At 37.9% G+C, this 103,881-nt stretch overlaps 2 protein-coding genes across 2 annotated transcripts in view; both read right to left on the bottom strand.

The window, feature by feature from the left end:
• Positions 1-19,996: 19,996 nt before the first annotated feature.
• Positions 19,997-88,753, bottom strand: LOC140145827 (uncharacterized). Its single transcript, XM_072167507.1, is given in 20 exon segments — positions 19,997-27,121; positions 27,124-27,151; positions 28,059-28,116; positions 30,986-31,346; positions 32,323-32,431; positions 32,893-33,128; positions 33,550-34,360; positions 35,273-35,339; positions 36,440-36,600; positions 37,228-37,419; positions 38,822-38,932; positions 39,420-39,584; positions 40,619-40,710; positions 41,325-41,379; positions 42,146-42,250; positions 42,602-42,666; positions 44,612-44,737; positions 60,015-60,129; positions 81,968-82,392; positions 88,661-88,753. Coding segments are annotated over 19 exon segments (3,228 nt in total). The 5' UTR covers positions 82,232-82,392; positions 88,661-88,753; the 3' UTR covers positions 19,997-27,014.
• An 8,251-nt stretch (positions 88,754-97,004) lies between these two features.
• The window catches only part of LOC140145826 (fizzy-related protein homolog), an 18,609-nt gene continuing 11,732 nt past the window's right edge, over positions 97,005-103,881 (bottom strand). Inside the window, exons 10-13 of the mRNA XM_072167506.1 lie at positions 102,229-102,462; positions 101,951-102,055; positions 100,778-100,870; positions 97,005-99,707 (exon numbers count right to left, since the gene is read on the bottom strand). Of these exons, the coding sequence (XP_072023607.1) occupies positions 99,666-99,707; positions 100,778-100,870; positions 101,951-102,055; positions 102,229-102,462 (474 nt within the window). The 3' untranslated portion in view covers positions 97,005-99,665. The remainder of the gene's footprint in view (positions 99,708-100,777; positions 100,871-101,950; positions 102,056-102,228; positions 102,463-103,881) is intronic.

Here is a 103,881-nt window from a genome sequence, read left to right as displayed (position 1 = left end):
AGTAAAATCAGTCTGAAGTTGGACATATTCATTTTTGTATAAAGAATTTACAAACCTACATTTTGCAGAAAAACCCCATTGAAATTAGACAATTTGTTCCAAAGATATGAGAAGTTGGAGAAGAAGAAATTATTTCCTTTGTTTGACTATAGCTCATATCTCAAATCAATATTTCTGACTTCTGACTGATTTTGCTTGATCACATCACATATGAGTGCTTGGGAGAAATTTTACTGCAGTCGATTACACATGCCCTTCTTTTGATTGCCCATAGTTGACATCATCCTCTAATACTAATATATAAACACCCCTTCTTGAGTATACGCCTCCCCAGTCTTTTTTGAAAAATTGAATTAATATTCTAGCATGCGAATACCTCATTTAATGTGGGAAGAAAATAACATTCCCATATTCTTCTTGCCACATTTAATGCTATTTGATGAAAAATGTTCATAATTATGCAAATATTGTATCTGTATTGGCTACTATATCCCATATATCCTTGATTGATTCTCTCAATTTAGTGATCATATTTGCCTAAAATGACAATGCTGGAACCAGCAATAAGAGCCATTTTCCAATAAGTATTGTACAATGAGAAAGGTCCAAATTAACAAAGGGACCACTTTCATATTAGAAGGTCCACTTTCATATTATATTGTTTCAAATAGCTCCATGAAGTTAATATTTTACATACAAGCATATTTTTTGAAGAAAGTCCACCTTTCGGACCCCCTACACAAAAAATCCTGCATATGAGCCTAATAATTCCACTGGTATAGCATGTCAGAACTTACTGACCTCACATAAAAATTGATATAAAATTCTGCCTACATTGCGTCTGGAACCACCAGACTTCATGCGTCTATCACATGATCAGCCCAGCTGGTCAGTTGCCTGATGAAGTCTGGTGGTTCCAGACGCAACGTAGCAAAAGTTGCAAAAAAGTAAGTTCCAGTATTAGATTAATTCCAAAACTCTGTTTACTTGTGTGTTTTTGAATCAGTCTACATGTACATACAAAGTAATAATAGATACTACATGGCTTGTCCCCCCCTTAAGTCAGGAATGTTGTCACCAATCATGTCACTGGTATGGCATGTCAGAACTTACTGCCCTCACAGTACACCTGTGATATAAAATTCTGCCGTACCAAGTGAAAACACAGTATCTGTGAGCAAACTACAAAACAGATACTTCCTATTTACTGGGGTGTTTTTGAATCAATCTACATGTACTCACAAAGTAAAAGGCAATATCTTCTGGTAATCAATATAATTAGGGATGACCAATGAACCATAAACTTGATTAGAACACTCCCATAGACATGCAGGGAGCTCAACTGTGCACTGCTTGCACAGACATTTATAAATTGAGCTCATTCTTTTATTTTTCTGTAAAAATTGGAGATGTTAATGCCAATTATGTTTTGTAACTATCCTGCAAATTACAGCAACATAACTTATTTGTTTTTTCTGTAAGTGTGAGTCAAAATTGGTCCATCGCCACAGTGCGCTTAATTGCCAGTGGCCAAATGCAGCACTGCTCAGAATGGCACAAAATATTCAGATGAATAAGATCAGGTGAACACCTTGACCTACTGAGCTGTAATTTGGCAGAGTTGTCGTTATTACCTCTATCATACCCTCTGTAAAAGGTTAAAAAAATGGACAAGTAGATCTCGAGTTAAAAATTAAATCACCAGCTTCCTTTGGAATTTCCATACACCTTTCGAATCATGTTAAATAGACACCTTTCTGAACATAAATGTGACGTTTCGTGCTCATTTGATGTATTTTTCACCTGATCTCAACCCTAAACATTTTCTTATATTTATACCATCTGCACTGACTTGCTGCTATACACGCACAGGAGCTGTACTTTTAAAATACGCGCCTAATCAATAATGAGTCTTTCACTCCATTGTTAAAGTACTGTGCTCCCTGTAGCATATGGAGTGACCAGTTCCTAGAGTGTGATGGTTTTGTAGCAGATGACAGTATTCATTCAAGCCTATCAAGGTCAGTAAGGGTCGGTTCATAGTGAATATTCGAAGGCGAATATTCGGCTTCGAATCCTTTTGTGACATCAAAATATATACGGCAACGAATAAAATATGATGACACGCCGAGTTGAATCGGATTAAATATCGCGCAACTGATAGCGAGATACTATTGATTTATATGAAAGGCTCGAGGTCACCTGAATATCGTTCGACGAACGATAATTTCAAAAATCCCCAATGAAAATTAACCTGCACAGTTGTCAAAATACGCCTGGATAGTTCTAAAATGGCTGATAACGAACTGAAAGAAAATGTTATTAGTGCGGTACAAGCGTACCCATTTTTATATGACATAAAAGTAAGGGACTATATAAAGACGTCCAGAAAAAGGGAAATGCCTGGTAGGCAATAGCATTCCAATGCTGTAGTGATGGTAAGTAATGTTTTATCCAAATAATATGATATTTAGGCTTACAAACATAACTTACAAAATGTACAAGTGAATGTTTTCATATTAACGTAGCTCTATTTAAATCGACTGATGCCGAACTCAAAATTCAGATTTATGCCTCCACCCCGGTTTGTCGGACATAAATAATGTTTGGCCCCAGATCCAGGTCCCCATATGCATCTGCCCCTGTCAGAGGATGTGGGACGGTCTGGGGGAGGGGGTAAATTATTGTTTATTGATATAAAATGCGTTTGCCACGGAGGTTCACCCATTTTTGTCATATTTTCCGCAATAGCTGAATTCTTGACGTTTTTGGCACCTATAAATGATGTTATTTTGGGCGGAATAAAGATGAAATACATTGTTATCAGTCAAATTCATAATTATAAATAATAATTAAGGATGCAAAATAAGTAACACGTAGGAATGGATATATAGCGCTTTGCAATGAATCTCTTCATAAATTATGCAGAACAACCAAAACCACAAAAGTTGGTACCCTATTGCGTGTTCTTTTTAAAAAAAAAATCTTGTTTATTTTTATTTTGTGAATCAGGCATTAAACATGTTAAAACACACTTAGGCCCTATAGCAATGTAGGCCTACACAAGTTCGGAACGAGACTTTTTATCTTTTGACGCGTATTCCGGTCGAATGCCAAAATTGATTGCTCAATGAATCATGAAATGAGAGCAATACTACTTTGATGATACCGATCTCAAGTGGGTATCAGCCAAAAAAGTATTCATTGAATATATTTCTTGCAGTTCAATTTTGTTGAACTCGATAGATATATATTTGGTGGGTCACCGTGAGTGGTCTCATATATATAACACTTGTGAGGGCTGTCATATTTGTCGTCGCTTCAATCATGTCTTGTGTTATTTATTTATTTATTTATTTATTTATTTATTTATTTATTTATTTATTTATTTATTTATTTATTTATTTATTTAAATTGGAGATGTTAATGCCAATTATGTTTTGTAACTATCCTGCAAATTACAGCAACATAACTTATTTGGTTTTTCTGTAAGTGTGAGTCAAAATTGGTCCATCGCCACAGTGCGCTTAATTGCCAGTGGCCAAATGCAGCACTGCTCAGAATGGCACAAAATATTCAGATGAATAAGATCAGGTGAACACCTTGACCTACTGAGCTGTAATTTGGCAGAGTTGTCGTTATTACCTCTATCATACCCTCTGTAAAAAGGTTAAAAAATGGACAAGTAGATCTCGAGTTAAAAATTAAATCACCAGCTTCCCTTTGGAATTTCCATACACCTTTCGAATCATGTTAAATAGACACCTTTCTGAACATAAATGTGACGTTTCGTGCTCATTTGATGTATTTTTCACCTGATCTCAACCCTAAACATTTTCTTATATTTATACCATCTGCACTGACTTGCTGCTATACACGCACAGGAGCTGTACTTTTAAAATACGCGCCTAATCAATAATGAGTCTTTCACTCCATTGTTAAAGTACTGTGCTCCCTGTAGCATATGGAGTGACCAGTTCCTAGAGTGTGATGGTTTTGTAGCAGATGACAGTATTCATTCAAGCCTATCAAGGTCAGTAAGGGTCGGTTCATAGTGAATATTCAAGGCTTAATATTCGTCAATCCTTTTGTGACGTCAAAATATATACGGCAACGAATAAAATATGATGACACGCCGAGTTGAATCGGATTAAATATCGCGCAACTGATAGCGAGATACTATTGATTTATATGAAAGGCTCGAAGGTCACCTGAATATCGTTCGACGAACGATAATTTCAAAAATCCCCAATGAAAATTAACCTGCACAGTTGTCAAAATACGCCTGGATAGTTCTAAAATGGCTGATAACGAACTGAAAGAAAATGTTATTAGTGCGGTACAAGCGTACCCATTTTTATATGACATAAAAGTAAGGGACTATATAAAGACGTCCAGAAAAAGGGAAATGCCTGGCAGGCAATAGCATTCCAATGCTGTAGTGATGGTAAGTAATGTTTTATCCAAATAATATGATATTTAGGCTTACAAACATAACTTACAAAATGTACAAGTGAATGTTTTCATATTAACGTAGCTCTATTTAAATCGACTGATGCCGAACTCAAAATTCAGATTTATGCCTCCACCCCGGTTTGTCGGACATAAATAATGTTTGGCCCCAGATCCAGGTCCCCATATGCATCTGCCCCTGTCAGAGGATGTGGGAAGGTCTGGGGGAGGGGGTAAATTATTGGTTATTGATATAAAATGCGTTTGCCACGGAGGTTCACCCATTTTTGTCATATTTTCCGCAATAGCTGAATTCTTGACGCTTTTTGGCACCTATAAATGATGTTATTTTGGGCGGAATAAAGATGAAATACATTGTTATCAGTCAAATTCATAATTATAAATAATAATTAAGGATGCAAAATAAGTAACACGTAGGAATGGATATATAGCGCTTTGCAATGAATCTCTTCATAAATTATGCAGAACAACCAAAACCACAAAAAATGGTACCCTATTGCGTGTTCTTTTTTAAAAAAAAATCTTGTTTATTTTTATTTTGTGAATCAGGCATTAAACATGTTAAAACACACTTAGGCCCTATAGCAATGTAGGCCTACACAAGTTCGGAACAAGACTTTTTATCTTTTGAAGCGTATTCCGGTCGAATGCCAAAATTGATTGCTCAATGAATCATGAAATGAGAGCAATACTACTTTGATGATACCGATCTCAAGTGGGTATCAGCCAAAAAAGTATTCGCCGGGAATATATTTCTTGCAGTTCAATTTTGTTGAACTCGATAGATATATATTTGGTGGGTCACCGTGAGTGGTCTCATATATAACACTTGTGAGGGCTGTCATATTTGTCGTCGCTTCAATCATGTCTTGTGTTATTTATTTATTTATTTATTTATTTATTTATTTATTTATTTATTTGTTTGTTTGTTTGTTTGTTTGAATTATTTATGTATTTATTGACTTATTTATTGACTTATTTATTTATTTTTTATTTACTTATTTATCTATTGACGCATACCTTTCTTGATTTGCTTTGCAGTTGAAACCTGCAAGAAGGTATATGGGTCTCCGCGCCGGTTACAGGCAGGTCGTTAATGCCCCGAAAAGCAAATCTGTTTGACTTTAGACCCATGACAATAGTTCAACTGAGTTTTAGTATTATGATTTTATTAAGGGTTCATACCACTAAATCCGCCTGTGAAGCGGTTTCCGGCAAAAGTTTATCACGACTATAGTCCCAACTTTGCATACAAATTGTGCAAAATCGGTGCAATATTAACAATTTTAGTGTTGAAAATCGTGTTGTTGAAAATCGTGTTTTACTAGAACTTGTGAATACTAATTTGAAAAGAAAACGCACAAATTTGAGTGATGTTTACGATAATGAGCGCATGAACACACGAGGTCAAAACGCAGTTAGCAGTCGGACGTAAACACGGGAAAATCGGACCTTTTTATATAGCGCTAATTTTCTCAAAAAGTAGACAGCAAATGTTATGTCATTTTCAGATATGTTATGCAGAATTTTGTTCTGATTAAGATGATATCAAATATGTATTTCAAAACTAGAGGTAACTCGACTTATGGCCTAAAACGTGACCCCTATTTTGCACGTAAAGTCTATGGAAGGCTATTTTGTGTTATGTACCCTTTAACTTCGTTCAAGAAATGCTCTAAATTTTGCTTACCTTGGTCAACGGGCAATACTTGTTAATAGTCGGGCAATGCTGTGAATTGTAGAAATATATCTTTCTCCGGTTCATAGTTTTATATTCGAGTCAAGCATATATTTTGACGGCCAAAAAAGTATTCGTCGAATATTCGACTTGAATATACACTTTGAACCGGCCTTTATTAGCCACTTGCTGAATGGCTGGGCATTATCAGCTATCAAAGAGATACCTTATGCTGCTGCCAATCACAATAGAGGTTAAACATTTTCTTAAAACCCCAGAAGTGATATCAGGACAAAGCTGTGCATGTTAGTACTTGATTTTTTGGATTCCTATGTTGAAAATCCCTTGTAGTACATTAGTATTTTTCTTATGTGTAGTGTATATTGTTGTGGAAAAAAGTTCACCTGGACTTTTGATTTTGTGCCACTTCGGCCATTATGGATGATTTTGAGCAAATGTTTTCTAAAAGCATGATTTCAGTGCCTCGGTTTGAAGAAATACTTAATGCTATTGACTAGTAAAGTGCCATTTCATAAGAAACCCCTTTGATACTTTCACAATATGCTTGTTTCATGTTTGCATATATATTAAAATAAAGAAATATAAAAAGGTAAATATATGCTTATACCAATTTTGCTCACATAGACTTTGTCAATTTATTTCGTTCCAATGACCGGTCAGAATGGGAAATTTTGAAAATTCATAATTCGAAAAGTTTTTGATCGATTTCGACAATTTAACCACCAAAATACTTCTGTTGATGAGTTCTTTCCAGAAAACAATCTTTTGTAGCAATAGGGGCAACATGAAATTATGATGGTCATCCCTAATATAATAGACTAGGCGGTTACCCGTATTTGGCGGTTCTCGGCTGTCGCGGTTACCTGGCTGATGGTGACTGATGCCCATAGGACAGTTTTTACTAATTTGACCTCAGATGACCCTTTGTGACCTTGAAATGACCTTCCAAAATTTGGCTCTAAATATTGACTGTACCCACCACGTTTCATGCCCATACAACAGTTTTTAGTAATGTGACCTTGGATGACCCCAAAATGACCGTCCAAAAATTTGACTCTAAAAGTTGACTGTACCCATCAAGTTTCATGCCCATACGACAGTTTTTACTAATTTGACCTCAGATGACCCCTGGATGACCCCAAAATGGTCGTCCAAAAATTTGACTCTAAAAGTTGATTGTACCCACCAAGTTTCATGCCCATACAACAGTTTTTACTAATTTGACCTCAGATGACCCCTAAATGACCTCGGGTGATCTTGGCCCACTAACCAAAACAAACTTGTTCTGTCTGAGGTCCAGATGCACCCACCCACCAAGTTTGAGGAACGTGCGACCCCTAGTCTCCGAGAAAATAGGCGGAAAACAGTTTTTACTAATTTGCCCTCAGATGACCCCTGGGTGACCTTGACCCACTAACCAATACAAACTTGTTCCGTCTTAGGTCAAGATGCACCTACCCACCAAGTTGCATGCCCATATGACAGTTTTTACTAATTTGACCCTTAGATGACTTCTGGTGACCTTGACCCACTAACCAATACAAACTTGTTCTGTCCCGGGTCAAGATGCACCCACCCATCAAGTTTGAGGAACGTGCGACCCCCAGTCCCTGAGAAAAACAGTTTTTACTCATTTGACCCCTGGATGACCTTGGGTGACCTTGACCCACTAACCAATACAAACTTGTTCTGTGTGGGGTCAAGCTGCACCCACCCACCAAGTTTGAGGAACGTGCGACCCCTAGTCTCCGAGAAAATAGGCGGACAGACAGACTCACAGAGGGACAGAGTCACAGACTACCAGTATTATTATATAGACTAGGCGGTTACCCGTATTTGGCGGTTCTCGGCTGTCGCGATTACCTGGCTGATGGTGACTGTACTCACCAAGTTTTATGCCCATAGGCCAGTTTTTACTAATTTGACCTCAGATGACCCCTTGTGACCTCGAAATGACCTTCCAAAATTTGGCTCTAAATGTTGACTGTACCCACCATGTTTCATGCCCATATGACAGTTTTTAGTAATTTGACCTTGGATGACCCCAAAATGATCATCCAAAAATTCTGAGGTCCAGATGCACCCATCCACCAAGTTTGAGGAACGTGCGACCCCTAGTCTCCGATAAAATAGGCGGAAAACAGTTTTTACTAATTTGACCTCAGATGACCCCTGGGTGACCTTGACCCACTAACCAATACAAACTTGTTCTGTCCCAGGTCAAGACGCACCCACCCGTCAAGTTTGAAGAACGTGCGACCCCCAGTCTCCGAGAAAAACAGTTTTTACTAATTTGACCCCTGGATTACCTTGGGTGACCTTGACCCACTAACCAATATAAACTCGTTCTTCCTCATACCAAGCTGCACCCACCCACTAAATTTGAGGAACGTGCGACCCACAGTCTCCGAGAAAATAGGCGGAAAACAGTTTTTACTAATTTGACCTCAGATGACCCCTGGGTGACCTTGACCCACTAATCAATACAAACTTGTTCTGTCCTAGGTCAAGATGCACCTACCCACCGAAGTTTCATGCCCATATGACATTTTTTACTAATTTGACCCCTAGATGACCTCTGGTGACCTTGACCCACTAAACCAATACAAACTTGCTCTGTCCCGGGTCAAGACGCACCCACCCGTCAAGTTTGAGGAACGTGCGACCCCCAGTCTCCGAGAAAAACAGTTTTTACTCATTTGACCCCTGGATGACCTTGGGTGACCTTGACCCACTAACCAATATGAACTCGTTTTCCTCATACCAAGCTGCACCCACCCACCAAGTTTGAGGAACGTGCGACCCCCGGTCTCCGAGAAAAGAGGCGGACAGACAAACAGACACACAAACAAACAAACAGACAGAGTCTGGTGAATTATAGTAAGATACTGCATTATTATCTGGGATGGCAGATTTAGCTTGATCAATTTTTCGATATCATTTTCATTTGTGAGCACTGAACAAGGGAACAAATCAAATGATCAATGTCATCATAGTTGTTTTGTTAAAAGGCTGACACCCTTCCGTCCCTGCCCAAAACGTAATCATGAAATGTTCAATGTTGATTTTCTGCATGAATATTTTTACTATTCAAATAAAAGTAATCACACTTTATGACCCCTCCCCAATAGCAAATAAAAGTAATCACACTTTATGACCCCTCCCCAATAGCAAAACTAGTTTTGCATCATTTTAAGATGTCTAGGGGGAATATCCCCCAAAATTTGTTAGCTATTTGTTGGCCAATAACAAGATCAAAAACTTCAGCTGCCCCCAGCCAAAATATAAAATCACACTATTTGGCCAAGAAATATACAATTTTAGATATCACCCACCCCCTCATTTCACTTCCTCCTGGTGCTGCCACTGAAGATGTCATCAATCTTTTGGTTGGTCCCCATATTAACTTATCTTTACCAATGTAAACACTCAAACTCTGTGTAGTAGCAGCCTATACCGTTATTATTGGTATTAAGTGAACTTTGTCAAATTTATGTTTGCACACAAAAATTATCAATCAGTGATAAGCAACAGCCAATATTTCTAAATTTAACTATGAATAAAAGTTTGTCAATTTCATCATGTGATACATGAGATCCGCATCGTACTTGATGCCGCTATTGTTTACACAAGTTTTAACGGGCCATTTTGAGCAACATTTTATACGCTACAAACAAGATCCTGATGATTAAACATAGCAGCCTTATAAGGTAAGGGCATATTTCTGTATGATACTGGCATATTATTTTATTTTCAAATTTATTATGATATAGTAGTTTATTGTGGTAAAGTCTTATATACTTGTTAGTCAACAATTATGGAAAAAAGTTGATACACTTTAGGCTACATGTTCTATTCTGAAAATGAATAATTTTAAATACTTTGAATCTGCTGATTTCACTTTTACAGGTTTAAAACCATCAACGAAGATGGCAGCTAATGTGATGAAAATAAAGATGGCTACTCTTGAGAAAGTCAAGAAAATTGGCAGTGGAGGCTTTGGTGCAGTTTACCAAATGACCTGGAGCAGCCCGCAAGGGAAAGTGCAAGTGGCAGCTAAACATCTTTCTGATCCTGATCCTCATGAATTGAACATGCTTGCTGGTCTTGATCATCCAAGTATTGTCAAGCTATTTGGTTATGTTGATGAAGGAGTTACTTTTATGTTGGTGCTAGAGCTGTGTGAAGGTGGCTCATTACGTAGCTTTTTGGATGCACATGGGGGTCTATCTACAAACCTAGACCAGTTTCTTGACTGGGTGGAGCAAGCATCCATACCAATAGAATACCTCAGAAGAAAGCAGATCGTGCACAAAGTCGTAAAATCGCCGAACTACCTGATAACGCAAGATAATACGCTGAAGTTAGCCGATTTTGGATTGGCTAAGAACATTGACAAAACAATTAGTAATGCAACTGGACGAGCAACGTTTTCCTGGATGGCTCCGGAGCTATTCACTGTTGGCAAGCTGTCTCCAAACTATGACATTTTTGCATTAGCTATTGTAATATGGGAGCTATGGACAGGAAAGTATCCATTCAAGGGGTTAGAATTTCAAGTCATCGCCTATCGAGTGTGCCATCTGAAAGAGAGGCTACCAATCCCTGCTGATATGCCCCAACCAATAGCTGACTTGTTGAGGGAGTGCTGGGATGAAGATTGGCACAAAAGACCAAGAATTGAGTATATTATTTCTGTGGTAAGTGGTTCTTGAAAATTACTCCATTTGCATGCAGAAATTGTCTTTACCTTAAGGGGGTACTACACCCCTGGCCAATTTTGTGCCTATTTTTGCATTTTTCTCAAAAATATATAGTGCATTGGTGACAAGTAAGATATGCATATTATAGGGACAAGGACTACAACCACTGCACAGAAAATCCAGCAACTCAAGGCAAGTAGTTATTGATTTATTGATCAAATATTGGTTTTCCCTCATTTTGAACTGTAACTCCACAACTGCTGTCTGTGCTGAAATAAAATTTCCAGTGCATTAGTTGTAGTCCTTGCCCCTATAATATACATATATTACTTGTCACCAATGCGCTATAATTTTTGAGAAAATGCAAAAATAAGCACAAAATTGGCCAGGGGTGTAGTACCCCCTTAAGTGCTACTAATTAATCAGGAAACTTTCGTAGGAGAGCAGGTGTATAATAGTGTATCGGTTTTGTCGACATCCTCCCTTGGCACCACTGAGGTTCCTGGTTTGAGCCATGGCTTTCCACAGACTTTGATTTCCTGTCCAAAATTCTTTAAATGATGCATGATGATGTCTCTGTCATTATTGATGTATGTTATATACTCTGTACAACTTGCATCCTTCTAGGCAGTGGCAGCGCCATGGGGGATAGGGCATGAGGGGGCAAATGTCCCCCAGTCAGAACTCTTGCCTCTCCTGTTGCCCACCCCCAGTAAAAAACCGAAAATTTCACCTTTTGCGGTAATTTTATGCAAAGTTTTTTATTTTGCACCCCTGAAATTCACTTTGCCCCTCAATGCCCCCAGAAAAAAAAAATTCCTGGCGCTGTCACTGCTTCAAGTTAATTACAAAAACAGGCAACACATTATATAAAATGTGTATCGGTGTAGAGTGCAAAGTTGTTACAAATGATGACATGTTTCGTGACCTACGATTTTGAACTGAAAAAGAAAAAAGAAAATCAGCATGAAATTTCCATTTTTGGTGATTTCTTAAATTTGGACCAAAAATATGATTTTATTATAATAATAGTTTCCTACAAATATGTTTAATTTCGTTTTTATACATGTAATGAGTTTGATAGGGTAAATTTAATTCTTAATGAGTTGACAAAATATTTTTTAAACGTTTTTTAACAAAAAGTTTACATTAACATTTGACATACGTTTTTGTTGTGTTTGTAGCTGTTTCAACCATTTCTAGTTTTTGACATAATTAATTTTCTCTCATGCATTCGCATTTTGTTTATTCATCTTAAAACAGATAACTGCATGTAAACCAGCACCAGCTTCAGCACCACCAGTACATATTTGGCAGCAGCAAATCCTAGCTGGTCCTTGGGTGAAGGAGAAAAGGTTTGGTTCAGATGGACCAGGTAAGCTTAAAGGGCGTGCAAAACATATCACAGTTAACCCTAATGGGGATATTGCCATCGTTGAAATGTCTACAAAAGCCAAAGTATACAGCAGTGAAGGGGTATATAAGTACAGCATGGATACTACACAAGGACTGCAACCAGGGCAGCGGTCAAACCCACAACAAATTACTACTAGCTGTGATGGAAGCACTTATTTTGTGACTAATAGAACTAATTGTGTACAAATGTATAGTGTTGACTGTAAGTTCAAAGGTCAATGGGTATCCTCATTTCCACATGCATCCTCTCCTACATCATGTCTATGTGGCCTGGCAGTAGATGCTAAAGGCCATGTATATGTAGGGGATGTTAGGTCAATATATATAAATAAACATAAACAAGATGGGTCTTATGTTACCAGTATCAAGGTAGGCATTGAACCAATGTATCTAGCTGTAACATCACATGACACAATCATTGTAGGTGAGTGTGGTAAACCTCCCCAGATAGTAAGCAACACAGGACAGGTCCTACACACTCTAGAGTATTCTTCAGATGTATTAATATGTAATGGAGTTTACTGCTATAGGGATACAGTATTCATACCAACTGAAAACAAATTATGGAAATATGAAATACTTTGCTACTCACTATCAGGTAAATACCCAGGATGTATTCCAATCCATTATAATGCCTTCCCATCATGCCTTGCAATGACAGCAAATGGTACAAAGTTAATTGTAGGTGACTTGGGTAGATACTGTAGCATATATGCATTGCAGAAGTAGCTCATCAAGGTTTAAAGGAAGATGGTCTGATTTCATTCCATGCTATATCTATTGTACCATGGTTGAATGTGGATTTTTAATGCACATAGGACACATTTTGTACATTTTGGATTGATTTAATATTTTTGTACAAATCCTATTTGAGTGCCCCCCCACCCCTGGTGTGTGAATAATAAATAATACAAGTATTGGTGATGTAATGTGCACTTTCACCTATGGTACAGTTCAACAATTTATTCTTCTCCCACTGAGGTACATCCCTGGGGATACATGAGAATAATTTGACTTCAACAAGGGTGCAAAACTTCAAACAAAATATTTATGTGATGCGCAAAAATTGTTCATTTTCATGAACTGTAATACTGACGCATGGTGCATACATCACTATGTAAAAACAAAGATTTGTACTTTCTTAAAGAATCTTTACCATCTTAATCCAAATTAATAAGTACCAATTAATTTGGCACTTTTGTGCTTTGGAATTTGCCAATTGTATAAAAAAAACTAAATGATTCGTAATGAACCCTACAGGCTAATCTCAAAAATCCAAAATTCACCAGTATACGTCCCTATGTGATGCACCCGACAAAATGTGACACAATCAAGGTCGCTAATATTGATTGGCCATTTCAACAACTCTTCCTATACCTTTGTACAGGAGCCAACCGTTGTTAATCTGTGATGAATCCACAGTTCAGTAGCGTATACGCGAACGCAAGGTTACGAGTATGCGTATCGCATAAGCGCGTAAAATTTGTCATGTCTGGAACATATGCTTAAACATGAACTCTTCTTATGTTGGCGGTTTTATTGCTGATATTAACAGAAAAATACCGCGATCTTTTTGTAAGGTTGAGTGGTAATGGCAAACGGACATTCCGAATAAAAGAATCATGTGAATTGGACATCTTTAGCTTGTTTCGTTGTTCATCACCGATTAACAACTCGCGTCCGGCGCGTCTGTGTGGTTTACTTCGCTCGGGCAGCTTACATGATTGAATCCCTAAATGATTGCCCAAAAAGCTGCTCAACAGAAAGTGATAAATTGCTGATTTTGTCATTTAGCACGAGACACAAAAATGGTTCAAAATGAACAGGATTTGCATAGAATATGGTGTTTATTTTTGGTTATTAACAGACAGTGAAGATCAGGTGTGCTGGAACATTGTTTTCAAATTGACACACACAAAAATAATTTGACCAAAATTGCACTTATGATTGTTTATATACTGAGTCCCACTTAAAGGGGGTAACCCTATTGGTTTTGGATATGGATTGTCTTTAAAATTACATAATAATATCAAATATCTCCCCTTTATGCTGCTTTGTGAAAAACGAGAGCATTTTCAGCGTAAATGTGAATAAATAGCCAAATTTGCAATCCAATACCTTATATACGTGAATTGCATTCTGGGTAGGCATGCAACAACAACAATTCCCGTTCAGTATGACGAATGCTGACATGCTGCAATGCCGGCCCGTATTGAACGGAAAATTTTTTTTTTTTTTTTTTTCGCACCGTTTCAGAAAAAAAGGAAACAAAATATATTTCCCTTTGCAATATGTACATTTCAAATGAATATAAAAAAGTTTGGGTTAAAAATGGAGAGGAAAAAAAAACCTTCCGATACCGGGTTTTGAACCGGTACCTCTCGGGTAAAAAAGAACGGTAGCGCTAGCCAATTGAGCTATTTCACCAACTGAAATAATCAAGGAATTGTTTTAATTATATACGGCGGACCGTCTCCTCAGCACTTAGCGTAGTCTCCTACACAGCCAGTTTGCGTCGGTCTGACACTCGTCGATCCTCGTGATAGCCACATACAGTCTGGCCGCGAGACTACACTTAGCGTAGTTCGCTTTTTTCTCGTCCCATGATCCGAAGAAATTTTTATTGTTTACAAACTGGTAACCTGTAAAAACCGCTGTGATTCATGATTTCTCGAAATACATCGACTTGGAGCGTCAAATTTCAGGATAGTAATGAGAAAAATAGTCTCTATTATGTGATACCAAAACCTCATCAACAATGAAAAAAATCGGGGATGATGCTGTCGATCGGGTTACGGACCTTTAAAGCAATGTGTGATTTGCATAAAGAATAGGCCTAGATTCTTATTTAAATACTTGTTTTCACTGATCACATTATCCCCTTTGAGCCAAACAAATGAGGTAGGCTATAACAAAGAAAATTGACGATTCTTTCCAACGCCTACAATGCGTGTACTATGCTCGCCGATCGTATTACATGTAACTGCACAGAGCATTGCCAAGGGGGTGACACTAAATCTATTAGCAACGCAAAATCTATGAAAAATTCAGCTGGTTTACTAGCTAGAAAGTGAGGCCAGTTATCGATCCGTTATAGCTCGTTATGAATAATTCATGTTCGACCCCTTGGATCATGTTAATTGAGTTTGGCAAATAACAACGTTGTTAGTTTTGCGAACTTTGCCTGTTCAATGAGAGTAGAGCGCGCCCCCCCAATACATCTGGGCACAAAACAGGTAAAACGATCCAGTTTAATGAAATGGCGGACGGGTATTCCCATCAGGCACCAGTGATATGTTTTTTCAAAGAAAGTCTACTAATTTGATATGAAATGACATTTTGCAATAGCAAAGTCAAAATTAGGACTTGCTGTCAATAATATGAAGGAAATTATGTGACAGAGGCAAGGTGGGAAATACAAGTAGTATTTAAGTTATAATAACCTTTGATACCCGACCTGACCTTCCATCATGGCGCCTTATTCGTCTTTATGTATTTCTATTATGCTCTCAAGTAAAATAAAATACCAATCTGCTCTGAGCAGACAATGTTACTTGGCTCCCAGCATGAATTATTGATTTTATACGGAAGTAAAGAAATGCACAGTGTATGTGCATGATGTGCAAGCATACTCCAAATATTTACGGTAAATCTGAATAGTGGTCACATGTTAACATATCATGTGTTCGGGAAATCACGTGGCAACATTTTAAGATTTCAGGCTTGTTTACTAGTTAATTGCCATTTGTACTCTTTATTATTTATCTTTGTTAATTAACATATATTTTAAATGCTGATAAATTGTGGTTGGCTACCCATGATATCTGTTAAATTCAATGTTTTATGAATATAATTCTACCACGCAGAGGGGTCACGAGCAGAATTTCACATCACCTGACTTTTGCTACATTTCAAGCTCTGCTCTTCAAATTCATGTAAATTTCAAAGTTTATACATTTAATATATTTAATATGATACTAATTTTTTGTTATAACCAACTGGTACACGAAATATACTAGTTTATTACCTATACAGAAAGGTGATTATCAGCCTTCACTCAGCAAATTGACATGCCCGGCATATGCAGCCATTCTCCGTCTGGATAACATGACTGTCGCCCTCAATACGTCTGGGCGCAAATTTAAATAACAATACGCTATTTACATATCAATGCGGCCTCATGCTAATTAAAGCTGCCCCATCCAGGAGTTCATCTATGGCATCGCGCTCGACATGTGTACATACAAGCTGACATCCATGGTACATGTTAGCAAGTACTCGATCATTGAACTCTGAATAAAACCGGTCGACCCGGTTTTAATACAAAAAGTTAAACTTTACTGTTATTAAAGCACTTCAGGCTTAGTCTTTTACGTGGTATTTTAGGCACATTCAGAAATTTGTTACTCCCAAGCTACAATATTTCCCACATACATTGTATCGTTTCTTTAGCCCCTAACTAACCCATACTACTGCACTTTCATGACAAGAGAGACAAACCTGTCATTCTTTATGCTTAGGCGGCGAAAAAAGAAAACCCTGTTCTATGGATTTAAACAAATTGGGAAACAAATTTTTCCTGTACAAATGAATGCCGACCCAAATTTCGAAAATATCAGGAACATTTTTTTTGTATCATCCAAAATTGCAGTTTGGTGATTTTTGGGTCATTAAAAAAAAATTCAATGCAAATATAATTAAGAAAATGATATCTCAAAGACGGTTATAACCTTTCACTTTTTTACAGGTTTTCGTTGGCCATTTTTGGGTCTTCAATGGATCCCTTTACACAGTGTAGCGTTTGTAATTTTATGACGTGGAGTATATATTTTATGATGTAGATATGAATGACAGATTTTTACACCATATCCACCTTCAATTAATTGTATTTAACTATTTGTTGAGGACTTATTGCAACAATGTTTATCTCCATATGATTTTTGTAAATTTGCACCAAAATTCTTGGAAAGAAATTCTCTTCAGTTGGCCATATTCTAAAAATGGAGATGCGGCAGTGTTTGAACTGAGCCTTTGATATACAGACAGCAAAAGAATGTCATAATTAGAACCAGCAGATTATTAAAATTGGTCAAGAAATAAAGACACGAGTGATCAAAGATCACAATGACCATGCAAATTCGAAAGTTGCTCCATTGGAAGCCCTATTGATTTGTACACACAGAGTTTCCATGTGCAACTTCATTCCTTTCGTTTTGATCACTTTTTCTGTAATTGTTGACCGATTTCAACAAATGAGGTCTTAAATCAGGTCTAAAGGGATTTAATTTTTGTTTATGACTGTACACTATTATAAAAATAAATATATTTTGTACAAAACTCAAATTTGTTTAATGCATTCTTTATTTGAGTGATCATGATATACAGATATTTCAAAAAAATAAACAAAGTATCCCACTTTCTTATGGGTTTATGTACAAACAAAATATGGAATGTTTGCCCTTCAGCAACAGTAACAAAACAGCGGGACAAAAAGAAAGCCCTTAACAAATTTTTTCAGCATAAAATTACCTCAAAGTTATCCTCACTTGTCTTCATCAGCACAACCTTTGAGTTGGATGACTTATGGACCCCCTATGGAATACATGACATAGATTTCAAATGGAATCATCTATAATTGAAGACCGAATTAAACATACTAGTTTGCGTTCGTCATCATTGGTTACAGGTTACAGCATTTTTTGGTTGACAGGACGTCATACGCAAACTAGTCTTTTTAATTTGGTCTTCAATTATACCCCATTCACACTCCTGTGGGCATGTCTTCCACAGGGGTGTAAGGATTTCAAATGGAATAGCCCATGACTAGGATCCAAGTGAAGTCATTCAACATAAATGAACATTTATTGGGTTGTGCCGATCATGATGGAGGAAAAGGTAGAGAGCTTTGGACACATTTCTTGCAACGGAAAAAGAGGCATACAAAATGATGAAATCTGAGTGATCACTCGTAATTCAATGATGCGAGTGATTTGAATGGGTGAATGAATAGGCATTAGAGTTCACTCAATGTTCACTCAGCCCACTAGTTTCTAGTTGAGCACCAGCCAGTTCATTTGAGATCTGTTCCAACAAAATGAGCAGGAAGACGCCAAATGGTGATTATGGTCCACTGAACATGCCACAATTTAATAGATATCAAGCAAAATCTCAAGGAGCCATTGACTAATAAATTTGGCTTTAACTCACAAATAAAATTTTGCAACTTTCCTCTCATTTTGTGAGAACAAATCTCATTTTGTCTCGTGATGTACACATCAAAAATTAACTTCAAAGTGCATCGCTCACATTTCTCATTTTTGCCCAAAACAATGCAATGTGTTACTTTCCAACTTGGGCTATTCCAGTTGTAATTCATACACCTCTAGACATGACCTTAATCTTCCGCACAGGGAGTGTGAATTTCAAATGGAGTTACCTGAATGGGTGAATCTATTTGAAATATACACCCCCTGTGTAGGATATTAAAGTTATGTCTTCTCCATAGGGGTGTATGAATTTCAGCTGGAATAGCTCATTCGGTATTTTATTTTATAACAGGGATGGGATGTCCAATGAGAATTGTGGGTGATATCGCCGCAAATTGTTGGTCACAAAGTTCTTTTGTTCCCATGTTTAGTGTGTAAAATTTTGTCAACGTATTACGAGAATTGTGGGGCGAGTAATCCAAAAATTTAGAAATACATATATGTATGTATTCAATTTTGACATTGAAATTGACTGAATTTTACAATTCCTTTGGAAACAAACTTTGAAGCCAACAATTTCCAACGGGAAGTCACTATATGACCCACACTGCTCTTAAGGGCATCCTACATCCTTATCTCATAACATTGGGCTATTCAAGTTGAAAACCACATGCTCCCTGTGGAAGACACAACCTTAATCTCCCACACAGAAAGTGTGAATTTCAATGGGATTACCTGAATGGGCGACTCAATTTGGAATCTACACCCCCTGTGTGAGAGATTACGGTCATGTCTTCCACAGGGGGTGTATAGATTTCATCTGGAACAGCCCATTATAACCTAACAACAAGCCATCACACTTTTTGAACACAACTGTAGAACAGAGTAGCAGGCATATTGATAATATAAAACATAATAATAATGACATACATTTCAGTTATTTGTGGAATCTCTTATACAAAATATACAAATTTAGATTATATCAAGTACATGTACATCTGCAAGTACCGTAAACAAAATACAACAATCCTTCATGGAATTATTTTCCTAACCCTAACTATGCCCTATATAATTATATTCATTCAATTAACCACCCAGGGCGCTTAATAAAGTAATTTGGGTGGGCGCTAATGTTTTATATTGTTTAGGCCTACTATATGTAAAAAAGGCTCAAAACATTCACTCATCATCGGTGTCATTTGTTTCAGACCATGAGTGAGATTTGCATGGGCAATTAATAAACTAATATCACAGTTTTGTTGTTGTAAAGTCACTGGGTGGTAAGCTTATTAGCTACTTACTTTCAGTTCGCCATTATGCACTATGTGTGGGGAGAGCCTCGAACTGGCAGCATACATGAATGGGAATTGAACTAGTCATAACGTTCTGTGTAAGGTTACATAATTCTTCCTTTCATGTATGCTGCCAGTTCGAGGCTCTCCCTTTATAGTGCATAATGGCGGAACCTGCAAGTAGCTTAATAGGGCATCAAATGGTTAATGGAATGAATACGGTTTCATGAAGGAATACACATTTGTTGTCTTTATCTCTTACACCCTGTCCAAAGTCATGTTTGATCTTTCTCAAACTGATCTCTATAACAACTAAAGTATGTTCTACAATAAGTTGGCAACATGACCTTTGCCCCAGTTGTATAATATCCATGCATTTTGGTAGGTCATGTACGACATTAAACTGGACAGACTATAGACTATAGACTGGAGAAACTACAATTAATGCCAGAAATAATAATAATAAAAACCTCCCCATGGCCTGTGATTGGTTAATATCGTGTTACTTGGTACTCCTTAGTTGCGCGATACTAACCAATCACAGGCTGTGCTGGACTTTGATTGACAGAATCGTCAGAAACAAACTATTTTTTTTATTTCCGACTTTATTTATAGAAACAAAATAATTACCATGATTTGTAGGTTACATAAACTGCAATGACAGAAAATTGGCAAGAAAAGTTCCCGATTTACGAGATATTAAAATGTTGCCGGTTTCTACCTCTAAATCATATCCAAATCTTATTTCACTGGAATAAATAAACGTATGACGCGTACAAAATATAGTTTGTAAACATGCATACACATGCACCGGTCAAGCCTGGGGGGTCAAGCAACACACCAACATGTCATTCTCTGTGTGCATCCATAATGTTATGAATCTTGCTTGGGCAAAAAAAAAATTTTTGCTTGTCCTCGTCCGACCATCTCGGTAACTTTTTTTTTTTACAATTTCCCAAAAAAAGTCATGAACTTTTTGCCTAAAAAATGCAGATATAAAAGAATTGTTGGAAAATACCATTTCCTGCATGTTCCCCCCTTTCTGGTCGTACCTTCCTAAGGGTTCCCATATTTTGTATTATATCACTCATACACATGATACATAAATTCTAGACAGTTCATTGGTTGATAGCCATTTATCATTTTTACCATCAGCCTCTCCGTGTGATAGTTTTTACCATCATAGTGCTGCGCCATAGTGCGCCTGCGCCAAGCCATGCGCTGACTCTTAGACTCACCAATTTAGTTATGGGGTGGACCCCAAAATGTTAAGTATGTCACGGCAAAACATGGTGTTATGTTGACAGAATTTATGTATGAGTGATAAAAAAGAAATATTAACTGTCTTAAAATTTGTGTAATGGTCGAAATATAATCACTCGGTGAAAGACGTATTGTTCCATTCAACTTGCCGTTCCGGCTCGTGGAATGGAACAATCCATCTTTCACCTCGTGATTATATTTCGACCATCACACTCATAGACAGTTAATATTTGTATATTAGCAACCTCAGCATCTGTAAGTAAAACATTGTTAACGTAAAAATGCAGTATTTTAAGTCTGTCAGACATGTATATGCAAATAAAATTGGGTTTACTTTGAATTTGTCTTTGGTGGAAATTCTGTGGTCAGTGAGTATTTTACAAACAAACAAGTACTTCACATTATACTTTCGGTTCTTGGAAAAGAAAGATATACGAAGAAAAATAAATTTTCCTGACCAACTGACCAAACTTCTGAAAGTGATCTGTGGACAAGCAAACAAATTTATTTTTTTGACCTTATCTCGAGTTGAATAGAGTATAAATAGATACAACTTAGAATAAATAGATAACAATGTACAATTCAAAATCGCTGTCAATGGGTAGGAACAACCTCATATGTGTCATTGGCCCCTGAACATGTTTAAAGCAAAACATCCAATGTAACAACTTGGCAGTTTTGTTTTAAAACATGTTCAAGGGCCACAAGTACATAGGTTTTTCCTTATAAATGATGAAATTGAAAGTTACACCAAGTAACTTCCTTTTGAAATCATGCTGACAATCTGAAATAAAGAAGGCATTTTCATGAGGGGTGTGATGAACCAACAAGGCTTGATAGTTTGGGATAGCAATCATGATTAAAGCTACTTAATTTGAGGCAAAATACACATCAAACCTTGTTAGGTACTAGCCTCAAAAGCTTACTAACCCTTTTCACAGTTAATCAGCAACAGGACAAAACAATATAAATAAGTAATGAATACAAATTATGGATTATTGTATAAAGCTGGAAATGGACGGACTGCACGCTACCCTGTATTATAAATGGAAGACAATATGCAATTAGCCTTTTTGAAGCATGGTGTACACAATAGGATGGCAGTATAAAATATGGGTAAAACCCGCTGAATTCAAAAGCCTTTACCCATTTCGTGCAGCGCCGTCCTATTGTGTCCGCCTTACCTCTAAAAGGCTAATGGAGTTATGTATAAGTGGATTATTTTGTGTGATTTATTTTTTGCACTTTGCCAATTTTGAACAATTTCACTTTATTTTCACCCTCTCCATGTGGGTGTCAACTGCAAAAGACAAATTTCCTTTTTTTAATTTTAAACTCAAAAATTTCAGAATTGTAAATTTTCATGACAATATTTGGAATCATCATGAAATATTCATTGAAATGAGTACAAACAAGCCTGGTATAGGTTCAGTGGTTCTTAAGCTAGCTCTTGATATTTTAAACCTATGGCTAGCCCGCAGCGAATATACGCTGGCGAAGTTGCGTAATTAATCGGATTAACTACCATATCAATAGGTCAAAACAATTTTGAACATATCGCGCTGCCTTATACAGGTTAACTAATCCCCTGTGATTGAATACAATACTGGTCTTTTCAAAGATACTAATCTTACAGGTGCAAGTGATCAGTATGACATGGTTCAATGCAGAGGTACCGGGTGAACGTATCAGTGCAGACTGCAGAGCGGTATATTCAAAAATTGTTTTGACCTATTGCTATGGTAGTTAATCCGATTATTACGTAACGTCGCCAGCGTATATTCTCTATTTTTATGGTAGCTGCTTAGAATGCGAAGCGTTGTCTGTGACCAGTGCAAAAATAAATTTATCACAAAAATACCCACTTATATAATGAATACAAAATTATAGCTTATTGAATAGAGCTGGAAATGGACGGTGTACAAGTGCTACCCTGTATAATTAAAGGAAGATCGTCCACATTGGCATTATCACTGAATCTGTCATATATCCAATAAATGAGTTATTTAATAACTGTGTACCTTGAAACTCCATCCCTTGCATGCCAGTGCTGGGTTGGTAACTTTGCGATTGTATCGGTAATATTAGGCTAATTTTCGCGCCTCATAATTTTTCACGCTCACAATTTTTCGCGCTTTACTGATTTTGAACTACTTTGCTTGTTTTTAAATTCATGATTTTGTACATAAACACATTCACAGGTTTTTATTTCCGCGGTAGCTGTGTTGAGCGCGAAAATTAGAGTTCCGCAAAAATTTCCACTTTTACAGTATACCGTTGAAAACCAGACTTCCCCTGAGGAAGATTCTGGAATTCCAACCAAATCCAACCACTGGGCTATTCCAATTGAAATCCATACACCCCCTGTGGAAGACATACCTTAACCTTCCACACAGGGAGTATGAATTTCAAATGGGGTTACCTAAATGAGTGACTCCATTTGAAATCTACACCCCCTGTGTGGCAGATTAAAGTCATATCTTCCACAGGCGGGTGTATGGATTTCAACTGGAATAGTCCATTGTCATCCGAAAACAGTGGAAAAGGTGTAGAAGATTTTGGAATTCAAAACAAAAGAAATAACAGACAAACTCCAGACAGTCAAAGTCTCAGCATCACTTTCGATAATGAGGGCCGATTGTTCCATGAAATGCGACAGGTAAAACTGCTACCACGTAGCGTGTATTTTTACGGTCTTTCACAGAAACGCGAAGCTCTATCACAGCACGCAACGCTGGTGTGATTGTTAGACATGTGACAATCAAATGATCGGCCCTCATGAATATGCAAGAATTCACAGCATACAATGCACGGGGGACTTAGACTATTGATAAATAGTCTGTAGTAGTCTGTGGTTCAAAGCATCCAATTTTATATCACAGATATCGAGGGGTTAGAGCAAGAAGGCCTACCTGCAATAGCTGCCAGATGTCATATACAAAAATGTCTATAGGGCAGCTATTGCAGATATGCCCATTGGCATTAATCCCTCAATATACACAAATCTCCAAGAACCACAGCTTTAGTTTGGATCACAACAGACACCTAATGAAGGTTTCAAAGGTTGCAATCATGCAGCAGTTTACTAATATGTTGTGAAACCTTGAAGCGGATAGTTAAAAGATTACATATTCGCTGTTGTAGTCAATACATCACACCTTAGTTCCTGGTTCATGCTTGGTTTGCACACCTGTTCACAACCCAATGACTTTGTGTTGTGATCATTTTGATTGTGGTTCCAAACACAGATAGCATGAACCAGTTGACCTGGCAATGATTGATTTTGATGTCACAATACAACAGCGAATTATGCAAAGCATTTAAAAGAAAGAGATTATTCTGACAGTAATCTGCACACTATATTTTGCCAATTGTAACCAACCACATGCCAACACTGTGAACACAACATTACAGTTAAAACAATATTGTAACATTTGCTGAGGAGGATGCCCAAATTATTTTCACAAAATTCTGCTTGTTCCGTGATTGTATAATGTACTTTTGTTCCCGTTGTCCTACAAACAATGAATTTGGCTGATTGCAATTAGGTGTAAGCTTGGAAATGTGTGAACATTACAAATATGCCAACATATCAGGTTTGAAAAAAAAAAAAAATTTATTTAAAATGATCGTACATTACGGCTTCAAATCCCTGGAAATAATAGCTTGACTTATGTATGGCTGAAATGTCTTGCTGTGTACATGAATCTATGTGATGCTCATAACATTGAGCGAATCAACCTCATTAAAGATCAACCGATACAAGCAATTTTCTTTCTTGGCACATATACAAAAAAAAAAACCATTTTGTGGGGAATTTTTTCCCAGAAATATTATAATATTGCTTTAAGTTATGTTCTACAGTCTACACTATGTATTAGATGTATAAAATATAACTTGTTAGGAAAGTGTACCAAGACCCTTGTACATTCTATTTGTCTATTCAACATATATCCAAAGTTTAGAGATGCTCCTGATTCCCAAACACTGTGTACAATTATTTCAGAAAAACAAAGCGATTAGACTTTGGAGTCAAGACTCTGAATAGCCCAATGTAGCGCTGTAACAAAATCCACCATTTTGAATTGTCACCTGTAGAGACTAAAATAATGTACCACCAACATTTAGTCTCGAGTTGGTTCATCATAAAAAGACCAGACTAATAACCTTTGTAGAGGGGTGATACCCCCAAGCCTGTTCCCTGATGTTTGCTAAAAAGATTGGGCCCCGAGCCCGCATTCTAATTGGATAGTAAAATTAGCTGTCACTCAACTTACGCTAGCTACAACCCTGCTTGAATACCACAAAGGTTTGAAGATGTAGTTCTTAGCATACGATATTGGCACACCGCATCAGAAACAAGCAAGCAGGCACTTGACTTAAAATCCACATGACCAGGCACATGCCAACATAATCTGAAGGTACACTATTTTGCCCTCCATTAGCGACACACAAACATGGTGGAGTCTGGACTTTATAATAAAGTCTAATCTTTTTGAATAAAACATAGCTTTGGTCAACTTTTTTTTTCAATGACACTCGCATATTATAATTTGGTTCATCTCAAGACAAGTTCGGTAGTGCGTATTTCGCTCGCAGCAGTATCGAATAACGCACGTAAAGTTAACTGCCCTGAGTGTACACACACAGATACAGGGGTGATTTGTCACAAAAGAGCATTGACATCACTTGAGATGAACCAAATTATAAAATGATGTATCTTGTAAAGGCAATAAGAAGATTCTTTCTTTCGCCAAAGTAAACATTGTTTCAATATTTTTGAATATTACAACCTTTTTCCACTGAATCAATTTTCCACTGACGCCAAAAGGAAGTAAATTGTTAACGATGCAAATAGAAGATACACCCTTCACCATAATAGGACTGTGTGAGATATGTAAAGCTAGAAAGGCCTATTTGCAATAGCTGCCAGGTGTCATATGCATACAAGATAGAATGCGCAAATTGTCATAATAGGGCAGCTATTGCAGATAGGCCTTTCTTGCCCCAAACCCTCGATATACGATTAGAAGTTGCAGAAACTTTCTTCCTATTCTATGATGCCCAAAGCAAGCTTTCACACCAAATATATACCGGTATATGTTTATTAGTCATTATGAAATCAGATCTGAACTTTTTTCCTCTGCTCTATGCCCCTCGCATCACCATGCAATCTACTCCACATGTTAGCCCAAAAGGTACATGGGTGTTTCACTAACATTTAAGACACATTGTAAGTCTCAAAATCAATCCAAGTTACAAAATGGATTTGTAACAGTAAGACATTGTAAACAGGTTACTTACAATACAATGTGTTACTGTTGAAAGTTTAGTGAAACACACCATATGGTTTAATTACTACCATTTCAAGTATCTACTGCTTCTCCAAGCGACATGATTGTAAGTTAAAAGATGCCCATAGCAAAGCTATACCTTTGTAATTTAGCCTTCCTCAGCTCCATACCATGCATATCACCAGAAAATCTACTCTACATTTTAGCTGCTCAACAGGTACCTGGGGTCCATTTCACTAACCTTTACGAAGCTTTGCAAGTCTCAACATACGACAAGTTTCAAGTTCAATACTTACATACAATGGTACCCTTCATCATTTACTACAGGGACCTTTCATAAAGTTATGTCTACTATTGGGTATTCATAACTTTATGAAAGGTTACTTGAGCTATGAAGGGTTAAAGGTTTAGTGAAATGGACCCTATGTACAATTCCAAGCATCTATCGCTGTTCCAAGCTATATGATTGGAAGTTATTAGATGCCCATAGCAAGATATCATACCAAAGATATACCTTTATTAGTCATGTTAGATCTCCCCCTCCGCTCTTTGCCCCTTCGCATGTTAGCTGCTCTACGGGTACCTGGTATATTACTATTCCAAGCATCTACTGTCCTATTACTATCACTATGTACTACTTGTCTGTTGGTATTGTGTCGTGTTGGGACCTATACCATAAGCTGTGCTTCTTGTAGTATGCGAGAGCGAGGCCCTATGGGTATCCCGATGAGTTCTAGGCGTTCCTCGCTTAGGTGCGGTAATTCTACCATGCCAATCCTTCTTTTTCAAATATTGCAGCATATTTCTGAAATACACATAATAAATGAGAGAAATGTTTACAACATTAATTATAAATCAAGGCCCGTACCTTGACATCTTGTTCTAAAAAAATTAATTATATTTCGCAGTGGTGTTTCCTGCGTATAGATAAATCACACTTCTACGCCCGAGTGATTAAGTGAGTGCACGATTCAAATCTGCCATTGCAAAATCCAACATGGCTTTTAACTCTCAACTTGAGACAAGACAGACTATAGCTTACAGTTCTGATAACATATTACTTCACATTTTGCATGTTTATTTTGGTCTCTATCTGATATACTGACATTGACACTACTCCAATATTAAACGGATCAGTGACTGAAAATCTTAATTTCCATTCCTTTTTTCTTTTCTCATTATGCAAACAAAAGCGGTTTTCGATGCAATGGGACATCAGTATACTGACTATACTCGGTAGTGCAAGTGTTCAGTTGCCTAAATATTATTGAAAGAAATTACTATCATCTATTTCACAATGTTGATGTTGTTTTTAAGTTTTTGAGTCGTATATAACATTAGTGTGCATTTTACAAAAACTTGTGTCACATTGTTAAGTCTCAAACCCATCAAGTCTTCCATAGGATTTATAATATGTTACACTTATGATGGGTTTTAAATGGTCATACAAGGTATTGTAAATGTTAGTGAAATGTACCCTGGATACCATTTAGCTATAACACATCAGATGTTCAACCAAACTTGTTTTAACTAATGTCAAAATGACAGATTACAATCAGTCTACACATCGCACAAAGCAGAATCTTGGACAACTATCTAGTTACCATGACTGACCCTGATAGAATCATTTGCTTTATTCTGTGTGGTAAGTAGATAGTTGTCCAAGATTATGCTTGCTGCCTACATATCAGTTATTGTAATAATTGCCTCACCTCATAACCTAGCTCCTGTAGGAACATCCTCAGTAGTGGCGGCTCCTCACCAAAGAATCTAGAATTACAAACAAACAAAATATTAACAAGATTTGAGCCAGGTATACCCAACTTGATGTGGGGAACAATTAACCTAGCAAACACAAAAAGTTATGCAGAAAATTTTTATACAGGGGTAACAGAACATGTTTATATACAGGGTGGGCCATTAAAAAGTTCACACTTTTTCGATGGCTTATTTCTCAGAAATGAAAACACATATTGAAATAAGTTGAACATATTTGTAAACCTCTATGTCTGGACTGTCATTGCTGAAAAGGGCATTAACATCCATGGTCTAATTACAAAATGGCGACCATTTAAAGCAGAGAAGTCAAAAACCACTTTGCACACACGTAAGACTATAGACAATGATCATGCATATTAAGTTTTTAGGCTTAAGCAAGTTTTAAAAAAAGTTTGATGGCTCTATATGCATTTACTTGAGTGTCATTGCCGGGGTCATCGGACTCATGCGTGTATGAGTTGTTTACTGTTTGAAAATCATTCACCTGTGAAATTGACACAAAAAGGCTGATTGGACATGCTCATTTACATAACAAATACACTAGTTTTGGAGGGAACTTCAAATTTAAAATGCCTTGCGTGCCTTCTTGTCATTCATGTAAGAGATACCCGTGTAAGTACTTTTAGGTGATTCTTGCTGTTCAAAATGCGGCAGTTTACAAAGGAGGAACGAATTTTCATCGAGGAGGAAATTTCAAGAACCGGAAAGGTGCGCTCTGTCCTGAATGCATGGCGAACCAGTTTCCGAATACCAGACTTCCTAGTCGCCGACACATCTATAATATTAAACAAAAGTTTCACTTACATGGAACTGTTCTCAATCGGAACAAATCTAACAGTGGGAGACCACGAACAGGAAGATCAGCCAATCACATTGCCGTTATTAGAAGTGATTTGCATGCTATCCCAAGATTGATTACTCGACGGAACAATTGTCCCCATATTCCAAGGACAACGTTCAGGCGAATCATCACTCATGATATCGAATGGCACCCTTACAAGATCCTTAAGCGTCATGGACTGCAACCAGGAGATCCAAATCGGCGACTTCAGTTTTGTAACTGGTTAGTTAACAGAGCAGAGCACGTCGCTTTCTTGTATGCACCGAAAGGCAATCCTCCGAGAGACTTTGCTTTTAACGTTCCACATGACAAACGCAAAGTTAGTGTTCTCGCAGCCGTCACAAGAAACAACGGTTGGTAGGACCGATATTCGTTGACCAGAACATAAATGGAAGCGTTTACCTCGACATAATCAATGATCGACTAGAGCCTCAACTCGTCCAAATATTTTAAGAGCAAGCGAACAGGGCCATCCGCAGGGCGTGGTTCTTTCAAGACGGAGCACCAGCCCACCGTCTTATCGCTGTTAGAGACAGATTGCAGGAGTTGTTTCCGCATCGTGTTGTCAGCCTTGGACATCATGTGGAGTGGCCTCCGAGGAGTCCTGATCTGACACCTTTGGACTTCTGGCTTTGGGGTGATGTCAAGGCGTCTGTGTATGCCGAAGGTCCGCCAAGGAATTTGCGGGAGCTGAGGAGCCGTATTACAGATGCGTTCACAGGGATCCGACGCACCAGGGTTACTTCAAGAGCAGTTCACCATATGTACGATCGTGCGATGATTTGTATTCGCGAGCAAGGAGGCCACGTTGAAGGACGATAAGAACACTTTAAAGACAGAAGCATTTTCACTGTGGCATGCATAAATATGTGACTTTATGGAACCATGATAAGTAGTAATGAAGAACAGAACTATTTTTATCAGAGTCAAATATGATTTTACTTGTATTCTTACTTTTCTAGTGCAATATTTTTAATTTCATGACAATTTGAGACAAATAACTCGTTTCCATTGAAGCACTGCTACGGTTTAAATGTGTCTATATGAAGAAATAATTTCCGAAGAGAAGGAGAGGCATTCCTGACACCTATTTATAAATTTATCTTGTTATATCTCTATATAAGATTTATGTTATAGTGTAATAACCATCATGAAGACTCGGGTATAAAATTATGCACATTATCTAGAATGCGACTGCAAACAAACGTTAACTGCGCAGATTATTTAAAGCTACTGTTACATATTCTGTTCAACTGGAAGGCTACATATTCTGTTTGAAAAAGAAATGTTTATTTTAATATGGTTAATTTACAAGAGAAATATTGACAGAACTTTCATGCGTATTGTTATTTTTCTTCCTTTGTTCCTAATCCATTGTGGTGTGAACCAGCGACCACCATATATCGCGTGATCATCCGCTCCATTTGACTTACGTGTGTGCAAAGTGGTTTTTGACCCCTTGCTTCAAATGGCCGCCATTTTGTAATTCGACCATGGATGCTAATGCCCTTTTCAGCAATGACAGTCCAGACATAGAGGTTTACAAATATGTTCAACTTATTTCAATATGTGTTTGCACTTTTGAGAAATAAGCCATCAAAAAAGTGTGAACTTTTTAATGGCCCACCCTGTAGAAAACATTTATTTATGAATATTTATTATCTATGACCAAAGGTATGGCAAAATGAAGCAACATGTTAGTGATGTAAACAGAAGATACACCCTTTTACCAATTAGGGTACCCTTTTCACCATATTAGGGTACCCTTTTACCATATTAGGGGACTTTTTTTCACTATATTAGGGCACCCTTTTACCATATAAGGGTACCCTTTTACCATATAAGGGTACCCTTTTACCATATATAAGGTACCCTTTTCACCACATTAGGGCACCATTTTACCATATTAAGGTACCGTACCCTTTTATCATATGAGGGTTGAGTGTGATAAACCTATAGAAAAAGGAAGTAACATGTTAGTGAAGATGTACCCTTTTACAATCTTAGGGTCATACTTACTTGGTCAACTTCTTAATCCTCTGTGGACTTGTATGCTGAGACAACATGGGTCTAAACCGACTCACACTGCTGAACATCGAGTCAGAACTGCGAAACATTGAGTCTGGACTTCTCAACACAGAATCTTGTCTTCTAAGTATAGAGTCATGTTGACTTGAATCGAGCAGTTGTGTATCGCGTAATTGTTCCACATCACTCTTTAATGAGTCTATTTCTCTCAATATGGCATTTTGAGATCGTATTTCTGAGGAAAGACTGGCAACACTACGTGCTAATGTGACCACATGGGACTCCACTCTTGCAAAGCGTCTGTTTACGGTCTTGATGTCTTTTTCACGTTGTTTTTGAGTTCTTGCTGCAGCTGTGGAAAGGAGCAACAAAGATCAATCATGGTAAGTGACTTAATAAACACCATAAACCTTTAAATGGGCTATTCCATTTAAAACCCACACTCCCCCTGAAATATCTTCCACAGGGGGAGTATGAATTTCAAATCGAATGGGACACATTAACAGCTCCATTTGAAATTCATATTCCCTCTAAGAAAGATTCAAACAGAATCTTCCTCAGAGGGAGAGTGAGTTTCAAATGGAGCAACTAATGTGTTCATTCCTTTTGAAATTCATACTCCCCTTGTGGAAGATATTTCCAAAATTTTCTACAGGGGGAGAGTGGATTTTTAAATGGAATAGCCGAATTTACAGACCACTACGCCAATGGGCACAGTACCGTGATCATCTGTTAATGAGGGTCACTTGTTCCAACGAGTGCAACATTCGAAACTGCTATATTCATACACATACCGCACATTTTTACAGTATTTTGCATAAATGCAAAGACACACAACGCTCTTTCACAAAGGCATTCAACGCTGGCTTAAATTGACACTCACGATTGAATGATCAGCCTCATGAATATGCGAGAATTCTCAGCATACAAAGCACTGGGACTTGGTCTGTTGATGAATGTCCTTTATCTCTTTAATCTATGATTAACACTCCAAAGTAAGCTTTTTAGATTTAGACAGCGGCTTAAATGTGTCACCCTAGAGTAAAAAATGTGGGACACAAATTATATATGCAAGGGTTGTAAATATAATAACAGATGGGAGCCAGAGATATGTAAACCTTCCTTTCGCCCCAATCCATATCCATGTCTTTCGTCTCATTAAATATTGGGGGCAAGGGGCATTTGCTCCTGCCCCATATTTTTCTTGCCCCCCCACTTTTGTGGCAATTTTATGCAAAAATTTGTTGATTTGGGCCTCCCCTGAAATTCACTTTGCCCCCCCCCCCAATAAAAAATTCCTGATGATGCCACTGCTGATGAACACTTACATCTTGGTCTAGCAGTTGCCCTAGGTGATGCCATTGTACTGATTTGTCTCCTTACTGGCTTCTTTGTTGTTTCTTTGGGTTCCGCTTCACCTTTATTAGTGCCAATAACCTACAAGATTAATAATAATATTTAAGTTTTGTATCACACAGATTTGCCTGTATTTACATACAACTGTTCTTTTCATGGAGGGGCTCATTAAAGGGATTGCTAAACATTTTTATACAAAATATCTAACTGCACTTCTGAAGGGGACATTAAGGGCTCTTATAGTGATTTTTTCACATATTTTTTGTGGGACCTGAGAGGAATTTCATTCCGATATCAAATAATTTTGATTCTTTGAAATTTGCGATTTAACAGGGGGGTTGAAGTAAATTGTATGTAATGATATGTAATTTAAGTGTATGTAGCTGGGATATAAAGCCAATGATCAATTGAAAAATTTGACCTTTCATATTGATTTTTCCCCAAAACCTGAACAAAAATTAGGTCTTTCTATATCTTCAATATGAAAGGTAAAAAAAAAAATTAACCCAGCAAAAATATCCCAGTATACAGTATTACTATACCTGCAAAATATCTGTATACATGCTTTCAAGAGCCAGTAGCTGTTGTCTAATGCTATCAGCACTAGGCCCATGTAAGTCATCATCTTTGATTTGTGGTGGCTGCGGTATAGATGAGGGCGCCTTCTTCCTTGGTTTTCTTTCAGGTTTAGTTGGTGGCGCTTTGAGGTCTTCATCAGAGCTGGATAGATTTATGTGATCTTGCATACTGCTACTATGCCTATGTGAGCCAAACATTCCTGTGTTCAAATAAACAACCGAAATGATCAGTCTTTACAGGTGGTGTAGGATGCGATATCACCATTTTTGATGTCGCCATTGGATTAACACATAATCACGAAATCTACACAACCAATTCTAAATGTGTTATGTGGTGTCAAAGCAAAATTATAATATTCTAAAACCGTTGAAGTGCACCACAGTACCCCACTGTAAGTAGGTTGTTTTTCAATTTGGAACTGCTAACCATCTACCGTGTCCTATACCCCCTGAATCTTTCTGAATGATCCAAAGATTAGGCCCATGGAGAACGGACCCTGAATTGCCACTGTGTACTGCTATGGTAAACCTGCTATATTGGTTTGTCCCACATGGAGAGTAAAATAGTGTACCTCCTGCATTTATTTACTCTTTTATTATATTACGGCCAAAATAACCTACCTTTTGAAGATTTTTTCCGATGACTTGATGACTCCTTAGTTCCAGAGGGCGCTGTAGAGGAACGCTCACGAGATGTTTTCTTCTTTCTTTTCTCACTACTTTCTTTTCCTGCACTTGATTTTTTACTTGTCTCTGGCGTTTTAGGCACTGTTGCCGCATGCCTACCTGGCATTGGACTTTTCTTCTTCTTTTTTGTCGAAATGTTCGCCATAGCTTGAGATGCCTCTTTTACTTCTCGGTCTCCACTAGCATTACTACGAACACTATAAGGGAATGACGACACCGAGATTGACCTTGTTTTATGCTTAGTTGACGGCTCTGGTGAGTCGGGAGGTGTTGCAGATGGTGTCGTTGCCGGTGATAACGGCGGGAGCTCTGGAGTGTTTGACCTTGAACTGGAAGAACTTGGACTCGGGACATAACTTTGCAAGCCTCTGATATCCGGAATAGGACCATTATGAGTTCTTGCATCATGTGATGCTATTCTGTGGTTGTGATTGGTTGACTGAGATGTGTGGTTATTATATGCGTGATTAGGCCTGATATTCTCCCTAGGTAAATACTGTGCAGTATCTGGAGTCCTATTATTATTTACATGATTATACTGCAAGTCTTTTCCATGGTGGTCAAAGTTACTCAGAGCTCTGAAAGCACTAGGTGTACTGCTGCCCTCTGACCTGTCAGGGTCATGACCTTTTGAGATATTTGAGTACTGATTTTGTCGCATGGGATGCCGTTGAATGTGGTCTTGGTATGTAGGCAGATGTCTTTGGCTTGGAGATGGTGGACTTTGGTATGCAGAATGTTGAAGCTGAAAAAAAGGAAACAATCAATTAAATCTGCTTAAAATAGAGCAGCAAACATTCAGGGCTGTCAACTTTTTGATATTGCTAGGCGTGAGACATCTACAATGTTCATTTTGACACATTTGAGCCACGGCGCTTGAGAATCTAAAAAGTGTGTGTGGGGGGTAGGGACAACAAATTATTTTTACAATGCGTGAGATTTTACTCATTTGGCAGATCTTTGCGTGAGATTTTTTACCAAGGCGTGAGATTATACTAGCTTGGCGTGAGACTGTGAGAAAATGACCCGCAAAGAGACTCGCAACCAATGCGTGAGAGTTGACAGCCCTGAAACATTGTTTATAATTTCAAGATATTTCTAGGGATTGGTTCAGGATGGCTCCATCTTCAACTGCCAGGTGTTATTATCTTCACATGGCTACAATATAGAAACCCAACAGAATGTGCAGACCACATTTATGGTCCCAACTTCAGCCTCCTTTGATAAAAAAAGGTTGGCTATTAAATCATGGCACAATCGACCTTTAAATCCCTGTATAAGGGAGATATTTCAATTTTCCGGCTAATGGGAAAGACCTTAAAGAAGTTGTTTAGGGTAGGAATTTTATTAATAGGGTAGGAATTTCATTAATAAGACTATTTTTTCCAGCCATTTCATCCCAACACACAGAGACCAAGAATATTCTTATCATTTTTTTCAAGGAAAATTACAGATTAGGGTTGGTATTTTCACAACTTCAAGTAATTCATTGTTTTAGGTTGGTTGGACATGTGAGGACAACAAATAAGATAGTAGGCAAGTACACAGGTCTGTAACCAGGAATATTTTTTGGGGGGGGGGGTTGATTTTGAAAAATCCTAGTTACAGGCCTGCAAGTATCCCCCTCTTTCCCTGGGCCACATACCCATAGACTTACCCTGCTATTAGGTGTTTGCATAGTATACATTCCATTGTTATCAGGACCTGGCATGCTTAATGCTGGTCTGTAGAAAAAAGAACAAAATAACAATGTGGATAATTTGGCAGGAAAAACCTTCTATGTGCTTATGGTCCCTGAACATCTTTAAAACAAAACTGCCAACAGGTTACATAGGAGGTTTTGCTTTAAACATCTTCAGGGGCCAATGACACGTAGGATGATTTTCACGCCCAACTACATGTGGATATTCTAAAAATGGGCTATTCCATACACCCCCTATGGAAGACATAAATCTTCCACACAGGGAGAGTATATTTCAAATGGAGTCACCCATTCAGGTAATCCCATTGAAACATTTACATTTCTCTCTCTGTAGGAGATTAGGATCATGTCTTCAATATGGGGTGTATGTATTTCAACTGGAATACCCCGTTTCCCGTAATAAATGCACCTCTTATAAATGCCACTCCCACACAATTTTTTCTATAAAAATGAACATGTGACTAATATTGCAAAACTTTAGACTCAATCCTAATGCATCAGGGCTGTCTGCCTTGTAGAAATTAGCCATCACAGTTAAAATTCACACACCCCCTATGGAAGACATACCCTCACAAGTTAATCTTCCACACAGGGGGTGTAGATTTCAAATGAAGTCACTCATACAGGTAATCCCATTTGAAATTCACACTCCCTGTGTGGGAGATGAAGATTGTGTCTTCCATGTGGAGTGTATGTATTTCAACTGGAATAGCCAAATACCATATATCCTATAATAAATGCACCTCTCTAATAAATGCCACTCCCACACAATTTTTTTAATAAAAAACAATAAATTTCCCTGCTATATCATGTGAGTAATATTGCAAAACTTGAGACTCAATCCTAATGCATCAGGGCTGACTACCTGGGCTATTCCAGTTGAAATCCATACACCCCTTATGGAAGACATGTCTGTAATCTTCCACACAGGGGGTGTGAATTTCAAATGGAGTCACCCATTCAGGTAAACAATACTTAAGAATGTGTGATCAATGCTAACATGCAGGTAGAACCTAGTGTGGTCACCTTCCACAATGTCAAACAATTCTACATGTTTTTATCCACTTGTCCATTATAATAACCATTACTGTTATTTATTATGAGATGTCACGTCTGACTTACCCATTATGATAACCATTTTGCATAGGTCCCATATGTTGGGTAGGTGGTGCATGAAAGAACGGTAATGATCTATTCTGAGATGTAGGTTGTAGCTCGTCTGCTGGGCGCTCCAATAAAGCCTGCGCTCGAGGACCTTCTTTCCTCTCTGATTTGCTTGAAGGCTGGAATGAAAATAAGGAAAGTACATATTGGTATGATGCATGAGAAATGTATCTTAAACAAAGACATTAAAACTAAAGAGTAAAGCCTTAGATTTTACAGTGAATAATGCAATAATAAATCTTTCATATTGGTTTCTCATGCATGGAGACTAAAAATAGTGTTTTATTCAAGAGAGTTCAGGATTATGAAGTAGAATTGCATACATACAGTGACATCATGACATGTGACACATGCATGATTGACAAGTATTTTCATATCACACACACATGCCTTATATTATGTGCTCACCAGAGTTATAGCCAGCACAACTTTAGTGCCGGCTAATTTTAGTAGTTGAGTGTGTGTAGGGAGATTAAGAGATGAATTTGTCCGTGGTGTAGGTGTTCTCCCTCCTTAGACACAGCTACACCATGGACAAATTCATTTCTTGATCTCCCTACATGGATGAATTCATCTATGTTTTCTCAGGTAAAAATATGCAACATCTTGGTTGTACTTGTTCATTTTCAGTGATTTCAAAGATATTTTTGTGTCGGTCGGTGACCAATATATTTAAGCTTAGTACTGGTCAGAAACACTCTGTGCCGGATATCCCTGACCGGCGTGGCTAGAACACTGGTACTCACCACATATCCTGACACATATCGATCCAAATCTTTGGGATAATCCTCAAATCTATCAGGATCATCTAGCATAGCGTGTAACTGTGACTCTTCATCCGGGTTGTCATCATCATCTTCGTCATCGTCGTCGTCATCGTTTAAGTAGGAACGCAGCTTGGGTGGAGGAAGCTCCAGTAGTTCCCCTTCATCATAAAGCTGCATGGATAGATGGGATCATGATTGATGGTTACTAATTTGGAAATAGCTGATATTCAGATAAGTAGAATTAAATACCAACATACATACAATTAGGTTTAATATAGTACAATTACATGTAGAACAAAAACCTCACTTTCTGAAGGCTATGCAACTTGACAATGGTTCAATATTCAAAACAGACTCTTCATCAGACTCTAAGAACTGTTTTAACCCTAACCGTGATAAATCTTACAAAGCAAAGCCACTGTCTACGCATGCATCCCAAGTGATGCAATGACACAATCCCCATACATATATCTATATGCATGGTTTTGTTGGCTGAAACACCTGTGGCTACCAGTCACCAATAGAGTGTATGCAATAAACCAACAGGAACTGTATAACAATTGAAATGGCAGCCATGCTGGAGGACAGATCTAAGATAACTTAAGATGACAGAGGGACGGGTCTCTAGATCGATTCCACAACCATTCATACCTATCACACATTTTATTGTATTATCATGCGAATTTCCCCGTGGAGGACAGAATTTTATTTACATGAGGATGATGACTCTGTTATGAGTGATGTCGTATTGCATACCCTCTATAGCATGCTTGGCACCCTGGGAACCTTGGGTTCAAATCCAGAGGGAAGCAAACAACTTCTTTGAGCCAATTAGATACAGGCTGAATGGCCAGCCAGGCTGAAGGGGCTAAGCTTAAAATTGCCAAGAGATCTAAAAGCTCTATTTTGATTATATCATGTAATTAATTAAATGAGAGGCACTCTAAGAAAGGCAGGAGTGCCCATGGGGTTTGTGAACGCAACATTTAGCAAGTTTGAATGGGCCATGCCGCCATGGTAAAATCTATTTTGCCCTCCATTATAAACTGCTCACAACTATGGTGAAATCACAATAGAATACCTTCCATACCATAAGAATAGGGTTTAGCATTAGGGGTTACGGTTAGAGTAAGGGAATAGAGTAAGCGCTAATTTTTTGGATTAAAAAATCTTATCCTTATTTGCCAAAAGAAACATGTTCAATGTTAATCTTTTAGTTAGTTTTAACTGGCAACATCCTTTAGTTAGTTTTAACTGGCAATGAAAGTCAAATGTTAATATTTGGTCAATTTTTGGAAATAAGAACCAAAAAAATGTGAACAATTTGCAGAAATAATAGATCGACAAAAAATCCGAAAATAAAAATTTAAATTACACAAGTACACCACAAACTATCCCAAAATGTCCTCCACTTATTTGAATTATAGTGCTGTCTCATATCATCTAAAAATCTACTGGCCTGCCGGAAAAGCATTGTTGAATATTTACTGGCCTGATACAAAATCCACTGCAATAGGGCCCCCACTTAAATCCGACCCTGTTATGAAGTTCAATCTCTTTGAATGGTACTTACATACTGTGAGCCAGCACTCATGCCCCCTGGGTTGGGTGTATCCAGTAAGCTCTTCAGCCTTTCTTCAACGGTCATTGACAAGGACTCTCTCACAGCTGGAGATCTCCCATTCTGGAATGTGCAAAATGGACACAGATAAACTCAATTAGTTTGGGAACTGCTGCTGGCTTAGCTTAGTTAAAAAGAAATGGATCCAAGTCCAACCTCCATTATTCAGACCTACTTTATATGAATCTTTAATCCTGACACCTTGACTTCATACTCGATAAGAAAGTCCTTAGCTACTCTAGAAGGATATAAAATGTTGTATACAACACTCAACTAACGTCTTTCAGTGCTGCTACTGGGACAATCAGTACAGAATTGTACATAATTAATTTATCCAGTTTTTTCACTACTTGGCTAATGTGTGGTCACATCCTGGCTGGATAAAACAGGTTGGACTGCATAACATTTACCCAACAACGTTCAAGAGGTACATTCCAAAGTTGGGATCTGCTTGACGATGTCAATGATGCATGGGTATCTGTTTTCCGATTGAGCATACAAACTTACACAGACTTTATGCATACCACTGAATGTTCATTCTCATACTTACTGTGAGCCCTCCATTTGCATTATTCCAAGCCATAGGTGGCGGTCTGAGAGGTTGCGGTCTGATGGCGCTTTGGCTCGTTGCAGGCTGGTCAAGGAACTTCTGTCGTCTCATTTCTATGCCATGCTGCTGGGAGATGCCCTGAGTGTTGTTGATTTCAGTTGTTGACTGAAATTAAACATGGAAAATAAAATTAGAATTGGCTTTTCTATTTAAAATTCACACTCCCCTGTGGAAGATTATTGAAATATCTGCCACAGGGGAGTATAATTCAAATGGAATAATCACATTAGGCAGCTCCATTTGAATTTCATACACCCTCTGAGAAAGATTCAACCTGAATCTTCCACTGAGGAGAGTGGGTTTCAAATGGAGCTGTTAATGTGTAAATTCCATTTTAAATTCATACTCCCCCTGTAGAAGATATTTCCAAAATCTTCCACAGGGGTAGTGTGGATTTTAAATGGAAAAGCCCAATGTCTACATGGTGCCCAAAACTTCAGAGTAGCACAAAAATAACATCATTATATTAATGCTCTGCATGCTGGCCATAGGCTTCAACCTAAAAAGTCAAAGTTCCGAGATATTTTCTCAAAATATCAAAAGCTATTTTAAGAACCACTGAACCAATACTAGGCTTGTTTATACTCATGTTAATGAATTTTTCATGCTGATTCCAAGTATGGTCATGAAAATTTACAAGTCTGAAATTTTGTAATCAAAAATAAATTGAAACTTGTCGTCTGCAGTCTGGAGAGAGTTAATTGATGACCATTCAGGTTCAAGCTGTGTGTCACTATGCCTGGTACTGGCACTCAAAACTATAGTGGGTGTTAAACCCAAGATCATGAAAGAAGAGTATTTTCCAACCTGTAGAATGGACCACACATATTTTAGGCTTTTGCTGCTAAATACTGGAGGTACACTGCTCTTTTGGTCTCCATATGCGACAATCCAATATGGGACAGGGCAGTTCTGATTCAGGACTCTTTGGTTCATATGAACAAAACAAGTTAGGCTATATGTTAGACCGACCTGGTTTAACATGTTTTGTGTCATTGCCTGAGACAAAACTTCACTCATTTCTGAAATAATAAAGATAATATTTTAAATTGTTTGATAATAAATTGTTTGATAAACCACCTCAAAAACGTATGTTCTGAAGATCAAAATTATTTGTGTTAGCTTGGCAGTGAACTTACCATGATATGTCCCTCATCCATCGGTAACCTAGGACTCTCCTCTGGTGGTGAATCTGCCATCGTACCCGGAAGTATGTCACCATTCACAGTACCTGTTAAAATCAAACAATTAATAAAGAATTGTTAATTAATTTTCTTCTTTTCAGGTGTACGTGTGGAATCACTTCAGCATAAGGGAGCCATCCAGGGCCGTCAACTTTTTGGCATTGCTTGGTGTTAGATAATGTCGAAAAGTGGAATTATTGATTGCAGACTACAATTGTTCATTTTTTACTCATGATTATTTGAGTCAGGGTGCTCGAGGTGGGGGTGGTAGGGACAACAATTTATTTTGATGAAACATGACATTTTACTACTTTGGCATGTGATATTACAACTTTGGCATGAGAGGATGAAAAAGTGCCCAAATGTGTGAGTCTTTACGCTGAATGTGTGAGAGTTGATTGACAGCCCTGGAGCCATCCCAACTCCAACCCCTAGCTGATGTGCATAACCATAAAACCTTAATCCTAAGGGTTGGCATATGAATGAGTCAAAGGCAACATTTACCTTTGCTGCCTTGGAAACATTATTTGAGTATAGAGCACACTGCATTACCCCGTTTCTTCATTATTACACCTTCCCTCCCCCATTTAAACAACTTTGTTTCATGGGATTTCATCAATCCTTTGTTTTTGAGCAAAGGTTTGTTACCCAGTAGGCATACCTTTTATATCTCCATTTTGCAGACCTCTTGGGGTATTCATACTGGTACCAGAAAACTGAAACACAGAAATAAAAATAGTTCCATTATATTACATGTAACATCATACCGCAAATTTGCGTGATAGTTGTCATTGTTCTTTGCCCAGCAGTATGCACACACACACTGCCACGCATCCTATTTTGTTGAGGATCTGTGCTTTTAAAACTCGCACTGTATCGTATAAATGGCAACAAAGCTATTGAAAAACGGTGAGGACAATACCGGGGATAGCAAGCCACAGGTGTGACCCTGGCCCACACAGCGTTTCATGTGTATACCAATGCTCGCGTGATTTGCGCAATCGGATCATGTGGGCTGCTTGCACTTGCAGTTGCTTTGTGCTGTATGTGTTAGTAGCCTTAGGGGGGTAATAAAATATGCAAATTGAAAGAAAAGGTTTTAAAGATAACCTATGGTCACCTTGACACTGATAAATGGATACTCAGGGTAGTATCCAAAGGGTGTGGAGGCTGAACACATAAAATCTGGCAAAGTCAGCTTATTTTCTGGGGTGCACTCTGAACTCCCCCCCCCCCCCATCTTGTTAAATTAGCACCAAAAGCTAGCACATGTCCAATTAATTGATTTTTCACAATGCAATTATTGAAAGCATGAGTGATGCAGTCATAGAGTAACATACATCCTCATTGTGTTATATCTCGTCTGTTCCTTCAGGGAGATTCCATGTGCATGGATTGTCCCCAAAGTTAATCTTTACAGTTATAGATTCATGGAGCCGGGGACACACTACTCCCCCACTGGTTGAGTATATAGATTCTTACCTGTGAATGTATGCTTCCCTCTCTACCTGGACCCATCGTCACATCACTCTTGTCCATGGACCCATTCATGGAGCCATTGGTAAGACTGCTACTGGTATGATTATTCTATGGGTAAACAAACAAGAAATGTTTGTTGAATAGATTCATCAGGTTTGTTGATATAAATAAATATTTCCATTTTGCTTGACAAAACCAAGTGAATTTTTACTCACTACATAAAACCAATTTATCATGATAAGGGGAATAAAATACACCTTTTTACCATTTTGGGTTGTTCCAGTTGAAATCCATATACCCCTATAAAAGACATAACCCAAATCTCCCACACAGGGAGTGTCAATTTCAAATGGGTTCACCCGAAACGGGCTATTCCATTTGACATTCACACCCCCGTGTGGGATGTTAAGTTCATGTCTTCCATAGGGGGTGTATGTATTTCAACTGGAATAGCCTTACCTCAAACCTTCTTCTGATGGCACTAATGACTTCAAGTGCAGCCTGCAAGTTGCCATCTGTGATATCTGTCAACAACAATAAGATAATAATTTGTTCAAGTATCTTGTCGTTCAAGTGATATTGATTATTTGAAATTTGAGAAATGAATATTACATTTCTTTTACTTGCTCAGTGTTCAAAATTAGAAAAATAAGAGGATACCTAACCTCATTAAAACTAATTTATCATGATAATTAAAAATATTCTGATTAAAAGGGCATTTCGTGATCCACAGCATCATATCCCCACTTTTCTCAAAGTTTATCAAAAATATCATGAAATTTGAATTACGTTCTGGTACACCAGATCATATGTAACTCGCAAGTACGCAAAATCAGAATCAACCAAAATTTTGAGAGTATCATTTTTTCATGGATATCTACTGAATAATGTCATATGAGAATGATATGATCATGAAGTACTCCTTTAAAGCACACAGAAAATTACAATCAAAATGCAGAAAATGCTATCAAACATGGATGAACTATTGGTAAAATCAAAAACTGATTCTATCTGCAGCCCGGTGATATCACTTAACATTGACTATGTGTACACATGATCATTACCAATTTCGTGCAAAAAGTTGTCATTTTTAAACTGGGGGGGGGGGGTATTTTTTAATTTGGGAATGATCATGCGTTACACCTTTGAATAGGCAGTGACAACACGGGGATCTGCAGCTGCTAAAACAGTGAAACGATTTATGAAATTTATTTAAATCGTAAATATTCCGATTTAAAGGTGGGATTGACAGCCTCACCCCCCCCCCATCACATCAAAATGCAGATTTTGGTATCAGCTGAAAGCTCATATTTTTTTCATTAACATTTTGAAATTAGGCGTTCCAAATCGGTACTTTCAGAAGAAATCATCAAAAAACTGTTGAATTAGTCTTAACTGTGGTATATCACGTTTCAGACTAATTTGACAGTATTTTGATGATATCTTCGGAAATACATCGATTTGGAACTCCTAAAACTCATAATTTCAATAAAATGAGAAAAATAGGATCTCTCATTTGATATCAATTTATTACATGATCATGTTTATTATCATTAATAAAAGCACTGTACACTGCCAGTATTACACTGTATAAATGTCACGATATGTCAGTAATTCCATATAGGAATTTGTCACATTTACAAGGAACATATATGTGTTCTTTTTGCATGAATGTTTGAAAGGGACAACATTTTAAGTCATACATAAGTAAGAATTCGGTTTTCAAAATATATCAGGTCACCTTTCTTAAAATGCTATCAAACATGGATGAACTATATTATCGGTAAAATCAAAAACTGATTCTATCTGCAGCTGCTACATAACAGTGAAGCGATTTATCAAGTTGATTTAAATCGTAAATATTCTGATTTAGGTCAACAGGAACTTACTATCAGGCAGCAAATGGTATTAAACACAGATGAACTACATTATCAGTAAATTCGAAAACTGATTTTATTTGCATCTGCTTTGGAAACAGTGAAACCAATTCATCAAGATAATTTAAATCACATTAATTTTCTGATTAATGTGTAAGCTTTTAAGCATTATCAGTTAATAGAATCTATATCTATCTATTATGTAGATGGAATATACATGTGTGTAGAGTAATAGAATATGCAATGAAAGAATAAGTGTTACCCCTAACACCACAATGGGTTTTTTGCTATCAAAGGGAAAGAAGAAACGAAAAAGGAGAGAAGATAAACAAAGAAGTCACCTGGCACCCCTGGGATTCAAACATTGCCATTGCCTACCCTTTTCCAGTTTTGCCTTTGGCCCCCAGATCTTTGCCAACTTCCAAGGCATTCTTCATCACTTGTTTATTCTTAGTGCTCTTCTTTGTCTTTGCACAGTGGCCTTGATGGGTGTAAAATTTGAGGCCTGATTGTGTGTGACATCAGTTGCAGATAAACAGGCATATACACCCCCCCACCCCCCACACACACACACATACAGTACAATACTAACCATCGGCATTAAGATGTTGCGTATCCACTCCCTTTCCTTCCAAAAATCGCAGACAAAGATGGATATTTTCCACCCGCTGAGCACGGATGATTGGTCTTGTTTGAATGCCAGTAATCTTGCTATGAACTGCAAAAAAAAAGACAAACAAAACCACTTGTTAAAAGTGGTCAAAATCTTTCAAATCAAATCAGGAATAGTTTGCACTATCTAAAATGTTTCATTACCAAGGTAATGCAGCAAAATAGTTCAACTCCCATTGAGGCATAATGACCTTGACCTATTTTGCTGTGTTAAATTATCTTAATACAACATAGATCTTGATATAAAACATACTACATGGCACATATTGTTCTTCATACCAAGTTGAAACATTGGGCTATTCCAGTTGAATCCACACTACCCCTGTGGAAGATTTTGGAAATATCTTCCACAGGGAAGTAAGTTTATCAAATGATTTCAACTACCTCTGGTAGCAGTGCAGCTGGAAATTTGCCTTAAATTTGCCCCCCCCCCCTCAGAATAGTGGAATTTTCTGTGATTTGTTTGTTCTAACAGGGAGAGGGAGACCGGGGCAAGGGAATTTCCCATGTCATGCTACCACTGACCAACCTTCCATTTGTGGGTGTCTAGTTCACCTACTACTTTGATAGATTTCCTATGCTATAGACAGGACAGATAGGGGCGCACCATTTGATTTCCAGGAGGGCATGGGAGTTTATTGATCAAAAAAACCTTTACCTACAATATAGTGAGACGAAAACAAAAATTCGCCAGATGAGTAAAAAAAAACATTTCCCTCACCCAACTCTGTATACATTTAAATTGAAAAATATATTAATTTTTCACTCTAAAGCTACAATTTTGTGTTGTTTTTCTATATGTTATCAGCTAAATTTTCATTTGTTTAATTTCACAATACTATTTTTCCTATATAAGGCCTATATGACTCTTATTCATAGACCCATTTATTACAAATCATAACTTCTTATAAAAGACCACCATTTTGATGTTATAATAGTCAATTCCTGTTTGACTCTGTTTGAAAACTGGCCTGGTGTTAACAATAGGCCTATATATTGTCTACTACACACTACACTACAACTGATTTTCTATGCCCTCTTCAGAGGTCAAATCAGTGTAACCTTTGCCATGGCAACATGATGCTTAAATTCTGACTGAGCCTTTGCATATTGTACAATAATACATTGTACATGTGCAATTGAGCATGATCATGTTGAATATGATGAATGGGTTTATTGTTGCACTGCCACTGGTAATTATATTTCAGTAGGATTTATAAGTATGGTCAAAAGCCTAGACATCAACAATTCAACATTTCATAAACTAATTTTTTTATCAAACTCACCATGTAGGTCTATTTATAATACTCTCGTACACCTATATAGCCTTTTTGTACTGAAAAGACAAACCCACTTTTACTTGGCATAAGTTGCTGAGACAATAAATTGTTTTTCTGACAATGTATGCCAAATTGCCTGCAGTAGAGCATGGCTATATCACACTTTCTGGAATAACAGATTACACAAGATTTGTTTGGTCAAATTATACACTATTTTGAGAAACCAATCAATATCAAAAACCAATAACCATGATCATGATGCTACTTATCATCATTAAGGGGGTACTACACCCCTGTAGTAAATTTGTGACTATTTTTGTATTTTTCTCAAAAACTAAAAACACACTGGTAACAAAAGTTATGTATATTGTTGGGGCAAGGAAACCAATTACTGCACAGAAATTTCAGTGACTCAAGACAAGCGGTTCAGTATATATGATAGGAAATGAGGTACATCCTAGCGGTCCCTCATTTCTTATCATAAATAACGAACCGCTTGTCTTGGGTCACTGAAATTCCAGTGTAGTAATTGTATTCCTTGCCCCTATAATATACATAACTTTTGTTACCAGTGTGTTATTAGTTTTTGAGATAAGTGCAGAAATAGTCACAAATTTATCGAAGGGTGTAGTACCCCCTTAAAGCTACCAATGTTTGTCAAATTGTCTGCTGTAAGGTTGCCAAAAATTTCAGCCTGAATCGGGGATCAAATAATCAAGAAGTCACAATTTTTTTCTCTTGACCATTGGTTTCTATGGGACAGGAGACAGGATCCCCGCATTCAGTAACTCAACCATCATGGCACTCGTAAACAAACCGTGCCCTAGTTTGAATGACAGATGACGTTAGATGCAAATTAGTCTTTTTAATTCTATCTTTGATTATAGGAACTAATAAAAATAAAAATAAATAAATTAGTTTTCAGGCTACCAAAAGGAAATAACCTTTTTCACTCTTTTTTTTTTTTTGCCTTTAATATCATAACTACATGACAAGCAAAAGCGTACAGACAATCATGTTTTAAAAGCCACTCATTTGTTAATGACGTACATCTTCTAACATACAAGCACAGATTCCATGAGCTAATGATTTTTCTAATAAAACCCAATAATTGCTGGTAGTCAATGCCCTTAATACGCAACCATGGATTAACAATCAATAATTTTAAATAATAATTTGATGCAATAATCTAAGTATACTGTGTAATGGAGAGGGTACAGCTAGAGATTATATCTTACACTTCCCACAATGCATTTCTTCTATTTTAATTTCCTGTACTGATTGGCTGTCTAGTACAACATGGGTAAATATTGACAAAAGTACCTCAATGAACAGAGCACATATCTTGGTATAAAATTTGTTTATTCTGGACTATCGACCCATGATTAGCCAGTATATCCTTTACATGAAAACAAATGGCACCTGTACAACGTACATGTAATAGGAGAGTCAATTTGTTGTCATGATGTGATGCGTCATTTAGCAAAGGATTATGGGAAGGGTCTTCTATGAGGCACCTGTAATACTTACAACAACAAAAAAAAGGAGGGAGAGAGAGAGAAAAAAACAAACATTCCTCCACAATCACAAGTTTACTTGCCTAAATACATTTGTTATGGTTTAATCTGGCTTTAAAAAAAAAATATTTTTGGACTAAGGCTGACGGTAAAAAAAATTTGGCCATTTAAATGTAATGTATTTTTGGCAAAAAAGCAAACTATTGCAGGTCCAAAACACATCAACAACGGTTGATAAATAAATTGATATCAGAAGGACATTCCTCGCATTCAGAATGCTTTTTGATGTGTCTGATGTGCAGGGACTGCAAGGTCCCACAAAAATACTGTGCAAACATCGCTATCCAATTCCTTAAGACAAAACAAAAACAAAATTTCAAATACTGTTTGTAACCAGTTTGCACATTAAAATCAATAATGAACGCAAATCATTATCAAATTACTTTTGGATAAATGGGTGATAATAATCATTATGGATCTTCATGCGCTTATCTGTATGTTATCAAGGCATGATAGAATCAGGAACCGTATGATAGAATACTTCATGGAACATTTCAAGGCCAGCAGTGATGCATGGGTTGCGATGCCTACAATAATAACGATAATAGGCTTACATTACATTTTCCTCAAATGACGAATATTGTGGCGATAGCATAGCAAATAGTGTGATATATGTGGGTGTGCCCCGATCACAGCAGCTGAAAGGAGTATCCCATCATGCTTCACAGGGCCTTAATCATTTAATACTGCACTTGCCATAGAAAATGTACACAAAATCCCTCCTTAAATTAGGGGTGTGTAGTATATTGTTTGAAAAAAATATGACCCCTAAAGTATTGTGAAACTATCCATAGCTCTCAATATCTAAGTGGCCCTAATTAATTTTTTGTATACATTTGCTATGGAGCCAGCAGATTCACTACAATGCATGATGGGATACTGCCTTCAGCTGCTGTGTGCCCCGATAGTACTCCCATTCCAGAGAAATGTCAGATAATGTTAGAGGTCCTCAGCAAGTCTGACCCTTTACATGTTATGCATTTGGACAAAACGCTTTACTTCACTTGCCTCACCCTACCCAGCTGAAATGGGGAGCTGTAAGGAGATAATTTTTAAAAATACTATCTACTTGCCATGCTTGCTGAGACGTGCTTAGCTCTCTCCGTGTGGATGTCAACTGCAGACAACAAGTTTCAAATTTTCTTGAAAAATTCAAAGATTTCAGAATTTTCATCACCATATTTGTTATCAGCATGGAAAAATGCATTAAAATGAGTGAAAACAAGCCTAGTATTGGTATTGGCTAGTCAATTGATCATCGGGCTTTTCATCCCAGCTTCATACACTTTAGGTACATATCATTGCCAATAGATTTAGAAAGTTTACTTTTGAGGACTGTTAAATATTAATATCAATTTTTATACAGTATTGCAAATTTCAAAAAATCAAAAATTATTTGATATCAGAAAGACATTCTTCGTATTCAGAATGCAATTTGATATGTCTAAATACTGTCCAAACATTCATACCTCAGCCCTTAAGGATATACAGGGGTGAACATAACTGGTACCTTAATTCTTTTGCTGTCTGTACATGTTATTTAGAACACAGTCATGCACTCATCATACATAAAATTATTCTACTCAACATGCTAAAGATGCCTAATTTCCTGGACAGGTGCTGAAACCAACCTGACGTAAACTCTTAAACATCAACTCATTGTTCTTTAAATAGCTAGAAAATCCATCCTCATCAGGCTTTATACTGTCTGCATGCCTGTGTGCATGCACATCAATTCCATCATTGGAGAAAAAAACCAACATTTGATGAATTGTCACATCAGAAATGTGTGGGCAGGTCCATAACCAGGATTTAATGGGGGAGGGGAGGGGCTGATTTTGAAAAAGTGGACCGTTTTTTCTTCAAAATTTGGACCATTTTGGACTGGGGATGGATTTTGAAAATGTGGACTTTATTTTTCCAAAATTTGGACCTTTTCTGACCAAAGAGGCATTAAACCTTTGTTAAAGAAAATAGCAGAAATTGCTGAAATTCTTTGTCGTGTATGAAATAGGTTAATAAATAAATGCAGATTGTTTGTTGCTTGATAGAGTGGACACAATAATGCACTTGCACTGAATATTGATGCACCCAATGCACTCTGACTACTGGGCTAGTCCATTGGATGCATTAACATCTCAGTACGCATGCATTGTTGCTTGATAGAGTGGACACAATAATGCACTTGCACTGAATATTGATGCACCCAATGCACTGGGCTAGTTCATAGGATGCATTAACATCTCAGTACGCATGCATTGTTGCTTGATAGAGTGGACACAATATGCACTTGCACTGAATATTGATGCACCCAATGCACTGGGCTAGTTCATTGGATGCATTAACATCTCAGTACGCATGCATTGTTGGGTCCAATTTCTTTCTGAATAATTGATATGCACTTATAAAACTTATAAATAACAGCTGAATATTATCGCTATAGTTTATCATGATTATTGTGGATATTACACAACTAAATAACTGCATAATTAATTATCCCACTTCTAGACAGGTGTCTGTGTGCTAACACAGCCAGAGGAATTTCCTTTAACCCAGCAGCACCAGTGAAGAAGACCATACATATTATATGCCCTACATATTTTATTGACAATATATTATGATTTTTATTTATTAATTTTCATTTTCCAATATCTTTTACCATAGAAATGCACACACATGCTAACAAAATATACCTGAACTAGTTCCAGATTTTAAAAATATTGTGACAAATCTGACAAAATCAAAGACTTTAAAAATCATCAAAAATTTAAAAAGCAACAAATGTGTTGCTATTTGCATAACAATACACTTGTTGCTCCACTTTGAATGCAGGGTTGCCAAGCCTCTGATTTAATAGCCCGATTGGGTAACATTTATGATTTTCCCCACGACTTTTGACAATTACCTGTCCCATAGAAATGGTTTTAGAAAGAAATTGGGTGACCTTTTTCGACATTGGCTCCAGCGACTTTCAGTAGCTTCATGACCTACAGTCCAATAGAATCCGATGGATCAGAGAAAAATTGGGCAATTTTTTAATTATTTGACCCGCTGAAAATTATTGGCAACCCCGGTTAAAGGACAGCTGACAACCAATATACATATCTTTAGGTCTTTTAAAAAATATATTAAGTAAAATGAAAGGTTTTGAAAAGAACATTTACTTTGCAAAGAAATTGAGATTAATAATTAATACTGCTTTTATAGGCCTATCTTATTGTTATCTATAACACATTTGTGTGTGTTTGACTGCTTTATTAAATTATTGATTTAACCCAAAGCCAAGCCTTTTATTATAGACATTTAAAAAAATAGCGATTCATGCTATTGAATAATTAACACCATATAAAAAAGTGCATACCTCTTTGGATGGTATAAATTATAATATCAGTAAAATTGGTTCTGTGTTTTATGTGTGGAGAATTTGGTTAGCTGCAGTATTGATACAGTCCTACCTCCATAATCCGGAAATCTTTTATGTGTGAATTTCACAGAAAACACATATTAATTCATCTGGATTTTTCACTTATCTGGCAAATACTTGGTCTCATCATGGCCAACTGTACGTAACTTGTTTAAAAATTTGGAATGATCATCCATATGATTGGCTGAAGTCCAATTCAGATTCCACATCGCGGCCGTAATGAAATCTGCGCTAGGGTTTTTACGTGCTTGGTGGTGAAAATTCTCATCACGCGGTAAAGTTTTCATCAGCGAAGAGAGTTGAATTTTGTTCAAATTTTTCACTCTCTCTTGTGATATCGCGGCCATGCACGCTTGTGATTTAATAGCTACTGGAAAATCAAGGTCAGCATTCACTATGGAAGACTGACAACAAGACAGCAACACATCATTGCAATCACAATAGGTATAGGAGTTGCCAGGGACACTATATGCATCCCATTTGAACTCAAATGTACATGTAGGGCCTACATTGTAGGGCCTGCAGTTGTAGGCCTATAAAGTGCAACACTTACAAGCTATCTTTATGAAAATAAAAACTCTAGAAATAATTAGCCGTAAAACTTTCTCTTGCACATTAAAATGTCAAATAATTTATCATATATATAAACAAAATATCAAACATACCATACATTTACACCTCCAATACAAGACAGCCAAAAGTGTACTGAAATGGTTTGGCTTTTTGCTATACCCCCACATTGCAGTAACCATAGTAACACAGTGGCAAAGAACTCATAACATCACTATGGTGATGTAGATTTGTTTATCATGTAATTCTGAACCCCTGCAATGAGCTATTCCATTTTAAACCCACACTACCCCTGTGGAAGATATTGGAAATATTTTTCTCCACAGGGGGAATATGAATTTCAAATCAAATGAACACATTGAGGCAGCTCCATTTGAAACTCATCCTCCTTCTGTGGAAGATTCAGGTTGAATCTTTCTCAGAGAGTGTATGAAATTCTAATGGAGCTACCTAATGTGTTCAATCCATTTGAAATTCATACACCCCTGTGATATTTCCAAATCTTCCACAGGGGTAGTATGGATTTTAAATGGAATAGCCAAATGGTGTAAACTTGAAAGTGTTGATCATGTGGACATGAAGCCATACATCATACAAGTTTCATACTGTCATGTGATATAGGCCTACATTATTGTTTGAATTTTATTTGAATGAAAATATGTTTTGCTTGAATGTAATCTTAGGGTGACTTCACCATTTACACAAATCTGCATAATTTTACTGAGGCCAAGTAAAAAAAAAATACATATATTGTATGGATTTTGTTAAAAATTGGAGAGGATGTCCCTTATTATTTGTTCTTTTTGTGAGTTTTTTTTTTTGCCATTTTTTTTTAAAGATGACTGCCATGTATAAAATGGCTACTAAGATACCTTCCTTATTGATTTTATGTAATATATAGTATTCAATGTTTCATTGAGAAATAGTTGAAAATGATGAACACACAATCAAAAATAGGTATGATATATATTTATTTAGAACTTTTTTCTCAGAATTTTAACAGTATTTTTGAAAATAACAAAAAAAATTGGTGCAGTGTTAAAAGTTGATGGGCGGGACAAGAAACTTTACTTGGCCTAAAACCAAAATTATATCTGTTGGCCAAGTAGTCTTAGGCATCTGCATGGGTTCAAATCAATCCTGGTTTTGTTTTCATACAAACATTCATTTGCCTTCCACTTTTTACAAAAAAAGTCTGCACAAGTGCACTTTTCAATCAAAAAAGTCCACATTTCCTCCTTTAATCCCCCCCAAAAAAAACCAAATCCTGCATACAGAATTATATCTCTTGGCTAAACTTTACTATACCCTACCACATTTGGCCGTCGCCGAAGCTACCCTAGTTTTAGCCCTGCTACACCGACGGCGAGAAACTCAATGATATGATTACATTGAATGATGTATGGATTAACTCAGTGCAATAAATAAATCACTTAATTCAGCAAATTAAATAAACGAACGAGAGAGATTCAAAACAACATTGTAGTAATTTAATTAATAATGCCACTATACAATGAAGAAGAGGAACATTAGTAAATTTTAAATTTAATTAATTGCTTTGCTTCCCATAATCAGCCAGGAATCATAAATCGGCATAATGATCGGTTTCCATTCATTAATTATCTTATTTAAAGAAGAGATAAATAATTATTAATTAACTTAAAACATTAAATAAAAACATTAACTTTAAACAATACTCTGTCATTAATTACCGTGATAATATGTAAATTATGATGCACACGAGGAAGGTTACCGTTGTTGCAGGGCTACAGCGACTTACGCGTTTGATAATTAATCAATTAATTAACGTTCTTAAACAATCAACTTTTATCAATATTCAGTCATTAATGTTATCATGGTTATGCCCATGAGGAAGGTTATCGTTGTTGCAGGGCTACAGCGACATCGCCGCTTGATAATTAATGAATTAATTAACAAACAAACAAACAAACAAACAAACAAACTTTATAAATATTCACCCATTAATGCGATGCCTATGAGGAAGGTTATCGTTGTTGCAGGGCTACAGCGACATCGCCGTGTGAACTTTGAACAACAATTTCTCAACAACCCTACTACAGATTTCCATGATTTTTGTACCAAATTTCTTCTTTTTAAAAGACCTTGCTAAGTATAGGCCTAAATGATAAATATTATCATGATTTCACGTTGTTCATAAAGCGCCCTACCACTCACAAGCTTTACGTTACATTGACCGCATTCTTACGCTCAATACAAATCTGAATAAAGATGGACGATAACAGTTCTGTTTCATTCACAATGTTTTGTTGAACTTGTAAAAGAAATGTCTTATGATGCTTATTTTTTCACCTAATTAGTCGGGACTGTATGACCATTTTCTTCTTAATTAACTTTTCAGTGCTCACGGTCCTGATTTTATTTATAACAAAGTTGCAAAGTATGAAATCACATAAACCAGTGTATACGTCGTTCATAAAAGGCCCCAACCAGTGATAACCAGGTGCAAAAGTTCTGTTTCTTCTTAATTAACTTTTCAGTGGTCACGGTCCTGTTTTTATTTATAATATCTGGAAATTATGAAATCACATAAACCAGTGTTACGTCGTTCATAAAATGCCCCAACCAGTGACAACCAGGTGCAAACTAAGTTATGTGCATTATGCGCTTACCAATGACAACTTAACATATTATTTGCTCTTGTCAACAAACAAGCAATTCCCCATTTCACAAGTGCATCATATCATTCCTCTTCATTACATTTAGTTGATCAAGTCATTACAAAATACGCAAAAGTCTAGCTTTTGCGCGCCGTCGCTGTAGCACAGCAACAACGATAGCCGGCGCCGTCGGTGTAGCCCAGTAAAAGGTATAGCTTTTGCGCCGTCGCTGTAGCATGGCAACAGCGATACCTTCCCGCCGTCGGTGTAGCCCAGTAAAAAGGTATAGCTCCGCGCCGCCGCTGTAGCACGGCAACAGCGATACCTTCGCGCCGTCGGTGTAGCCCCGTAAAAGGTATAGCCGCTACCGTCACTGTAGCACGGCAACAGCGATACATACCTCCCCTACATTCATTTGGTGACATGACCAAATAAGGTACACCTCAGTGCCACCGGTGTTAGCATATGAAAATAGGTATACCTTCGCGCCCTTGATTTATCCCTCGAAAAGTCTAGCTTTGCGCCGTCGCAGTAGCACAGCAACAACGACAGGTTTGCGCCGTCAGTGTAGCCCAGTAAAAAGGTATAGCTTCGCGCCGTCGCTGTAGCACGGCAACAGCGATACCTTCGCGCCGCCGGTGTAGTCCTGTAAAAGGTTCAGCTTTGCGCCGTCGCTGTAGCACAGCAACAACGATAGCTTCGCTACCGTCGGTGTAGCCCAGTAAAAGGTATAGCTTTGCGCCGTCGCTGTAGCACGGCAACAGCGATATCTTCCCGCCGTCGGTGTAGCCCAGTAAAAAGGTATAGCTTCGCGCCGCCGCTGTAGCACGGCAACAGCGATACATACCTCCCCTACATTCATTTGGTGACATGACCAAATAAGGTACACCTCAGTGCCACCGGTGTTAGCATCTGAAAATAGGTATACCTTCGCGTCCTCGATTTATCCCCTCGAAAAGTCTCGCTTTGCGCCGTCGCTGTAGCACAGCAACAACGACACCTTCGCGCCGTCGGTGTAGCCCATTGAAAAGGTATAGCTTCGCGCCGTCGCTGTAGCACGGCAACAGCGATACCTTCGCGCCGTCGATGTAGTCCTGTAAAAAGGTCTAGCTTTGCGCCGTCGCTGTAGCACGGCAACAACGATACCTTCCTCCACCACACTCATTTGCTAATATGACAACTTTAACAATTAGGCCTACATAAGGTGCACCTTTGCACCGTCGGTGTAGCCTTACGGAAATAGGTCTACCTTACCGCCGCCGGTGTAGGCCCCTCATAAAGGTCTAGTTGCACCGTCGCTGTAGCACGGCAACAGCGATACCTTTGCGACATCGCTGTAGCACAGCAACAACGATACCTTCATTCACCATCACATCATTATTCAATATATGATACTTAACATATCTACTCCATGAAATAAATGCTACTCATTCTTAATCAAACCACTCATTAACAATTAACATTCCTCTTATCAATATAACTTTAATCACTATTAACAATCATTGTTAATTACTTACAACAACCCTCTTATCCTCACACTCATTATTATTATGTCATAATTATTAATTAGCTACCATCGCCCTCTAATCCATCATAATAATTAGAATTATATAATCATTCATAATCAATTACAATCGGCCTCTTATACGTCACACTAATTATAATTATATCATGCTTATTAGCATCATCTTTTGATGCGGTCATCACTTTTACTTGAGTACATTAAAATCTATTACGCATAATTAATACTTCTGAGCCATTATATAATGCAATATAGTTATTTCATTATGCTTAAATTAAATTCAAATGACATTACTATTATCTAGAAGTAACCACAATAATATAATCGTACTATCACTTATTACCTTGATAAATGCAAACTTCATTTAGTCAAACGCCGACATACTTTATTAAAAACCTGACTCATATAATACCTCTAACTTAATTTAAATCTATCCCATTAATAAGTAATTCACGCCGTCGTCGGTGTAGTTTTACAAAAAAAGGTGCAGCTTCGCGGCGCCGTCGATGTGGTAGGGTATTCTAAAGGTACTCCTATCTCTTTACAGATATGAAATCAAACCCCATGCAAATATAACCAGGGTAGGCCCTACTATTTACCATATTCTCTAATATTTGCACTCAGGGTTGGCAAAAATCAGCCCAAATTGCAGATCAAAAAAATCGAAAAAGTCACCCAACGTCTCTAACCATTGGTGTCTATGGAGCAGAAAACTACGGTGAGTCGCTGGAGCCAATGAAAAGTCACCAAATTTTGTCCTTAACCTGATTTCTATAGGACAGGAATTGGCCAAAAGAAAAGGGGAAAGTCATCAAAAGTTGCCTAATTAGGCTACCAAATCAGGGGATTGGCAACACTGATAAACCACAGAACATGATAGAGTCCTGTGAGGCTTGACTTACATACCAATGTTCAACAAAATCAAAGTAATCAATTAATGATCCTATATCTATTATTCTTTTGACATCAAGTAAAAAGCTAGCCTGGCTAGGGTGCTAATACTATTGATTATCAGACTCTTTGAATTGGTAAAATAAATAGAATCTAAAAATGTACATAATTGGTATGTTATCATTCAATTCAATGAATGACTAGCTCACATTTCCACTGAATAATACTATTGTGACCATTTTTAAATCCATTTTAATTAAGTCATCCCAATTTAATTTCTACCATTTCAAGATTTTCTATGCCCTGTTTATAAGGATCTGTTCAGATGTAAATTAAGGAGAATGTACCCATTTAATTAATCAAGACTAATATTAACAATATAACATTTTTGGCATATTAATAACCCCCTCCCCTTTTTTAAGGCAATTTTTTGGTATATGGATGGGTCCTTTTTTAATTTTCACATTTGTTTTACGAAATATGCCAAAAAGTTTGGCCATCTACATTAAATTTGTTTGAATAATGTGACTTTTGGTATAGCGATGGGTCCATAAATTTCTATATAAATTGGTATATGGATGGGTCCGCTTTCAAATTCTCAGCGGCATATCCTACTCAAACCAAACTTGAGTAACCCCTTCAGAATATAGGATAAGTGTACATGATAACTGAATGGTTGTTTTCTATATCAATTCAAAATTCAAAATCCTGAGAAGGTATGACCCCAGGATGACAGTGGTATACCACGATATACTGCCAAAGACCCATGGGTCAGCTATGGTGCAGCAACCGCTCTAGTTTCAATGTGATTTCTGCTTTAACCCCCTGGACACTACTGGTCATCTAACAGCATTTCTGATTGGTTGATAACTTGAAATGCTCATTTCAATTGCCAATTATGACTAGGCTTTCAACTATTTATGGTCAAACTTGCATTTGCATATGATCTTATTAATACCTTCCTTGATTGGTTCAAAATTGGACACAATATTCATTTTGACCAATCGGCAGGTAGTTCTCATGGGGATTTATTGTAGTAACCTTTTATTCACACAGGTTAATTCCATTCAGTATGTGTTGTCACTGAAAAATTGTTAGAAGTAATAATAATAATTTAGCTAGCAAGCTCTACCATCAAGTTGAAGAATGCCATTGTATTATGAAGTTGTTTTATGGTTTGTGTTAACAATGGGGTAAAATCAACAGACGAAATCAAACTTGACCAGTTTTGAAGTCCCGTCTGTAGTAGAGTGATTATAGCCATGCCTCAATATGAACATGATTGAACATGATTAAACATGATATCTGACGATTTCAATTGCACAAATGTAGCAGACGTTTTAGGACTTAGTACTATAGAGATCCACTTGTTGTCCCCTGCCCCTTGAAATTGTCCTTGCCTTGCTTTTTGAAACACATAAATATGCAAGTCCTTGGTTTTTTCTCTATCTGGACCACTAGGTGACAAAAAGGAAGGCACAATGGGCATTTAAATGCCTCTGCACTGGGTTTTTTTGGGAGGGGAGGGGGTAGTGTTACCCTGTCCTGATCCTGCCTAAATTTATTGTGAGGATCCATATCAAAAAGTATCTGTAGACACAGGTTCAAAAATGAGAGTTATAAAACAGGGTAAGACTTGAAACAACTGATAAATAGTCCATAGAAAAATCTTGCTACACACAGATGTAGACTACATGCATTACAAAAGTAGTGTACATGCATGAGGTTATTAAAATATGCATTCATTCAAAACATTTCATGCATTCTTGACTTTGACTGAACAAATCCCTATTTATACTCCAGTAGTACAATGTAGAATTAAAATGTGAATGACCAAATGGCCAAAAAAGGAGACTGATGTCGGAAATTGGGGGGGGTCAAAAACAATTTTCTATTTTGACTGCACGTTTAAAGTAGGGGGTGGGGAGTCCACAACAAGGAGTCAAAAAATGCTCCATCCCCCCATGCTGCCACTGCATTGTACCTAAAATAATTTAAGGTTAAAAAGAAATTATATGCGGTACATAGTATGTAAGTGTCACAAAAATCACATGTACTGTAAAAGTGGAAATTTTTGCACAATTAATTTTTCACGCTTTGCCAATCAGACAATATTTTAAACATTATTAACATCACAAATTTGCAACAAACCCAAATTGTGAAAAAATCACCCTGGGCAGATTTTTTTTGTTATTTCTCCATTTATGATCCTGCCCAAAAGTGTCTCCTTTCGATATACCATGTCACAAATAGGGACAGTGGTCCCAGATAGGTCGTCTGAAGATATGGGTAATGCACACACACACAAAAAAAAGGTATCCTGCCCGACATCCATCTCCTTTGGCATGTTGAGTTACACTTGGAACACAAATTATGCTTCACAGGTTCAATGTTTCCACCTTAGTAATTCCCTTTATCAGGTGGCAATTCATTAAATCAAAATGACTGAGCAATAATTACTGGACTGGAGGAACTTCAACTAACAATTCATAAGCCGACAAACAAGTCTCTTGTTGCATAGTTGTAATGGCCATTTTTCTGGTTCTGATACAGAAACTGTTTACTTTGGGCAAAAGTTTAATTTAATTGGGAAGGATTAAGTTATTTGAATTTCCATTCCAGTGTGTAGCATTATACAGCTATTTAAAGATGCACTTTCAGAATTCTTGCTTGTATTGCTTCAATGTTATTTCCCTCAAATATGGGTAAATTTTCTGACACATTAGCCAAATATCGAAAATTAACATTTACCCTCTATTCAGTACTCGGACGTGACTACATTATACTCTAGCCCAGCTAATGAAAAGTTATATTACTTTCATATATGTGCAATTTTGAAAATAATTCTTGTTTTCTTTTGGAATATATATATGGATGACATTCTTACTCATTTCTAATTTGGCATACAAGCAGGCCTGGAAAAAATAAGCAATTTGGCCATCTCCTTGCTGGGAAATTTGGTCATTTGAAGGGAAAGATAAAGGATAACGAAATACATAAGAAATGGTGGGAAATCCTGCTGAGTTAAAGGGAAATAAACATATTTTCCAGGCCTGCATATTAACTTAAAAACATACAGGATATACATGTAATAATAGAACTTAGTTCATATACAAGACAATGTAATTGTATGTACCCAATCAAAATTTGATAAGACTTTTTCCTACAAATTTCAAATATTTTGAGATTTCCAACAAGGGCCTGCAGACTTTACCTGTGTAAGGGATATAAAAAAATATATATATTTGCAAATTTTTTATGGGGAGTCGGCTACACCCCTGCGTACGGGCGTGCGTCTGACAATCCTCACAGTGAGACTATTTGACAACGATGTCAGCCGGGGATGTCAGTCATGAACTACTTTTTTATTTTTGACTTTTATTATCATAAATCACATTCATTTAGTTTAGTTTTACTTACACAGTATTTCCAGTAGACTGACAAGCATGAGTCCATCTGCGATACTTTTGCGTAGATCTCCAATAGGCCTTTGACGGCCCTTCTTGAGTAATCCATTCACCCAGGCAGTGTGCTCCTAAATCACAAAGAAACAAAGCATACATACATGTAAGTATAGTTGTGTTCACATTGAGTAGTGGCAGTGTGAATGATGGTCAGCGTAAGTTCTGCCAGGTGTACCTCCGACAATTTACTCCTGACAAGAGTAGTGAGCTGGGTGTAACCTCCGCCAGGCGTAAGTTGCAATGTGAATGCTGCTACTCCTGGCACCCGGTGTAAGTTTGACCTTTTGTTAGTCAGAACCAAGACATTACATATCGCGGGGTTGAAAAAGGTCACAGAAACATCGGAAGTGGTAGCCGATGTTTCACCGACCAGAAATGAATGCTTGGTGGAACTGGTCGGAGTAGGCTAGGTGTAGAGACGTGGTAGGAGTAGCAAAAATATTTGTGGAATTTTTATCAATGTTAGCGTAACTTTACACCAGGTGTAACTCAAACACGACTTATGAACAGAAGACAAGTGGGGCGTCCCAATCTTGACCAAAAGCCAGACAGTAAAACTGTTCTCTTAATTGATGGGAGTGGCCTTCTTTTCCTTTTTCTTTATCTTCAGATCTGTTTGTCACTTCTCTTTCCATAATAGGTCAGCATGCTTTTCAATATTACATTCGCATGCATGGTAATGACTTTGCAGACTCTCCAGCGAGCTCTCCAGGTTTCAGGTGAGTAGATTTTCTTGCAATATTTGGCCCATTTACAGTCCAATGTTATCCTATATCCAGCGTGGTCAAAAATAGATTTTTGGCATTTCTGATCGTCACAATGAAACAAATTTTGGCACAATTTTCTCAGAATTCCCCGACATTATGTTTACTTGTTGTATCCATGTGACCCGACATGATTTTTTTAATCTCGACCACAGAATACAATGTGGCTCAATCGCGAACATACATTGATGACACAAACTAGCTGTAAGCAAGATGGGTCATCTCTCACGATTTTGTCACATGTACATGTATTGTTTCATCGGCGACCATGCTTGATCAGATGTAGGGGGTAGATGGCTCGAAAATTATCTTTGCAAAAATATCTTACTTACTTACTTTACAAACGCGCGCACAAGCTTTGAGACGAACCTTTTTTTTTTTTTGCCTTATGCCAGTCCGTTACATATCGTCTCAGATATAGGCACAGCGTATAGGATTGGCAAGGGAGTCTACTTAGCCAGTTCCAGTGTATTAATGTTGTAAACCCAATGGCAGTAGATGTGTACTCTTCAAAACGAATACAAATACAATGTACATAAGTGGAATAATCATATCAACAAGATTACCGCTAAGTCTAGTAGGGTTCTCGGTTTCATCAAAAGGAACCTGAGATCTTGCCCAAGCAATTTAATGTATTCACCTGTATTCACCTGTTCTTCGGGCTCTGGAAATAGGGTTGATGCCCTGTGATGCCCACCCAATTTCATCCTATTATTCACTGCATGATAACTTAATATATGCCATGGAAAATATTTTAAATGGAAACTTGTTGCCAGAGACATCCAACTCCAAATGTAAATTTGTTGAACTTCTTGGCTAGGGCTTTATCCACTGCTGTCTTGAAGCAATTCATTGTTGGAGCATTTACTGTCTCGTTTGGCAGGTCATTCCAGGTGTTGACTACTCTGTTGGAGAAGGAGTGCTCTCTAAGTCTAAGTCTTGAGTGCTGCTTCATGATTTTGAGGCTATGTCCTCTGGTCACCGACGTGTGGCTTGTCATTTCAAATATGGCTTCTTTGGCTATATCATTTATCCCATGCATGATCTTGTAAGTCTGGATCATGTCGCCTCTCAAACGTCTGTAAGCCAGTGTAGGGAGTCTCAATTCTCTCAATCTTTCTTCATACGACTTATCTTTCAACTGTGGTGCTAACTTACTGGCCCTTCTTTGGACTTTTTCCACCAGCTGGTTGTCTTTGTGATGCAGAGGGCTCCAAATGCAGTTTGCATACTCTAAGTGAGGCCTTACTATGGTCTTGTACAGTGTTCTCAACATGTCTTCATCTATGAAATTAAAAGTCCTCCTGATGATCCCAACCATACTATTCGCCTTCTTCACCACCATTGCAACATGCTTACTGAATGTTAATGTTGGGTCGAACTTTACTCCAAGATCTTTTTCTTCCTGAAACACATCTAGGTTCCTTCTACTGTTTCCATCAGACATGCTGTATGTGTGAGGATCATGTTGGTTGCCATAATGCATAGTGCCACATTTGGAGACGTTAAAACCAAGCTGCCATCGGTCTGACCAATCACTCAGCTCATCCAGATCTCTTTGTAGCTTGTTGCAGTCATCCTCATCTTGAACATGTGTAAAAACCTTGGTGTCATCAGCAAAAACCTTAACACAACTCTGTACTACATCCGGGAGATCGTTGATGAAAACCACAAATAAAATTGGTCCCAAGACACTGCCTTGCGGAATGCCACTAAGTACATTTGTCCATGATGAAGATTTTCCATTTACCATCACTCTCTGTTTCCTTCCAGTCAGGAATGCCTCAATCCACTTCAGTAATGAACCGTCAATGCCATGTGCTCTTACTTTCTTCAATAGCCGCTGGTGAGGTACACTGTCAAACGCTTTTTTGAAATCCAAATACACTACATCTATTCCACCTCCCTCGTCCAGCATACTCGTCCACATCTCCATAATTTCTAGTAATTGTGTGACACATGACCTCCCAGGTCTAAAACCATGTTGGTCCTCGCTAAAGAGATCATTTGCATTCAGGAACTCCATGACCTTATCTCTTACAATGGATTCCAGTAGTTTGCAGATCACTGATGTTAAGCTCACTGGTCTGTAGTTTCCTGGTGACTTGACACTCCCTTTCTTAAAGATGGCAGTAACATTGGCAATCTTCCAGTCAGACGGAAGCACACCCTCACTCAGGGACCGGTTGTAAACTGTTGTAAGTGGAGATGCTATAGCCTCAGCTGCTTCTTTTAGTATCCTGGGGTGAAAACCATCTGGACCAGGTGACTTGGATGGCTGCAATTTCAATAATTTCTTCAGCACTTCTTCCACCGAAACTGAAATTGTATTCAGAGTTTCTCCCTGGTGTCTGGTCTCAGGTTCTGGTATATTACTGGTATCCTCTTTAGTAAATACACTTGAAAAGAAAGAATTCAACTCTTCTGCTTTGTCTTCATCTGTATGCGCTGTGGACCCATCAACTCTAGTCAAGTCACTGATGCCGTGCTTCACCTTTGTCTTAGAACGAACATACTTCCAAAAATTTTTGGGGTTTTCTTTAATGTCCTCCGCAATCTTTCTCTCATACTCTCTCTTAGCTTTCCGAACTTCTTTGGTGGCAGCATTTCTGATACTACAGTAAGCTTCATAGTCCCTGTACTGATGGGTGTTGGTGTATCTTTTCCATGCATGGTACTTTTTTTTAACTTTCTGCAATGCCTCCTTACACATCCAGAGTGGTTTCCGCCGTTTCTCTTGTCTGCATTCTTGTCTTGGCTTTGATTTTGGTATGTGTCTTTCCATGGCTTCATTTAACTTGTTGGCAAATAAAACCCATGATTTACTTGCATCCATATTCTTCATTTCCTCCTCCCAATCTACGTCAGCCAACTCATTTCTCAGTGCCGTGTAATCTCCCTTATCATAAAGAAATCTTTCAGGGTTATTGCTGGCAGTTTCATCCATGTAGCAGAACATCTCTATAACAATCACAACATGGTCACTTTTACCAAATGGGTTCCTGCTTTCTATTGCTCCAACCATTCCTTCTTCATTTGTGATAACAAGATCTAGTAAACTGGGCTTCTGTCCTTCTCGGAACCTTGTGTTGAAGTCTACCATTTGGAAAAGAAAGTTGTCTTGCAAGCAGTCTAATAGTGTCCAGCTGGGGTGGTTAACACCTACTCTGCTTCTCCAGATTTTCCAGTCAATTTCAGGATAATTAAAATCACCAAGGATCATAAGATGGGAATTATTCCTGCTGCTGGCTTTGTTAATTAATTGACACAAATTAGCATTATTGTCCATTGTTGAGTTTGGGCTCCTGTATATACAGCCAACCAATAGCTTGTCATTCTCCTTCAACTTTATTTCCCACCAGATACTTTCATGAAATGTGTCATTGGTCAGCTCATCAACTGGCGCCGCCTTCATGCTTTTTTTTTTTTTTGGTATAAATACAGCATCCTCGTCCTCCATCTTTTAGAAAACAATCAAAACCTTCAATCTCGAAGTTCGGTCTCTGAACTTCAACATCACGGTTCTTGGGGAAAACTTCTGTGATGGCTATAACGTCAGGATTGGTACATTCAATACTGGCCTCTAACTCATTACGCTTGTTTAGTATGCTATCAGCATTTGTATACATTATCTGCAGTTTCACCTTATCATCAGAAGAACTGCTATCATCAGGAACTTCACTACTGGTTGACTTGTCAGAAGTCTCTCTCTTGTCCTCTCGAGTTGGATCACTGTCATCGTTGCTGCTTCTACTGGAGGATGACTTATTTCTCCCACTATTCTTTACTTCTGCACTACTAACTCCTGAAGACTTGTTTTTCTCATTACTATTAACTTCCTCTGTGCCTCCTGCACTACTTCTTACCGAACACTTGCTCCTCCCTTCCTTATCCATGGCATATGTGCCTCCTGCACAAACTCTCTTGGAGGATACCTTTCTCCTCCCTTCACATCTAACAACATTATCAACTTGGTTGGTGCCTTTTGCACCAGACTTATTCCTCTCCTCTTTCTCGATCTCCACGACGTGTGTGCCTCCTGCACAAACTCTCTTAGGTAACACCTTACCTCTTTCGTGACTAACATCACTATCTTCATCAGCTTGACTAGTGCCTTTTGCACTTGTCTTACATGAGGGTTTCTTTGACCTCGTAAACACAAAATCTGGGGAATTGATTTTTTTCCCTTTATTTCTTCTATCCTTACTTACTGATTTACTTACTGTGCTTCTTGCACATTGGGTACTTGAGGGTAGCTTGCTCCTCAAACTTGCATTCTTCTTATGCTGTGCTGACTTGTCAACGATGGTTGGTTCTCTTTCCTGACCATTCTTGTCAACGTCGTCCTCAAAATTATCATCATCATCATCATCACACTGGTGCAACAGATCAGCTAAGGGGGTGAACTTATTTCTAAGTGGTAGTGCTGTGCCTGGTGCTGCGTTAAGTTGGTGCAAATCCCCGTAGCTGACTATCCTCTTGTTACATGTACTAACGAAAAGTCTGACTGGAGTGAGGGCTGGTGCCGACGGTGTCACCTTCCTCAGGCTCAAGTTGAACTATCCTCCCCTTCTTATCACCAATCTATCTTCTCCTTGTTCAGTTCTTTCTTTCAGTTGTTCTCTCTAAGTATCTTATTAGCTTCTCTTTCTTTTGGTGACAAGTCAGGTGTGATATACACTTGCTTCCAGGACTGCGTTTTCTTGAGCTCCTTAGCATTACGTAGCATGCCTCTTTTCGAGCCAACAGAGTCTACTACAACCTTAAGTAACCTCTTCTTCACTCCTTCCTTCTTACCAAGTCTCACCGTTGTCTGTATTACCACTTCTTCAAGGCCGAGGCCTTCAGATAGCAACTCCTTGACACAGTCTATATCCTCTTGCATTCTATCTTTGGATTCTGTACGGTCAGATTCAGGAAGATTGTGTACGATGACGTTACATTTCCTATTTTCTCTTTCCCTGTACTCATCAATTGCTTCTTTAACTTTGGTGTCTATTGAGTCTTCCAACTTATCTACCTTTATGTTGAGATGTTCTATTTTTGAATTACATGTAACTTGCTCATTCTTCACTCCCTGCAATGTTCTCCCAATATTCTTGATTGTAGGGAGCGCAGCAATGCATGGGTCACAAGTCCATAAGAAATTAGGTAACTCGCTTTTCAAGCATCATGTCATAAACTCTCTCAGGGAGTCCCTGCAGTGGAGGCACATCCATGATGCACAAAACTCACATTTAAGTGCCTTAATACCATCGTTTACTATGCCATTACATTTACTACACGGCTGGTCTTGTGTATTACTCTCTTCTGGATCATGGCCTGATACTTGTTGGTCAACAACACTTTCATCTGAGCTATCAGTAGTGGACTTATAATGAGGAAGTGGTTGGGAGCTGAATTTGGAAGACTTGTTCCTAACACTTCTAGTACCTCTCTCACCAGGAAGATCATCAATAGCTGAAACACTCTTAGCTACTCTTCTAGTTCTTATTTGGGTTGGTTCTATACTACTACTATTGATTGTGGTATTACCTTTCTTGGTATCAGTCTTGGGCTTGGGCGCCATCTTGGTAAGCTTATGGACAGCTGCACATCCAGTCACAATGAAAATTTTATCTCCAAAAATCACCTCTATAGATACTACATCCAACTTACTTACTTACAACGAGTGTCAAATAATAGTTACTAAGCACCATGCAGTGAATATTAGGAGTAAATATGAGTGATAAAGTGACAAAAATAGCCTAAAATACCAGCAGGTAACTTGATGTTTACCACCTTCCTGGCTGACCTCTGACCTTCCAGATCCAAAGCTTTCCAGACACTGGTCCGTCCTCATTTAGAATACTGCTCAACAGTGTGGAATCCTCATACCAAAGAGTTGATTGATAAAATTGAAACCATCCAGAGAAGAGGAGCAAGATTCGTATTCAGTGATTGCAGACATACCAGCAGCGTTACCACCTTGCTGGAGAAACTAGACTGGAAACCACTCCACCTACAGAGGAAAGTAGCATGTGTCTCTATGTTCCACAAGATAGTCAATAATCAGGTAGCCATCCCGGCACACGAATTCGTACAGCCGGTCCAAACACGTAAATCCTCACGCCTTAGTCATAATCAATCGTACAGCAGACTAACAGGAAGAACTGATCAGTACATGAACTCCTACTTCCCACTCACAATCAAGAGTTGGAACAACCTGCCGCAACAACTAGTGGACATTAAACTAACTACACAATTCAAGACAGCCGTGGCTGAACTCATCTACAGCCAGGAAGAAAGCACCCAACGAGAATAAGAAAACACCCCTCATCATCCTCTCGTCTGACCCCCGAAGGGGGTGTTGAGAGTATCTATCAGAACAGAACAGAACAGAACATGTAGTACTAGTAGTAGTACTATTTTACAAATAATTCATCAATGTATGATGTAGTACTTCAGAATATTTACACATGCCTATAAACCAACCAACCTCTTCTGGGGTAAACTCATCAAGTTCCAAAAACTCCTCCCTATCTTGTGGTTTAAAAAATGTAAAAGATGATGTCCTCCTTACAGGCATGACGACTCGTTAAATCTACATGTACCAAACTACATACATTGTAGTACATCACTTAAACTTCACACACACAAGATAACTTTGAATTCAAAACATAACTTGAAGCTGCATGACACATGTAATTGCTCATACTATAACTGCTAAACACTCGGGTTGCCACAAATTTAAGCCCAAATCAAACTCAAATATCCAAAAAAATCACCCAATTTTTCTCTTAACCAATGGTTTTTTCCAAGTAGGAAACTATCAAAAGTTGCAGGAGCTAATGTTGATAAGTTGCTAACTATTTTTCCTAACCACCGCTTTAAAATGGGACAGAACTTGATGAATAGCAGTGGGAAAAATCTTCATATGTGGCCCAAATGGACCCTGGGCTAACAAATAGCAGTTCCGGCAACCCTGTTAAACATGTTAATTTACCCAATTTACACAATGGGTAGAACAAACTTTATAATCCCCTTTATACATGTCAATTGAGTTAGTATCCTCAAGGATAAGGGGTGTTTACATTCCAATTTTTGTAGGAAAGAAATTTTATCACTAGTTTGTATCAGGGAAAGCGTGAAATTTTCGCTTGCATGAACATTTTTTGAGTGCAAAGTGTGACATGGATTTAAAAAAATGTTCATGCTTGCAAATTTTTTTTTTGGGGGGGAGCCTTTTTTCCTTTAAGAAATGTATCAAGTATTCAATACTACAAGATGCAAAATAGTTCTTTTCAAATTTTGTTCCACAACCATATAGGGTGATTTCACAAAAGGTCATTAGTTCAAATCTGCCTCCAGAAGACATGATGCATGAAACAAGTACAAAGCAAATTAGTCAATCAATATCACTTCAACTGGGGATTTCTTTTGTGCTTTCATGTCTTCTGGAGGAAGAGATTTGAACTAAAGACATTTTGTGAAATCGCCCTATTGACTACTTGCATGGTTCTGCCATTATGCACTATGTGCGGGAGATGATGAATGGGGAATTGAACCAGTCCAGTCATATAACATTCTGTGTAGGAAGGGTTACGCCCGGGGGTTACGTAAATCTTCCTTTCATGTATGCTGAAAAATTACCCCATTTAATGTTCACACATTTTGTTATTTCAACCTGCTGAAAAAGACTCGGACAACAATGTGAATTGGGAAATCAGAAACTGTTTTAAACAAGCCATTAAAAAATCACTACTATTGCAGAACAAAAATTGTGAAATACATGTGAAAAATTATTTTCAAAAATACCTTGGGCATAATTCCAAAGATTTTGATGAACAAGTAGTTCATGACAATAGACCTGAAGTGTTCCTCTTATCAGTACTCTAAATCCATTATATCAATGCAAACCACAACATAATCTATCACTATTTGCCTATTAGTTTGTTCATGAATACTTGGATACAGCACCTTTAGAACATCATCGATCACAGAAGTCACCACCACTTAAGACCCTAATTTTTTTAATTAGCTTCTTGTCCCACCCCCCCAAAATCATTTCTATCCAATTTCCCCATCAGAGACTCTTTTAAAAATACAATCCTCGCCAAAAAACCTGTTTGTTCTCAATTTTGAGCATTTGTCCCTAAAAGACCACTATTTTTCTCACAACCCCCTCCCCCAATACCCCCATGTTGAAAGTTGCCACTACACATGTATGCGTGTCACTCAATAATATGAGTGCCCCCCCCAAAGTCACCACCAACATAGTATTTGGAATTATTCAGAGCCACTGATTCATGCCTTGATTTGGCAACACTAGACTTTCATTTTTTCAATTTCGGCCCGGATCACTGATCAAATAATCGGAAAGTAGCCCAATATTTTGCTCAACCATCTCAAAATTCACCCAATTGGGCTACTAAATCATATGATTGGCAACTCTGGATAACATTTGACTGCCAGGATGTAAGCTGTATAGTACACATTACTTGACATATTCAAACAAAAATATCAACTTGGGTGGAGCATGTGGAGGAGGCTAAATACAACTGCCACAAGTTTGAGAGTTTGAATAAGTTATGTAAATAATGGGTGGACAGTAATGGGTGGACAGTACACTAATGGGGGAGGGGCCAGTCTGTCTGCAGTAATGAAGTGCATACAAACACTGTATAACAAGTTATTTCCGCAGGGTTAATTTTAGCGATTTTAATTCTTCACAATAATTTTGTGGTTTCTTTTCTTCACGGTTTCAAACAGCTTCATAATGAAGCCTATAGGTTATAAAAATAGTTTCGCGCTATTTTCAATTTGAGAGTACCGTACCTTAACCATGAAAAATGTGAACATTTTCCAGTTATACAGAAGTTCAGCAATACTTAGTTTGAAATCTAAAGCCCTTTCTTTTACATCAAATGTTGATACATTTATTCCTATCCTATCCAGTACCACAAACATCCAGATAGATCTAGCCTCTGTTTCTAATAAAGTTATCATCAGTAGATAGCACCTAATTTGCTATCATCAGTAGATAGCATCTGTAGAATTAGAAAGCATCTGATTCTAACAATGCTATCATTAGTAGATAGATTTCTAGCTCAGTAATAACAGCACCAGGTAACATGGTAAGAAGGACCATTTTGAAGGTCTAGGGCAAGAAGGTCCTATCTGCAATAGCTGGCAGGTGGTACCCTTTTAGACTGTGTACAATATCCAATTCAAATATTGTCAAATATAGGGCAGCTATTGTAGAAAGGACCTTCTGACCCTAATCACTCGACTTGTAACACAGTGGTGTCCGTTTCAATGTAGTCAAGGATAATTTTATCACCCTGTAACTAACTCAGAGGATGCTGTGTCAACATTGTTGCAGTTTTTAAATTGACCCTGTGTTTGTGTGGCACACTTTTGACTCCATCCTTTGGTTCCCTACTAGCTACTGGTCAGATGGAATAGAATTGTCAATTATTTGCATATCAACTCAAAGGAGAAATTTATTGCCTTCAGAGCAACAATAGCATCTGATTCTAACAATGCTATCATCAGACTCAGTATACAGCATCTTATTCCAACAATGCTATCATCAATAGATAGCATTTGATTCTAACAATGCTATCATCAGTAGACAGCAATTTTTTTTCTCGGTCGTTTGAAAAAGTGAAGAGCAAAAAAAAAACAAAACAAAAAAAAAAAAAAAAAGGGTTTCAGGCGCTAGCCCTAAAAGCAGCACATTTTGAGGTATAGAACCATATTTTCACAAATTTTTATGCGTTATCAAATTTTTCCGCCCTTTTTATTCACTAATTCTTTTTGTCGCCCTTTCTTTTTTGTCGCCCTGTTTTTGCCGCCTTCTTCTTCTTCCGCCGCCCTTCATTTTTGCCGTCACTTTTTTACCCGAGGCTGGCGCCTAAAGCCCCCCCCAAAATATGCGCATGTTATGCTACCATCAGTAACGATAACCAGTAGAAAGTATCTTATTCTAAAAATACTATCATCAGTTAGATAGCATGTTTCTAACAATGCTATCAGCAGTAGATAGCACCTAATTCATAACATTGCTATCATCAGTAGAAAGCATCTGATTCTAACAATTCTATCATCAGTACAGAGCATCTTATTCCAACAATGCTATAATCAGTATATAGCACCGAATTGACTTATTATAAAATTGCTATCATCAGTAGATAGCATCTGATTCTAACAATGCTATCATCAGTAGATGACACCAAAGTGACTAATTCTAAAATTGCTATCATCAATAGACAACATTTCATTCTGAAAATGCTATCTTCAGTAGATAGCATTAGCAGATTGGCAGCCAAGTTGGAAGACACCCTTTGGCTAATATGAAGATGACAGCATGACAGTTGCTCGAGAACTCTAGCTTCGAATTTGCACACGATAGTTACGCATTCGATGCTAGAGTACTTTACTATGGTTTTTCGGTCGGACAGCGGTGCAATTTTTTACACCTGAGGTTATTTATTCTGTTAATGTTGAAATTTGGATGAAAGTTATTTCGATGAGTCAACTGTATCTTTTGAGCAACATGTGCGTATTTTGGACAGTTTAAAATTTTGCTGAAGTGTAATTTTAGCAACATTTTTGATGCAATCGCCTGTCGTGGATCGGGCCGTGTTTACTTCTGAACTTCCATTGCTTTACACGGTGTCATGCTTCAGCAAATCCGACTAGATTTTGAATGCAAAGGTCTCTAGCCTAGAATGTGAAGCTATCGGTGAGCAAATTCTTGGCTAGAGTTCTCGAGCAACATGACAGGTCCCTAGATCAAATCCACAACCAATCATACCCCTACAACCTGTTTTATAGAGCCTATTCAATAAACCAAATGGAACAGTATAACAATTTAAGTGGCAGCCATTGCCCATTGGAGGACAAATACTCAAGCAGGTGTCAATTTCAAGGGACAGGTCTCTAGATCGATTCCACAACCATTCATTCTGTTTTATTGTACCATGGTTAAGGATGAAGGAAGATTCATGAGTGATGTCGTATTGTAAACACTCCATTGTATTACCAATTGCATGGACAGGATTTTGTTTTTACAATGATGATGACTCTGCCATGACTGACGTCATATCACATGTACCTCTATTGAGTGTTCAGACTCCATACATGTATTTGAGGGGTATTGGTTGATACCAAACAAATTACATTATACAATCATAACTGAATAGCACTATTTGATTGCATCCTCATTATAATGACCCTGTATAATACTAATATTGACTCCTATGTGACATACCAGTCAAACATTACCACCAATCTATACTAACTCTCTATTCAGGTGACAAACAACCTTGCAATAATAATTATTATTGATTTGATCACTTTATCTGATGGTTTGGAACCCCTTTGGGAATATATTCTCTACACAATGCAATTACTACATGTAGTAGTACAATAAAAAGTTGGGCACTTAAGCAGTATACAGACTTTTTATTGTACGTACAATACTGTACATGTATGTGCAATATGTACGTTATTTAATCTATACTATTGCCATTCTATTTCCAGTAATGTTTAAGTTCTAACGAATGTTTGATGACATAAAATCGATAATATATTTCTGCTAGATATTGTATGTAACATATTATCGATTTTTCGTCATCAAACATTCGTTAGAACTTAAACATTACTGGAAATAGAATGGCAATAGATTAAATAACGTACATATTGTACATACAATATTGTACGTCAAATACTCGGAGTCTGTATACGACTTTATGGGGGATAGTCCTATACCGCCTACTCCAGACCTTCATTTTTGAGGAGCTCAATTGAACCAGAGCTCCTACAGCTCCCCTTTTAAACAACATTCCAGGGCTAGGAGTATGATTTACTGAGCTCCTCACTACTTGAATCCCTATGTTTTAATACAGATATTATAAGATTGAGCTTCTTTCTGGTCTTAACCCACACAAAGCTTCAGGCCCTGATGGTGTCTCTGCCAGAGTTCTTAAGGTTGCTGCTGAGGAGATATCCCGGCCCTTACTACCGCTTTTCCAGAAATCCTTAGACACTGGCGAGATACCATCATCCTGGCTATGCAAATATTTCTCCCATATTTAAAAAGGTGACCGTTCTGATGCCTCCAACTATCGTCCAGTGTCCTTACCGCCATTTGTAGCAAAGTTCTTGAGCACATCATCCATTCACATATCATGACCCACTTTGACAATCACTCCATCCTAACAGACAAACAATTTGGTTTCAGAAACAAACATTCATCTTCTTTTAAAACTTCATTCATATGGTATTCATTCATATGGTATTCGAAATAATTTACTCGCATGGATTTCAAATTTCCTGAAGCACCGTGAACAGAGAGTCGTTGTCGGTGGAGAACACTCGACCTGGGCAGATGTTGGTTCTGGCGTCCCTCAGGGCACGGTGCTAGGCCCGTTGTTATTTTTAGCATACATACTATGTTAATCACTCTCCTTAAACTCAGGAGAGTGATTAACATAGCTCCTGCAATTTTCAAAAATGAAGACCTGCTACTCTTTCATGTGTTGTCATCCTAATACAGGCCCTGAAATTTCACATCCTAAACACTGCTCTGGAGCATGTGAAAATACTAGCCCTAATCACTGACCTTCTTGTAAAAAAAGGGACCCTTTTCACTGACCAATAATAATTAATATTTAGGCACCCTTTTCACTCACCACCCTAAAAAGGCACCCTTTTCGCTGACCAGTGACCAACCATAAAAAAATGTATACTTTTCACTGACCTATTACCCATATATGCATTGCCATAACTAACACAATTACATTTTATCCGGAGCCAAAAGAGTGATGAGAATCACAAAACTGCTTACCATGCATAGCCTAACTCCATCATGAATTATTGGTGGTGTCCTTCTACCTTACGATAATTTGTACAATCCAAATTGAAACATGAGGATGACCTGTTCCCGGATTCACACTAGAATGCGCAAATTTGTGACTGCAAGATTCAATAATTTCCACTACTATTTTCCCCTGTTTTCAATAACTTTTTAAAAATATTACTTAATTTTTTACGAAAAGGTTGAAATGCCAGAAAAAATGGTCAATAAACCGGTTTTCAAAACCCCCACCTTTTTATGACATTTTAGTTTCACTAATTTGCATCATCTTTCTTTTCTAAACTATGTATAAAATTCTTATTTATAGCGGCATTTTAACTTAGTGAATTAGAGGTCCTAGCGAAATTAAAATGCTAGAGAAATTTTGTTGCTTTACATTATGTATTTTTATTAATTGCTTATCAAAAGTGTGGCCAAGTGCCCGCCCATAAAAAGGCTTGAGGATTTTCCCACCCCATCCACTTTTGAGATTGCCTATTTTCAGATAGACAATATCTGGCAGGTAACCAGATGGCTAATGCCTTGATTGTAGCTTCAACTGCTGGCTAGGCCTGTAACCAGGAGTGATTTTGGGGTGATTTTGAAAAAGTGCACTGGGGGCAGATTTTGAAAAAGTGGATTTTTTTCCTTCAAAATGTTGACCTTTTTTGACCAAAACGGACTAAAAAAATTTTTTTTCGCTTGTTTCACTCGCAAATGGGACCTTTTGGGTCAAAAAGGGGGATTTTTTTGGCATTTGGCGATGGGGGCCCTCTGCCCCCTTGCCCCCCTGGTTATTGGCCTGCTGATAGCCCTCAAACGTAAAGGAACCACTGAATCAAAGCATATGCCTTCAACAACATGCTCATGAAGGCCATGATCAAAGAAAGTCACGACATTATGTTTGGTATAATAGACCTGTATGTACAGTTTGGAATCCTCGTTGCAATCAAGCATGATACTGAAATAGATTAGCAATCTCCTTGTTTTTTGTGGTAATCAATACAACTATCCTCTCAGACCTCTCACACAATGACCTACGGAACATGAAGCAGGTGCGTGCACTGAATGATTCACACACCATAGTTTCTACAATAACTTGAATAAGTACACTTCTAGAAACAAAAATATAGGTGTGAATTTATTCAATTTACTGCTATTAAAGGTCCGTGACCCGATCGACAGCATCATGCCCCCGATCTGTTGCATTGTTGATGAGGTTTTGGTATCACATAATAGATACTATTTTTCTCATTACTATCCTGAAATTTGACGCTCCAAGTCGATGTATTTCGGAGAAATCATGAATCACAGCGGTTTTACAGGTATACCAGTTTGTAAACAATAAAAATTACTTCGGATCATGGGAAGAGAAAAAGCGAACTACGCTAAGTGCTGAGGAGACGGTCCGTCCGTATATAATTAAAACAATTCCTTGATTATTTCAGTTGGTGAAATAGCTCAATTGGCTAGCGCTACCGTTCTTTTACCTAAGAGGTACCCGGTTCAAAACCCGTATCGGAAGGTTTTTTCCTCTCCATTTTAACCCAAACTTTTTATATTAATTTGAAATGTACATATTGCAAGGGGAAATATATTTTGTTTCCTTTTTTTTCTGAAACGGTACGAAAAAACAAAAAAACAACAAATATTTTCTGTTCAATACGGGCCGGGCATATCCGCATTGCAGCATGTCAGCATTCGTCATACGAACGGGAATTGTTGTTGTTGCATGCCTACCCAGAATGCAATTCACGATACAAGGTATTGGATTGCAAATTTGGCTATTTATTCACATTTACGCTGAAAATGCTCTCGTTTTTTCACAAAGCAGCATAAAGGGGAGATATTTGATATTATTATGTAATTTTAAAGACAATCCATATCCAAAACCAATAGGGTTACCCCCTTTAACTGCAGTGAATCAAATGTCAATATTTTTTGAGTTGTAATCATATAACTTTAGGGTTTGGAAAAAACAACCAATAATTTTAAAATATATCCTTGGGGTTTTTTTTTTGGTTTTTTTTATAGAAGCTCCTCTTTGAAATTGTGGAACAGATCTTTTTATTTCTTTTTATGGGACTGTAACTAAATATGTTAAATTCTGCAGTTCAAAACATGTGTGTGATGATCCACAGGGCATGAACACATTCATTTTATACAAATGTACATTATACTGCAAAGCTAAAATGTTAATTTGTACAATACTCACTGGTATTAAACACAGTCACACATGGCACCTCAAAGCCAGGGGTTGCAGCCCCCCCAAAAATGCCAATCCAAAAAATACCACAATTTCTGTAAAAAACATTGAAGGTTAAAAACATTGAAGGAAAATTGACAATTTAAGGTCAACTTTTTTTCAGTAAACATGTTAAAATCAGCCCTCTTTTCAATTAAAAATTAACAAACGGTCCAGTTTCCAGCCTGTGGATCTGCACCTAATACATTCAGCATCAATTCTTCAGTATGGTTTGTTCAGATCTTGTATTTCACTCAGGTGCAAATAGGTACAGCAAACAAGATCATTTCTGACATTTAAACAATTAAACAGAAATTGGCAAACAAACTTGCTCACTTCCTGCTTAACTATGTAGATCTTAGGTGTCGATTGCCTATTTATTGAAGATTCATGACTGCACACATGACCACTAACTACAATTTTTTTTTGCACACACACTGACCACAATCATTAATTAGTTCTCATCTATGTTTAGGCCTAAAAAAAGGTTTGCCCTTTCCTAACGGACTCAAAAAATATAAAAAATCACAGTTGCTTTTTCAACCAAAGTGGAAAAGAATTTGGGATGCTTTTTCACTTATAAACAGTAGCCAGGATTATTGTGTGAGTGGGCAAAGCCAAAATTGCCAAATTTTTGTCCCATTTTTAGTCATTTTTTTTTAGGACACTTGAAAAGCACTTTGCCGTAAAGTCATCCCTTTGATGTACTGCATCCCATATTGTAAAAGTTTAATATTGGCCTGTGCATATGATGGTTACAGGTCAATTAATCCAAAGGGTCATTATTCTGAAAACCAAATATACTTTGATAAGCTCGTAATAGGCGGGCCTTATAGCATCACAGATTGATATCAATAAATTTCAATAATTCTCTGGTGACATGTCACCAAAAGTATCACAAATTATCAATTGTAGACGTATACTTTGTCTACTTTATTTTTAAAACACGCAAAATATAGACCATACAGGTCAACTATATAACTCTTAACTTAACGGCTTAACGCTGGTCTACTTTTCGGCGTAGTGATAAAAGCCTAACAATTCCTGCCAATTATGAGCTGATCAAAGTATAGCTTAGTTGTAAACCTTAATCCTTATTCCTTACTCTAAACTTCACCGTAACTGTAACCTATCACCCAAACCCTAATCCTACAAATGTAAACATAACCTTGACTTTAACTAACTCTGGCCTAACTCTATTCCTAACACTAACCCTAATGCTAATCCTAACTCTATCCCAACCCTAATCCTACCCTAAAATGCCTAAACCCTAACTTGAACCCTTTTCAGACTGTAAACCCTTTGAACTAATGGGCTGTTACCCCTTCCCCATGGGTAATACTAAAACTTGGGGGCCCAGGAAGTGGTCCATATGCTCTTTATTACACGAAAAGTTAAATTTTGGGGTGCGACCTTATGCATGAAAGTTAGGGATCCTGGATCCCCAAGCACAGGTAAGTGTCCCCCCTGGTTCCCCCATCATGATGAAGGCAGGCACCTATGTTTTGAGACAAAAGGCCACACACAGCATACACTAACCTTGTCTGGTGAGATGGCTTGTACAAAAGACCTCCGTCTCGGACTAGGAAGATGTGGTATATGTCCGTTCCAAATTGTCATTATTCACATCAAAACTGGGTAGCTTTTGACACTTGATTTTGATATCATTTAGAACTTCCTTTCTCAGCTAGTGCTTTTACTGAAATCTGGCAGCAAAATGACCAACATATCATGATATCAATTTGAACTTATTCCAAAATCAATAAACCTTCATTTCTGAGTCAATAAAATTTAACTCTTTCCAAGAGCTCTGATGTGCACCAATGCACATAGAATGTGAACTGAAATCAGTGAATGAGCAATTCATCCAATGTTAAATCAAGATACATGTACCCCCAGGCTTTGGGAGTGGAGATGATGAAAATGTTGGACTGTTAAAGACCCCCTTACAACATCACTGTCACCCATATTTTTTTTAAACCAACTGATTTGCACTTCTTTTTGGATATCTGTCACTCAAAGGCCTTTTTTCAACTTCAATAGCATTTTACCATTCAGCACTGCTTTGAATTTTTCAAAGCCAACACTCTAGGCTTCTGTGGAGCTGTTTTTGTCGAATATGTTCTCACAGCTGTCCCTTCCCCGGTGGGGACCTCAAGTTTGATTTTTGGTAGGGTGTGCCACTGAGAATTTGCCAATGGACTCATCAATATACCAATTTTTCAAGAAATCTGGATCCATTGATACAAGAAAGTCCAAACTTTTCAGCCGAATATAGCTAAAATTATCTTAGTTTTTACAAATTTTCCTCAAAATTTTGGCAAAATTGGAAAAAAATTGGTTAGATTGAGGCAAAATTTTCCTTAAAAAATTTAGAAAATTTAGAAAAAGGACTCATTCATTTGGCCTAGAAGAAGAGGGTCATTGATATACCAGAAGGCCCATGTTTTTGGCACATCCCCCATATGGTCATTTGTACTGAGTACAACCCCCTGGCCCTTCCCATTTATTTAGTCAAAACGTCCATCTCTCACCCAAAACCCCCAGATTTTTTTTACAATCCATAAAGTCTCAACTTTACACATGTCAATATCACATGTATAGTGGACCAATGGTAAACATGAATACCACGGTACATAATTGGAAATAGTACAAATGCATGCAGGTATTAACAAATCTACTGAAAATCAATGCAATTGCTCAAAAGGATCATTAAAAAAATCAAATTATGACATATTATTGCCCTTTATTACGCATAAGTTTCTACAAAATCAATAGTCATTGGGGCTTCCAAGTTCCTCTTGAAGGTTACCGGTAACACCCCGGTACCAACACTTCTTGCATATCTTATTCAAGAATAGCAATGGGCTATTCCACCTGAAATCCATCCACCCACTTTGCTAGACATGATCTTTATCTCCCACACAGGGGGTATAGATTTCCAATGGAGTCATCCATTCAGGTAACCCATTTGAAATTGACGCCCCCTGTGTGGAAGATTAAGGTCATGTTTTCCATAGGGGGTGTATGGATTTCAAATGCAACAGCCCAATGCCTTTGTAGGTGTTTATCTAATCTAGTCATGCATCATGAACACTGTACATAGAGATATAGATTTGTAATGTAAAAGAATCAATGAATATGATGCAAAATGACTTGTAAGTTCTCAGTAAAAAAGTGCACTCCTTATCAATCAATCCAGTTTTTCTTTAAATTTGTTTGCAAGAACTTACATAACTCTTTGTCGCTTGAGTTTTGTGTAATATTGTATATTGGGTAAAGGGGTAACTGTTAACACAACAAACCTTTCCCCCAATTGAGATAGATAGAATGTATTGTGAAGTAATCAAATTGGCTATCTAATACCCTTCAAGTAATATTGACAGCATAATTCTGTCATTGTAATTAGTGCAAGGCAAGATGAAGGAGTAATCAATATTGAGATATTAACATTCATTAACAACAGTTTATCCACATCTAATAAATTTATAAGAAATCAATTAAATACACATTAGGTAATAAGTGTTTATGAGTCATGGTCACTTAAAAAAACCACGAGAACCAGTTACAGAAAACAGTATTTGGACACCAGCCAACAAATGAATTGTGATTGTCAGAAATTTTGAATCCATACTTTCGATTTCCAGAAAATTTCTGAAAACAAAAGGTTCAAATAATCACTCAGTGCAGCTTCTGATTAGAGGCTAAACCAATCTGTTTGTTTCAAAGAAGAAAATTTTATCCTAACGGTTACATTTCAGCACATCATATCAAAGCTCCCATTGGGTGCCCCATTCCTTTTTATAGGAATTTTTATTAGCCTTCTTTCCACTCTGTGATCATGGTGACCATGGTGGGTGGTGCATATAGATTGGGAAACACCATTGACCTCTCCTTCCCAGTGATTGTGACCATGGGGCAAATCCTCTGATGAATGTCCAGTGACCATTCCTTATCACTGACCATGGTGTGCAAACAGTGTCCGAAATAAGGAAAATATGGAGGTTGTCCTGAGGATAACCAAAGTATAAATTCTGCTTGTCCTCAAAACATTTTGGTTGTCCCCAAAATGTGTCATATTTAAGAGGTAAAATATAGTGGTTGTCCAGAGGATAAGTACATATCTCAATATGGTTGTCCCCAGTGATTTTTGGACAAGAGGACAAGAGGATAAGTGCTTATTTCGAACACTGTGTGCAAATCCTTTGATGAAAGTCTAGTTCTCAGTGACCATGGGGTAAATCTTGTGATTGATTCACTCTGGTGACCATTCCATCTCAGTGACCATGTTGCAAATCCTCTGATGAAAGTCCAGTGACCATTCCTTCCCTTTGACCATGGAGCAAATCTTCTAATGAAAGTCCAGTTCAGTGACCATGCCCGGTGACCATGGGGCAAATCCCTTGATGAATATCCAGTGACCATTGTGATCATGGAGAGAATCAATTATATTATTTTAGCCCAAAATTAAGGTAAAATTTTATGTTCACCAGACCAATTTTCAATTTTACACAATTTTTGCCCAAAATAAAGACAAAATTTTGTAATTACCGTAACCACCCGGGTATAAGCCCACCTTCGGCTATAAGCCCACCCCCCCTATTTTTCAAAACATTCTGGGAACAAGGGTGCACTCAGGTATAAGCCCAGTACTAAATTTTGGCCAAGTTCTTAAGTCAAATCAATGCTTTGCTCTCATATTTAAGGAGAAATATAAAAAAATATCAGTTGAAAATTAACATTCCACACTTATAATTTTAAGAAATTGACAGATGATAGAAATTACTGGTACATTGGGCATACAAATAGGGGATGATCGTTCTTATTTTTAAATTCAAGCACTAGCCGGTTATAAGCCCACCCCCATTTTTGAAGTGAAATCTGCCATCTAGGGGGGTGGGCTTATACCCGAGTGGTTACGGTACTGGGTCCATTTTCAATTTTACACTATTTGTGGGGGTTAGGGGTGTTTTCTCTTGAGGTGGTTTTTCATTGTAATTTGCAGCATAAGTAACCCGTAAAGTTATGACGACACTTTATAATGTTTTTCTGTAACAAACCCCAAGATTATTTATTCAGTGTAGTCTTTGCAGTGGGTTAGGGGTTGACCCCCAAATAAATTGGTTAGCTACTTCAATCCCCCAAAAGAAAATTTCAACCCTTGTTAAAAGTTTAGTGAAGCACCCCCCAGGAAACATAATGTTGGTGGAGGCATTTACAAAGACAACATTTACAGCCACAAAAAAAAGACTAGTATGAAAACCAAATTCTATATTTTTTCAATGGTCAACCAATAAACGTTTTGTATGAAGTTGTTGTAGGTGACGTCATAGGTCCCCTGTGCAATGGAGGAATCACACAGAGGTGCTCTCATTGACCTGGATCGATTCGCAGACATTGGACGCCATCAACTTTTCTTGAGTCGAAATGTTTGAATGAACAGGAAGGAGGCTGTAGTTTGGTCTGATAGCGTGAAATACATGTAGCCTTGGTATTTATAAAGAGTTGCAGTGTTGTAGAAAACTTTTTACATGGAATTGGAGATTGGTAAGGTATGCCGGCAATATTGGTAAGTCGCCATAACTTTTCTTCATATACTGAACACGGACGGCCATGGCGTGTCCTGCGAGCGATGCGCGGTGTCTCCCCAGAATTATTATTGGTTTAAAAGTATGTGTTCGGTCTAATCATACAAAGAGGGTACATGTATAATAGGGCAGGATTGAAAATGTTCTATTCATGTTTGAAGAATGAATTAGGGAATGAGTTAGCTAGTCTTGTTCTACCCCTTCCATAACTTGAAAGTTAAATTGCCACAAGATTAACAAGAATCTTAACTTCTTGTGCACAGTATTCACTGCCATAGTATCATTCCTTGGTTACTGGTTCAAGCCTAGTTTGCACACCTGTTGTTAGAATACATTATTAGGTTTGTGTTGTGATGCAATCATTTTGATCATGGTTCAGTACATGGTAACCTTGAACCAGTTGACCTAAGAAACAATTGGATTGTAAAAAACATGCAGTGCAGTCCGCATACACAGTCTACGACTTACCTCACATTCTTTAAGGGCCCACTCTCCTCCAACATTCTTCACTGGCACAGTCGTAGCCTTCCCCGGTGTCAGCATACGTGGTGACGTAATGATACCATTCTCACCTCGCGCTTTACCCGTATTAATCCGCACCGGTTTGTTAGTCCATGACTTGATTGGTTGAGGTATCTGACGTGGATGTCTACTAGTTCTTGGGTTGGTCTTGGGGCTGCCTGTGTGTTTGCCAACCCCATTTTGTTGCTGAGTTTTGAGGGCGATCATCATAAGCCCATGTTTGTCTACATTGTTCCAAGAAGATCCAAGTTAGAATATCATCACCTCACATAGTACATGTAATTCCAAATTCAATGAAAATAAAACTGGGATGCATTCACATAACTCCTACTGGTTTCATCTTGATCACTGCCATGGCTACATTATACAACCTGAAAAATACAAGAAAACCAGAACTTTATTTAAAAACACAGCCTTGGTACAAATCCTGAAAATTGCCGACAAATTAAACATGAGCTTGTCTGGGCATAGATTCTGAAGAGTCTATGGTCTGACTCTGGGGTATAGGCTATCACATTCCCCGCACCCCATTAAGTTTCGTTTCCTTTTTTCAACATTTAGAATTGTTTTATTTATGGCCCCAGATCCAAAATTCTGGCAAAATCCAGAAAAGTTAAATCTCTGCAGAGGTGTATTATATACATACTGTAAAGCCAGAGAAGAAATCTCACACTTCCCATAATGCATATCTTCCATTTCAATTTCCTGTACTGATTTATTTAAAAATGTAGGAAAATTGCTGCAAAATGGCTTGTACCTCTCCAATTAGGCCTGGTGCCCCCATGGTTGGTACCCCCAAGGTTGGTTCCCCCTATAAGATGACTCACGCTAAGCACAGCCATACTGAGCAAGTTTGAAAGGATTTTATTTTTTATTTTCAAACTAGATCACTTTATAGCGGGAATTTTTTTTTATTTCGCGCTAATTTCAGAACCACAAATTTAAAATCCCCTGAAAATATATTTTTACCTGTTTGTAATCGCAAACAAGAAACAGCAAAACTGCTCCGAGGAGTTTAAAATTCGCACAAAATGAGTACCACAAAAATGTCACTTTTACAGAACATGCTTTGAGAAACATTTCTGTGTGGGTAGTCAGGGTTGCCAAACCCGTGATTTGGTAGCTCAATTGGGCGACTTTTGAAGATTTTCCCTGTGACTTTGGACAATTTCCTATCCCATAGAAACCAATGATGATGAAAAAAATTGGGTGACTTTTCAACATTGGCTCCTGTGACTTCCGGTAGTTTTCTGTCCCATAGAATCCAATGATTAAGAGAAAAATTGTGTGGGTAATAAACTGCTTGATTATTTGACCCGTGAGTTGGGCTAAAATTTATGTTTGGCAAAACCCTGTGGACATAGCAAGTCACTAACTCCATCCCATGTCAAGAGAAGTAGCCATACTTTAAAGTTGACACAGGAGTTGACATAGCCATTCAGAATTGTCTGACATAGTAAACACAATTGATGCAGTAACGCAATACAAATATGTTTGCTTTACAACTGCTTGAATTGTAACTTGGTACTCCATACATGTTAACTAAATTATACAGTAGCCTAGTACTTAGTACACACCTTGGCTCTTTGGTTATATGTGTACAAATATAGAGAGCTCCCTCCTCTGAAAATCCCAATACGAATTAAGGGTCTGTGCCCTTATTTGCTGGTGCGTGGTGGGATTTTACGGAAGGGCATGTTTAGTTTGTGCAGGCCTAAAATTCCAGTTGCAATGTCAAGGAAGCTCCCTATGCACCATTAGGTAAATCTTTAAGGCACATGTACACTGTATAATGGTATCAACGTGTAGGTGTTTTTTAAGTAATAATATCATTTTTTAATATCAAAACGTTAATAATTTATCAAAACATACCTTGCACAAAATAATATCTTCAAATTAATTCCAATTCCAATATAGGGGTTTATCCAGAATGACAAAACTTTTCCGTAAATTCAATTTTGCATTAAAACACATGCAGTACATGTAATACAGATTGCTTAGGAACTTTCAATTTGATAGTGCTTTACATTTCTTGCATTATCATAATAAGAGTGAATGCAATCAATAAGCAATGATGGTTTAGATGGGTGTTGAATAACTGTGTCACTATCGGAAATTGATACAATACAATGCAACAAAACACACACAATGGCCGACTCAACTGTCATTATGGGTGTTAGTGGAATTGTGGTTTGGATCATAGGACAGTAATCAATAACACTGCTTGACTTCCGAACTTGTCTCCATTTAAGGCCTAATGATAATCTTCTCGTTGTGTAAACTTGATGTTTTAAAACATCCATATTTCTAAGAGTTGGGCTATTATAAAAGGCTATTTCTGTATTGTTAGGATGACAAAATCAATCTCACTTGGTGTGATGTGTTTAAACTATTTTAAAGTGTACTACAATTTATTTTCAAACACTTTAAACTAGGCTCATCATAATTTTACTCTACAGCCTACGTTATGCAAAGTGGGGGATGAGGCTGCATGTCAATTGGGTCACATAGTGTACACATTTGCCCATAATATTTGCCAGCCAGATGTGTTTGACCTTTCTTTATAATCACCTTTAAAACAATTTCCATGTGAAGGAACTTTTATGATTAATCCCCCTACATGAACCATATTAAAGTTGAGTGCACAAAACATCCCAAAAGTAAGTGGCTGTAAGTGCAATTCCATACATTTGGGGCATAGATTTGCACTAGACAATGACAAAACGGTCCGACTGGCTACACCCATCGCATGTGAGTTTCGGCTTTTGACATTTCGATGAGCCTTACCAGATACATAGATTTGATGTACGGTATGTACCAGCTGACTGACCATGGTGGAATTACTAGGATTTGTCAGACTTACCATGGACTGACAGAATAGACAGTACATGTAGGCACCATCACCAATTTACCCAAGAACTCTATTTCAAATTTGCACATGAAATGCATAAATGCTAGAGTACGGTCGTTGCTATCATTTTGCAGTTGGTCAGTGTCAGCGCTAACTGTGAAATTTTTTGCAACGGATGTTATTTATTCTGATAATGGTGAAATTTGGATGAAAGTTATTTTGATGAGTCAACTGTATCTTTTGAGCAAAGATTGCCTATTTTGAACAGTCCAAAATTTTGTTGAAGTGCAATTTTAGCAATATTTTTGATGCAGTCGCCAGTCGTAATCGACTGTGTTTACTTCTGAACTTCCATTGCTTTACATGGCGTCATGCGTCATGCTTGTATCCAAATAGATAAATGCAACGGTCGAGTATTACACTTACCGTTACATGTAGCCTTGAATGTGAAGCTCAATGATAAGCAAATTTGTAGCTAGACTTCTCGAGCAACCACCATTGTGTGACCAATTAGCAATGACTGAAAGTTTGTGCAAAGCAAAGTACAAATTTATGCAACACCTGATCCGGATTTCTTTTAGAATACCCTACCACTGTAGATTTTCAATGGGGGTCTTTTATGAACGACCCATACACATTATACTGTGTACAAAATGGTAGGGTATTGTAAAAGATAGCCCCTGATCCAATATCAGCCAACGCAAATAAACGTACCACCTGTACTGAGTTGTGTGCATTTCAATGTAAGTCATTTTAAACATAACAGCATTTGGCGCAATACCAAATAATTAGCATTAGTACGTTTTTAAATACCGTAATACAAAAGCTAGAGCTAGAGTGAGTAGAGTATCCCCATGCTCTATGTTCGAATTTGAAAAACTAAATCAAGAGACTGGACTGCCCATAGACCTGCCAGCAATAATGCCTCCCCTGCTGTTTAACATACTGTTGGTCTGCATTTTATTATACGACGTCACTTGCGATAGGTCACCTCATCCCATTTGTTTTTTCGCTGAGAATTGGCTGTTCCACCTTCTTCTTCTTCTTCTTCTTGGTTGAGTCGGTAGATACAGATTATTAGCTGCAGTTCACCAACTTTTTGGGTCATGGTCGCGGATATATGGTGCGTGTCTGACGGTGTCTCTATCTAATTGTTCTGTTTGATAGAGACACCGTCAGACACGTGAGGGTGCTTGGTATATCCGCCATGTTTCAAATCCATGGATGGCCAGCATAATGTCCCGCAAATTTAAGCTTTATGAGAAGCCTATTTTGGTTGCAAAATGAGAACACAGAGTGGCTTATCTTTAACCCACATTTTCAATCTCTCATGCCAGAGGTTAAAATAAAACGATCCCTAACTAATTATCAAAAGATCGTAAATTTAATTTCTTGAAACGTGCCGGCGAAATGATTTGTTTACAAGTAACAATCCTTGTTCCGACCGACACCGATACCGTTCATTCGGTTTCATTCGGCAAACCACTTGATCACTCAGGTGAACTAGGATTGGACGATAGATTGTGTTAAATTTTATCCAGGTTACCGGGCCATGCATAATGGCGATACTCGCGTCTTGGAAATATTTTTCAACCACGTTGCAAAATGATCGGAAATACACCATCAAGGCGACTCGATCGGTAAGCATCATTGAAACTAAGCAATATTTAGTATTTCTTCTTTTGATTTTTTCGATAACATTTTAGTTTACAGTCTTGATTAGTTTGATGAGAGAGGATTTCAAAACCAGTCCACTAGTAGACGTTGTAATTGACAGTTTGACATTTCTGCTGGAGGATAATGTGAATCCATAAGATGTGGCGATCAATTTCACGATTAAAATCTTTCCTTTGCTTGGGGCGATTTCCATTTCTTGCTATCATTTTAAAGGCTGAAAGCATCAATACTAAAGATAGGCTATCAGTAGCTTGTGCAGATATATGTTAACCCCGATGTTAACATTGGATTCCATTTCTTGTTTATTGTTCACTGTATGGAAAAGCCTGTTCTGTCTTATCTTGTATTGGTTGTATTTCCGACGCATAGGCCTACATCAGGCCTGGGAAACGACACCAGTAATTTTATGTTAAAAGTCTTCTTGCCAACAGCTGGAGAATACAATACAACAATGAACACAATACTAGGCAATGGCTATACACGGAACATCATACTAATTTACATTCCCAATGGACTACCACAACATGCCACCTTCAATGTACAGCTGTAATTTTCTCCCAAATATGTTTCACTTACCATTTCTTGTTTTGTCCAAACTTGACCACCACATGGTGAAAAATTGATAGAACCCATTTTCAACATTAATGTTCCTTCAAAAATGATAATTCCATGGCAATATTCCCACCAGCAGCTTCCTAAATCTCCAACTTTCATGAATTGATCAGAGATGTTATCATAGCATGCTCTGACCTCTATGACAATGTGCTTGACCAAGCCTCCCAATTGCCATGTCAACTCCCAACCACACTCATTGGGAGATGCCTTCTTCCCAAATGCAGGATAGGATGTTTTTTTCCATCTCATTCCTTGCACTGGCTGACCTATTTTTCAATACCATCTAGTGCAGAGAATAAGAACTATGCCTCAATAATGATGATAATATGCACACATGTTCCAGATAATGATGCAATATTGCACACATCATTGCACATGCATGGCATGCTATGTCTTGAAATACCCTCCACTCAAGCATGCAAGCATTAACCAATGAGGAGTTAACATGTTGGCAATTTAGAAAGGGTTGCCATTTCATGCCTTTCTGCACACATTTGGTGCTATGGATTACTGTGCTCTTTTATTGCTTGCACTGCCTTGGGCTGTATTGAGGTGTAATAATTGGAAACCATGATTTGGGGTTATGTTTTGGAGCAGATGATGGTGGATGCGATATCGCTATTTTTGACGTCGCCATTGGATTAACACATAATCATGAAATCTTCACAAACAATTCTAAATTTGTTATGTGGTGTCAAAGCAAAATTATCTTACTCTAAAACCGTTGGGGTTCTGCAAAGTACCCCACTGCAAGTATGTTAATTGTCCATTTATAATCGCTAACCGTGTATTGTGAATGGGGCTGTCAACCCTGTATCTTCGCCAGCCTCGTACGTCCGTGTTGCGTGTCCTATGCCGCCTGGTTTTGGAGCATATACATTGAACATATACAGCTGAAATTTGACTGTGGATATTTAAACTTTCTTGAACAAAGTGAGTACAAGTTGGGGATCATATTTTTCAGATATGGAATAAGGGTTTTTAGTGCATTTTGAAGGTGGTAGGTGTGTGGGAATTCTCATAACTGGTGCAGATATCGTGTTTTGGAATGTAAACAACTTTGACAGCTGGTCCACCTTATATCTTACTTTTGGTGTCATGCTGGGTAAGTCATACTGAAGTATGACTTGCCCACACTGGGTATAGGCAATGGCCACCACCAGCAATTAGCAAGGATGGGCTACATGGCCTGCTAAATTAATTCCTGTACACTCATGCACTGGGACATCATGGACATGATGGATGATGTACACTGTACTAAATCAGTAAATGTTATTACGTCCACGTCCAACATGTCCAACTTGCACCGACACTTAGACTCGCTGAGTCTCATGGACGCCGTTCCTATGTCCATCACCGACACTCGACATGCTCGACAAGTAAACAGGTAGATACACGACTACAGGTAAATCTTGGCTCCTAGACCCTCACTGAAAATATAGAGCTAACACTAAAATTACATTGTCTAATTTAATATAATTCAATATGTAGCTTACCTTTCTGCATCAAAAATCACTTTGTTTTACGAAAAAATCTTTCCGTAAGTTCAGTGAGTTTGTTTACTTTCTCAAAACTTCGTCTTTTTTTTCTGACTCCAACGTGTTTCTAGATCAAAACAGATTGATTGAAGAAGTTGGTACAATTTGTATATTGACCTAAATCAATTAATTCATAAAATAGAAAGCCATTATAAATTATATTACTTTAGACACTGAAACCTAGTTATGTAGAAGGTTTAAAACAAAATATCTTTCAAGCTTTACAGCTTTCCAATTTTGTAAAATTATATTTTTGGTACATTTTCTCCTAAAATCATTTTGTTAAAATACCAATTCATTGAACTTATTATAGAGAACGCTGTTTTTAAATTTAGGGGGCGCAGCACTAATTCAGCGTCCCATAGGATAACGTGTGATTTCGGCCTACTTCAAGCGGCATTTCTGGCGTCCCTGCAATACTTGGCAAAATAAATTTGGTATCAAATTAAAGCTCTGTTTCTCTAGATTCCAAAACTTTTGTCGGCATATATCGATGACCATTGACTTTTTTCGCTATTTTGCGGTGCAAAAAAAATAGCTAAAAATATACTAAACTCACCACTCACATTTCAAAATCGGGTTTTCTCTTAATCCGCCACAGAGAATTGCTTTTGAGATCAATTGTCCAGTTTTTTTCTGCATGTTATCATTAAAGACACTTGTCGAATTCATATGAGCCAATATTGAGTGATTTAAAGTGAACATGTCGGTAGATATGGTCGCTACAATCTCATATTCACTCAAGGACTATATTAGCCGAATTTCGTTGTTACATAAAATGCGGAGTGATTTAGTGTTGCGCCCTCTTTAGAAGTGTGCAGGTGTGGGCTACACCACATTTCGCCATAATACATTCTAGAAACGCTTGCTGTTAGAATAAGAAAAATTTTAATGCTAATTTATTGCACATTCTAGGGAAGCGTGGTTACCTTTTAAAATAACCGAGTGAGAGGGTTTTCAAGAAAATATTTTTCCTGTCAAAACTGAAGCATCCTCTGTATAAAAGAAAATATGAATATTAACTGCACATCATATATAACGATTCGTGATACCCAATTGTGGCACATTTGATGTCGTTTAAGAAGCAGAGAATTTTATTTCAATTTTATATACGCCAAAATATTTTTTTAATTGAGCAAAAATAAGGATAGAAAAAACGTTGAAAATCCTATGTGAATATTACATTAGACCCGGCAAAATATTACTGTTTCGTTTTTATGGTAATCTAATCTTTTATTTCCTGAAAAAACATTTGGGGTCTAAAATGGATTTTTTATGTAATTGATAAAAACATCGAACGTGTGTACAAGAAAATGGTAGGTTTTCCTCTATAGTATTTTACTGACCATGGAAATGTACTGAGACACAAAGCACGTGTCAAAATCGATATAATGTATTGTCCATACAGACGCCCAGTTATTATGTTTATTAATGTTTTTTTTGTATAAAACACGCAGTTAACAATAATTGAGCGCTAATAATACACATAAATGTTTTTAGGCAAATAAAATTCCAAAATATGGTGCGTTTTCTGCCTTTGCTTGTCACGTGGTAGGCCTATGTTGAAGTTGCGATTATATCTTCAAATAAGTTTCAAATGAATTCCAAGAAGACAAGTGGCCGAGTGGTCTAAGGCGCTGGTTTCATAGTGTATCCAAAGCAGTTCGCCGCCGTGAGTTCGAACCCCGCTTCCGCTTAACTTTAATGAAGTAAAATTAAAATTAAAATTTTACTTTAAAAAAATTTCATATTGGGGAAATGTGACTGGCAGAATTTATGTATGGCGTGGAGTGGTGTGGGTGTGGGCCGCCTTGAAATGGGCCCCTGAGTTGATGACACTTTGGGCTGTGCAATAATAATGAGTCCAGGGGGTAAAATTAGGGAGGAGGGGCAGTGGCGTAACTACAGGGGGGGGGGCAGAGGGGGCAACATGCCCCAGGCGCTACCATTAGGGGGCGCCAAATTGACCAATTTAGCATCGATTCTGCGCCCCTCCAAGCGATGAAAGTCAAAATTTTTGCACCCTTTGCGCGCATTTCAGTACAAAGTCAATTGAAAGAACATTTTAAGACATTATTTCAGTTCAGTATAATTATCCACTAAGTCATACAAAATCGAAATATAACATGGAAGGATGGTCAAAAGAGAGCACAGCTCGAAAATATTTGGCCACCCTATAACAAAGAAAATGTTGAAAAGTGCAAAGAGACTAAGGACAAATCACACAAGACAAAAAGAGAGACATGGTGAAAACAACAAGAAGACAGGACAAGTGAGACAGACAACGTACGTATGTTGGCATAGACAAATTATTCTACTTCTAGTAGGCCTAACCAAAAATAATTAGCGGTAGGCCTTATTTGTCCAAAATTTTGCACCCTCCGTGCGCGATTGTTTCAAGAATGGGGGTGGGGCGTCTCAGATATTCGCGGCTGGGGGGAGGTAGGGGCGCCCATTTTGTTTCTTGCCCCGGGCGATACCAACCCAAGTTACGCCACTGAGGAGGGGTCAAAAATTTAGGTCACCGAGGGGGTGGGTGAGCAACTTTTGGAAAGCCGAAAGGGGAGGAAGTTCACACATCCATGACCATATGGTCTCAGCCCGAGGGGGTACTCAGTACAAATGACCATACGGGGACGTGCCGCAAACATGGGTAGCATTTTCGGCCTTCTGGTATATCAGTGACCCCTTTTTCAAAGCCTATTTTGGTATATGAATGGGTCCTTTTTTCAAAATTTTCTCAATTTTTTCGGAAAACAGCCCAATTTTTCCTTAATCTAACCAAAATTTTCCCAAAATTTTGGGAAAATTTGTAAAAACTATAAGACAATTTTGGTTAAATTCGGCCGAAAATTTTGACTTTTTGTATATCAATGGGTCCAAATTTCTTGAAAAATTGGTATATTTATGGGTCCACTTCCAAAATCTCAGCGGCACGTCCCTACCAAAACCAAACTTGAGTACCCCCCCCCCGGGGGTCCCTGGCCCCTCTAATTTTTGCAGAGCGGCGCCTGACTTTATGTATTTTTGTATTTCGTCCGCCTGACTTTGCCGCGGCGGTGGCTCGGCGCCCCTCTATTGAAAAATCACTCCTGATATACGGTAAATAAATCGCTCAAAAAGGCTAAGGAAAACATTACGAAAACGCTTCTATATGCAAAATATAGGCCATTTTAAAAAGGTTCGCAAATTAGAATCCTAACAAATTTCCATAAAACATGCTACGGAGGGGGGGGGGGGGCAAGATTTTTGGCAGGTCAAATGGGAGAAAACAATATTCATCAAGCCGACAGGGGAGGGGGACAAACATTTTTGGCACGCCGATTTTACCCCCTTCCCCAAGCTCATAATCATTGTACAGCCCCTTAAAACCAAAGATACCATTGCCATGAAATACTAAAATTGCAGATAAATGAACGAAGCAAGCCAGGCCCTAAAAAAGCCTTTTAAAAAAAAAAAAAAGATTGTATCGGGATTCGGGAAGAATGTCAAATTTCTTATTTCTGCAGTACCGTATAGAGAATGATAAAAATTGGCACTGGTTTCTGGATCTGGATACTGTACTCTGATCAGGAAAGTTGAGAAAGTCTTTCTCAACTAGGAAACTAGCCTACATCACATCATCGGATCTCTAAAATATGAATTTGCCCAACTACTAAGTAAGAGAGCCAAAATAGATGGCGCTATTACTTATTGACTATCAAGGGCGCACACTATTAAATAAACGTCCTATTGAAATACACGTAAAAAGACAAGAAATTAGGTTTTGTTTTGTACCGCATGTCACGCATATGACAATGAATTTTTTTTTTACATTTCTGACTGGATATCGTTAAAGTAGGGCCTATAAAGAATAAAATTCAATAAAACATTTGGTATTTAATTTTGAAACAAGTTGAGATGTTGTTTTGAGGTACAGGCACCTGAACCCGGGACCTGAACAGCACCACACAGTGTCTTCGACCCTATATCTTCATGGCAGGAATCGCCATGGTAGGTTAAATCCACAGCCACGATTAGCCATTTGGTTCAAACCTTTAAAGCTCTTTTAAACTAATAATTAGTCGAGGGACATAACTAAGGCTACTCACAATAGCCGGGTAATCGATCTTGGTTGTGCGTGATTAAGCTTGTATACCCCATTGAGGTCAATGGTCATCGACTTTTATACTGCCTACAGTGAGTGCAGCTGTACTACACGCTGCACGCTGTAGCAACAGGACCAACGCAATATAAAATGGTCAAATTTTGAGTTCAAAGCGCACGGCCAATTTTCAAAGCGCATTCTAGCGACTATCATATCTGTTCAACACGTATTTCCAAGTTTATGAGACCAAATCTGGTTTCTTGAGAAAAAAATCATGACGGAGATATTCATCATTTTCTAACCCGGTATCAGAAGATTTTCGTCTGATATCAAAATCGTGCATAGCAATTCACGTGTATCGATCCCGTGTATTCATTTTAGTGTCCCTTCTGCACCAAATAATTATTAGCCAGGTGGTGTCGGTGTGCACCACCCTAACATATATTCAAGGCATAATGTTGAGATTGGCGGAGACATCCTTTAATTTTAAATTCAATAAAAAAATTGGTATTTTGAAACAAGTTGAGACATTGTTTTGAGCTACGGGCACCTGAACAGTGCCATCCTTATTTTCAGCTTGCACGAATGACGAATGTCCTTACCATTTATACAGCAAAATAAGCCTAGGAAAAAGGGGTCATCGATAAGCCAAAAAAGGATGAAAATGCTACCCATACTTGCAATCTGTTCCCAGTGGCGGCGCCAGGAATTTTTTTCGGGGCCATGGGGGTGGGGGCAAAATTGGCAAATTTTCCACAAAATTGCCGCAAAAAGTCGAAATAGACGTGATTTTGGGGTTTTTGCCTCAAAAGTGGGGGGGGCAATATTTATGGGTAAATGCCCCCCCCGTAGCACCACCACTGTCCGCTCCATATTATGGTTATCTGTACTGAGTAACACCAGCGTGGCCCATGGCCAACCAGCATGCCGCATCTGGCTTGTGGACTGCCTATTGAGTACCCCTGATCTACGTTTACAAGTTAGAGGGGGACAGGCTATTGAGTACCCCTGATCTAGGTTTGTAAGTTTTGAGGGGGGCAGGGATGTTTTGGTAGGCCGAGAAGTGGGTCAAGCCAGGAGAGGGGAAAGCCGGGACGGGAGGGGCATGGTTATTTGATATGCTTGCGAAGGGGGGGTGCAAGCCCCTCATATTACAATCGATTCCATATTATTATTAGAGCATTGGGAAAGGTCAAAAGGCATTGGGCTATTCCAGTTGAAATCCACACACCCCTTATGGAATAACAAAAATATTACTGCTTGTGAGCCACAGCGGGACAAACTCGTTTCAAAGACCGGTGTTGGAGGGCCAATAAACCCTGTTTTGCTGTTTATGATGTACATGTACATTTTTATAAGGGTCAGCAATACTCCAGTGTGCATATTGCATCAATACAACACAAAATGAAGATCACAACTGCTAGAGAGGTCATGACATGTAATAAGTTTATTTACTATAAAGTACAATATTTTTTGCAGCACAAAATGTTATGATTTGAAAAGAACCATAATTTTTGCGGCATGTAATTTTCGCGAATTTGATACATTTTCGTAACATAGGAAAAAGAAATATTTGTAAGAATGAAAATTTCTTGAATCCATGTACCTGGTTAAATTCTCGAAATTTGTATGCACGCCATGTCATGCTTTACGATATAAAGCATGACAAGCAAGTTATATAATTTTTCACCCTGATGTGGCAGTGATGTCAGTGCACATTTCGTTGTGGGCGCCGCTTACTAGCATTCGCTCAAAGCATGCACACACTTTTAAAAACACCGCCTAGATGTGCGTCTGAAACAGCTGCCTCATCCAGTGGCATAGCTAGGGGGCAGCTTCACCCCTGTGAAAAGTCTTGTCACCCTGTGGGCTGGTGGCTGCCCCAATATTTAAGATTTGTAGGCCTTCTTGTACTTTTTAGCCCATTCTTGACCATTTTCGTCAATGTTCTCCCCCCTGCCCCCCTTTGCCCACCATCTGAAAAAGTGCTGGCTACGCCACTGGCCTCATCGAGTTGACATCACTGCCACATCACGGCGAAAAATGGTATAATGGCATGTGCCTTCAACCCTAGCAGAGTCTTTATCAAGAGTAATACACAAACAAGAATACACCTCAGAGAAATAAACTATGTGGGAAATTAATTATGAGAAAGGTTTCAAAGACAGGTCTCCACATACATAAATTACAGCCAGTGAAAAAATTTCACTGGTCATCCAGGATTTGAACCTGGGACCTTCGGACTGATGCCCTACCAAGTGAGCTAATGAGTCAGATGGAGAAGAGCAGTGATGTTATTATCTAAAGGCCTTCAGTTCAATACCCATTCTCTATCATCTTCTCATTCAAGAAGCATGGAAAGAAGTTTGATAATCATATTCGAGATGGAGAAATAAAGTTATATTATGTGAGAAATTAATTATGAAAATGGCATTTTTTTTAACAAGTCCAAATACATAAATGATAGCCAGTGAAAAATTTCACCGTTTATCATATTAGAATACATCTGTTTTATGTGTATACTTGTGACTTTGATAAAGATTTTGCAGGCCACGAACGTAATAGCTATTCCTTTGAGCTGATGACTTATAACACTTAATAACAAGTGTGGGTTGTCATATCTACATATTCACTGTGATGTTAACTCCTTTCTTCATAATGATCATATATAGCTGCCTTGTAACTTTCAGCAACAACATCAATTCTTGTATACAAAACTCTACTATAAGATTACAAGCATCACATAATTAGTTCTAAATGGGCTATTCTAGTTAAAATCCATACACCCCCTATGGAAGACATTATCTTTAATTTGCCACACAGGGAGTGTGAATTTCAAAGGGAGTCACCCACTTAGCAAATCTCATTTGAAATTCACACTCCCTGTATTTAAGGTCAAGTCTTCCATGGGGTGTATGAATTTCAACAGGAATAGCCCTATCTATACATAGAATTGGTTAGTACCATAGTTACACCTTTTCTTATATACATCACTAATGCCCGTGTCACACTGAGCAGTCACCTCAACAATGAGTGTAGTTTTTCTGATGACATTTTCCTTGTCTAAATCAGTGACTTGATCGGAAAAGTGATTGTCGGTATATCGGACAAATACATCAATCAAATGTCGCTGGTATGGCCTATTAGGCCAAATCAGAAACAGTAATTTTAAGGCAACTCTCTAGCACAGTCACTAGCCGCTGACCAACCAACTCCCTTTTTTCCAGCATGTTACAGGAAACAAAACATAATTTTTGTTAGGCCTGACTGGAAACTGGTATGGTAGCATTGTACAATCGCTACTGCTGTTTACACAATAGTGATTTTTTTCTCGCTGGCCGTGACTGCTAGTATGACAAGGGCATTATGTGTGTGCAGCTTTAACCATTAAATTATAATAATGACAAAAAATGCTACAACTTCTTGAATATTTATGGCAAAGGTGATACATTGGGCAATTCCAGTTGAAATCCACAAACCCACTATAAAAGACATTTCCTTAGTCACCCACACAGGGGGATACATTTTAAATAGAGTCACCCATTTGAAATTCAACTGGAATAACCCCAAATTTCACCATCTATTGTCAATATGCAATGTCTAGCCATGTTTTTGTTACATTTCTACAAGCAACTGATATGACTTCAAACAGAAAACAATGTTCAGGCTATAGTGGCGTCAACCAAAGAAAGACCACTTGAAATACAATGAAAGATGCAAGATCATTTTCTTAGCATTATAGTCAGACCAGAAGACCAACGAAAGCTTCAAGACAATTTCTTAGCATAATATAGAGCTATATACAGTCCAACCTCTTTTATCCGGCCATGATGGGACCAAGCATTGTCCGGATAAGTGAAAAATCCGGATAAGTGAATTACATGTAATTCTGTATTGAAAGTTCCAAGGACTGAAATTGTGACAACAAAAGATTGTACTAATATGGGATAATAGCACTAAAAGATGTCTTTAGAGTGCTTTGTGCAATATAGATGTCATTCTAAGCATTCAGAGCATGGAATTAAGGTGTTAAATCATCAAAAACATGTTTTCCTCTGAAAATTTCACAGCCGGATAACAGAGAGATCCATATAAAAGAGGTCCGGATAAGAGAGGTTGGACTGTAGTTAGATCAGAATACTTCAGAAATGCTGTAAGAATAAGAAAGGCAGTTGCTCTCAGCAGCTTAATAATATACATCTGAAAGTACAAGGGATTCAAAGTTTCAAACTAAGGTCTCATACCTTTAAGAATTCCATCTAATATAATGATATGGTCAATCTATGATGTGCAGTGTTGAACAGGAACACACTAGCATGTGTGGCATAGACATTGGTATGCTTCTGCTAAATGCAACTGAGGATTACATTGTGTCTAAGTCTCTATATGATTACCCAGCATTAGGACAACACCTGAATGATGCCGTTGTTTTCAGCCATACCATGACTGATATCCATCAAGCATTGAAATTAATCACCGCCTAAAAATAAAACCAATTTTAACTCCAGTATTTTTTTTTTCATTTACCATATTAACTGGTTGGAGTGCATAAAGACTAACTGCATTAGCTGCCTCAAGCACAAAAGTGTTAACTGCCTGTGTTAAACCTTGGCAGTTAAGCCATTTGTGCGCCAGGCAGCTATTGCGGTTATGCCTTTGTGTGATCCAAGCATAGCTGCCTAGAGTGCAAAAGGATTAACTGCCTTTGTTTAACCTTAGCAGTTAAGCTGTTTATGCACCAGGCAGCTATTGCGGTTAGCCCTCGGGATTAGCCTTTGTGTGTTCCAAGCAGGCTATAACATAATCAAAATTGGTCTAGATATTAACAGTTAGTTCACAATAATTTTTATGACATTACTTGTGACAAAGTTTGAAAATATTTCAACTAAAAAGTTTCATTTAGCCACCATGTTTTGTTTGGCACTATAGCGCTATTAGAACTCCGGTAGGTACCGGCGGTGGCGGGCAACCCTTTCTACCATGACCTGGAGATAAAATTTGTATTGAGTAATTCAGCACTTTATAAAACAAGATTCTTTTCCATAGCATACATTTCATTTTGGGAGAAATTTTTGCACATTTCGGGTTTTTATTAAAAGCAAAAAATGAATGACAAAAAACCAGACTTTTTTCTTGTACATTTTCTTTTACAAGCAATTCTGTTAAAATCAATCTATACTTTCTTAAAACTTAAATTTTCATATCTAACCTAGAGTGCACCGATTGGACATCAAATATATATATGTTACCATAAATCCCAATTCCAAAAAATAAAAATAAAAAGGTGCATTTCTCATTTTGGGTTTCGGGCACCTATGTATGGGAAACAAACTTGTTGTTTTTTTGTCTTTCCTCAAAAAATTTGAACATCTTGCTTTCCATGATATTGGGCCACCAATAGCGCTGTAGAACCAAACTATAAAACGTGGGCCTAATAATAAATAAAATTAGCATTAATTTGCAACCAAATATAATGCACATGATTTGTCTTATACCACGACATTTTAAAACATTAAAAAAAAAAAAATGCATAAAACTTTTCACAAATAAAAGAACGTAGCTAATCAATACTGAATGAACTGGTCTGAATGTTGAAGTGGAAATTTTCTCACTATACCATTTTCCGCCTTGATGTGGTAGTGACGTCAGTGCGCATTTCATACATATCGCTTGCATTCGCTCAAAGCACCGGCATACACACGTTGAAAGACACTGCATAGATGCACACACGAAAAAGTTGCCTCAACAAGTCACTGCCACATCACGGTGAAAAATTGTATATCGTTGGGCTATTCCAGTTGAAATCCATACACCCCTTATGGGACACATGACCTTAATCTTACATACAGGGAGTGTACATTTCAAATGGGGTTACATGGGCGTCTCCATTTGAAATCTACACCCCCTGCGTGGGAGATTAAGATCATGATTTCCATAGGGGTGTACGGCTTTCAACTGGAGCAACTCATTTTAAGCAGTACTATGGATGTATTCAATTCTGTCCGCATTCACAAAGGGCATGCCACTGACTATACAGGTGTCTTCAAGCAAAAAACAGCAACTCAACAGTTGGAACGTCTCAAAACTCACAACTTTTCGTGCGAGCAAGTCGCATATGTAATATGCTATGTCAATTATACGCAATTACTCATTTATAGGGAACAGCCCAAAAGATTAATGATGTTCTGTAAACATAACTAGTTTAGTTTCATAGCTAAACCTCCCTCCCCACCGGTAAGTAAACCGGATGTAGGTAGAAAGACATCAATGTTTTATTATAAAAGTATTTGAGAAATGTAACCCTTTCTCTCCCTTTTATAGTAAAGCAGATGTAGGTCAAAATAACATTGACATTTTATCATAACCTTATATGGATGCAACTTCACATCATGGGAGAAGCGTAATCAAACTTTTTCAACTCCTCGTTCCCTAACAAAACTTGTTTGTACGACCTCATTGATCTTGTCTATCTCATATGATCTCATTGATGCAGCTCATTAGAATACACACAGATCAGACAACATTCATTGCTCTGAAAAGTTTCCCTTGATAAGTTAATGAGAAAATACCCACTTCAGTGCAATTACAGCACATTAATTTATTATACAACACAAAATATATCCTATACACTCATCAGGACATTCACCATGATTACAACATATTGTTATTACTGTTATCTATAATAGAGAGCTTTCTATACCACCGAAGTCCTTCTTCATCATACATGGATCTACCGTCATATAAAACCTCAAATTATTGTAAAAGTTCAAAATCTGACCACACAAATGTATGGGTGATCTTGGTCTGTTTTGTTTACAACATTGAGCTGGTATTTCACTAGGCTGACACTGAATTTCACCTTATATGGACACAACTTCACCTTATATGGTTGAATAGATTCAGCACAGATTTGGATTCCTGTAAAGAAAACATAATAGTAGTAGATTTATATGTTATAGATACAGGTTAAATGAGCACCATCAGCCAAATTAGCAGCCTTTAAGAGCTATTTTGATTGGTTACAAAGAGGGCTATATCATGTATTGAGCCAGTCAGAGATATGGTAAAAATAGTCAGTAGGGCTGAAGGAGATAAAGGTTAAAATTGGCAAGTAATCTAAAAGCTTTATTTTAATTGGTTACTCAGATGATTATATCATGCAATTAACCAATCAGGGGCACTGTAAGAGAGGCAGCAGTGCCCATTAGGGTTAAAAACTGCAGAGACAAAAACAGACAATCAATTGGCTATTCCAGTTGAAATCCATACACCCCGCTACAGGTGGCATGACCTTAATCTAACACACAGGGGCAGGGGGTGTAGATTTCAAATGGAGTCACCATGTAGGTAAACCCATTTGAAATTGACACTACCTGTGTTGAAGATTAATTCTGGTTTCAAACTTCCCTGCTGCTTGCCGCTTTGAAGATGATTTTGCTTCACTGCACAGTCACACCAGAAACGCTAGCGGTGACCAGCGGCAAGCCGATATATTGATCACTCCACCACTTTGCCGCGGCGGCAGCACGGCTGGGAGTTGAATTCAAGTCAAAATACAATTTTTGAGCGGTGCTGAGTGGCAAGAGTGGCTTTCAGAGTCATGCCGCCGAGTGCCCCTCAGCGGTAGCAAGCAGCATGATGAAACGTCACGCTGCTCAGCGGCAAGCTGCAGAAAGTATGAAACCAGCATACGGTAATGTTTTCCATAGGGGGTGTAAGGATTTCAACTGGAATAGCCCATTCAAACTTAATTAGGGAACAACCCAAAAGATCCAAGATGGGTGAAACTAGTTTCATGAGGGAGAGAGATTATATTTCTTCTATGTTCTTCAAAAACAAATAATGTTATTCTGACCCACTTCCGGTTTTGATACAGTTGAAGAGAGTCGGCTGTGAAATGAAACTAGTTACGTTTACAGGACACTAGCGATCATTTTGGTTGTTCCCTGCTATCCACATCTACAAGTTAGAGTGCAACAACAACTTACCTTTGATGACCTAGATTTACTGAAGACATTCCAGAATCTGAGAGTCTCGTCTCCCGCACCTGTCACTATGGCCTCACCATCGGGGGATACAGCCTGTATAAAAATGGACAATAGGAATTGTTTGAAATGGTCACTTCACTATCATTTACAAAATATGTTCCGCTGTAAATGCCACTCTACTCCTTTAGAAGACTTCAAGAACCAAGTGAATATGTAATTGACCTTTTCGGTAAATCCCATAAGCCTTTGCGAGTATACCTGAGATGTCGTCATTTGACGTCACGCCGATCTGCACCGATGCACACATCGTTCATCAAACACTGTAACTGCGCATTGGAAGTCGGTGTGACGTCAAATGACAACATCTCAGAAGTACTCGCAAAGGCTTATGGGATTGACCAAAAAGGTCAATTCAAAAATTAATTTTGACAAATAAAACTTGCACATTCACTAGAGTCATGCTCATTTAGACAAGCTTAGTGATGTTCCCGGGTGATGTTGCTTCAACATGGGGAGATTCTGATGATGTATACAGATACATGCATGTATATGAATGTCCTGTCAGTTTAACAACTTGCACAAGGGAAGGATACTTAACAAGTATAAAACTCTGTATTGACGTCCTGTGTGTTTGGCAACTTGCACATGGGAAGGATACTTAACAAGTATAAAACTCTGTATTGACGTCCTGTGTGTTTGGCAACTTGCACATGGGAAGGATACTTACCAAGTACAAAACTCTATATGAATGTCCTGTAAGTTTGGCATCTTGCACAAGGAAAGGATACTTACCCAAAACTATAGACCAATACAAATACAGACAATTTTCCAGCAAAGTCCCTGTGCATTGAACACTGTAAATTCTTGCATAGTCATGTGGGCCGATCGTGTGTCTCTAACAATCACACCAGCATTGGGCGCCTTTACATATGCGATAGAAAGTTGTGTGTCTTTGCGTTTACGTGACTGACCAAAAAATATGCAGTATGTGCGTAGCACTAGCAGTTTTGTATGTCTCAACTCATGGAACGATCGACCTTCATTATAGGGTGATGCTGAGACTCTGACTGTTTGGAGTTTGTCTGTATCTCTTTAGTCCATGTATAAAACTTAAATTATGACATTATGAATGTCCTGTGTGTTTGGCAATTTGCACAAGGGACAGATACTTACCAAGTATAAAACTCTGTATGAATGTCCTGTGAGTTTGGCCACTTGCACAAGGGACGGATACTTCCAGACAAGAATTTGGTTTTGAGAGTAGCCATGTGTGCTCACCTGTTATAAAAAACATAAATAAAAAAGAATAATGTATAACACATTTCAAATAGAATAACCATGTACAGAGGTTGTCAGAACATAACTGGGCTACTTTTTTTTCAGTTTGAAAATTTGATGAGCAGATTCTAGAGTTGTGGTGTATAATACAATTTTAACATATCAAAACGTACCAGTTCGTTGTCATGCTTAGACCACGCCAAATTGCACACTTGTGATCCTGTATCAACGTAATTAAGTGGCTGCCCTGTCAACGTGTTCCAGAATCGGATACACCTATCAGCCGTACCCCCACCAGATGCCAGCAAGCCATGTTGGTGCGGTGACCATGCTATAGCCTTCACTGCAGCGAGATGGTCTTGATATTGCTGGACTGGAGACAAACTGGAGTTGTTCCACACAAATAACTGAAAGGACAAGAGAGTATATAATTAGGGATTCAATCATGTTTCACCGTTGTTCATCAGTAGTTTACTTCACTGAGTAGTTTACTTCACTTTAGCTGCCCGAGCGAAGTAAACCACGCAGACGCGCCGGACGCGAGTTGTTAATCGGTGATGAACAACGGTGAAACATAATTGAATCCCTTTCAACAACGAAACAAGCTAAAGAGATGTCTAATTTACATGATTCTTTCATTCGGAAAGTCAGTTTGTCATTGCCACTCAACCTTATAAGAAGATCGCGGTATTTCTCTGTTGACAGGCCTATCAGCCCCGGGATATCAGCAATAAAACTAAAGAATAAAGCGGTAATATTTGGCTGCTACCATCAACATAAGGGAGTTCATGATTACGCGTACGTTCCAGGCATGACAAATTTTACGCGCTCATGCGTATCGCGTAACCTTGCGTTCGCGTATACGCTACTGGACTGTGGATTCATCACAGATTAACAACAGTTGGCTCCTGTACAAAGGTATAGGAAGAGTTGTTGAATTATTAATTAACAATAATAAAGGCCTTAGGATGGATCCCTGGGGACATTAGTTCATGGCTCATAGCAAATCTTAAGGTGAGTTAACCTAACTACACTATTTTGCAAATATCTTTCGCACTAGTCAACATGTCTGCGTCATGCGATGCTACGCAGATTGTTGGACGAATAAGGTGCTGATGTCATGATGACCTGATTCAATTAGCCAATCAAAACGATTTCATGTTTACATCGTACACTACGTCAAATCATGGCCATGCGAAAGATCTTTGCAAATAGGTGTATATAATTGTCTTCACTGCAGGTAGATAGTCTATTCCGTGTAATCTTGGATTGGTGAAAGGCTGGAAATGCTCCACACGAGTAACAGAAAGGGATCATGAGAGCGTAACATTTAATGCCCTTTTTCTTTTCATCAATGGGCGACTCCATTTGAAAACTACATTCCCTGGGTGGGAGATTACGGCCATGTCTTCTATAGTGGGGTGTATGGAATTTAACTGGACTAGCCCATTGAAAAATATTAGGCCCCCAAACCTCACCTCTATGTATATTAGGCCTAAAAAAAAAGTGTTTGATTGGCGTAACCCAACCGACCCTAAATATAGGCCCGACCCTAGACTTTTTTTTTTCTTATTTTTTTGCAAAAATGTTTTTAAAAATGAAAAAAAAAAATGAAAATTAAAACAAAAAGGAAAAAAAGTTCCAAAGCCTTTATCACACACGATTTACAGCTTAAAATGTGTGTAAATTTTTTTTTTTTAATGTTAATGTTACGCCAATCAAACAATTATTTTTTCTAGGCCTTATATCAATTCTCTCGGTTGGGGCTGTTCCATCTATTGCACTTACCCAATTCTCATGTCTATCAAAGGGGATGCCCTAGTGAC

The sequence above is a fragment of the Amphiura filiformis genome, chromosome 2, assembly GCF_039555335.1.
Source record: "Amphiura filiformis chromosome 2, Afil_fr2py, whole genome shotgun sequence".
NCBI lineage: Eukaryota > Metazoa > Echinodermata > Ophiuroidea > Amphilepidida > Amphiuridae > Amphiura > Amphiura filiformis.
This window is presented reverse-complemented; position numbering and strand designations above follow the sequence as displayed.